The 141,663-nt window shown below is 43.9% G+C and overlaps 9 protein-coding genes and 1 long non-coding RNA gene across 18 annotated transcripts in view; 5 read left to right on the top strand and 5 right to left on the bottom strand.

Moving 5' to 3' along the window:
- The window catches only part of dazap2 (DAZ associated protein 2), a 9,584-nt gene extending 6,050 nt beyond the window's left edge, over nucleotides 1-3,534 (top strand). Inside the window, exons 3-4 of the mRNA XM_066708261.1 lie at nucleotides 193-441; nucleotides 1,554-3,534. Of these exons, the coding sequence (XP_066564358.1) occupies nucleotides 193-441; nucleotides 1,554-1,682 (378 nt within the window). The 3' untranslated portion in view covers nucleotides 1,683-3,534. The remainder of the gene's footprint in view (nucleotides 1-192; nucleotides 442-1,553) is intronic.
- A 3,563-nt stretch (nucleotides 3,535-7,097) lies between these two features.
- Nucleotides 7,098-13,295, bottom strand: LOC136752724 (glycophorin-C). Of its 7 annotated transcripts, none has more exons than XM_066708258.1 (4): nucleotides 13,007-13,295; nucleotides 10,644-10,704; nucleotides 9,160-9,207; nucleotides 7,098-8,105 (listed from the first exon to the last, which is right to left on the bottom strand). In XM_066708258.1, exons 2-4 carry the CDS (start codon nucleotides 10,672-10,674, stop codon nucleotides 7,933-7,935), a joined length of 252 nt encoding a protein of 83 aa, XP_066564355.1. In that variant the 5' UTR covers nucleotides 10,675-10,704; nucleotides 13,007-13,295; the 3' UTR covers nucleotides 7,098-7,932. The 7 variants fall into 7 exon arrangements, with proteins under 7 accessions (XP_066564355.1, XP_066564350.1, XP_066564356.1 ...); XM_066708253.1 differs by having other exon boundaries at nucleotides 9,160-9,210; nucleotides 13,007-13,290; XM_066708259.1 differs by lacking the exon at nucleotides 13,007-13,295 and adding an exon at nucleotides 12,684-12,991.
- A 420-nt stretch (nucleotides 13,296-13,715) lies between these two features.
- bin2a (bridging integrator 2a) lies at nucleotides 13,716-35,018 on the bottom strand. Of its 3 annotated transcripts, none has more exons than XM_066708249.1 (13): nucleotides 34,523-35,018; nucleotides 32,487-32,657; nucleotides 26,919-26,999; nucleotides 24,605-24,659; nucleotides 21,807-21,901; nucleotides 21,590-21,685; nucleotides 21,023-21,130; nucleotides 20,033-20,118; nucleotides 19,866-19,941; nucleotides 19,694-19,776; nucleotides 18,384-19,131; nucleotides 17,759-17,854; nucleotides 13,716-16,606 (listed from the first exon to the last, which is right to left on the bottom strand). In XM_066708249.1, the coding sequence occupies exons 2-13, from the start codon at nucleotides 32,565-32,567 to the stop codon at nucleotides 16,493-16,495; spliced, it is 1,719 nt and encodes a 572-aa protein (XP_066564346.1). In that variant the 5' UTR covers nucleotides 32,568-32,657; nucleotides 34,523-35,018; the 3' UTR covers nucleotides 13,716-16,492. The 3 variants fall into 3 exon arrangements, with proteins under 3 accessions (XP_066564346.1, XP_066564348.1, XP_066564347.1); XM_066708251.1 differs by having other exon boundaries at nucleotides 18,384-19,128; XM_066708250.1 differs by having other exon boundaries at nucleotides 34,581-35,018.
- A 149-nt stretch (nucleotides 35,019-35,167) lies between these two features.
- On the top strand, nucleotides 35,168-39,852 carry LOC136752723 (uncharacterized). The gene is made up of 5 exons (XM_066708252.1): nucleotides 35,168-35,729; nucleotides 37,010-37,115; nucleotides 37,833-37,939; nucleotides 38,028-38,200; nucleotides 38,321-39,852. The coding sequence occupies exons 1-5, from the start codon at nucleotides 35,609-35,611 to the stop codon at nucleotides 38,597-38,599; spliced, it is 786 nt and encodes a 261-aa protein (XP_066564349.1). The 5' UTR covers nucleotides 35,168-35,608; the 3' UTR covers nucleotides 38,600-39,852.
- A 962-nt stretch (nucleotides 39,853-40,814) lies between these two features.
- Nucleotides 40,815-52,976, bottom strand: racgap1 (Rac GTPase activating protein 1). The gene is made up of 17 exons (XM_066708248.1): nucleotides 52,837-52,976; nucleotides 50,723-50,810; nucleotides 49,767-49,969; nucleotides 49,118-49,254; nucleotides 48,347-48,416; nucleotides 48,008-48,061; nucleotides 47,430-47,504; nucleotides 46,864-46,981; nucleotides 46,265-46,410; nucleotides 45,771-45,935; nucleotides 45,471-45,566; nucleotides 45,136-45,334; nucleotides 44,696-44,801; nucleotides 44,225-44,357; nucleotides 43,375-43,504; nucleotides 42,963-43,071; nucleotides 40,815-42,739 (listed from the first exon to the last, which is right to left on the bottom strand). Exons 2-17 carry the CDS (start codon nucleotides 50,805-50,807, stop codon nucleotides 42,664-42,666), a joined length of 1,902 nt encoding a protein of 633 aa, XP_066564345.1. The 5' UTR covers nucleotides 50,808-50,810; nucleotides 52,837-52,976; the 3' UTR covers nucleotides 40,815-42,663.
- A 15,974-nt stretch (nucleotides 52,977-68,950) lies between these two features.
- On the top strand, nucleotides 68,951-93,279 carry LOC136752719 (inactive dipeptidyl peptidase 10). The gene is made up of 25 exons (XM_066708245.1): nucleotides 68,951-69,056; nucleotides 69,162-69,257; nucleotides 69,621-69,715; nucleotides 70,932-71,006; nucleotides 77,406-77,458; nucleotides 79,054-79,135; nucleotides 79,351-79,471; nucleotides 79,622-79,776; nucleotides 80,874-80,971; nucleotides 81,183-81,306; nucleotides 81,556-81,597; nucleotides 82,242-82,349; nucleotides 83,508-83,599; nucleotides 83,766-83,813; nucleotides 85,499-85,617; nucleotides 85,817-85,864; nucleotides 86,459-86,557; nucleotides 86,895-86,961; nucleotides 87,373-87,567; nucleotides 87,793-87,847; nucleotides 88,407-88,506; nucleotides 88,977-89,035; nucleotides 89,155-89,227; nucleotides 89,382-89,455; nucleotides 89,652-93,279. Exons 1-25 carry the CDS (start codon nucleotides 68,996-68,998, stop codon nucleotides 89,787-89,789), a joined length of 2,277 nt encoding a protein of 758 aa, XP_066564342.1. The 5' UTR covers nucleotides 68,951-68,995; the 3' UTR covers nucleotides 89,790-93,279.
- Nucleotides 93,280-93,887: 608 nt separating this feature from the next.
- cnpy2 (canopy FGF signaling regulator 2) lies at nucleotides 93,888-99,779 on the top strand. The gene is made up of 6 exons (XM_066708247.1): nucleotides 93,888-93,991; nucleotides 95,475-95,615; nucleotides 95,991-96,106; nucleotides 96,438-96,635; nucleotides 97,531-97,627; nucleotides 98,129-99,779. Exons 2-6 carry the CDS (start codon nucleotides 95,504-95,506, stop codon nucleotides 98,170-98,172), a joined length of 567 nt encoding a protein of 188 aa, XP_066564344.1. The 5' UTR covers nucleotides 93,888-93,991; nucleotides 95,475-95,503; the 3' UTR covers nucleotides 98,173-99,779.
- Nucleotides 99,780-102,480: 2,701 nt separating this feature from the next.
- LOC136754036 (uncharacterized) lies at nucleotides 102,481-103,893 on the bottom strand. The gene is made up of 2 exons (XR_010817502.1): nucleotides 103,526-103,893; nucleotides 102,481-102,899 (listed from the first exon to the last, which is right to left on the bottom strand). It is a non-coding gene; the product is annotated as an uncharacterized LOC136754036 (long non-coding RNA).
- A 352-nt stretch (nucleotides 103,894-104,245) lies between these two features.
- cs (citrate synthase) lies at nucleotides 104,246-128,680 on the top strand. The gene is made up of 11 exons (XM_066708243.1): nucleotides 104,246-104,449; nucleotides 117,087-117,134; nucleotides 118,125-118,232; nucleotides 119,773-119,838; nucleotides 120,508-120,639; nucleotides 121,860-122,048; nucleotides 122,973-123,172; nucleotides 124,378-124,507; nucleotides 124,733-124,834; nucleotides 125,185-125,394; nucleotides 125,803-128,680. The coding sequence occupies exons 1-11, from the start codon at nucleotides 104,399-104,401 to the stop codon at nucleotides 125,971-125,973; spliced, it is 1,407 nt and encodes a 468-aa protein (XP_066564340.1). The 5' UTR covers nucleotides 104,246-104,398; the 3' UTR covers nucleotides 125,974-128,680.
- A 5,786-nt stretch (nucleotides 128,681-134,466) lies between these two features.
- The window catches only part of coq10a (coenzyme Q10A), a 13,371-nt gene continuing 6,174 nt past the window's right edge, over nucleotides 134,467-141,663 (bottom strand). Inside the window, exons 3-5 of the mRNA XM_066708244.1 lie at nucleotides 140,699-140,891; nucleotides 140,432-140,533; nucleotides 134,467-139,725 (exon numbers count right to left, since the gene is read on the bottom strand). Of these exons, the coding sequence (XP_066564341.1) occupies nucleotides 139,558-139,725; nucleotides 140,432-140,533; nucleotides 140,699-140,891 (463 nt within the window). The 3' untranslated portion in view covers nucleotides 134,467-139,557. The remainder of the gene's footprint in view (nucleotides 139,726-140,431; nucleotides 140,534-140,698; nucleotides 140,892-141,663) is intronic.

Here is a 141,663-nt window from a genome sequence, read left to right as displayed (position 1 = left end):
AGCTCGTGGTCGACTTTAAACTGTTCTAGCAACATGCAGAGATGTTCAATGCTTTTTCAGGAGCCCTAACTTAGTCCCTTAAGACTCTCAACAGTCAACTCAGTGGTTTGTTCAAATGCAATTCTAGTGTGTCTCCCTAACCCCCTACTAACTTGGCATCTCTCTCTGTCTCTGTCTCTGTCTGTCTGACAGATCTACCAGCCCAGGTACATGCACCCCCCCCAGGCCCCCGGCCACCTGCCCCAGATGTCCTCTGCCTACCCCGGGACACAAATGTACGTGCCCCTTGCCCAGTCGATGCCAGTGGGAGCCGTCGGTCCCAATGTGCCCATGGCGTATTACCCAATGGGACCTCTTTACCCCCCTGGCTCCACGGTGCTGGTGGAAGGGGGCTATGATGCTGGTGCCCGCTTTGGAGCTGGCAGCTCAGCGACCATCCCAGTGAGTACTGTCTACATCTCCTGACCTGCCCAGAGTGGTTGCCCCCATCTTTGTAATGCAGTAAAACAGCCTCAGTGACTTGAATGGCTTTAATCAATTGAAAATGTTGTTAGTTAGGGTTTTTTCAATTGGACTGGAATTAAGTTAAGTAAAAAGTCAGTTCTAGCTTTTGGTACAATCTGGATAGATGCATTAATATTTAACTAGTTAGCTAGTGGTCAATCTGTGACACCTGCTAGCAAGTATAAAAATGGAAACCAAAAGAGTTGTCATTTTACACTGTGGTCCACACAGTGTGCCAGCTGTGTGCATTAACTGGAGAGCTCTGCTTCACACAGTAACCTCATGAGTGGTTACTATGGATGGAAAGAGGCCCTGTACTGCTGATATGACAGGAAGAAAAAGGTGATTTAGAACTGGTCATTCAGCCCATCAGAGCCCTTTGATCTCAGGATCGAAGTCAGTTTGGAAAGATCCCGTATATTGATCAACCTGTACAGAGAGGCCTGGCACATAATCCTCATTGAGAGAGAAAGACAGAGACCGCATGGGGCAGTGGTTAGCACTGCTGCCTCACAGCTCCTGGACTATTTAGGATTAATTTCCTCTTAGAGATCTAAAACCCTACATTTAGGCCTCATCCTCTTATATTCAGGTCTTATTGCTTTGTACTTTCTATACACTGCCAAGATCTAAAGTTATGTGATTTATATACACAGTGTGATTATCTACACACACATGCTGACTCTTGAAGATGAAAAGCGTCTGTAAAAGATGGCAGATTTTAGCAAGAGACAAGGGTGCAGATTAGATAATCGGCAATAATAATAACACTTCACTTGATCACTGCTTGTCTTCGGCAGAGATCACCTTGCTTCAGCCCCAGCAGGGAGTCGGCATTCACTATTCGGGTTTGATTTAATCTGGGCCTGTGTAGGTACAAGAGGTACAAAATAAAAATGTTTTAGTTCCTTACACAGTGTAGAACAATTAGCTGGATTCAGGAGCAAGAAGAAAAGTATTGTCTTGTCCCACCTTGTCCTTTCCATCCTATTAATGACAGCCTGGGTGTTTGAAAGGGAGTTTGACGGGGGTGTTCCTTGTCTCCACAGCCCCCTCCCCCCGGACACCTCCCGAACGCAGCCCAGCTCGCTGCCATGCAGGGTGCCAACGTGATGATGACACAGCGGAAGGGCAACTTCTTCATGGGCGGCTCCAACGGGGGTTACACCATCTGGTAACGGGGCTGGGCGGCTGTGCAGCTTGCCACGCCTCAATACTGACATCACCTAACGGAATGTAATATTTTAGCGCCGACAAAGGTGCAGTACACCACCACCAGCCTAAAAATACAAAAAATCCAAGGAAAATTCCCACCCCAACGCCGTGGCGAGGTGAACCCAGGGGCCCCCCTCAAAAGGGAAAGTACATTTTAATTTGGGAAGCACTTTAATTTAAATGAATATAGTGCCATGTGATGCTCAACTGGCCTCTCTTTTTCATAACTGTTTAGGCACAGCGGAAGCACCTAGCTGGTTTCTGCTCATGTTTGGAGCCGACTAGCATCACCGTTGCGTTGGACCTTAACTGATCTAGATTGCCCATTGATTCTCCCTGATTTTGATACTTAATCTGCCAAGGTCATCGTTTCACACAGCCCGTAATAGAGCGCTGCAGTCCAGCCCCATTAAAGATTTTTCCAGAATTCTCCCCAGTTGCAAATCGCCATATTTCCATAAAGATGCCAATTTTGCCACTTTCAGGAAGAGGCCCCGCAGCACTCTGATTGAGCCCGGCCTCAATGCCATTTAACCTCAGACTCTAGCAGTCTAAAAATCTCTCCTCCGTCAGGGTTAAAGAGAGTCGTGCTCTTGTGCGTTTGTCAGGTCACAGAGCCAAGACTTGAGCGTTTTCGTGGTTTGTAAAATCACGCGTCGGGTTGAGACGGGAGTTGGGCAAGCAACTCCGTGTTGAACATGCTGGCCGGGCCTTTTGTCTCTGGATTCTCCCTCCGCACGGGTCTGCCTCGGACGGCTCGGTCGCGCCATCGAAATCCACATGCAGGTTTACTTTGCCTTTGTTCCAATGTTCTTTGCTTACATTTTTCAGAAGCCTTTTGCATTAATCACACCTAAACTTTGCCAAGTTGTTTTATTATATATATCTTTTCTTTATCATTATGCTTCAAAAGCCAAAGCATGCAGTTGGGCACCATGAGAGAGGAAAGAATCCCAATCCAAGGCAAAAGGCTGATCTGTGTTATTATTATTTTACATTTTTATTATGATTGTTTGTGGGAGAAACATTTCTGGAAATGCATTTAACGGGCATTGATTATTAAAATATATATAATAGTAATGGTGGTTTACTGTACCTTTAAGGGCAACTTTTAGAGGAATATTATCAGGTGCCAAAGCTTTTGAGCACCTTTAATTAAAAACAAAAACAAACAAACAAAAAATCAAATAAAGAAACTTTAATTATCCTGAAATGTAATTCAGTACAGGTGGGAGTTGTGATGTTGAAAGATGGGTTGGATGGCGTCTGAGTTTTTTATGTTTTATTTTTATTAAGCGTAATATTTTTTTCTTGGATGTTGTAGTTTTTTTGTTTTTGTTTTTTTTTCCCCCATTTGCGTTGGATACCCAGAGATTTTACAGATACAAGGGGGAGTCTTTTGAAGTTTAAAGCTGATCATTTAAGAACAGAAATGCACACGGCGGTCTTGTGATGGCTATGGCCAAGCATCTTTTTCTGTTAACCGTGAATGACAGACTGGATCCAAGCTGGAGACATCTTAAATCCTTTCAGTTTGAAAGAGTTTAATCGATTCCATTTAGGAATACAGGAAGGAAATGTATGTACAAGACTTTCCAGTGCCAGAGGTGCGTGGATTCGGGGGGGGGGGTCCCTGTCTGTGTTGGGGGAGACACGTGAGCCAATCTGGATGCCGTTTGACATCCAAGAGACATCCGCAGCGTTTTGAGAGTGTATTAAACACGCATGTTAAGTAAAAGCACATCTTGTTTCTGTTGCATGCTTTTTTTTTCTTTTTTTTGCAAACTTTTATTCAATAAAATTTTGATCATTTTATTGAGGTGGAACTTATTATTATCATTATCATTATTATAATAATTCAACTAGAGTGAACTTTAAGGATCAGTCTTTATAAGTACTTCGTCCTGCACTGTGGACCAGCTTCTAATTTAATCCCCACGCCCCCAAGGAAAGAAAGCCTTAAATCTTTAGGCCTGTCAGATTAGTTTTAACCCCTCTTTAACTGCAACTTAGACTATGCAGCTGCACACTTAAGTGGTTGCACTGCCTGAAACGTTGCTGTCCGAACTTTCTAAGTGGTGGTGGGGTGGTTTGGAGCATCTTGACACGCATCAGTATGTAAACTCTCTCCATGGAGCACGTGCTACCGCCTGCTAGAGCTGTGATTTGGCCTGCTCTTCATTTCCTTAGATCTGCGAAAGAGGGAGTTTCTGTGCTGGGATACTGTGGGGAGCTTCCAAGTTGCTGTACGGTGTCTGGGGTTGAGCGGGCGGGGAAAGAGAGCCAGGGTGCAGCTGTGGCTCTTCAGAGGTCGAGGCCTTGCTGGTGTAAAACGCAATCGTGTACTGGCTAACTCTAATCTTACAGCCCCAGCCACCATTGAGTTAAATCCCTTGTCTAGGAATCCCTATCCTTTCATTTCACACCCCAAGGAAGTAAAATAATAATAATATAAAAAGCAGGCTGTTGCAATACATCAGTCATTTGTTTTCTCCTTTTTTTTTTCTTTTAGCTGTGGTAGTACCTACACAATCACTGGGCTGAAATTGGCAATGATCTCTTGACATTTGGTACCACAGAAACCCAGTGTATTTACTTACATGAAATGGCTGCCAGCTTTACATTGTTTTATTTTCATACATACACAGGTCTGTCCTCTGAAAATAAATATTTTGGTGGTTTTGTGACATCTACAGCATTCAAGTGTTTAGGCATCTGTTTGTCTTGTTTGTAATGGTGTTGTAGGATTTGGTTTTAGGACCCTAACCAACGAACTCTCTCCAGAGTGTGGAGTTCAAGACTGTTTTGCTCCAGGCACTGCAGGGCCACTCAAACCTTTAACACACTATAGCATTTGGCAGTACTAGACTACTGAGACTTGCTTTTGATGAGCTTTCTGTGGCCCAAAGCTGGATAGTCTTGGCACCGGGTATCCGACACACTGTGTTTTGAAAGTTTTGCCACTGACCCCCAAAAAATAAGAAATGGGCACTGCTTTCTGTTAAGGCACCTCCGAGACACACTAAAAGAAAATGGCCCCCGGGTCCTTACTTTCTGCTGTTGGCAAACTGCCTTTTCCACTCCATATAAATGAGATGGGCAATGTGCCTGTGTTAGAGAAACTGTCTGGTGGGGGTTGTGAGGGGGGGATTTCTCCACAATATGGAAGTTCTGTCCCCCTCCGCCCTGAATTTAAAAGCTACTTCACAAGCAATATGTACACAGCCTTCGGTACCCAGCATGCAAGCTGTTTGGCAATGATGATGTGTAATATTATTTGTATTTTTTTATTTATTTATTTTTACTTTTTTTTTTTTTTTTTTTTTTTTTACACACACCTTAACCTGGGTGGGCTTTGACAGTGCGCATTTGTGTTGATCTGTAAAAGCCAGGCTGACCCACTGCTCGGTTTCCCACCGAGATCCATTGCGGGGGAATCCAAAATGGAAATTGCCAGATAGTTCAGCAAAAAAAGAAAATCCTAAATAAAACTGGGCACAGCTTCCGAAACACACTGCTGGGATTAAACTGGACCTATGGGTGTCCCATCCTCCTGAACTGGGTTTTAAATCCATTACCACAGATTAAAACATAAATGCAACATTTTTTTAAATTAGATTAAAAAAAAATGTCTCTTATTGGTTATTGCCAAAATTTCAAAACAAATCCTGAAGTAAGTGATACTTTTCCCTAAGGGAAATTTAATCCCAGCATTTGTCGCTGACCAATCAGCAGACGCCACTCCAACCTTCAAAAACATGCTAGTGGAAATGAAGTCTTGTATAGGATTTATGGACAATAATAGTTCAGGGATTCTCTTAAATATTTTTTTTTTTTACATATATATATATATATATATATATATATATTAAAAAATGATTATTTGATGGATCTGGTGAATATATTTTATCTTCTAAGGTTATGAAGAAGGAGCCGAGTGTCACTGTATTGTTTGCTGTGTGTAAAGACTGTTAGAGTGGGCGAGACCTCTCTTTGTATCTGAACGGAGGTGCACTTAACTTTTTTATACTAAACTAAAATAAGGTTAAATTTAGAATAAAAAGACTATTTTGGAAATTTGAATCCCCCCGTTTTTGTTGCGTTTTCATTTCAATCACTCAAACACCAATAAAGGGAAAAAACAAACCACAAATGACCTAAATGCATTCACACACTCTCCAATGGCTATGAAACATAGCAATTTAATCCATTCTGTGTACCTGCATGAAGTTTAAAATCAGATTGTATTTGTTCATCTAATCTTTTCTTTTTTTTTTTTTAAACAGAAAGGCAAATAACTTTTGATTATATTGTCTAGATTTCAACTCTTTTAGCTGATTTAAGATTGTTGGATTTTGTATCCTTAATGGCAGTGCCTCAACCAGAGTCCTTCAAAGGCAGAGAATCCCGGTACCTTGGCTCCCACAGGGGGTGTGTGCATTGCTGATCCAGCACCCCCCGCCTTCAAGTACAAATATGCACAGAGAGACAGACCTGCTGTACTCTTCCATCTAAGAGGGCTGGTACATTGGGGGATCATATTTATAAGCTGCTTGAAAGAAAAGGGAACACATTTAACTAGCACAGTACAGCACACACTTCATTAAAAGCCTTTGTGGTCAAGGATAAGCAAATGCTGATAAGACTGAATACTCCTTATCAAGTCTTCATGGCTGATTTGTCTTGTTCTGGTCCATTAACACCAATAAAGCGAGTCTTCTAAACAACCAAAAGCTTCCTTATTCAGCTTCACCCCATGCTGCATCTAGTCTCATTATCCACTCAAAATCCCTTTTCCGTATGCATACTGCATACTTATTGCCCCCCGAGATTCATTCTCCTTTCAGTTCAGCAGGTCTTTCGCTTTCCCCACAATGCAACCACTTTCAATTACGACACAATCTGATATTTCTTAATGAAGCTGAAAGATGTCTTGCTGAGCTGCACTAGAAGCTGGATCTTGATCTTAAAAGTACCGAAATATGTGATTAAAAGGAGTTTATAGACCAGGTTACAAAAAGTGTTCTTGCATCAGGGCCACATAGTGACTGGACCCAGTGAGACATCTATTGCAGAAGCCCTGCTTTAAACTGCACTATTTATATGTTTTAATAAGGGCTGACCATTTTGATTATTTGCAAAGTGTCACTATTAGTTAGAGGAGCCCCCTATAGGCTGATACAGCTACCTCTGCTGGTCATCTTGCATACCTACAGGTAATCCTGCAGAACAGGAGGTTGCAGTGCCAACCACGCTCATTTTGGCACCAAAGGACTGGCATGTGCACCATGCTACTACTGAAAATAATTTAAACTGTGCGAATCATGCAAGAAACTAATTTTGTTAAACTCCAGTAGGATCGTACAAAAAATAACAGAGGTTTTTCAAGTGGTTTATTTCTCATGTTCTAGTGAAAACAGATTTCCATTGTGGCTTCCATTGAGTTCTACACATAATAATGCACTAAGTTTAAGAAAAAAAAAAAAAACTGACCTTCTAGAAATCAGATGACTTCATAAATTAAAAATATAAGATAGGGTTTTTGTTTGTCAATTCAACAATCCCAAAGACAGTACAGGTATGATCTAACTAAACCCTTAATGACATCTGACTTTCTTGCTTTAAAGCTTTAAATAGTAATACAAGTACAATTACAACCCACATCTTTTGAATTAAAAAAGTAAAACATTTTAACAAACTGAATCAAACCATGAACTGAGACCAGTTACATAATAACAGATCCACGTCAGCTGACCACTTCTAGGAAGGAATGGATCCATATACTGCACGTCTGTGGATGGACTGAATTTGGGGGGGGGGGGGGTATAGGCAAATCGAACTGATTAAGGCACTTGAAGGCAGCAATGCACAGCTTTGTACACTGCCCAGATCAGGTGAGATCCAAATATGATGTGGATCAGGAATGCTAACTGAGGGGGGGTTGTGCTTTTTACATCCTCCTCTTCAGTACAGTATTCCTGGGTTTATCCTGCTTGTAATTATGGAAGACGACCAAGGCCGCTTATACGGTTGCACGCTTTAGACAAGGGTGTTCTGGGAAACTGGGAAAGCAGGTGGCAGCGATGGGTACCCTGGTTTTAGTCACTGATGGGGCCCAGATCCAGGTTCCCCCCTTTTCCACTGGCTGTGTCACAGTTCTGTAGGGTGGGTGGGAGTTGCATCCCTCCACACCCCACTTCCAGCTCCTTCCAATCAGATAAAATATTCCTTCTTCTCCTCCGCGCTGCTGTCGATCGGCCCCTGTTCCAGCTCCTCTCCCGGGGCTGGCTCTCCCGTGGTCCGGTAGGCCCCCTTGTTGTGGCACAGGTAACGGATCAGCAGGAAGCCCAGGCCTGCCAGCGTTAGTACGACCAGCACGATCACCACTGCAAACACAGGCACACCAGCTTTACCTCATCCCATGACACTGCATGCCAAGCCCATCTGCCTGTCTCTTGTCTAGTCCTGGGGTCTCCACTCGCACTATTCTAATGGACCAAGCACTGTACTTTCTGGGTGATTAGGAGTGCCAAGTGCCACAAATAATAAAAGTCATACAAACCAATGCTATTTCCAGGCCCTCCCTTCCCTACCACACACTGCTTCCCAGTCACTCCATCACACACAAGCAGAGGAACGTCCGGACTCAAAAACTTGGGTTATCCAATTGTGTTGTACTGTGCCGTGGCTATCTGCACCGTACCCGGTGTGAACGGACCTTAAAATTAAGTGCGATGGTTTGCCCACTGGCACTGGTCCAAACTCCGATCAATACGAACGGACTTCTGAAGTCTTTGGGACATTGAGCTGATCGGCAATGCAAGCGCTACCCTGAGGTGGCCATTCAAGAGCTTGCTGCAAGTAAGTGCTCTGTCTTTGTGGACAGCCCCATTCAATCCACAAAGCACCACATTCCCCACAGGGCTCCAGCCTCCACCATCTGGCATGGTTTTTGTGGTTTGCCTTATGGGGCATTCTGTGTTAAATTGGTTTACACTCAACCTATCTCTGCATTACAAATTAAACAACCGGAAGGTGAGATATGTAGGTTAAGAGATTAAGTATTTTTGAACTCCTGACCATTTCTCCTATAATAGAACATGTTTTTGTTAATATCCTGCTTATGCATCAGATTAGGTTCCCAGCTCTGCTCTTGGACTCCCCGTCTCTGCTCGTTAACTCAATTGATCTCCTAACTCATGATGGTCTTATTCCAACCTAGTCATGGTTTTCAGCTCTTAAACCGGTGGAGACAGGTTAGGTTAAGTAGCTGCCCATGGAGCTGGAGTGACAAACCAGCTGACACAGAGAGTTCTGCAGGACCAGGGCTGGGAGCCACTGGACTAGATATATCTGGCTATGTGATATGACTCTGGAGGAAAGAAATAAAAAATACAAGACTCCCCACCCTCTCGCCCTCCCCTTTTTCAGCAACATTACCTCCGATCACAGCCGAGTTCAGCTGGGGGGGCGGCTCAGGGGTGGTCACTGCTAGACAAGAAACGGGAAATAATAAAAATCGAAGGTTAATATAATTGTGCAGCTCTTCACAAGATCCAAGTAATGCCCAGGGATTATGGATTAACAGTTCTTATACATGGTGAGGGTGCAGCCCTCACAGCTTTTATTGATCCACTAACCAGATCCAACCGATGCTGCAATTTGTTTCAGATTATAATTCCAATCTTCCACCTATGCAAACTCAAAAGAAACTAATGAACATACAATATGCAGCTCCTACTGTTGGCTGGCATTCAGGTAAACTGCCTGCTTCAATGCCTGGCCCACGGGACATTGTCAGTTGGAGCCTTGGCTACATAGTGGAGAGAGCTGCCGAACCAGTCCGTTTCTACCAGGTAGGGAAACAACAGTAGTTTGTTTTTATTCCCCCAGGCCAACAGCAGTGGTTTCTTGGCAGAGCCAGGAGAATGCAAACAGATTTTACCAAGGTTCTTGGAGAGAAAATGTCTCTACTTTTTTTCCCCTCTTTCCCCCAGCAGCAAATCTGAAAAAGCTGAATTGTGCAAATCTGGCACGAGACAACGGCAGCACAGAAAATAGAGAAGATAAATATTGATATATTTTAATCTGGTTTTGGGGGAGGGGGAGAGAGAAGGGCTTTGCTGGACTTGTTTTGAACATGGAAAGAAAAACACTGTATTGCATTTCAAAGAAATGAGTCTGGTCAATGAATTGAGGGTGTCTAAAAAAAAACCTGAAATGTACCCTCAAAGCCTAGATAAGGAACTATCTTCCTCAGTAGGCAGCTTTCCTCTTGTGATTCAGCCATTTTGGATGTTCTTTTTTTTTTTTTTTTTTAATCATTTTTATGTTAGTCCAACTGAAACGTACAATACGATGAACGTATTTGCGCGTGTAGAAAAAGCAGGCTTCAATAATAGAGAGTGCACCTCAATGCAGGGACTGTCTTTGCATGCCCACAGAGAGGTTCAGTTAATTAAGTTAATTAGAACACAGGATTCACTGGAAGACACCCTTTTCCTTCTTGACATGTGTGTAGTTGATTGAAAATATGATCCTTCATAATCCTGAGTTCCCTGGCTCTGGTCCTGAAATCCTAGAGCAATGCTTCTCAACTTTGGTCCTAGGGAGCCACCGTCCAGATGGATTCAATGAGTCACTGAGAGCGTAGCTGGAACACAAACCAGCAGGGCAGTGGGGGCCCCAGGACCAGGGGCGAGAAGCACTGTGCTAGAAGGTCTTGTGGTTCTCATCCCAGCCAATCTTTTAATACCATAACTGGGCATAACTAGCTTAATTAGTCTCAGGTTACACTGATCTGTAGCCAATTCAAGATGTCTATGAAACTCGAGGGATTGGGGCTCTCCGGGATAAGGGTTTAGAGCCCTGCTATTAACACACAAAACACACACTCAATAAGAGCCATTGATCACATCCCTTACCCATGTTTGTGCTGGGTGTGATGGTCGTCATGGTTAGAGCCCTTTGCCTTCACCTGGGGTTCTTGTGCATTGGAGAAGGGGAATTAAAAACAGAAAAGTTAAGTTATTAGGGTTGATTCAGAAACCCCCACCCTCTCAAACTGTTGGGGCTGCACTGCTCTGCCATGGTTTCTTCTTCAATACCCCCCCCCCCCACTTAACTGGTCTTATTGATTCAATGAGACGACAAATATTAAGACTAAGAACAATACATTAAAGTTAGTCTCCTATGGAAAGCAAGCTAAAAGAAGGCTCAGCCCTTTTCTGGAATTGGGTTTGGCACATACATCGTGTGGTGCAATTCTGCTCGGACTGATGATACATCCAACAAATCAGGTTCATTTAAGAACCAATCATGGGTTTCAATAACATACAGGCTTATACTACCACAAGTGTTTGCTACAGATCTTTAAATAACATTTTTATTGGTTTGCTTCTGCTGAAAAGGTTGGGATCCTATCAGCTGATGTTGAAGTTTAAGCGTCAGTGAAGTGAAAGTCACCCTGTCCTAACACACCCCAGGCTGAACACAATCACAATGTAGTATCCTGTCGCGGTTTCTCCACATCCCTTTAACTCCTTGCAAAGGCTTGGTTGGTATTTGAACAGTGAACATTATCTGTGTAACTCTATATTGTACACATGCTGATACATAGGCGAACACTGCATAATATTAACCTAAAGGAAAGGGAAAATGAGCTAAGCCCCTGTGATGATAACGTAATCCGGACAGTTGAAGAGCTCGATGGGGAGCCTGAGCCCTGGAAAAACGAGTCCGGCTACTGTTCACTGTTTGCAACCCGTCCCACAAAATGTGAAGAAATGTTTTGCAACGTGACAGTGAAACAAAAAAACAAACGTGGCTTACATCAACATTTTTAAAAATCCCAAGTAATTGAGGGAGATTAAGTTGTACAGTTTCGAGATAACTTGACAAACACCCAGTAATTCACAACCTTGCCGGAAGTGCGAGGAAGCTGCATCTACAATTAAACATCGACTAAACTTTTCTAATCGTTTACGTCTGTAACTTATGTAGGCCGGGAGAAAAAAAAAATCCCCCCCAGCTCCATAATAGCTTTAAAAGCATATAAAACAAATGTCCCCCAGGAGGAAGGCGCCCGTGCACCGTGTTGAAACAGGACACCGCCTGCTTTGTCAACTCGCAGCGCCCGACTCCCACGCACACCTGGGCGACAAGGTACCGACACTGAATCCGCGCCGCGCAGATGGTCGCACTTGTTCGCGGCTCCGCCAATGGGAGCGCTGGGATTGTGCAGAGCTGCGCAGAGTTGTGCAGAGCTGCGCAGACGCGACCGTCCTTGTTGTCGGGTTACAGTACTGACGTTCAGTTGAACGGTCTCCGGGAGTTGTCCAGTTTTGAACCGGAATTGCCAAAAGTTGTAGTTATTTTCCTTTAACTTTGTTGAATTACTTACTAATACACCCAACCACCCCGACTACATGGAGAGATTTATTGCAGCCATAAACCAATTACCACTGCCTTATCGGACATAATGATATTCAGTGAGATACGCTGCCATTTAAAGTTGTCGATCGGATAGGAATCAACACGTTTAAGATACATATTGAATATACACGGTCAAAAGCATTTCGTTATCAATCCTTTACGGCATTAATGTGTATCGTCAGTATCTTTTTTATACCCAGAAAACTAAAAATAAACTTGTCCACGAAGCATACAGCCCATATTAGCAACAAGTTTGACAAACCAGTATTTATATATAAAATACTTTGCACTTATGTTGTAAGTCGCCCTGGATAAGGTCGTCTGCCAAGAAATTATGATTATTATAAAAATACAAAATACAGACCGTACCTGGCCTAAACCCGTCCGTACAGCGATGCACGCTGCTCAGGCGTACTGTTGCTCAGGACCTCGATTACTACATTGTGTCTCTTTGTTACTCTTTGTTACTTTGTTGCGTTTTTTAAAAAGACTCACGACATGGTTTTACGACTGAACTTTGTAGAGCACACCTGGTTTGGCAGTTGAATTCTTGGATTCATAGATCCACCGCACAGACACGGAGTCCGGGCGACGCTCGCAGTTGATCTCCAGTCCGTCTCGCTTCCCACCGCACTTTCAGGCACCAAACGTCTCCGTGCCGCCCCGTCCGCAGCGCTCCGCTCCGGGGGGACGGAGGGAATGGGCTGCCGCCAACGTGAAAGTCGGACCCATAACGCATTCACAGACACTTTCTACTCGTGGAAAAGCCATTAAAACGGGACACGACACAAATGAAGTGTAAGTGTATATGCACGGTTACTTCAGACCGTATCCGGGCTGTGTGCACGCTTACCTCTGCGCGGCGGAGTGCGGATGGAGGAAGCGGCAGCTGCGCGCAACACTGGAGCTCCCCGCGGCGTCAGCCTCCCCTGGGAAACTTTTTTTTTTTCTGGTCGAAAGAAAAAGTTGACCTGACACTTCCCGAAAACCAGAGCTAACGGGGTCCGAAATGGAAATGAAAGCACACCCGAGCCAAAGCGTGGAGCCCGGAGCGCGTCTGCGTCTCCCCGTCCCCGGCGTGCTCGTGCGCATGCGCGTGGACCCGGGCTCAGCTTGCAGAGCCGCCGCGCCGCTAAACACAGGCTGCGCAATCAGCCGCTGCAGCATCTCATTCAACCACTCAACCTCCAGTCACTGACAAGTGCGATAGGCATGGGCTCGCCCAGTGCTGGCTTGCAATGCAACCCCAACAGCTCCCGGATCATTTCTCCAGTCTTAATTACATAATTGAATGGTATATTGCTTTGTTAGTTCAATTAAGCAATTAAGAGCTGGGTTGGCACAAAAAACAGTAGGGCAGGGGGTACTCCAGGGCGGCTTTGAAAACCACTGCTCCAGAGTATGGGAGTGCAAGAATGAACACACACATGTATATTTCAATTTTATTTCCCATTACTTTCCTAAACTGCTTCATTTGCACTTTTAAGCATATTTATGAATTACAAACGGGGTTACCCTCAAAATATCTATAGACACTTTAAAGAAAAGGACACCGACTGGAATGAATGTCATAAAAATCTTTATTTAATTTAATATGGTTTAGCTTCTTTTCCAGCATTAAAAATGGCAAATCGTACAACATGTCATTTTGTAAATGGTTTATAAAGAAAAAAAAATTGTTAGAGTAAGACACAGCATACCATTAGCTATACTGTTAGGTTGGGAGTATGTTTTGTGTTAAAATGTTAACAATTAAAGAATACTCTGTTTGAAAATACCCTTCTGCTGTTTTTCTGTAATGTGAATCGTAGCACAGGGGGATATATGATACAGTTCCATTTTTACCTTGATTGGACACAGACTGTCAAAGGCACTTGAATTTACAGGACATCAAGTATCAACCCAAATCAATAGATGCACAGCAAGATACAGGCACTGATACATTGTTCATCAGAAATAACAGCTCCATCACAAAATTGTATTACATTCCAAGGTTTTAACCTCAAAAAAAAAAAAAACAGGATTGTGGACAAATCCATGTTTAACTTGAACAGCCGTGACAACAGATCATACATCACACACAAAATGGAGCTGGAACACACACAGCAGTTTCTTGGCCTTGAGGTGCGAGTGGGTGGGGGGGACTGGACTATGTTAATATAGCAGCTCTACCGCTCTATGCATGCATATTATATAACCATATAATATAATTATAATTATTGGAGCAGTAGAGGTATAGGGCTCTATGATGTGTATGCATTGGAGTGAGTGGAAGTGCAGCGGTCAGTTCAGGGAGCTTTGTCCAGACAGGAAGGTGGCATGTGTTCCCTGTGATGCCAAACTAGGCTGTGATCAACACACACAGCTGTCTGAGGAGGGGCTGAGGAAGCAAACGCCATCCAACGCATTTTCGGTTTTAATTTATTGTTGCTCTTACCTGAGATTAGACTGTGAGCCAATGCAATCTTTTGTTCTATTAAAACCTCAGAGAAAGCCATTAATCATCTTTGGACATAACTTTCCTAATCTGATCCTGCCCCCACCACAACCAATCACCACTCTACCAGTCTGACAATTGTTTTAAAATGTTTATCCAACCTTGGATTTTGAGTTCTACACTGCATAGAAAAGAGATGACAAATAGATGTTAGTGCATTCCATACAATTGAAAGTAGATATAACAATATGATCGGGTTCTGCTGAATTGATCAGCTGACCTGGCGCCTGGGGGACTGGGAGAGTGCAGCTTTGGAGAATGTAGATGTACAAAAAATACAGAAGTTTGTATCTCAGGAGATTTAATGCTGTACAAAAATGAGAATTACATAGTTGGTGATAGCCCTGTGCCCTACGTATTACAGCTTGAACACTGTACCCAAACTGGCAAAGTATTCCTCTGTCAATAAACAAGTTCATAGTCTTAAAAGGGTGATGGCAGAAAAGTAATCCAATGTGTGATAGTGCCCTTATGGAACAGACATTTTCAACCTATGGCAGATTTATTATCCTTCCATTTTTTCATATACCAAAATAGGTATTGTTTGTACACTTAAAATACATGGGGTCTATTTTAAAAGCATTTAGTCTTATTTCAATGTCCACCATGCATTTCCAACTTATAAAATAAATAAGATTGACAGACTAAAACATTTTAAATATACATCATGTAATTTAAACCAAAACGGCAGCCAATTCTGGTGTAGGAAAAACTATAAGGATTATAAAATCGACCATATATTTAAAATGTTTTTTTTTTTCCCCTTAGGGGAGGAGAAAAATGAACCAGAGATTTTACTAACAAGCTAAAAATGGGTACTTCAGTTTCCGATTTTCTCTATCCCCGATGGCCTATCAGCAAAAAAACAAAGCATAAATAAACAAAAGCAATTTAAGAAATACTGTGACCCATCTGTATGCGACTACACAGTACATTGCTGCAATGATCTACTGTGGTATGCATTTCTACAGGGTGATTATTTTTTTTTAAATGTTTTAATTCATTGAACCTATTCAGTTACTTCTATATTTCTAAGACCAACAGTATTGAAACCAAAATTGTACAAAACCTTAGGTACACACCAGGACACCAATCCACCCACAACTGATGATATGAAAGAGGCAATAAAACAAGGGGTGTACTCGTTGTTTCACAGAGAAGACTATGTATTAAATAAGCTTGGCATTGAAGACTGTGTCCCATATGTACCGCTACTTCTAGTAAATAATGATGTTTGTACTGATTGGTTACATTTATAGGAGTAACTGAAATGTTCCGACACATACAAAAAAATATATAAATATCACCCTGTATATCAGGCCCACAGATCTCCAAACTGCTACTGTACGGACACAAATAGACAAACTAAATATCTGCTTCTGTTTTAGATGGGGAATTTTCCATCGGTCCGAGACATCTTACATGCATTCCACTCTTCTCTGTGGTTCTTGTGAAGCAAAATTCCAGCAGGGAACACATGTGGCAGGAAGTGTGCAGGGGTAAGCATTACACTGCTGCACCATGCCTCTGGTAATAAGGTGCACCCCAGATATGTTCATCGCCATCATGGAACCGGAGCAGAAAAAACACACAACAGAGCAAACAGAGCCCTGCCACCCTAAAAGGACACTGATAAGCATTTGTGGCACAACACCAAGCATAAAACAGAGCAGGCACAAACACAGCATGGTTTGGTCAGGCTTGGCCTTTGTGGAAAGAGTGAAGTTTGTCAACAGCTCCGCTACGTTCGGCGGGGGGTCACCTGTTTTAAGGTGGCAGGGTTCAAAAAAGGGGGAGAAGAGTTGCCGTGATGACACCGAGTTTGAGCAGCCCAGAGGAGAGCTATTCAGAGTCCAGTGGTTTGGTAAGGGACTCCTGGAAGGTCCCAGTGTGATCACCCAGACTCTTGTGTTGAAGCCAGTCTCTCTCTTTCACCCCAGTCACCGTGCCTTCAGGCTGAGGGAGTAAAGAAACATCAATAGCATCCCAGCACTGAGAAGAGTCCCAGCAGCAGCAACAATAATTACTAGGATAATCCTTGGTCATTTATTTAGCACAAAAGGCTGGAACTCCATTTCTTGAAGTCTGCAGTGTCTTCTGGTTCTCGTACTTGTTATTACCGATTTCTTAATGAATGCCCTTATCCAGTAAAGCTCAAAAGCATTACATCATACAGAAAAGTGCAAAACACCGATATGCAGCCCTAGGTCATGTGAATAAAGAGTACAAAACACTGCACAAAGTTTCATCCATAATATTAATCTTTCAGGAAGCAGTTACAGGAAGTGTGGCCCGATCGTGAGCATGGTCCTACAAATTAGAAATAGCTGAGGTACTACAGATACAGCTGCTGGAATATACACACAACATTACAATGGTAAGAAGACCAGGAGAAAATAAATAAAAAAAAAATCAAAATTTATTTATTAAACAATGTGGTTGTACATATTGGCCTTTAGGTGGCAATGTATACCCTCCGAGTAGCACTCACTGCAAGGAAAGCATCCCCTGGCAATCCAAATTATTATTATTTTTTCACATATACTTGATCATAATGTGGATGTTTGCCGAATATAGATCTACATGTCGATTAACTCAATGGTGTATATCGACATATGTAGTCTTACATTAAACCAGACCATGTCCTATCCCTTCTCTGAGCTGTGCTTCTGTGCGGTTGCATCACAGAATCCACAACTTCAAACCTCAATCCGCACAGTCTGACAATAACTAAAATACAAGCAAATGGTCTCGGGTTACCAGTGGAGGCTCTTTTTTTATTGGCTCGGTACGGGAGAGGATACGGAGCCGTGCGTGTGTGGCTGCGTAGCGTACATGGTCAGACCCTGTTCAGATCCTCACAGGCACCCCCCACAGAGCGCCCGATCCGCGCCGTCCACCACAACCCCCGCCCACCCTCCCCCCCCGACACTCTACCTAGTCTAGGGGCAGTGACATCACCACATATTCAAGAGCCCTGTTACAATTGCACTTCCCTATTGTGAAAAATGCAGTCAGGTAGGTCATGCATTGATGATCACAGATTCATTCAGCCGACCAAAAACAATGATGTATTGTTCCCCAAACCGCCCCCCCCCGCCAACTCACCCCTTGCTCTGAGTCAGCGAGGACGAGAATGACGTCCCCCTCCTGAAACCGCAGCTGCCCGGCCTCCTCCGACGCCTGCTCCTTCAAGGCCACAGCCTAGAAAAAAAATGGAAACACAAACAAGCCCCATTCATTGGAGTCTGCAGTCTTGCAAGTCGACCGATTCAGGTGACTAGCTAGTGCCATTCCCAGGAAGTAAAATCTGAAACATCCCTGTCATTAAGTTTCGATTCACACTAAATGCACACTACCTGAAAATACAGAATGATTTGACAAGAATGTGCCTTACTATGTAAACTAGGTACTTTATTTTGAATCGTGCAGATTAACACTGTAGTTTAATAAAGAAATAAATAAAAGTTTGTGTTTGAAAAAGGATGAAGAGAGGAAACTTTCTACTGAGCCCAGCAAACGAAGTCAAAACACTGATGTAATATCACATTGTAAATACAGTATTGATAATTGACTATATTGTCCATCTAGTTACCTTGGATTAAGCATCTGCCAAATAAATCATTTTGCATTATACCGTTTAGGATTACGATGATTAATTATGATGATGATGATTCATATGACCCAAACAGAAGCCGACAGTGTAATTTCTCTCCTCTCGAGACTCTCCTACCTTGTACAGGAATCCAGCAGGAAGCTCCTGACCTCCAACACTCTGTTCCTGGGGGACGTCTTTTTGGGGATCGGGGCTGGCTAGGGCTTCCGATTCCTCAGCCTGGCTAGGACCAGGATCCTCCCGAGCATCTGGGATGGAGGCCTGCTCCGGAGTGCGATCCTGGGGGGCAACAGGCACAAGGTCCTGGAGATCTGAAGGGTCTTCCTCTGGTTTGGGCTCCAGGGCTTCGGAAGAGGAGGGAGTGGAGGCGTGTAGAGGAGCATCTGGGCTTTCAGTTGCAGGAGGGCTGTTTTCGGTGGGAGCCATGCTCTCGCTCCCCTGGACTGAGAGAGAGGTGTCACTGATCTCTTCCTGAACAGCGTTTTCGTCCGAGTTTTGAGTGGATATCACAATCTCCTCTGGGGCATCACCAGGTTCCTGGCCCCCATCTTCATCCGACTCCTGAGTTTCTGCTGCCTGGTCCAGAGCTGGCACGTCTTTGCCGCTGGAGTGGGCTCCCTCTCCCTTAACCTCAGAGGTTTCATCAGTGCTGGGCGGAAGCTTGGGTGACTCCGTGCTCCCATTGGCATGTGCCTCGGCCGGAGTGCCCTGGTCCTCCCCGCTCGCCGAGTCGGGCACCTTTCCGTTCTGATGTGGTTCGGAAGCGGAGGAGTCGGAGGGGCTCAGATCCGCACTGATCTCCGATGGGGGGAAGGCGGTGTTGCAGGGGATGGGTGCAGAAATCATGAGAGAGCGCCTCTTACTGCTGGAAGTAAGGAAGGAGATAGAGTAAGTTATGCCTGGACACTCTCATTGCTCTCTGCCAGCAGAGCTGTACCAAACAGGGGGGAGTGTCACACCCCGACAATAATGTTACCAAAAATAGGAATTTAGATTTTTGATTCATAAAGCCTAGAACATTTGCTACTAAGAAAGACTTGACTATTACCAATGAGACCTCCAAATCAGACATGCAGGGATCATTGGGAATTTGTTTTGGTCCATCATCACTGAAACTGAAGCAGTATTTCTGATCCTCTTAGACCTTATTCTCAAAATCAACAGAGCCAGGGAAGAGGGGCCCAAAACCTTGTGTCCCCATGGCAGACAGTGGCATTTCCTTTTTTGGTGACATATATAATTCTCCTCTCCAGTGACAATTACACATTCAGCTCTCGCCACAGGCAAAATGAGAAAGGTTGAATACCAGGCATTTAATTAAGGAACAGATGTGGACGGATGATTAAGAAGCAGGTAGAGAGCACAGAAAATCAACAGCCAACCCATGGTGCGGGCGGCCTTGCCTCTGTGGAGGTCAGTGCTCTTACCCAGTAACACCCTTAATGATGAAGACCTTGTCCGAGTGCTGGGAGTCCAGTTTGGTCATCACATTGTACAGCTCATGATTCAGCTGGAACAGAGCAGAGAGGAAGTGAGTGACGGAGGAAGGGTGGGAGAGAGTCAGGGAGGGAGAGCAATAAAGTAAAATCCGCAGCTTACTTTACTCATCTCCTTGTAGAAAACATCCCTCAAGTTGGAAATGTTCTGGAACACGGTCACGTAGCATCCAATTCGGCTGCGTTGGGGGGCAAGCAAAAGCACAAGTTGGATCCATGCAGAATATAGACCAACCTTACTGATCTATCAAAATCAAATTCTCGGCCCACCTGTGATACAGAGCTGGCAGTTCCTCTCGCAGCTCCGTGTTGATCTCTTCAAAGACTGTCTGCGCCATGTTGAACTCCTCCTCTGCCTGGATGCAGGAGAGAAACAACGAGTCAGTTACACAGAGCAGTGGGGTGTATCCTGGCAATGTGTCACATCAGGCGGACAAAATACTCCAGACTTACTCCATCGCACTGGATCTTTAATGGACCCGTATACTATCACAAGGGCGATTTAGCGTTCAGATAATGTACATCCATTTTGAGATCATCTCTTCTGATGACCAAAGGCTTTGCTTTAGAGGAAACAAAGGATTTTTTAAGGACTTCCATTTATTGACATTTATGTCTTCTCTCCTTTAAAGCTTTAATGTTCCGCTTCTCAATTAAATCACAACGATCCAACGACCAATCGTGTGTCTGTTAAGAATCTCTTTGCATTGAAACGATGCCCTTTAAACTGCAATGGAGTGAAGCACCTGTTAGTCAACAGCTAGTCAAGTGTGCCCTTGGTTTCAGTCTTCCGTTGAAAGGAAAGATTTGTTAAGAGCAAGCCTCCTCGGTTGGGTGGTTTTTTGACAAAACAAAAATGACGTGGCTGACTGAGCTGTGGGTCAATACATCTTTCTGCCCTCTAAGAATTACACGCACACTGGCCAACTGACTAGGTCCCCACTCTGCGTCCCCTCATGGAGTCTTAAAGGTGAGCAATTCTATAAAAAACACCCCATGACTGGCCCTCAGATCTTTGTAAATGCATTCAGAAATGGACATATCCACAAGGCTAATTTCAGCTTTAAATAAACTGGATAAAAAAATAAAAAAAAATCCAACTTCACAATGATTTAGGGCAAATGTGACGCATTACAACAAAACTGGATATGTAACTGAAGACTAATAACCAGCTTTATTATGGGGATCTTGAGAAACAGAGGCTCTGTACGGTTCTGCAACCACTGCACCCGACACCTGCCCCCACCCCTCACTTCTCACCTTGGCCACTTTGGCTTCATCTTTCTTCTTAGTGCTCTGTAGTGCCTCCAGGTGGTGACGGGCCCTGTCATAGTCCACCAGCTTCCTGCCGCGCTTGGCCACCCGGTCCTGGAGAGAGGGAGAGAGAAGGGGATTGGTATAAATACATCTCACAGGCTCCTTACATTGTACTAGGTTATTGTAATTGCATTTTTAATTTAATATTTTAAGGTTTTATATCATTCACAAACTCTCTCACTCCCGGTGGAACTTCACCTGACCTCCAAACTTCTCCTGTAAGAAACTGAAAACCGTTCTAATCTACACTAATCACACGTAGCACGGGTATTCAATATTGCCTGCTCAGTTTCCCAATCTCTCCCTCGTTCTATTTATTTTCTCTTATTGTTTTATACTTTTATGATAAATTTTGGTCTCGTCTGTGTGCATTTCACAACTTGTACCTCTCTGAAGCCACTGCATGGTCTGATGCACTTTATTCAAAAATCAAAACACATTTCACATGTATTTTGGAGTTTTGAGACAGAGGAGGTATTCACAAGGTTAGGGAGTGTTGTCTGAACCCACCTTGACTTCAGAGAACTGGCCCATGTAGGTCTCCATTGTTCGGACCGCCTGGTCTGCCATCTTTTCCTCGCAGTCATTCCAGAGCAGGTCTTCACTCTGTGTTGGAGACAAAGACAGACAGATCCAGCTTACCCCCTACTCAGAAGACGGCAACCTGTACGAAAACCAGGGGCTCCCAGACTACACGCATGCTGAAATGTATCGAGCACATACTCACATCGATGATGACAGATAGGTCCTCCCCTCCTTGCCAGTCTGGTTCGTACACGTCCCTCAGGGATTGCGACAGCCTCTTGGAGGTCTCGTGCATTACTGTGGGGGGCATCAACGGAGAGGTCTAAGATACAGAGCTGGTGTGCCCAACTTCCAGGGCAGCCCGAACAAGAGAGACAATCTGGCTATACAGCATGAAAGGCCTACTAATTTCACAGAAGTTTGTTTATTAACGGAAAACGCTCCATTTCCTTATTGGTATTAGGATTGTGTGTGGTTTGCCCGTTTTTAAGGAGAAGTTCAAAACCGCAAGCTCTCATTCTGTTGCTACTAGCAGTCTTTGCGAAAGGAGACAGAAGACGCCACGCAGGATCCCGATATGAAAACTGAAATGGAGCAGTTAATGTGAATATACATTATGAAATATTGCTTAGTGTGTTTCTTGCTAGGATGTAAGCTACTTATTATTATTATTTCTTAGCAGATGTCCTTATCCAGGGCGACTTACAAAACATAACAGCATTATAAAAGTGCAATACAGTCTAGAATTATAGATTACTTACAATCTTTAATTCTAGACTGTATTACTGCACTTTTGTAATGCTTCTTGTGTAAACTAAGTCACCCTGGATAAGGACTATGAAATAAATGATTCATAATATGTGGTTCTTTCATATAGGGCTAAAACTAATAGTACATTTGTAATGTGTACCCGGGCACTGAGTAGTGTAGATGTTCCCGAGACACAAACAGCCACCCTCAGCTCTGTGAACTCAGTTCAGTTCAAACAAATTTCCTTTGTGGTTTCCTGTTTTGTCAACGTGTTGCATAGCACAGTGGTACCGAGAGCGAGTCTCTCTCAGCAGGGCCATAGAGAGCAAGGGTAAACCACTTCTGCATTGCCTCTGCCTGCTTGGCAAGTGCACAGGGTGGGAAAATCAGCATCATTTTCATCTAGGGAGCCATTCCACCCATGGTTGACAGAAATAAGACATCCCAATATAAGAGAATACAATGACCGCAACAAAAAAATATCTATAATCTAACAGGACATCACCACAGGCCATCACTTGCCTGTAGAAAAAGGCATGTTTTCAGTGCTCTAAAGCTTAGGAGATAAGTGGCTTTACAGAACTCCAGGGGGGGACGACCCAGGGGCATTTCTAGACTTCAAGTCTTAGGTGGGCTTTGAAACGGTGTCCAGGATTTTTTTTTCCATTGTCAGAGCCGGGGGGTGGGTTGCTGACGGTGTTTTGCGGAGTTACTTCTTCATTCTTGGATTCTTTTGTTGTATTATTTTTAGGGGGGTCGAGAGAAAATACAAGGGGCGGCTGACGGTGTTTTGTCAAACTGTTTGACCGTGCCGTTACTTCATGATCATATTATTTTAGGGGGGCTGAGAGAAAATACAGGGGGTTGGCCCAATCAGAATAGGATTTATAAAAATATAATACATGGAGCTTGCACTGCACAGATGCCTGTGGAGGAGGTACTCCATTTGAAAGTGATTTCCTCAGCACATTTCCTCTGGCATAGGGCCTATAAGAAGTCTTTTGTTTTGATGAGTCATGCAGAATAACCAAACATAGATCTACAATACCCTGCCCTCTTCCAAAAATATATATAAAATAAAGCAATGAATAGTGGAAGTGGCAAATTTAACCAGAGAACATCCACACCCAATGCTATAAATATCTCCTGTGTGCGTTCGTGCATGCTCCTTTTTGTGCTTGGTGTTTAATCATCAGGAACCTCCTCTGGGTAGGTTGACGAGAGAATCAGGAATATTCCGGACAGACTTGTCATGTCGTATCAAGCAGCCTTGACTGGGAGATCTGCAGGTGTATGCGGCACACCACCAAACCCAAACGGGAGCAGACACCAACCCAACCTCAGCTGGGTGTCTCGTGCCAGGCTGGGAGGCACACACTAATGGGCAAAGCTGATAAGTACTCTAAGGTGCACAGAATTGTTGTTGAAAACTGGATGACTCCGATAGATCACCCCGATCCCATACATGTATAAGCTAGCTTTACTGTGTACTGTAAGCCAACAATCAGTGGAAATTAGTTCTCAGGCAGCCCAAAATGAGTGCGAGTTTGAACACTAATGCAGGGGTGTCAGACTCCAGTCCTGTATCTGCAGGATTTTGTCACAACGAAAGCTCTCAGTTATTCAGTTAATGTCATTATTGTCCCAGGTAGGCTTAGCTAGACTTTCATGTTTTAGTTTTACAGCGATAGCTTCAAATAGGTCGATTACTCCAGATATATTGTCCCCAGAGATAATTTCAGAGTCGGCAGGGAAGTGTTTAATTCATCCAGTTAATTGTTTAAAGGAGACCAATTAAGGAGCAGAGAGCTGGTCTGGAAACAAAAACCAGGAGACAAACCGGCCCTCCAGGACTGGAGTTAGACACTCCTGTGCTGAAGGCCGATTCAGGGTCACCTCGAACTCGACCGAAACGTATTGAAATGAACAAAGAGCATCATATTCTGCCAAGTTCAGCATGTGGACAATCCGCCACTCAATTAAGAAAGAGGATCTAAGCAGAGGCAGGGTGAGAGTTCAGTCATGCAGCGTGCAAACTGCAGGCCGTGTTGTCAGACTCGTAGCACGCAATGTTGGGAGATAATCAAGACCAGAAGAGTTAAAATGCCACAAATGACACCACAGACTGCCTTTCCTCAAACCCACCACAGGCCCTATTCACTTTTAAATCAGGTGAAAGAGACAATTAGATTAAATGTACAGCGGTAAGCCTGCTTAAAAAGAGAGACAGCACATTTAAAATTAAAGTACCTTTTACAGCATTGAAGTAGGCCTTCAGGTCTTTAAACAACTTGTTGCCGTCGTTCTAAACAAAGGGAAGGGGAAAAAAATGAAACCGGCGTTAATTCCTGGAGACAGCTGTGTTCCTGACACTCAAACAGCTAACGGGACCTAATGCAACAGTATTGGGTCGAGTCCCCGTGCCTTTTTCTGCAGGCGGCCCACTTGTGTGAAGACTAGTGACTGAAGGTTTGATGGTTCTTATGGGTGTAAGAATTAAAAAATATTTTTTAAACTCAAGATCCTTTTCAATGCCATAGGCTCTAGGTCAGTGTCAGGGATCTTATCACACTCATACTCCCAAACAAGTTGACGTGCACAGAAAAAAACTCTTTGAAACAGATCTGTAGATGGTGCACAGGAAAGATCTGTTAGTGATCATTTTGAAAGTTTCCTTAAGTGACCTGAAAGGGTGCAGATCTATCAAAGGATCAAAGTCTAAAATTAAACCAGAAATATGCTTACTGGGACAACCTTCTCCTTTTGTTTTATTCAAAGTGAAAAAAATGTTATTCAAGATTGAACAGAACATTTCAACTCAAACAGACCCAAACACAAAGAGCAGGACCAAGAATTTAACATTAATTGATTTAAAGCGTATTCAAATTTAAAATGCATTTATCGTGTCGTCAGAAATGTAGAACTACGAAAACTTTAGACCGTTAGAGAGCACCACAGAGTAATCGAGACATTGCTGAAGCGTCACCCTACATTCAGTCTCTGTCTTCTGGAGAGGAAAGTGAGGCACTTGTCCAGCCAATTTTAACTTTGAGATCGTGTCTGAATAATGTATTGACTGTGACAGGTATAAAATATGGCGTCTGAGTAACGTATATAGTCACATTTTTAACTGTGATAATGCTCCTTGAGTTGCGCAATTGTCACCTACGCAACGTTTTCCAGGATCACAACCCTCACATATATCGAGTGATTACGGTGTATACATTTGTAATACTACTATGCTCAGTAGAGCTCTTGAATCAGTACAATGAGCCTTATACTCAATATCAGGGCTGCTAGTGGTATATTGATCAAAGAGCCCTTTTAAACCTATGGTGCACATATTCTAGGTTTTTACTTTGTGTAATACTTTGCTTCCGCCGGGCCCCCCAGTCCAAGCCCCACTAAGCCTTGTAACAATGTTTGGGATTTAGCAGTACATTCTCTCTCGTGTTCTTTTGCAGACGGATTTAAAAGGATTGAAATCTCAGGCAGGAAAAAAAGAATGCAGATTTGTTTAGCGTGCAAGGGATTTAGGACCCAATCCTCCACTTCAGGTCTGCCCACGACAGAAAGTCATGGCTGGGGCTTCAGTCAGGAGCGAGGGAAGACCTCCACCACAGCTCTAGCACTAGAGGAACCTTACAACCCGTGTGCTTTCATTTCCTTTGGTTAAATGTTCGAATGTTAAATGCAACTTCATTTTCTCGCCATTGCCAATGGTCTGCCAGCAACAGACCACACCACCGAGAAGGATGGGCGCACAATCTACAAGAAAGCCTTGGCCGATATGCATTAACTTTCCCTAATACTTGGATTATTGGTTACTTAAGATGGTTTCTCGTCACGTGACAGTGTAGATTGTGTTTATTTTGATAGATCAGCATTTTTCAGTTGCACTGGATTAAAAAAAAGTAACAATGGAAGAGATGTATGCGTGCACTTGCACATGCATGTGCGAGTGTGATGGTGTAAGTGTGTTTGTGCACATGTGTATGTATGCGTGTATGTGTACGCGTGTATGCTGTGGAATTCATGTGAAATTCACAGAGAAAGAGTGCAGCCCTTAGATAACACTGACCGATCCTCACCGCAAAGGAAGACCAAGGTGCGAGTGGGCGGAGCAAGTAAATGCGCTCGACTGTGGCGTAGGAACACAAGCCGATACAGCATCTGTGAAAAGGGTGTCAATACTTCAGCAGAAAGTGTCAAAACCAAAGCCCAGCCCAGAACTTGTCTTTTGCTGTGAATCCGAAGAATAAGCTGCCACAGAAATGTGCTGAACACGGTGAAAGAGCTCGAAGGGAGGTGTGGCTTCCTGTGAACAGTACAGAGAGAGAACGCAGTACAACTTAGCATTTCCCCACAGTAACAAAGGTCACGCGTTTCCTGCCCGAATACCCTGAAGTTAGAGAATAGATGGGAGAGCAGGGATGGAAACTGGGACAGATTCAAGATCCAAGAGTGGACACCTGATGCAATTATATGCACCACTAGGCAGAAGAGAAGACGACGCTTCTAGATTATTTTTTTCTGATCCGATTACAAGGCTTTTAGGGGTTACCTGCTGCTTGTTGAAGTTCAGGGCGCACTGTTCAAATTGTTCATCTTTGGTCTCCACGGTTTTGCCCAGCTTCTGTAGAACCTGCAAAGGCAAAGAGAGATAGTCAGCGGCGCATTAACCTGAGAGGCCATCGCACGGAGAGAGACTGACTTGTGAGATACAAGTCTGAACAATAGCCCCAATATTCTTCCCATCACTAAGGGGGAGGGTTGCACACCACTGCCAGTTAAAAGTTTTGCCACCCCCTTCACTTGAAACCATGTTATTCCACCCAACGCTTAAAACAAACTGTACATTTATGCAGAAAGGTACCCTGGGAGAGTTATGGTTCTCAATTGAACAACAAGCATCAGACTTGCAGTTTTGTCATTTGACATGTCTACGGTCGTGGTCTGGTCACGGTCGATGTTGGCATCAAGTCGGGCCTAGACAGGAAATAATCCTTTGTTGGGATGCAAGATGAGTGCTTGAGGGCTTGTGCCTCTAGAAAAACAAGAGCAGTGTGTGTGTGTGTAGGTTAATGTGTGAAATGGATCTCAATGCAGCCTCTTACTTCCTACCCCCTCGGCCTCACTGTTGCGATTTCTATACTAAGGAGTATAAATCAATCCCCTTTTTTTGTACATTTAAAATATAGCTTTTAGTCAATGATACATCTCTACCTTCAAATCTGTAATAGACATTTTGCTGAAAATATATTGTAGAAATTAAACCTCACCACATATTTGGAAGCTATACAATATACGGATTCCAGACAGTTATAAAGTGAAGCCCTTGCATTTTAAATGTAAGAAAGGGGGCCAGTTTTGGTGGATGAAACATAGGTTTGTTCTGTATGGGAGTGCCAAGAGAGAGAGAGTTTGCACCAGGAAGCTTCTAGTTACAAAATCTATACCTTAAACACTCGACCGGTTAACTTAGCTTCCTATTCTCCCAAAGGGTTGTACAACGAAAAGGGTGGTGTGTTCCAGGGGTTGCAAGGTCACGTTCTAATTATGCTTTTGGTTATTATGCTTAATTAATTAATGTTGTGGCAACATAGTAATTAAAGTGATCACAGAACATAAAAAAGTTTTGGCAACACAGATTTGTAGACTCCAGGTAATGTTGTCAAAACATTGTACAATGACGGTATAAAGTCATTTATAGAACGGTATTGTGCAGAAAAAAAAAAGTGCAAGTTTTTTTTTTTTTTTTTTTTTTTTTTTTTTTATAAATAAGATGCCTGGCAAACAGCAACAGTGTTTGATAGGTATTGGCATTCTGGAGTTGTACAAAAATGAAAAGGCAATTCTGCTCCACAACAGTCAGAGGACAGTAATAAGTTTCAGCATCAGTTTTTGTCAAGTCCTATGTGTCAAAGCAAAAGTACAACCAGACACACCGTTGCCAGAAAGACTAGGTTGGGTGGTTTTGTGCGTACTCCTCCTCAGCCTGCGTACAGAGGTAAGTCACTTTCCCGCTCGCATCATAGCAGACAGATGTCCACAGCACCAGGCCAGCACACAGAGGAAGTGTGGCGCTAGCAGGAAGCCAGGGAGAGCAGGCCAGCGCTCGTGTGTGCTTAGCATTGTGTGCCGGAGCAGCTGTGGAAACAGAACCAATTCTGGATGGAAAGGAAGGCGTTTCAATCCGGGCTAAATTTAGATTCGGGGATTACACTTTTTTTTCTTTTCTTTTTTTTCCGCTGAGCAGGGGAAACGCAACAACAGAGATTCCTTCAAGACCGACAGCCCAGTAACTTCCGCGAATGATTTTCACTTTCGACAGGGCAAAAAATCCCCAAGCCTCTTGGCTGCACATTTACAACCGTCTCGATACTTGATTCAGTAAGTTTGTCACAAGTTAGGTAAATCCATAGTTAGCATTTGATTCCCTGGTGTTTTCATATTTAATTCATATTCAGGAAGCAATTGGTGAATCAAGTCATGGTGAAACATTAATTTCACTCTCGCTCGGACCACATTTAAGCAATCGTGTACGGCCAGGTTAACAGTGGTGTCATTGTGTTTCAGAGTGTGCAACTGGATGCAATCTTCCTCCTAACTGGCTCAACCAGGACAATTATCCACTAATAGCACAGGTTGAGGCCTAGAAGGCTGTCCAGTCTGGGCTGGTGACCGAGCCCATTGTGACCAGGATTCCCCACGGGGGCAGGAGGCAGTTGGCCTATGACTTGGGTGGGTGCCCATCAACCAGGGCTTCCTCGGTGCACGTGCCTTCTGCAGGGTTCTCACTGAGAGCTGCACCAGTCCCCCCCACAATGTTATAGCTCTCAAATTAAACTGAACTGGTCTACAAATAATCAGTTTCCGAATCATTGTAAGAAAAAACATTTCAAATCATTCCAATCAACACTGACTGTTAACAGAGGTGTGGAGTGGAACTCAAGATCAGTGACTTTTCCATTTGGCTTCATTGCGAGCTGCAAGTTATGTGGCCTTATAGATAGCAATGGTGGATCGGTTTCCATTCTCCATTCACGGTCGTAAAATGGCTCCTCCCTTCCGGTCTGTCCCACTCTTTTCACCGTCCCCATGAAGATTTAGTTGGTCTTGTGTGGCAAAACTGGCCCTTAGTTTCTACACATTTTAAATTACTCTCGCTGCATCATCCCAACACTGATGGTGTAACTTAGCACATCTTAGAATATATCGACCCTGTAAAGGAAAACAGATAAAGTAATAAAAGATTGATGCTCTGGCTTTGGATCTCCTTATTTACAGCCCCGAGATGGGAGAGCAGTAACACGCGCAGCCGTCCATCTTTTGCGGTGCCGTCCCACTCATGATCAAGATCACTCCCTCGCTGCCGGCCACCTGTCACAGCTGTGCTGCAAGATGATTGAAAACACGAAGGGCAGACAGGAAGAGGACGGAAAGGTCTCTCAGGACTTTAGTCGAAGAAGTTTGCAGAAACAGAAAAATGGAGATGTATAAATAAGAAGTCAGCTGATCTGATGTTTTGGTTAGAAGAGGAGTCAGCAGTTCAAGAGGATAGCTCCCAGTGAAGGTTCCTGGCAAACGCCAGTAGAAGGAAGGAGCCAGCAGCCTGGGAAAATCCCCTCTTAGAGCAGCTAGCCAGATAGACAGACAGGCAGACTGGCAGCTGCAGAAGTTGTCTTTCAGCAAATGCAACTTCTCTGAATATCAGGGAAACTTAAGGAAGTCCAGCCAGCTGCTTCTGGCAAAAACACAGTGGCAATCAGAAGATAATTGCATAGACATCCATAAAGGCCACAATATAGGGATGCTTTCTTAATAATAAAACGCCGACGTCTTCAAATGTTTCTTTGGATTTGGTACCAGAAATGTACAGTGAGATGTAAGGCTTCTGACTGGCCCACAACCACCTTAAATAAGTCATGGCACTACCTCTGCCGTCATATCTTCCTGACTAGCACGTATACACAGCCATAGACAATCCATATGTTTTTTGCATCTATGACCAGCCAAGTTATTCTGCAAGTCTCCAGCAGAGAGTTTTTCTAGCTAGGTCTGAACCGAGACATTACATTAGACTGAAGGTCAGATTTCCCTTAAAGAAAGCTGAACACATCCCTTCAACGGCTTGCATTTCCTCTAATGAACCGTCCAAGGGCTACAGATTAAACTTGTCCTGCTAAACTGCATTCAAAGGCTGTAAGATCAGGATTTACATCACACATTGCAATTATGATATTATTGAAAATCTAGCACAGTAGAGAAAAGGCCAAATGCAGTAGGAAGATTAATTTATAGAAACCTGAAAAATCACTAACTTAACTTAATATGGTACACAGGCTTCTCTTCCACCTTTTGACAATTAAGATTATCTTGTATGCAGTGGCTCCAGCAAGTATTAGTATAACGGGTATCTGAAATAAGTTTTAAGCTTAAAGAATAAGATGGTAAACTGCACAATTCCATATAGCCCACTTCTTTCTCTGCTGCTACCTTGTCTGGTAAATGTATAGGTGAACTCAGGGTTGCTGCATGAATCCCACTTACTGTGAGTAACAGGGCATTTCAGTGTACACTTACTTGGTTTTATTTAGTAACCTGTAAAGCAAATCATACTAGTTTTGAATGTTTTTACTACACTGCTTCTGTGTCTCTGGGTTATCTTTGTATTATTGCATTTCTTAGCAGATACTCTTATCCAAGGTGACTTACAATTGTTATAGTACATCACATTATTTTTACATACAACTACCCGTTTACACAGCAGGGTTTTTAGCAATCTAGTTACAGTACCTTGCTCAAGGGTACAACAGCAGATGTCACATAAGTCAGAGCAAGAGCACGGTTTCGCATACAGCAGTCAAGGTCAGAGATACTGGCTGAACCACAGCCTCTAAATCTAACACGCAATCACACTTATTCGAGCTGGACTGTGGCTCTGCGTTTGTCCTCGTCATTGTTAAAGCGAACTCTGCAGGGAAGCGCGGCCTACTTAAAGAAAGGCCAGCGAGACATTCTTGGGTCTGTACAAGAAAGTCTTCGCATTCGTCGGCTTAGGTGTCAAAAATGTCCCCAGAGAGATCAGCGTTCCCCCGCCTACTAACAACCAGTCGAGAGCAGGCGTGGTTATTCAGAGACTGGGTAAACAAACCATAGAGTGAGCAACAGCTAGAGCTCCAGACGCACTCATTAAAGGTCTGCGGTGTGAAGTGAATAACTGGCACAAAGTGTCTTAGATAGACGGCCACCTCAGCTTTCAAAACGGGACTCACGGTGAAACAGGCATGACTCCCATGTGTGATGGTGTCATAAGTAACGCACACATTTCTGCTCTCCTTCCCTGGGACAGGTGGCTTGTGGGTGGACGGATGATTGAATCAGGGTTTTGCACACGACAGAAATGACTAAACTCCTGTACATCCGACTGCCACATAAGACTCAGAAAGTGAAGTCAGGCTCTGGTTATTCATGACCGCGCTTTCACTAGAAAACGGCGCTCTCCTCCGGATGTTCAAGTTACAGTGTCAAGAGTTTAAGAAAAAAAAAAAAACTATCATATAAGGCTCCACTAGTCACTTCATAGACGGGGCGTGTTTTTGAACAGAGACTTTCATCTGTGTTTAAAAAGGCAAAGCCCAGAGTTTGCTACTTAACTGCCTGAAAGTCGCGTCACCTCTGGCTGCAGCACGGCTGTGCCAGGTAGCTACTCCTACACCCGTGTGTATCGGGCTGGGGTGCATGGCTGCACAGTCACCGACTCCCCCATCACAAGATCAGTCTTGCACATTTTTGTTGTTCGTTTTCTCTTTCCACCAGGACCCCATCATCACCACACTACTCAACACATGCCTGCCAGTGCAGTTTGCTCTCGCTTTAGATCATCGATGCAAAGTACCAGAACACAACGACGGATTCGAGGTCATGGTGTGGAGGAGGGCAGTTAATTAGAGACGGCAATCTTTCAGCCGTTAAGAAATAACAGCCACCTAAAAAAAAGTTTAGGTTACAGACACGTTTGCGTCACTGCAGTCCGAAGATCAAAACCGCCCCACAGACGCATTCTCTAGTTAAATAACTCTGTGTGGCAGTGCCCACTACCCCCTCTCTGCCCTCTCCCCGTACCTACCTTCTCCTGCGCTCGACTCAGCTGTTTCTGGAATCTCTTGGCTAACAACCCCGCTCCTCCGGCTGTCTTGTTTTCCGCCATGTCTGTCCGTCTCTCCTTCTCTCTCTCAGTCTCGCTCACACTCTCCTTCCTCTGCTGGTGGCGATGTGGTTTTTATACAGCTGTTGTTTACTGCACAGGGAAGACAGCAGAGGGGAGGGGTAAGGGGTTGGAAGTTAAGATTTTTCAAGCTCAAGCTCAACCCCCCCAGCTCTGTCACCAAAACCACATCCTGATAGGTATCCAAGAGCGCAGAGCCGAGACAACCCTGCCTGCCGATTCCTCCACACCAGTGCTGAACGTGGCCCTCCATCGATGGCCACTGAGGTAAGGGGGTCCAGGGCAGGTGTGAGGGGGATCCCAATAGTAAATACTTTAAATAAATTATTCTGTTAAATACAACTTTCAGGTTTTTTTTTTTTTTTTTTTTTTTTTTGTATTCTTGCTTCTGCTTGAACAAGTAAAATAAATCCATTATAAAATGTGGATTTCTTGGGCATATAAAATCCCTCTCATCTTAATTAGGTCTTGATTGGTTGATTGATTGATTTTGTTTTCAGGGGGGGGGGGGGGGGTGGACATTAAGATCACTCTCAAAGGAGCAAGGGCAAAACACGTGGTTCTGTACACATGAATGGGTCGACTGCTTCTTTGACCAGAAGAGAGCATTTCCTAGTCTTTGCAAGATGATGATTTAAGGGCGGTCTATAGAACTGGACTAATGACCGGAGATGAAGAGCTTGGATATATATAGGTATGAGTGTTTGGAGACATGCTCTCTCACTCCCTCACAGTCAAGATTTACTATAGCAATGGACTCAAAGTAGGGGCCGCGATCCACTGAGTGGGACCTGGACAGCGAAGAAAGCTCTTCACAGTCACAGCCGGGGCAGAGGACACACCTCATGGCACACAGGGTCAAGATCTCTGCAGGGTTGTGTGCAACTTTAACAAAGTGCGATTCGAGAAAACAGGATCTGGGTGCAGGGCTGCGATTACTGCCAAGTTACTATCAGTGGCAGCTTGTTGATTTCAGGGGACAGACGATCTGCACAAACTGGTTTTGGCACAGACTCAACCACTGTTTGTGTTGCCTGACTTGTTCTGCCGAGAAGTGAGGTCTTTCTGGTGTCTCCACTGCACCCAGTACTGTTATCATTTTTGTGCTGCACTTTAAAAGGCGTTTAGATCACTTTTGGGACATTTCTGCTATGTATTGTACTTTACACACGGTGCAGCTGGTAGTGTTTCCTGTGACTATTGGAAGTCGCCCTGGGTGAGGGTGTTTGCAAAGACATTACTAATACTAATACACTCCCTGCTGATTAACTGGCTGCCAAAAAAGTCCTCTCTCTCTCTCACCTGATCTGCTATATTTGATCAGCTGGTGCACAATGTGGACTGGACTGTGTAACCCGTCAATTCACCCCCTAACCCCCATTGAACCATTGTTTGAATCTTACAGGAAGAAGATATTAGCACTAACAACCATCCCAGCTGACTCACAAGGCTCATACAATAGCCTACAGGTCTATAGCTACAAGAAGAACCCTTACAAAACAAAATTAGACGCATACATACGTGGTGTGCTTTCATTCAGTATAGGAAGCTTCTGAAATAGTTGAAGTACACCCAAATGTATTAAACATGACATTTTTTCCCCATTACTATACAGAGACTTTGCAAATCTGTAGTCACTCACTACACTTTCATGGTACATCAAAGCAAACGCACAAATACATCAATAAGATACAATTCAATACAATAAATACATAAGCCCTGACCATTTAGATGCAAATTTCCCAGCTGTGGTTTGCAGGTCTGAATCACAGCCGCAATACAGCAGTGCAATGGACAGATATAACCCGAGACAGGACTGTACGCCAGCCGGCAAGAAAACGGTTACTTGAAGAGATGAGACCCGTAAACATGCGTGGTTTCCAGCGACACTTCCTTCCCCTCACACGCAAACCCATTTCACTGACATCCCAACTCACCCTCGAAGGCGCGTCCAGCTCGGGCTGCAGGTTCAACTTTCAACAAAGACAAACTCACCCCCCCAAAAAAAGAAAGACGCAGCCAGATGCCCGCCCCGACAGCAGCAGGCACAAGAAGAAGTGTAAAGGGGAACTAGGCAAAGTCATCCACGACCAGCTCATGTATTGAGGAAGTGCTGCGGATCCAGAGGCGCAGACTCAAACCCAGCCTGCACTCACTGCGGGGCTGCGAGCGGCTCCCCCGGCGTGCCGGGACTAGTGGAGTCGCACTGGCTTTATCGCAGCCGGCAACAGGTTTTTCCCGATTTTATTTCCAAACCCCCCACCCAAGTGTTGCCAAATCAACCCCCCGACGGCTACAGTGTATCCGGATATAGTTGCTGCTGCCGCTGCTGTGTCAAACGGGAGTCGCCGGCTGGGTTTGTGTGAGCCGGGTGTCGGCTGGGGGCGGGTCCGTTCAATCACCGCCACTTGGTCGCTGGCCGCAATTAAGAGGGTAATTGTCTAGTCTTCTAATTACCTGCTCATCGCTATAGTGTAAGTGACGTGGTGGGATATAAAGTGTTACAATGTTACTGAGACTGCAACGTGTCAGGCTTGTATTTACCAATCCTGACTTAAAGTACTTTTTTTTTTAAGTTTTTTAAGTTCTGCCATTATAATCACCCCAACAAGTAGTCCATGTGTGTATTTTATTTATTGATTCGAAATTAAATCCCAAGCTGTCGACATCTAAGACTGTTATTATAAAGTGCGTCTATTTGAGCACCTCTTCTATTCCGCCACCTCCTGGCAGCCCTGCGTAATTGCACCCTGCACTGGGGAAGGTGAATTACCGGAGCAGCATCTTTTTAACTTGAATTGTTTGCTTCCTTATTATTAAATGAGTATATATTAGTACTTCTCGGACAAAGGCAGACATATACGACGGATTGTAGTTGGCACTATATTGATGCTGTACCGCAGTCAATGCTACAGATCATCAAAACAAACTACACTTCCCATGAGCCCCCGCGCTTCGGAGTGGGCGTCTTCTCTCTGCCGCTGCTCAGTGCGCTTAAGTCGTGCAGGTACTGACCCGGCGGCATGTGGGCAGCAGTGATGGGCAGTGCGTTGGCGAAGTGTGCCCTCGCCGACCTGGCAATTCAATGGCTCGGGTGGGCTGTGGCTTCCGCATTGAAAACGGAGAAGTTCTACGATTTGGCGGGTGAGTCCCGGCTGTGCTCCACAGGGCGCCTGCACGGTGAATAGGTGTGTGTTTCTTGATTGGTGTATTTATTCTTCTGATTCAGCATGGGGTGAGGCTGCTGTGGAGCATACTATACTATACTGTAATATTTGCATTAATTCTTACGTGCATTGTAGTTGTGTGTGTACAGGGGTGCCAGTTATGCAACTCTTTTGTAAGCCCCGCGTCATAGCAGCAGTGTTGTGAAATAAGACTGACGGGAGCTCCGCCCTCTCTAGGCATGCGTGAACTGTAGTACCGTAAACCACGGACACAATGCGCACTGCACGCAATTGTGAGGAAATATGAGTTTGAGGCAGCACTATAGACTAGTAAACACTTTTTTTTGGTGCTGTGATATTGCTCAAGTGTAGGTTTAATTTTGAATTAAAAATAGTCTGCTACAATGTGATCCTGTGCATTAGTTTTCCTGTTTCTGTTGCTCAACCAGCCTATACTTGGAGGATCAGTCGCAATGCACGGCTGTTTAAAGGTGCGAACTTGTGAAAGTGTGTCTGGGACTACGTGACTGTGCACACATGCCAATTATGCAATAAATATGCATTTAACCGAAGCATGTTTCCATTAAAACAATGCGTTTTTAAAATGGGGCCAGCTGCTTGTTATGCAATAAAACGGGAGTAGGCAATTATAAGGAGTCGACTGTTTAGACACTGCAATGTAAGTGCCTAAGAGTGAATACATTTATACAAGAATGCTGGGTATTCATTTCCCCAAATAGCACCAGGTAAATCGACTCACCCATCACATGGTTGTACCCGAGCCAACCATCCTCTTAGAAACACGCTCAAAATGCTGTTAATAGAAACTTTACGAAGTCTTAGGATTTTTAGGATGTTGTGCTCTTCAGTTATGCGGTTGCTGAACACTGGCACAATTCAGCATTGAACTTTGATTAAACACATTTTCCACTTGGCATTGTATACAGCGTTATCTGATTTCACACTTCATGCCACTACAATACAGTCTATTTTGAATCCGCTCAGAGTTGGCCTAGAATCCAATTATTGTCATTCTGGAAGAGCACATGGTTTAGGCCTGGGCGTCTTTCCCCCCACATTATTTTCCAATGGTTTTCTTACTTCTATACACAGCCCTGTATCGCTTAATTTGTGGCGTTCAGTGGAATTATCCTTTCTACTGCTCAGAAATAGCTTAAACCAAGTCATCCATTGGGAAAATAGTTTGGGAGACGTGTTACTTCATCATGTAACCTCGTGTTTGTCTCTGTCCCGCAGGTTCGGGAACCTTCGTCCTGCTCGCTCACCTCAGCCGGCGGTGGGGAGGGTCCGGCTACCGGCGGCAGAGCATTCAGACCGGCCTGGTGACAGTGTGGGGGCTGCGGTCAGTCCAGTTACTATCTGAACACGGAGCACGGCCGTTAACTTATGAACTTCCACACTTCACGCGTGTGCCAATGTGAACGTGACTGTGCAGCACTCCTGAAACGGTGCCGAGCAACTGAGGGGACGGGAGTGTAAACCTCACTCTCGTTCCCCACAGAGCATTACAAAGCACACAAATTAATAAAGCTACAAATCTACACCAATTACCCAGAGGCCAACAATGACAGCCATAGCTTAATTTGTAGCCAGTCTGTGCCAGCTCTAATGAAAAACACTATCTCCTAAGCAGCTGGATATTTCAGTTTGCCCACCACATGCTAAAGTAAATTGGTATCTGTAAGGAATCCACAGGACATAATGAGGAATCAATAAGATGTTTATTTGGTAATAAAATAATGTAGAGAGTGTTGACGAAGCGAAAATATAAATTTATAGGCCGAGGCAAGAGAGGAAAAGTCCATATTATAATTTCTTAGATGCTAAGCTCAATAGATTTACATATAAATCAGCATTTCTTAAAAAAAATTTACAAATTATATTGGCTAACAGACACAACAAAATATAAAACCAATATACAAGATAACCTGTATCGCAATCAGCCAGCATGTGGTGTGATAAATGACAAGTTGAACTGTGTATTTAAGAATAATTTGGAAGGACAACAACAGCCCCAGTTTAATTCCCGTCAAACGCAACGTCTTCTCGCCCTGAGCAGGTTGGGCTTGTTCCTGTTTCTGCGGATACTGCGTGAGGGGAAGGACCGGCGCTTCAACAATGTCAGGGACGATCCGGGCACTTTCTTCACCTACTGGACCGTGCAAGGTACGCAGCACCCTCATGCGCTCTCCGACACCTCGGGAAGGAGTTGTGTTCACAGCGATTCCCTCTCTCTCGGTGTGGTCCATTGCAGCTGTGTGGGTGTTCGTGACGCTGCTCCCCACCCTGATTCTCAACACGGAGCGCCGAGACCTGCCGCTGGGGGGCCGGGACTACCTGGGCTGGGCCATGTGGGGGCTGGGCTTCGCCACGGAGGCCATCGCAGACCAGCAGAAGTGGGACTTCAAACGGGACCCTGATAACAATGTAGGTACCATGGGCTGTGTTTAGAGTCAACAGTGAGGAGGCATTGTCATCTAACTGGCCTCATGTTTTTCCCCACAATTCCCTCCTCTTGGTCCTTAACCCCGACTCTGCTTTTTCCAGGGGAAGTTCATCCAGAGTGGACTGTGGGCCTACAGCCGCCACCCCAACTACCTGGGGGAGATCCTGCAGTGGGGCGGCCTCTTCCTCTCGGCCTCCTCGGTGATGCGGGGCGCCCAGCAGCACCTCAGCGTGGTGTCGCCGCTCTTCGTCTGGTTCCTACTGCGCTACGTCAGTGGCATCCCCATCCTGGAGAAGCAGGCGCTGAAGAAATGGGGCTCGGACCCGGCCTTCCAGCAGTACATCCAGAACACCCCCCTGCTCTGGCCCTTCCTCGGATGACCGCCCCCCCAACAATCCTACCCAGCTACACATACAGAGCACAGCAAGGGCTAAACCTGACAGAGAAAGAGAGTACAGTACAGGAAGGTTATTTTCAAACTTGAGTAATGATGTGGCTTTCCCTTAACTTACAAAACAAAGGTTGTGTGCTTTAATACTTTTAAAGTGCTGCAGTAGAACAAAAACTCTCCCGTCCTAAATAACCTCATGTAGCACTTGAGACAGGAAAACAAAATACTGAAGGGATGTCCTTGAGGGCCAGATATCACAGGTCTTATAGGTCTCGCTGGGCCTCCATCTTGTAAAGACCTGGGAAGAAATGTAATCATAACCAATAAAGTGAACACCATTCGTTATTGACCACTGGATTAGGAGAAAGACCCCTCATTGATTCAGAGCTTGGGGGTTTAGGGGGGGGACGACACATTCTACACTACATTCAGATCTGCAATGCTCAATACAAATTCCATACAGGAAATCAATGCTCCCAGTACAGCGTGTGCCCAGTTCCTCATTTAGACAACTCTCAGTTCACTGTGGTCATCTATTATAAACCAAATTATCTCAGATCAACTGTAACAGTGGAGTTCCTCTTGGCAGCTTCATTGAACATTTGAAAGTCCACCAGTTCTAAATACATACAGGAGACAAAAAGTGTGTTTTAAAATACATTACTGTACTTTTTTGTTTCTTGAACCATCTTTATTTTTTATTTTTTAATTCCCCCCCTCGGGAGGACAACTTTATTGTTTATTTAATCACTTTCAGTTAGTTTAAAAAAAAAATACAAAAAAATGGAATAACAGTTTCTTTACACTTCCCTACCCCCAATAACCCCTCTAACCCCACCCAACCCTCTTCCACCCACGCTCCCCTACTACCCTTCCCTACCCATCCAAGACTATCTGTGGCCAAGAGACAGACAGACAGACAAACAATCAGCAGAGTAAACAATTAAATCAACAGGTGGACAATTAGACAGACGGACTGATGACACGTCAGCAAACTAAGATATAAACGTACAATTGTGCGCATATATAGGATACCAGTTGGGATGTATCACTCACGTCCAAGCATAATAAAGAAAAGAGGGGGGGGGAAGGAGGGGACACAAACCCACATAAATAAATTAATACATTATTAACAGACTGTTTGGGTGTGTGTGTGTGCGTGGATGAAGCATTAGTTACAATGGTAAATGGAAAAAATTGAGAAATTGTGCCCAAGTTTCATTAAATCTGTTTTCCTGGTTATTGTTGGTGGTTATGTTTTTTTTCCTGTGTAATATAATCGGTTATCAGGTTAAGCCCTTGTGTGATGCGAAGTTTGCATCTGCTTTTCCAGTTCAGGAGTATAGTCTTCTTGGCAATAGTTAACGCTGTGAGAACTTGAGTTGGGTTTTGTTCGGGGAGGATGAGCGAGGTTAGGTCTCCAAGTAGACGTGTGGATTGAGAGAGTGGGATGCTGCAGCCCAAAAGTGTGTTGAGTCAGTGGACAGAGCCAAAAGGCATGAAAGTAATTGTCTGGGGTGTTCAGCATACAGTGTGAACAAGTATCAGACTCTATGAAACCCATTGTAAACATTTTGTGCTGGGTAATGTGTGTTCTGTGAATGACTTTGTATTGTATCAGTTGTGTGATAGTGTTATTACTCACTGTAAATATATTCTTGCACCATCTTCAGCAAGAATCAGCACTGGCCCACCATCTGGTGTGGTCTTCGTACCAAACAATAACAGACAGAATATCTTCTGAGCGAGGTGACCATTGAAATATTGTATGTGAAGGTTTTAATCTTGAAATGCTGGATAGCGTAATCAAATTCAAACCTCTAGCTATAGTTTTGCAATAATTCTTCATGTGATATTGTGCTCTGAGGTGGGAAAAAATACTGTGTAAATGGTATATTACCAATCTTCCTTTTATAATGTATTCCCTAGAGTAAAAGGTTCTCTAAGCATCAAGAACTAGATTTTCAAAGAGCCATACAAGACTCATAGCCCATTCCTCTCATATGATCAGTTTCACCAAGTTGGAGTGTCAATGTCACAAAAGTGTAAATGGGACAGCAATATCTAACTGACAAGGATAATCCCTTTGTGTCCCTTTAAAAAAATGCAACACTAAGAGGCTACATTCTATAACCACGTCTCTCTTCACTAGGATAGAGGCATAGTCACGTAGAAAGGTGTACAAAGTAACCAAACGAGACAGATTTCTTTACCAATATTTATGAAGAAATAGCACAGCATGCAAATACAACACTCGATACCGGGTGAATGTAGACATTGGATTACAGCTCGAAACACAGTGCAATATTGCTGCCCTAACACAGATCAAAGGCTTTCAAATGCAGAACATTTATTTGATTAATACAAATCCTGCAACTGTTCAAGCAAATATCACACTGGTTCAATGAGCATGGCTGCAGTTGCTATTTCAAAGTGTATATAGATTATTATTGTTTTGTACAGCAGTTGTTCGCTGCAAACAGGTCCTGGTTTCCATCACCATTTTTACCTGGATAGAAACAAGACAGACACCTTTCTTTGTTCTGAATGATTAAAACAAAATTCCAGTGTTGTAGTTTGGTTTCCTTGAGCTCGTTTGTGAGGAGCTCTTCCAGGAACAGAATCAAAGGTTTGTTATTTAAGCTAGTATGGAGCACGGCAGGGAATCCAATAAGTCTCCCAGGGTGTACGCATCTGATCCTGTCCCATTCTTACAAGCAGCAGGTGCAGATTGTACAAAATATTTTAAATGCAAAATGCTTTTTTTCCACCCCTCCCCCCTTTCTAAATAAGTAACAAGCTTGTTACATCGACTAAGCTGTCCCAGCTTACATTCGAGCTGCCCGAATTCCTGAAACAGGCCAAACTACCGTGCAACACTAGTCTCATCAGTTTCACCACCAGATTTGAAGGAGCGGTTAGAGAGAGACAGGGGCCTTTACCCCTTTCTGTGCCTCTTTTGGATTTATGATCATTTCCCAAAGAAAGATAGCCATGTCATGTCAAGTCTGAAGGGTACAGAAGATGTGTGACAGGATAATTTACCCAAGTGTGGGGAAGGGAGGGAACAGAAGAGATCACTTCATACACACAAAGAGGCAGAACCTTCCAACTTGGGTTGGATTAGGTGAGCAATTGCTTAATGAACATTGTAGAAAACAGAACTGATGAAAGATGCACCCTCTCTCATTTAAAAAGTATGTTACAGATAAAACATCACAACCATTCATAAATATTTACAGTGGACAGAGATGATTTTCCAGTACTGTGAACCACTCTGGTGTGTTAATGCAGGTGAAAGACACGTACTGGAATCACATTTTTTGGTACCCATCACAATTTTGGTACTAAGAGCACTGGACATGCAAAATGGCTTTTTCTAGCCTCTTACAGCGGGGAACCCCAGTATGGATTCCCAGGCCCTTGGATTGAAAGGAAACATTTAAAAATGTATCTTTAAATATAATACCCATTAGTGCTAACAGTCACATATGAGGAAAATGCCTAAATGTTGGTCTATTCGATCAGATTTAAAGTCTTTTAGTATAAATATGAACTAGGATTCATTGAAACGGCCAATTCAATGAATGCTCCTTACATTGCAAATCACGTGTACCAAATTCTGATAAGGTACCAAAACCGCACTTACACACACACCACATATTTTAGTACCATAGACAACATGTAGTGGATACACTTCAGCACATCAATTTGAGCTGTTACAGGTTACTGGCAGACTAAACAGGTTTACAATACTGATAACAAAATCATGGTTATAAGGAATCCACCAAGAACAGTGGATTTCAATTGTCACAAAAAATAAAAATCACTTTTCCATTGTGCACCTCCTTTGGTCATGATTACTGCACATATGCAAAGGAACATTAAAAAATATGAGTCAGCTTAAAATAGAGATTAAATAATCATAAAACTGTTTATAACAACTCACACTAGTTACAGATATTTGGAAGCATGATACAAATACAGGGCGTTACATGGACCGCATCAGAATCTGTGTGAGTTTTACCAATCCGATGTCACTCTGGAGTCACTTCACTTCAGGAGTGGTGAGGCGAAGAAGTTGCCCTGTCGACTGAACTGGCTTGCAGATTTACTCTTGCTGCCAAACCTGCAATAGGAAACGCATTGCTTAATGGGTGCATTAGAGAAATCATTTGTTTAACAAAAAGCTAATGGTTACGAGTTTACACATTAAGTCTGATGTTGAAGATTATCTTTAATATGCAGTAATGGTTGGTCTAATGAAACAGAAAACATTTCTGATCTAGTAGTCTGATGTAGTATGCTCTTTGTGTAGTTAAACTACTGGCTACAGCCCTCGGGTCACTCACTTGGGAGTGGTTCTGCTGAGTGTGGTCTTCATGCGCTGAGACAGAGAGCTGGAGGAGGGCGTCTTGCTCATCTGGTGCTCTGGAGTGGTCAGGGGCCCCAGCATGCTCACTGAGACAGAAAGAGAACATTAACACCGCTGGGACTGACGGGAAGCACGGTATCTAGGTGTAATATATTGTAATAGATGCCTAGATTGCTTTAGCTTTCAAACCACTGGAGAACCCAAGCACCTGTTACCCATTTTATATGAAGCTTGAGATCTCAGACTGTTTCAAATGAAGGAGCTCTTCTAATTGGGCAAATTCAATTAATAGTTCAATTAATTAAGCATGGCAGGGTGCAGGCCGAGAAGCACTGCTCTCTTGTAGTGCAGTCCACTCCCCACCAGCAACCAGACCGTGGCCTCCTCACCTTTGCCATCAGGGGTGGCGTAGGTGTTGCCGTTCTCAAAGACCATGTGGTCTGGGTTCATGTTCTCCTGCTCCACCATGACGAACTGGCTCCAGTACTCCACGGGCAGGTTCAGCAGCCTCTCCATGACCTGCAAACACACCCATAGAGATCAGACCGGTGCCCACTGCCAAGAGCTCCACTGTCGAGCTATACTGACTGCCAGAGCATGAAGCTGCGATCTTTACACAATCTGCTTTCATTTAACAGCGACCTCCATCGGGTGATCGTCAAGCACAATCCACAGCCACACTTGTTTAAAACCAGTACAATTATCTTGTCACTACTAGTACTCCACCACTGAGATAAACGTCCCTTCAAGATTGAGGAAAAACGTCAAACTCAACTGATTTATGTGCTTCTTGGGTGTTAATGAAAAAAACACTGCTTAAAAACCTATACACCTGACCCGAGAAAACCTTCCGGAGGCAGCCAAGTGCGTCTCAGTTCTGAAAAGAACCGCTGAAACTAAATCTGTACATGATGTTCACTACGGAGCCCAGCGCAACGAGGGACAGGCCTTCAGAAAGGATCCCAATTATTTTTCATTTGTTGATGAATGGTTAAAAACAAGTCACCAATACGTGAAGAGAATACTTCTTTTCTGAGATGAGCAGTTAGAGCTCACAAGCAAACTCAATTTTTTGCCCCCCGAAAGTTGAGACTGTTGTCCAAGTCAAGAAGTACCAAGACCTCACCATTCCTCTCAACACACACTTAGAACCGGAGAGAACATCAAGGTCTTACTGCTTCACTGAACAAGGAAAAACATTTGGGCATTAGAGAAGAGCACAGTGAAGGCCGAGGATACCTTGGGCTGGCGTTTAGTGTCCTGTAGGATGGTCATGGGGTCTGGATCGGGCACCGCGTGGCCAACTATCGTGGGGCCAAAGACCCGGGCCAGATTGGAGATGTCCATTTTGGTATCCCGGCTCTGGGCGACCCTGAAAAAAAAACACAATGACATCAGAGGGGCCACAGGGGGGCAGGCACTGACATTCATCCGGGGATAGTAAATCGTAATCCTACACAATTGTAGTCTATCACAATTCAAATGATCAAGTACTTTCAAAGAGCAAGGGATTAGAGAACGAGCTAAAAATAGTGTATCTGTACCTGTATATTCCTCAGTACATTTAAAGAAGGCATCTTGCCTGTGACTTGTCTGGACAGCTGTGCATTCTCTAGCTATTAAGGAGGCTGTTGCTCAAAGCTCATGTAAAAAGAAACGCCTGTAACAACACAGAGACCAAGATAGTGCTTCTATCTGATGGGCTGTTACCTCTGCAGGTGGATGGCCAGGAAGGCCAGCGTGTCCCTGTTGGGCTGAGGCAGCTCACTGATGGTCTGGTACATGGAGGCGATGCTGTTGTCGTCGTCTGAGATTTCTGAGACACGGGAGGAAGAGGAACAATCAGAAGGGGAACCCGGGCATTAAGTCTAGTGTAGCTACAGTGCCAGGTTGTTACTGGCCCCGTGTTAGCGTTAGGTAAATATTCACTTAAGAAAATATTTTTATACATAGCTTTAGATTGCAAACCTGTGCAGATATACTGGCACAATCTATTTTTTCTTTCATTTGATTTTACTTTTTAACTTTCCCACCCGAAAATCATGATTAATGTGCATGCGTTTTTTAATTCCCCGATATCAACCCTCTCTAGGGCGTGTTGAGAGGTAACCATCTGCCCCAGGACTGCCCAGACCACGCTCAGCCCTGACCTGCAGCCTCCATGAACGGCCTGTTGAGCCGGAAGGTCAGCAGCGGCTCCTTGAGGTTCCTCAGGAAGTCCTTGAGCAGGCCGGTCACGGCGTGGATGTCGTCCACCTTGCTGAGCAGAGGGATGGTCTTCCCCCGCAGGAACTTCTCCTTCAGCTCCTTCACGGTGCGCTCCGCCCCAGACAGCCGGTACAGCCCCGTCTACGACCACACACACAAGTCCGTCACATTAGCATCTTCCACCCAGGTTACGGTGTCCAGCATTTAGTGGTGGACTCGGTACAGGATGTACCCAGTTAAGAGTTTTTAAGATTGGCAACTCAAGTCTTGTTTTTACCTCATGCAGGCCCCTCTGCTCAATCTCGTTGACACAGTGGACCACCAGTGAGGGGATCATGGGAGAGCTGGAGGACACGTAGTCAGCCAAGGTGCCCTAACAACAGACAAGGTCAATCAATGCACTACATCCCAGACCAAAAGTAATTGAAAAGACTTAAAAATGCCAAAACACTCTCATCCACCACCCACACACTTTACAGATCTATAAGTCGAACTGCAACAGTTTTTATGCATAATTCTAGTGATACCATCAGTTAACACAAACAAGATAGGAAAACAGTTGTTCCTCCTGCAGTACCTCTCCGATCCTGACAGGGGTGCTGCCCATGTTGGGGATGCAGGGCAGGGGGCAGCGCTCACGGCACTCAGGGTGAGCCACCACCCGGCAGTCGCGGCATTTGAGAGAGATTTTGCCAAACTTGATCCTCTTCCCACAGGGTACGCAGGACTCGGGCTTGATCACCTGCACGGGGAGAGACAGCAGGCCTGCTCACTGGAGAACTCACGGCAGGGCTCGGAGAGGCAACCAACGACAAGCATGTACTGGTACTGGTTCAGGTACTGAAACAGTCAGACATTAAAATCAGCCGATCAGAGACTAAAATACATCTTGTAAGTAAGAAAATTGTGGCAGTGGCTTTCCATGACCCGACCACGTCAGTCTAAAACTGGCTAATTCAGTTTCTGACATTTGAAAAGAGAGGTTAGGGTGGAGGAGGCCAGTGTGAGGGGGTAAAATAGGAAAGTGAACTGGTGGTGGATCAGGCCAGAGGTAGCAAAACTGCTCTGTACCGTTTTGGAGACGAACTCATGCAGCCTAATGCCTCCGTTGCCCTGAGGGGTGCTAGGCTCGGCGTGGTGTATCAGCTCCGGATGATTCTGCTTTTCTCCCGCGTGCTCAGACAGGCCCGACTCAGAGTCCCAGCCCTGCAGGGTAGCTGACAGGAGAGAAATACAAAGGAAAACGTCCAATCACGTGCAAAAACAAAGTGCCAAAACAGATCCACCAGTAAACTGGATTAGTGATTTTGCCTAGTGGTTGTTCTTGTGCATGCAGCATTTACTGTATGAAGATCAAGGTGTACCAAAAACAAGGTCATATAACGTGGGGCAATGTTGCTGGCACAATTCTTTAAAAATGAATGCATTGAGATTAAGTGAATGACAGGGAATGGCAACAATCACCCCCCTTCCAAATAAAAAATTGGATTCCAAGATGGTTCTCACAAAAGAATACAAGCGTAGTTCACAACAGACTGGTAGGGCGGTGCTTGGAGAGTTGGAAACAAACCAAATAAAAGCCCATAGAAACCAAAAAAAAGTATAGAAAAACCCAGAGGTTCAAACCAACATTCCCTGTACAAACAAAATACCCCCCCAGAATTAGTTACCAGTCTTCCTCCTGCTGCGAGTCCAGTAGGGTACGGTCTCAATGGTGGAAACAGCCTCAATCGGACCCCCATCGCTAGGGACTGTAACTTTGGTCTTCGTGATGATGGACTCATTGCCCTGGAGGAACCAGATCACACCAGTGAAGACTTGCAATCTGTGCATCATAATCTCACACATTTCCACACATGTATTCAGCTCAAGTTTAAATTGATAATTTCACCATTTAAAATGAAGGACAGACTCATATGGTTGTCAGATATGTAGGATATCACACAACACTGATTTTACATGTTCAACTGCTTAGAACTTTTCATAGTGTTCTTTATCATAGTACTATAGTCAGGGGTCAGGTGTTAAAGCAGGGTAAGGACAAGATTACATAAAATTACCAGGAATAACTTGGGATCAAATCTAATCAAAAGCCACCTACGTTCAAGTTATTCAGTGATTGGTTTAGAGAGGTTTGTAGAACGTGTGGGATTGTGGCTCTCTGGGAGCAGGGCTTCCATTTGTACCAAAAGTGTATGTACAGGTGAACCTGGGAAGAGAGGAGGGCCGGCCATACCTTTTCTGCCTTGCCAGAGGAACGTGATCTCTTGGCAGCAGCCGGGGGACCGTCAACATGGTGTCTGGAGGAGCGCTACAAAGACAAAGCAGAAGGATATTAACGCCCGCTCTCACCGCGGAGGACAGCAAACACACATTTCTCTAGCCATTTTTTAATCCATGGTGGTCATTTTGTGCCAATATAGAACACTACATTCTCCCAGAAAAACACAATACTTGGGATCACCTAACTAAAACTGATCCCATGAGAAGCAGAAGAGGGGGAGAGAAGCCTCACTGAAAGGAAATGTGGCTTTTGGGCTGCGATATGGATTAAGGATTGGCATTCAGCTCATTTGTTCACTATGTGGATTCTTTCCCCGTTTGTGCTGCCAGCAGTTTAGCGCCAGTTTAGAAAGACCTGGAGGAAGTATCTGAGCTCAACAAAGAGCAAGGGGTTTCCTGTGTTTACCTTTTGATTTCAAATCAACTTCACCACTGCATACTGAACAAATCACCTTTGTCTGGGCTGCCCCACCTTATTCAAGAGCCTTGTGCTCTTAATATGCAAGCCATGGCTTCCCCTCAGTCACTTACTCGCTTCTCTCTCTTCTTCAGACGGACTGTTCTCACTATAGAGGAATCCCAGTCCTGCGGGGGGAAAAAAAAGATACAGACTGTGAGGCACTTTAACGAGAAGTGTCCAATAATATGAATTCAGAAATATTTGAAGAGTACAGGGCAGTCATATCAAAAAGCCAGCAGCCCATGGTTATTTCCCAAGTCATTCAGTAAAAACAAAACTAACTTTTCAGCAATCGCTGGTGGGAATCATTACAGACAGCAACCTGAATGTATAATCTAGCAGATATATTTGGATACCCTAATATTGTCCAGTCTTAAAAGATAAAGAGCAGATGAGGGGTGAGATATTACCAAGGAGTCATCAGTCTTGTCGTAGCTGATGTCAGACAGGAGGGACCCAGTCTCATCAATTGTGGATAGTCTGCAAGAGAAGGACATGGGTGAATGACAGCCCAGGTAAGCAGTGTCCATTAAGACAAGAAGCACAGTAGACTTGTCTCCTGCTGGCATCCTTTACATCAGCTAGGGCCAACTTGTAGTTTTGAGAAGGCGAGTGGTCGGACAGATCCTTCCGACACTCGACTGGCTTCATTAAGTACTCACAACTGCAAATGGGTATTTATTTTCTGAGTTTCAACATCAAAATATAAAAAACTGCAGACATCTGGGCAACCAATCATGCGCTTCTGAATTCCAAAAAGAACAATGTTTATGAACTACAATTTAGGCGATGCAGTACAACGCACCTGTCATAGCAAATGAATCTGTCATTGTGTATGAGTGAAGATAGCATCTTGAATACCCCTTCCCTTATCAAATACATGTTAAACAGACAAGATCCGCTCTCTGCGCGTTAATTAACACTGAAGAAAAGAACTAAGCAATTAGTCCAAAAGATGCACTGTTCTCCCAGACAATGAATGTGTGATTCGTCAGAAGGAACGGACGTGCATTCACTAACGATAATTGGAGCTTCACAGGCAGGTAGGGACAGCAAGAGGTTAGTGCGGACACCTACCGAGCCTTCCTGTAGCCCTTCAGCCTTAGGTCACTCTGGGAATCGCACTTCTACCAGGAATGAGTGCGAAGTCATCTGAAGGGCACGGGAAGGAAAGCACTCACCGGCGACTGGTGTTTTGCTGCGTGGGCTGGGTGCGGGCGTTCAGGAAGGCCAGGGCAGACCTCTGCTCATCGTTGAGCTGGATGCTGGTGGACCCCTCTGTGATCAGCAGCTCTCTGATCAGCTGGATCTGACGGTCCTGCAAAGCAATCGCAATTGGAGGATGAAAACAGGGCAGGGGCACCAGACTCTCTCCAGTTCCACTATACAGTTTTAGTTTTAGATTGTTGTGGTCAACTGGGCGACATTCCATCGACTAAAAAATGCCAAAGGAATGTATGAGTTAGTGGCAGCTTTCCAACAGCCTTTGTCTCTACAACTCTGATAAAGTCCTTGTTTCCCAGCACATTCACTTAGACCAAACGACAGGCAAGTGGAGATTGAAAATGTCAGTAAATTCTCCTACAAAAACATGAGGACCAATAAACCAGTCAAATTGTGTACTAGAGTATGTATTTGTTACAAATCATTCCTACTAGGATTCCTGCTTACATTGAATTTTACACCCTAATGCATTTAGTGCATTTTGGAATGCTTTCAAATGTTTCTTGTGATATCGAACTCACTCTGGATTAGGTTGTCAACCAAGAAACAACCTATTTGGAATATGTGATAGCAGTCTATTCATGGGGTTCATTATGGCTCACCCACCAGTTTCTCGCAGTCAGCCTCTGCTTTCTGGCGCCGGCGGATCTCCACGTCCACCTGGTTGCGGGCGTGTTTGAGTTTGACTTCCAGGGCACTGCGCTCTGTCTCCGCCTTGGCTAGCACCTCCTTAGAGCTGCCAAGCTCCTGCTCACAGCGCTGCCACCGCCGGCGGCAGTTCTCGAAATTCACTGCCAGCTGGATGAACTCTGAGGTGGACAGGGGGAGGCAGACAGACAGTCAACACCAGGGCAGTGATGGACTAAGGGTCCATTAATCTTCAGCACCATGAGAAGATGTTCATACACTTTGCTGTGTACCACATAATTAAGTGAACAGCTCACAAAAAAAGTTTACCTAACACACCCTGTAAACAGTAACATGGAGGTAGTTCACTTAAATTGCTTAAAGCCTCAATTTTCAATCCTGAAAGTACCCCATTTAGTGTGGTATCAAGATCCTTAAAAACAAAATAAGTTCTCTCTTTAGACGCATTTCTTGCTTTTCAGATCGTTAACTGTAACTTTAAACAGAGTCAAGGTGGTCTGAACTGCAAGCTCTTTAAACCAGAATATTTACCAATCCCGATCTTGAAGGTGCTGGCAGGGATCGTGGTGGGCCAAGCCTGTTTCCAACAAAGGCACTAACTTAGTTATTATTATTATTATTATTATTATTATTTTTTTTTTTTTTTTAATAGACCTCCCTAATCGAACTCCGTCAAATACCTTAATTACATGCTAAAATCGGGACAAAACCAGCTCCAGTTTTTGAAGTGATGAATGGTGCTGGTTAAATAAAAACTAGAAGAGACCACAGCTCTCTGGGACCAGGGTTGTCTAACCCCGAAATGGGCAGTCTGTGGAGTTGCTCCATGCACTGACCACTACGGGTGTAAAGGAGCATCATGTCAGGCAGTGAACCATGAGGTAGCTCTCCGCAGGGAGGGAGGGGGCTCTTACGTGGCTCGATGCCTTCACTCAAGACTTCCACATGCTCCTGCAGCTGCTCAAAGAGGCTGTGCAGACTGACCATGGCCGAATCCATCTCCTGTGGAGACAGACACAAACACACACCTCATGACTACAGCACAATCACTGTGAAGGAAGTTGTTTTAGTACATTACATCCAAGTAGTTCAGATTTTTGTTTAAACATATTTAGGCCACCATCCATCGAGGTGACAAGCAGGGTTGGGGCCAGTTCCAGTTTCTCCATTTTAAATTCCTTTTCAAATTCAATTCCAGTTCCAGAGCCTATGAATTTTGAATATTTCAATATCAAGTTATAATTAAGTGACTATAAGTTCAGCTTCAAGACACTCTTGTTACTTCCAACCAACAGAACAAGCAGGACTCAGAAGTGGATATAACATGATGCATCATATTCAAGTCCTCTGAGAAGTATTGGAAAGATGCAGACAGTATGAGCTTCCTCTGTGCCTGGGCTTTATTAACTAGAAGAAAACATTTGATTCATTACAAATTCAGTCATCAGGGCTCTAAGAAATCATGACACTGAGGGAATGAAAAAACATTAAATAGATCTACAACAATGCAACACTGACAATCCAACTCCCCAAAACACTGACAAGATCAAGATCTGCAAAGGAGAAATGTCATGGAGATGCAATCGCTTCAAGTCTTCTTGACGAAACTTGAGGTTTTGGACTGGGAATAAAAAGGAATCAATTTAAACAGAGGTCATAACCTACGATTTGTCAACCACCTGTAGCTTCCAATTCTCTTCTCGGATGCAAGTAAGAAAACTGGATTCAAAATTCTAAAAACTTGAGGAAGTCATGATCCACAACTTGGTTTAAACTTAAGTGAAGATCAAAAAGTCAAAAGTGGTCTAGCAACACAGATGCAGATCTTATGGAAGAACTCTAAAGTGTGAAAATAGGATAAGGTGCATTATGGAAGAAACAGAATGCCTGTGAAAGGAAATCTACACATTTGCTTGGAGACAAATTGCATCAATGTATACTAGCATTGCTCATTTATGGTTCTGAAACCTGGTTACCAAACGCAAACAGTTTCCAGTTTACACAGAAACTGGAAAAGACAAAAAGAAGCCTGGGAAGATGCCTGCCTGGAATAACAAGAGACAGAAAAACAAATTGATCCATGAACAAACAAAAGTACGTGACAATTCAAAGAGTGACAATGTTAGAGAGAGAATGGGCCGGACACGTTGCAAGATAAATAAACCAAAGACGGACAGCAGAAGCTATAGAATGCGTCAAGAGATTAAAGAAAAAAGTAGAACTGAAAGATGACCAAATAAAAGATGGGAAGATTAAATAAGATGTGCTGGTGTGACCTCAAAAAGTGGCAATATATTGGGTAGGCCTTCATACAGCATTGGATCAATAAATGCCAATTTAATGACAGACCTTGAGTGTTGAGTGCATGTTGCCAGTATATGGTGTAAATTAGCATCTCAGCAGACGAGTGATGTTGACCTTTAACCCAGGGAGCAAATCACGTGACTTCACAGCATTGTTTGAATGGCCTCCTGCTCTCTGGCCGTTTGTGTACAGCAGCGCTACTGTAATGTCAGCCAACTACGTGCTTGTTTTGCTAATGCTGTGTATTGCTTCTGTTTTCTACCGAGATATACATGTATATGCACATACTTATAGCACTTAAACTGTCCCTCTCCACACACACACCTCGTTTATACAGATTAAGACACAAAGTGCACCAACCACGGAACAAACACGTTTTCTAAACCAACCACTACACTGTAAAGAAACAGCGCATTTCCGATCTGTTTAAATAACCATCAAAACGATACACAACCTGGTATATTTTAACTACTGCGCTATAGTCTCATACGTCCTCACCCATGCAAAATAATGACGCTAATAAGCCAATGGTTCCCTGTTTGTTAACATTGTAAATATTAAAAACCAATTACGTTGATATCCTATGTATCCTATATACGCTGGGATAGGCTACATCGGATTTTATTTTTTCTAAAATAAACAATACCAGGCAGCAGCACAACGAAGGATATAACATTTCGCTTTTCATTAAGCAGAATATTAATAGCATTTAATGTCCACTTACTGCTTTCGCGGCTTCCTCTATGTAAAATGATATATCTATATCAATTCACCCGTAATTTCGTAAGAGTATCCCCTCCACACCTTGCTAAATCGTCCCAAGCTGCTTTCGTTACAATTCAAATTTACCCGCCAGCCAATTACAATGGACTGTAAATGGACGTCAGCGCGTCAACGTGTACGGGACGACGTCGGAGCGGCGCGGGTCAGTGGCAGCGCCATCTTTGTTGTGGCGAGTTATTAAAAGCATAACACAATACACGTGTTTCTGGCATTTTTACAGTTTTGTCTGTATATTATGAGCGGGGATAATTATCCGAATTCTTTTGGGAGACGTTAATGGATGTTAAAGAACAACTGTGGGTTTAAAGAACAAAACGAAATCAAACTAGAAAATATAAATAATCATCCTTTAAATTTGGAATATACCTAAGAATTCGAGAGCTTTCATTAGATTAAAAGAACATGTGATGAATATATATATAACACATTTCTTCTGCCCCTGTAAATAGAGAACTAGTAATTGTCCTCAAGCGCAGGTTGTTATACACACGGTGGTCCAGCAGGTGGGAATGTTGAGTCTCTTTTTCCACACCGCAATTAACAGCAGCCGACGTGTTGCGTCTAATTTGGCCTAATGTAGCGTGTTGGATTCCAGCTTATACTGATACTTCATTACAGTGAAACGGCCACACGTTTGGCAAATGCACAGGCCACCGCTTGCTTTGGGTTGTGGTAAATAGAGTTGGTCCCTTAGCATTTAAAAAAATATATTTTTTATATATAAATAAATCATATACATAAACAATATGTACACAGCTTAATAGATGGCTTTTGAATTGCAAAGACAGCTACATTAGTAATAATTACAGAGCACATATCCCGGTCCATTTCCCCCGCTTTTTTCCAGCCTCTTTCTTTCCGCCGACAGCCACAGTTCAATAATAGCGAGTTGCTGCTATTATGGCAAGCCAAATTCACTGTCATTTGTCCTGTTTGAAAAACTCCCCAAATACTAAAAAGCTGGTTTTGGAGGCTGGTATGGTTTAATTTGTGTGTCTCTTATTGGTGGTGCCATTATTTTTGGTAGTAGTAGTAGCAGCAGCAGTAGTAGTAGTAGTAGTAGTAGTAGTAGTAGTAGTAGTATGTTTTGACAACTGAGCGGTCAATGCATCAGGTTCACTTGGATTTCACTCGCTAATTGTCCCCGACTTTCATCCAATTCGCAGTGCCTTTTAAGGACACCGCAGTATGTGCCCGACCTTAACAACTCTTTGTGTAAAGAAGCCCTTGCTTTTCCGCCTGGGACACAAATTGAATGTGGCTCAACTCAATCTATATTGGGATTCCGAATACCTAAATCAAATCACTTTGCAATCGCTCCTGTTCAAGACTGAAGAGACTGTCCCCCCACCCTGACATTCATTTGAGACCACAGATTATTGATCTTTGGCCTCTTTCCAGTGCAGCAATCTCATCTTTTCATAGGGTGACGATAACTATACAAACTATTCTAAATTAGAAACTAAGTGCACGGTCTAATTGCAAATCTGTCTCTTCAGTGGTAAACACGTCACAATACATCCAGGCACTGCATTCTCCTTCTTGTATTCGCTTCCCTACACTGCCTAGCTGGAGACAATGCCAAATGAACGCACATTCCTAAATCATTTCTCATAGTTTGCTCCTCCACGTTATATTTCACCCCCGTGGTATTTATAATGTTGTACTTCAATGTATCCATATTACAGTTCATTTGCCAGATCTGTCCATTCCAGGGTAGTTTTCAAATCGTTCTAGACTGTTGGAGCCGCTGCTACACTCGGAGACTCCTGTCTTCGGTGGACTAGTATTGTCTGCTGGCAATGGTGATATTAAAACTTACACTTGGGTATGGGTGGAATTACTATTCCTTTGATTTGAGTTCAAATGTGAAACTTTTAAGAAATGTGATGATGCAAAGGCAATATATAATTCACCACCCGTATTGTTATTATGTTGTTGCTGTCATTAAAGCAGCACTAGAATGAGCAACAGGGTTTTTTTTCTGTGTTTCAGGCTCAGTGGGATCCTCCTGTTTGCTGCTTTCTTTCAGACTGGGAAGAAACGGTGGCGGCGGGGTGATTTCGCTGAGGAAGGCAGACTGCCGTGGCATCTTCATTTCCAGCACGTCGATACATTATTGACGGGGGGGGGGCAAAGTGAGCGAATGATACTGGTGGGGGGGTGTTGGAGAGCACAGGAGGGGAGGGCTGTGTGTGTGTTGGGTGGGGGATGTGGGTCTCGTTGTGTGCGCTCCTGTGTGTGCCAGACGCACAGCAGAGCCTGCGGCGCTATTAGCGAGCGGAGGAGCGCCGGCGCTATCCGGGAACAGCGAGAGCCGACAAACCCCGCACGCCGGCCAGGATGATCGCCACCACGCAGCAGAGCATCGCCACGGACCTGGTGAAGTCCCCCCCGATTGCATGCCCCGTTTTGCGCTATGGGTAGCGGTGTCTGTTGTTGCCTGAACTTCAGTGAGCCTGTCCCTGCCGACCCCTCACCCCCGACCTGCCCGCCTCGCAGGGAGACGCGGAGTCCCCGGCGGTGTGTGCGGGACTCGCCTCGGTGCGGTGTGACGGTTGCGGGGCAGCAGCAGGAGGCTTCAGCCGCAAGAGTGCGGGGGCGGGAGGAGGAGGACGGGGGTGGGGGGTGGATTGGCTGTGAATATCCAGGGAGGTGTGAGAGGAGAGAGGGGGGTCTCGCAGCAGGAGGGGACTGCGGCTTCTTTGTTTGTTTGTTTGTTTGTTTGTTTGTTTGTTTGTTCTCCTCTGCCGTCCCTTTTCCATTATTTCCCGGGAGCACCCCCCCTCCCCTCACCCTCCTCTTCTCCGTCTTCCTTTCATTTACGGGATCAATTCTCCATTACGCCTGCCATCCATTCATCCTGTTTTACGCGCTTTGCTGTCCTTCCCCATTCATCCTTTCCCACGCTGTTTTTTCCCGCTGCTGTCACTTGCCATCGCCACCCACTCGTGTCTTTCTTTATCTATCTTTTTTCCTTTCATTTCTGCCTCGGCCAGTTGCACTAAGACCACTGCAAGTCAGTTCCATTGACAACACTGTGTTGGATAGAGGTTTCCCATAGGAAGACTGGTAGCGCAGATTTCCGCAGTTGTGCGCAGATTGGAAGAAGTCCCCCGATCCCATTGGTGGAGCAGCGCAGATGCGTGCAGAACTGCGGAAATGTGCGCTGCGCGGACGGGATCAATTTGTTGGAAGCTGCAGCAACTCGCATTATTATTGCATTGTATCACTCGCTGTTATTTTGACTGGCCTTATGCGCTGTGTTTCTGACATGTTATCAATTGCACAGTTCTGCGTTTGTCTCAACACCAACAACTGTCCACAAATATGTCAGCAATATAACTGTTTGACACTTAAATATTGTTGTGATTGTTTGTCTACTGTCAAAAAGAGACACGACCGACGGCCCTTTGAAAGAATCATGGCATGTTGTATTTTCAGTGATAATAACAGAAAGCGTGTTTTGTCATCTGTGTTCAAAATCTTGTTTCATTCATCCACTTGCATCTTTCACACCAATAAACACCCAGACAAATACCTAAATGTGTCCATCCCACACGTTTGTCCAGTTATCTGTGACGTGCATGATTAAGCGTCAATTACATGCTTGTAATTAAGGTCACATTAAACAGCAGTTTGATTTAGTGGAGTCTAAATAATTGGGACTGAGCTGTGCTTACACTTCATCAGGTGTGAGCTCAGATTTACATTGGAAAACCTCAAATACAGGGATTACATTCACAGTTTAAATGAAATAGTCAATCAGGAAACAATTTGATGTTATTTTGTATTCCTTTTAAAAAGCAGTTGTTGATTAACAGCAATATTCCATCTACCTTTGTAACCCACTCTCTGAATATACAGATCATAGGTTTATTTATGATAATAATAATAATAATAATAATAATAATAATAATAATAATAATAATAATAATAATAATTTGTGGTATACCTGTGAGGTTAAACCGACAAAACATACTCATAGCCTAAACAGGTTGTTACTGACACCTCTTGTAGACAATGTGCATTATGTATAGGTGGTTAATCTTAATTGTTTTAAAAAACTCAGTGTGTCATGTATGGCCAGTCCTCATACTTCAGTAACACGTGTTTTATTTGCTGAGTTTATTTTTGTTCTTCCACTGCAAAAGAAAGAACATTTATTTGATCCAACTTTACCCAGCTGTGTAACGACCGGTGATGAAGAGTGATCATGCGAAAGTCATGCCAGAGCTCGTAGTAAACACAGCTCTAAGCATTTCATAACAATTTACTTTAAAAGAGCTGCATTAGGGGCAATTGATGCCCCACGATTTTCCATTGTGCTCTTTGGCAGTGAATGGCGCAGTCATTACCTCGCCGGTGCGTCGGCTGAGCGGGGCTGTGGCGGAAAGCGGTCGTTAGCTGGGCGGACAGTTTTCGTCCTGCGGGCTTTGGCTGGGCAGTGGGGGCCGGTGGGAAACGTCTCCGTCTCCCTCATTCCTCAGGTTTTCCTCGCCCACTCACCACTGTGCACGCATCAGGAGAGGAGTGGGCACCATTGCACTGGCCAACTTCTCCGGGGAGTGTGTCACTGGAGCTGTCTGGAGCCCTTGGAGGGACATAGTGTTTTTTAAAAAGCGCCTATTTGCGGAGAGGCAATGTTTGCGGCACAGCAGGGTCTCACTACTGTACTGGTAAGGAAATAATGTCAGGGAGATGTACATTGTGGGATTTGCATTATTATATCTGTTGTGTGTATGTATTCTGGGTCGATTTGTTTCAACTGAAGTCCCAAGTAGCCTAATTCATGACGGGACGAGCAAACAATTAGGATAAATCATTGTTATAGCCCGCTATAGTGAGGAAGAGTCTCCGTAGACTTTAGTCAGCATTTTGAAGCCTCTGTGCGCTTCTGACATGCAACTCAAGTCTAGGGTGTGGAGTGTAAATCCGAGGTGAACAATTTAAGGGTGCATTTCTCGCCTGCAGTGCGTTGCCATCTATATACGGTATTAAATCACCCAGGGGAACAAATCTAATCTACTATTCCAGTTAAGCCGGGGCAGTTGGTGTAGACACACCCCACCCTCCCAAACAACAAAACGAGATATAGGCTATGATGATGATGAGTATTATTATTAGCACACATGTTTAGTCCATTGTCTTTTCAATGTGCACAGGTGACTGAGATCTCTTTTGGCTGTACTTTATTACTGTTTATTACTGTTACTGCAGGGGGCTGATGTGTTGGGTCAAAATTGCGTATCGAGTTATTTAATGAACGGGTTAAATAAACGAGGCAGTGGAAGTATAAATATTTTTGTGATGGGAGATACATTACTGATGCATTGCCTATTATGACTTCTACGTGCTCTGCTCTGGTAGCAGACACTATAGATACAGGTGCGTGGAAACTAGTTGAAGTTGTCAGTGTTAATTCCTCCAGTGCATTAGATATTAGATATACATTAGATATTCCTGCTGTATTTCTATATTTGTATTGATTCATGCTTTTAACTTTTTTTTTTTCCTTTCTTATTTTTGAGGGGATTTGGCTTTGGAATATTTTACATGGCAGTGTACATATTTGTTTCTTTAAAAAAAAAAAAAAAAGGTGTATTTTGGAAAAGACAAACAAAATAGGCTATTACATGACGAAACTATTATAAAATGTTATGTTGTGTTTTAGAAGTTGTATTTTCTTTTAAACAAGGATACTACAAATGAAAACTTTTTAAACCCATTGTTGTCAATCAACTATTTTCTATTATATGTTTAACTAAAATACACGGTCAAAGTTGGAAATGAAGAAACACACAAATTAATAAGACATGAACACCTACACTATAATTCACAGCATCAGACTGTCTTTACTACTGGACCTGTATCATTTCCCACTGCCCTGGCTGTTTGGGAACGGGGAGATGTAATTGCTGTCCCTTATTTTGCACTGCATTGGTGCTCCACTGTATAAATTACCATGCTGCATTATGCTATATCCTGCATTTTCGCCAAACCCATCTACTCAGAATTGCAGAATCTGGATTATTTATAGTTCCCTGTAAGTTTGTGTCACGCTTGTGCTGATGAATGCCAGTTGCCGTGGATAAAGGCGTGCTACATGTAAATAATACAAATTATCATAATTATCCTGGGGAATATATGGCTGTTCTTGGGTTACAATCCAGGGGGGACGCGCTCCGCTGCGCTGCTGTGACTGGGGCTGCTGGAGATCTGTCTGAGGCCGACAGGGAATCGCTATGGCATCCCCGACAGCTATTGTCCAATGCCACATATGATCACTCTCTCTCTTTGACACCCTATAGGCAAAATCGTCCCCCCCCCCCCCACACACACACACACTGCGGCACACAAGCACAGGTACACACAAACACAAGCCACACATGCGCAAGAACACAATTCATCACAGAAAGAAACCACAACCTGTATGATCAAATGATTTGTTTACAAAATTCACAATATATGGTTTCATTGGAATATTGGTTGTAAGTTATATTCAGCTTCTCTGGAGGGGGGTACCATATCCACTAAATCGAGTAGGTCCTGTATATGAAGAATAGGGGGTGCTTTTAAAAGGAACGGTCCCCCAATTCCCCTTTTCAAACGTGCCACCTTCCATAGGATCCCTTTGTTTCAAGTATATGAGCAGAGAAGGGTTTTAAAGTCAGAAGTCTTTAGGGTGTTGGGGTTCGGGGTGTGGTGAAGGGATTACTTTTTTCATACCATTGAATAAGACGTATACATGTTATTATAAATCCTGACTTCAGAAGTACTTCATTTATTTTTCCCCAACAATGCCAAATAAAAAAACAAACCCTACACTATTAACAAGCAGCAGGACACATCAGCAGATTCCCAACAAAGGGCACCGTCAATAATGAGACCAAGGGTGGATTATCGAGTAGGTGCTGAGCAGCTTATTGATTTATGGAGGTGAAACGATTGCAGGTTTGTCACTCCCACGACTTCTCCCAGATGCCCTGGGAATCTCGGGGATTAAGGCAATACATAGATGATAGAGGAGTTGGTTCAGTGTGGCCCACCTAGATTATTCTGCAGTGGGCATCTGTTCCAGAGTGACAGACTCGTTGGGCACCATTTTGGCAACGTTTGCAAATTAGAGTGTGGAAGAAAAGGTCACAATTGGAAAAACTAAATATGGTAGTTGCAAGGAATACAAATCTGATACAGAAAGAGTCCATTTTCAGTTATGTGAAGAAATGGCCCATGAATGATATAAGTCGAAGGAAAATGTTGATTTTAGAGTCTTCTTTATCTGGTTACTTGAAATGTTGTCTCTTTTTTTTGTTTTGTTGTTAGTCTCAAAATGCGAGCCCCTAAACTGTAGCTTGTGCCTCAGTCTGACACTGTCCGTCTCATATAACTGTACAATACTGATTTATCTTGCTTAACAAGAATTGAAGGGGATTAACCTTATTCATCACCCACAGTTTGACATATCAATGACTTATGGCCAATTTAGCAATCTATAGGAAAGTACATTGTGATTCTGTAGAGCTACAATCAGTTCTGAGTCTCAGGTTGAGACCCTTGTAATCTCCCCGTAGCGCACCCGCCCGGCTGAAGTCATTAGCTATTGCTGTGAATGTGAACCGTGTCAATTGAAGGCAAGGATTCTGGACTCCGGGGCAGCTCATAGCCCTGGGGGCCGGGAAAGCAATCCTTAGAAGAAGAAACCAATCTTTTACCGTATTGAACTAGAGTGGAAGCAAAGGCAAGGAAGTCGCTTAATTTTTGCCCGAAGCAGTGGCATTGGCTAAGGATTCGTTAGGAGGAAAATATATCCCTTGAGGACTACATGGTGTGGGTTATACTGGGGGTGACTGGTGAACGTATGGCGATGAAGAATACAAAATGTGCTTATAGTGCTAGTTTTCCCAGCCAAAGACAGTGTTAGGGTTTTGCCCAGGGCATCACCCAGTGAGGAACCCCATGAGACTACTTAACATACTGTATAGAGTATTCAATGCAAATGATAACCCAGACAGAGGCATGTAATGACAGAATATATGCAATTACTGTGTCAAAGATATAGTAGGAGGGAACAGGAGGTGTTCGTTAAAAGTTCATTATGAGCAGAATAGTGCAGCCTAACCCCCAAGAGTCCAGGCAAGATTTTGCAGTCCTTGCAGAAGAGGGTAGTTTAGGAAAGAATCCTCATTTTCATAATGTATGTATGTGTATGAGAGAGAGAGGGCACAAGAGAGCGAGCAGAAGAAGCATCTCGGCTCTAATCCTTTCTCCCTTGCCAGCTTTTCTGTGAAACAAGCTGTGGAAATCGAGTCCTGAAACTCATAGAAACTTGCAGGCTGGGAGTAGGAGGACAGACAGCGCAGAGACTCCACTGCAGAGACCTGATAGATCACAGCAGCAGCATGAATAATTGCCCCCCCAGAAGAAGACAGCTCACAGTGTGGGGGGGGACGGGGATTGAAAATTGATTCAGAATGCGGCAGGACCATTGTACCCTTGGATGATTTGTTTTTATGGTTGGTTTGTAACGTGTTGTTTTTCTTTTGCCAGGAGAAAGTGGAGAGAGAGAGAGAGAGAGAGAGAGAGAGAGAGAGATGGACTCCACAGGGAGATATGACTGCATGGGGATAGCTATCTTAAACCCCCCTCTCTTCGTTCTCTCTCCTCAGTATATTTTTTCAATTAATTATAGCCCTCTGGTGCGGGCCGATCGTTGTGCCGTATTGATCTTCTCGTTCCGATGAATTAAACCCCCCCCCTCCCCCCCGAGACGCTCCCAGCCCCCCTTGCGTCATGAAACCGAACGTGAATAAGAAAACATGGAGACACAGCAGGCTCTCCAGCAGGCAAGGAGCAGTGACTTTGGATTAGTGGTGTGTTGTGCACGGCAGGGCATGGTATTGCGTTGCGTTACGTTGTGTTGCATTGCGTTGTGTTGACTCATCTGTTGATTGCCATTGCCATTCCATTTTGCGTCCCCAGTTGGCTGCACAGTTAGTTCGTTAGGCAGTCCTAGTCCCTAGTGGAATGTAAGACTACACACAATGCCCCTTCACTTAGCCCTGTCTGGAGCAACATGTTGTGCCCTGTTGACAGTGAGTGTAGTTTTGTCAACGCAGGCAAAGTGAAACCACTCCTTCACTCACTCACTCACTCACTCACTCTGTGCCTCTGGTTTCGGTCCGATGGTGATCCGTGCTTAAAAGCTGCTTTCTCATTCCCATCATCCGTGAATGAACCATTGGCGGCCGACGTGTAGAGAAAAGACAGTCAGGAACGGCAGAGCGATAGATGGGCAGAAAGGAAGCAGAAGAAAGAGTGAGGCACCCTGTAAATCATTAGTGGGTTTATTTGGCTGATGCTCCTCAGGCTTCATCTTTTAACCATTACTAGCTGAGGCTGCTGGGATCCAATTATCTGTGTTGTTTCTCCTGTAATAGAGTTTTTAGTCTTGCGCGCTGTTTGGATTCGTGTGAGGCGTCAGAATTATTCACTTTGCTCAGCCGCTTACTGGGCCGGAAACAGCAGTGTGTGAGGGTTCACTGAGTGACAGGGATTGTGTAGAGCAGGCTCTCTGTCAGCAGCCACACAACACAACACAATGCCACACAATGCCACAACGCAGTGCCACACAACACCACCCAACACTACAGAACAAAACCCCACAAAACACAAATCTACACAACATAACACCACACTTACACCACACAACAAAAAACGACATGACGAAACACCACACAATGCCACACAACACAACACCTCAAAGCACAACACCTCACAACATGCCACTCCACACAACACAATGCAATGCCACACAATACCACACAACGCCACAACACAAAACACCACACAACACAATTCCTCTCACTTTCTAACCTGCACATTACACCCTAATGCACATATACCTGGTATATTTACCACAGGATAATGACCCTTTAAACATAGTTTTACCGTGGTTTGTACCCTAGTGTTACACTGCCTTCCAATGGATTCAACCCTTCATTGTGCTTAGGAATGGACCATGGGGATACAGTGATAAGAACATGAGAACATAAGAAAGTTTACAAAAATGAGAGGAGGCCATTTGACCCATCGTGCTCGTTTGGTGTCCATTATATATACACTGATCAGCCATAACATTATGACCACTGACAGGTGAAGTGAATAACACTGATAATCTCGTTATCGTGGCACCTGTCAGTGGGTGGGACATATTAGGCAGCAAGTGAACGTTTTGTCCTCAAAGTTGATGTGTTAGAAGCAGGAAAAATGGGCAAGCGTAAGGATCTGAGCGACTTTGACAAGGGCCAAATTGTGATGGCTAGACGACTGGGTCAGAGCATCTCCAAAACTGCAGCTCTTGTGGGGTGTTCCCGGTCTGCAGTGGTCAGTATCTATCAAAAGTGGTCCAAGGAAGGAAAAGCGGTGAACCGGCGACAGGGTCATGGGCGGTCAAGGCTCATTGATGCACGTGGGGAGCGAAGGCTGGCCTGTGTGGTCTGATCCAACAGACGAGCTACTGTAGCTCAAATTGCCAAAAAAGTGAATACTGGCTCCGATAGAAAGGTGTCAGAACACACCGTGTGTTGCAGTTTGTTGCGTATGGGGCTGCGTAGCCGCAGACCAGTCAGGGTGCCCATGCTGACCCCTGTCCACTGCTGAAAGCGCCTACAATGGGCACGTGAGCATCAGAACTGGACTACGGAGCAATGGAAAAAGGTGGCCTGGTCTGATGAATCGCGAGTTCAAGGTGTTGACTTGGCCTCCAAATTCCCCAGATCTCAATCCAATCGAGCATCTGTGGGATGTGCTGGACAAACAAGTCCGATCCATGGAGGCCCCACCTCACAACTTACAGGACTTAAAGGATCTGCTGCTAACGTCTTGGTGCCAGATACCACAGCACACCTTCAGAGGTCTAGTGGAGTCCATGCCTCGACGGGTCAGGGCTGTTTTGGCGGCAAAAGGGGGACCTACACAATATTAGACAGGTGGTCATAATGTTATGGCTGATTGGTGTGTATATACCATGAATGGGGCCCTAGCACAATTTGGTCATGTAGTCTGCTTAATTAAACTACTTATTGATTAATAATCTCCCAATTCCTTTAATCATCTCAATTAGTCATTCAATTAACGTGCATTGGCGCATAGATTAAGTGGCAGCAGCTAGGGGACATTTGTTCAGCTATGCATCCCTTTATTCCTAATACGTCTTCTTCAGTGTTATTTCTTAGAATATGGAAATGCACTGTTTAATTGTTTCAGTTTACTAATTTGTCAACAACAGCAACAAAAAAACAGCACTCATTCCAAAAGCAATTTATACATCAATGCCGTGACTATTCTTTTGGTAATATATATATCATAATACAAGGTGGTTCGCTAACTTTAAGTGTTAAACACACACACAAATACACAGACACACACGCACACACACACACACACACACACACATAGATGAGCGTGGAGTGACATGGGGGCTGCTGGAAATGAGAATTATAAATTGATTTCATTTAAAAAAAAAAAACGATTTAAAGGGGATTGCATTTGCTGCGGAGCGAACGTGTGTTACAAAAATAAAATCAGATCAGTGATAGAAGGACACAGAGAGGAGACGAAGATGAAAACGAAAGATTATTTGATTTTTGTTTCCTTTTCTTTTATTGGGCTTGTGTTTTAGTCTGATGGGGGTAATCTCTGCACATTTACTCTGTGCCCATGCAGCCGGGCGAGGGTCTCTGCAGCATCTCTGTGCTGCCCGCTTGCTATGCTGTTTCAAGTGAATGGTAGAGGGGTAAGTAAAATAGAAAAAAGAAAAAAAAAAAAAAAGCATAAGTAAGAAGAAGACACAGAGACACGGAGAGCTCAGACTGAACCGCTGCCACCTGGAGCCCCGCCAGACTCATCCATAACTCTCTCTTCAAATTAAAATCGCTGAGTCGGTGCCAAGAAGCACATTTGCAAAGCCTCGCTGTGCTGAGATTCCAGAGGGAGCGATCGCCCCGAGCAGAGGGCCACGCTATGAGCCACAGGTTGCTAAAACCCGGGTTCAAACCCAGGTTGGGGTGCTAGTGTGAGAATTCAAACCTGAGCTGGTAAAAGCTCTCTTTTCTGCTGAAATCTAAGATCCCTCAGTGCAGAAACGGCACATATACATACAGGAATCGTCTCGTATGCTGTTCAGTTTCTTCCCCCAGTGAGATCCTCTTTGCTGCTCTTAAGAAAGGTAATGCTGAACTTTGATATGGAAACAATACAGGTGAAACCACACTAGAGGTGCTATAATCTTAAGTTCAGGAGTTTGAACAGCCCTGCTTCTCAGGGACATCTCTGAGGTCTTGTATTTCTTAGTAATTGCTCTCCACTAATAAGAGGCTCTTAAAAAACGACAATCAGGTGGTACTGAGCAACACACCCTGGGATTGTGAAGTATTGATGGGAGTCATATAATGTTATGTTCAAAGGATTGTACACCATCATGACAGACATATACATCCATTTTCATTAGCCGCTTCATCCAGTACAGGATCCCGGTGAGCAAGGCATAAAATCTGCAGGTTTGATATATTTTTTCAGCCTAAAGCACCAGTGACATCTGCAAGTTCTGTCTGAAGACATTATTCATAATCAAATTAATTTCAGCCAGCTCGGATGTCCGAATTCAATTAGAGTAATGCATATGCTCTGCTGAATTCCTCAGACTCTGCTGTTTTGGTTATTTGTTGTGATTTTTTGCTTATTTTAAGTCGTCCCTCCAATTATGTTATGTAAAGCAAAATGTGGAAAATTTGCTTATGTGTTCTTCTGCAATTTATGTTCCATCTGCCCTTAAACAAAGACTGAGCTACACTTCTGAATAAAGGCTGTGGTACTATAGTCTTGTACTGGGGTTACATCTCGGGGGAAATGAACTGTGATGGTGGCACGGTTTCTCTGTTTTATTAAAGCACATTTACATATATGTTATATGAACATGAGGACGCATCTGATAGTCTAGAGATCACGGGTATGAATTCACGGTGGCCTATACAAATAAATGGGACTGGAAGACACTAAGACAATATTGGGACACCTGAGATGAGTCCACGATTCTTGACTGCAAATCTGCATTCTGTGGTTTTGTGTGTTTTTTTTGGTTCTGTGGTGTGGAGTGGTGTGTTGTGTGGCATTGTGTGGTGTGGTGTGGAGTGGCATGCTGTGAGGTGTTGTGTTTTGTGGTGTTATGTTGTGTGGCTCTACACAATCCCTGAATCCCCTTTTCCTCACTGAGTGGACCCTCAGACTCTGCTGTTTCTGCCCCAGTGAGCGACTGGAGCCGAGTGAATTATTTAGTTTATTTTTGAGTTTCACTATTTACAAATTATTCATGTCCCACATGGATCCACACATTCCATAAACAGCACATGAGACTAACAACCCTATTACAAGGAGAAATAACGCAAGCAATATTTTTCCACTATCACCCAGTGCAGTCGGCAACGACCAAAATCCCACTCCCGTGACCTCCAGTAGCGGCCCAACCAGCTCTCAGCCCCTCACTGTTCCTCCGTGTGAGGGAGAGTGGGGTTTTAATTACGCACTGGGACCGGTCAGATTTCCCACAGGGTGTGTTAAATTGAGCTAATACACACAGATCCCCGGTGATGTATGGTTAATGGTCATTGGTGTTTACTGGGCTGTTTGAGTCTTCACTGGAGGGAGATTGTGTGGCTGTGGATAGGCCCTTTGAGATGGGTTTTTCCCACACTTATCTGGCTCACACTGTCCTTTCGTATCATGATTTTATCTCTGTCAATCATCGATATTATCATTATTATTAAGCGGATGTGTCAGATTCCAGTCCTGGCAGTGCTGCCGTGTCTGCAGGTTTTTGTCCCAACAGGAGCTCTCAGTTATTCAGTTAATGTCATTATTTTCCCAGGTAGGCTTAGCTAAGACTTTCATGACTTAGTTTTACAGCTAATAGCTTCAGTTAGGTCGATTACTCAAGATATATTGTCCCCACAGATCATTTTGCAGTCTGAAGAGAAGTGTTCAATTCATCCAGTTAATTGCTTAATGAGACCAATTAAAGAGCCAATTGCTGGGCTGGAACAAACAGCAGGAGACACACCAACTGGAGTTCGACACCCGTTAGGTATTTCTTATTAGTCTGCTGTTGTACCGAGCAGAGGAAAACACTACCAAATAACAGCTAATGATTATAAAAGGTAGAGGACAGGTGCTGGCAAAAGGGCAGGTTGTGTTTGGGTCTCAGAACATGCCAAGCCTGCTGGGTATACATGGGGAAAAATGACAAAGGAAGTGCATCAAAACAACGGGCCCGGGTGTCCAAGAAACAAAATAAAAAAGTCTATTGCTGATCAACCGCTCGAAGTTCACAACAGAAATACCAAAAAGATAGAGGATCCCGAGAAGAAATAAGGACTGTTCAGGGATATTTTCTTCTCTTTTCTTCCAAAGTTGCACTGCTGTCATGGATCTGAGACGAAGGGCATTAAACAAGGAGCCAGGGGAGAAGCAATCAGCCTGAAAGAGCCGCTAGATAGATTGATTGTGACAAGGTGGCAAGACGGGGACGGGGACTTGCGGTAATGGCAAAGACTTTGTGGTGGGGCTGTGTTTAAACGATGCACTGGCAGCAGATTTTCATGAAAGCACTGCTTTCTTTCATTGTAATACCGGACTGGTGAGCTGAGTGACATGGCACCATAAAGATCACAACCCCACTCTCACCCCCACTGGCATCCCGTTTGCGTGGGCGATGTCGCTTGACTCGGGCCAATCTGGCACAGACCGCTTTCTCAGGGTTCTCGTTCTGGCACATTTGAGCCGATCTCACAGCTCTGCGGTAAATGTGGGCCTGTTCTCTTTGTTATTGTTTTCTCCTTTGTTTAGTTCATGTGTTTTAACAGCTTTACAGTCAATTACCCTAATGGAGTCACATGCGGGAGCTATTTAGGGGGAACATTCAGCAAAGCTTCTGCAGCAAAAGTGATTTTCAAGTGCCTTTATTTATTTATTTTCCCCACGACGCCTCACACCCCATTAAGATTACAAAGTGCCAATGAAAGAACCAAAGGGTGTAATGTAGAGAGGTATGGCGTTCCTTCTGCTGGGTCTATTCGAACGTTACCACACTTTTTGAAAACATCATGAATCAGAGTGTTTGACAAGGACCTCGAGGTTTCATGGTTTCCTGAACAAAGCATTCCTCATATTTTATCTTCGTTGTGGGTTGCTATCGATTGCTGAAACAAGCTGTGTAAAATGTTCTGCAAGAATTTCAATCTCCATTTTTTTTCTTTCCAATTATAATTCCAATCTCTTTCCCTTATCGCTTCTTCCACTGTCCTGCATTTTTCCCTGCTATGGCACCCTTTTGAAAGACATCGTTTTTTAACTCGGTGGCCATGAAATCAATCCCAATACTTTCATAACAGACCTGTAGATTCAGATCTTATACCTTTTTATGTTTACTGTTTTTCATAATCAGTGCTTCACATTGCATTTTAGACCGATTGTGGGGTATTAATCATTGTACAGCTGCAGTCAACACACACAAATTCACATACACACACATACCAAGAGATGAGTCATTTGTTGTTTCCCAAAAAGTAGAGAAGAAAATCTCATGAAAGCCACGGGATGCAGACATGTGGCGGCATGCTGGATTGAGACATGATCCATCTGAAAATGAAGTAGGGTTTTGAAGGAGCATTGTGTACATGAAGAGTGCAATCGCAGTTAAAACCCATCATTCTGGCAGGCTGTAATTTGATTGTAATTTGGCTCCAACCAATTATTGTTTCATAAAGTTATTTTACAACATTTTGACAACATTCCCTAGTTTACAAACTGGCGTCAGTTGTATTGTTCTGCATTCAGTTGATCACAATGTTGCTGCAATGTTATGTAACTGGCAGGGGGGTCCTTCCAGGGGTAGCAATGAGAGGTGAAAACTGTTTCTGAAGTGGCCTTATGATCTCTCTTTCCCTGCGTCTCGCCTCTCCATCCACTGGGTACCACCCCTGTCTGCGCAGGACCTTGGGGGTTCAGGTGGCCCCCCTAGAAACTGGAAGGGGATCGGCATCGCAATGGCGGTGATTGTGGTGGTCCTGTCCCTGGTCATCATGTCCATCATCCTGCTCACCCCAGGTAAGAGGGCACACATGGGCACACACACTGGATACACACACTGGGTATGTATGGGAACATACACTGTGCACACAAGGGCACACTATTTCTTCTCTCTCTGGGCAGATGAGTCTCGCCTCCTGCAGCAATCCAGGCTCACCTTGGAAGACCTGGAGAGCGAGGAGTTCAAAGTTCATGACCCCGTGGTGACCTGGCTTAATGGTGAGGAGCAACAAGTCATACAGATGGTCTGTTGTGTCCCCTAAGCTGAGGGGGACCCTAGTGCTGGTCCTGGAGAGCCACTGTCTAGTAGTTTTTTTCAACTCTCTGATCACTGACCCTCTCAGAGCTGGACAGAGTGAGTTTAAGTGGTTCTTTTGAGACAATAAATAGTAATTAGGGAGTTAGAAAGTCAGGTGTAACTAAAAACCTGAAGATATTGTTGCCCTCCAGGACCTGGACAGGAGGCACACTGTATCAACAAAGTAAATAAGAGTAATACTCCTGTTTGTCCCGCCTCTCAGTCCTTATCAGGGGCCCTTCCCTCTCCGTGCCCCCTGACCTCTGACCTTTCACTCTCCTCAGAGTACGAGCTTGCGCTGCGCACCAGGCAGGGTCATGTCATCAAACACGACGTCGGCAGCAACTACAGCACCACCCTGGTGGAGAACAGCACCTTTGTAAGTATGGGACAGACGTGCATTTAACACCTGTTCATAGAGAGAGAGAGAGAGAGAGATGGAGAGCTCAACCCAGCGGGGGCAGAGCGAGAGATTGAGAGTACAGGGAGCAGTAAGCCCAGAGGCAGCCTCTATAAAAGTTTGTTTGCATGGTAATGGGAGGGCTTTCCCATAGTTTTGACCCCTCCTGACTTTGCTTTGCCACGGTTTTCTGTGGTATATATAGTGGTTTACTGTACAACCAGTTCAGCGCATGACAGAGAGATGTTCACCCTCTGAGGGTTTAGAGAGCAGAGATGTTCCACTGGATTAGAGACGAGGAGACTGAAGAGAGAGAGAGGCAATTGAGGGTGAGAGTGAGGTTCTACAGAGAAGCAGAGATGCATCATTAGATGTGACAAATGCTGAGAATTAAAGAGCTAAAATGAGCGTAATAGAAGAATACAAGGGGATTGAGAATATGTGTGTGTGTGTGTGAGAGAGAGAGAGAGAGGTCTTTGTTTCACTTCTGCAAGCACCAGCTCTTTAATTCCAGCTGTAACATATGCTTTCAAAAGGGAGTTTAAAGAGCGTCTTAAAAAACAATGACCGCTTATGGAAGCCTGTGAATAATATTTATAGACTTATCTGGGGCATTTGCTTCACAATTGGGCAGCTCTCAGACCAATAATGTTTTTTTTGCCAGATCGCAGTAATTCCCCACTTGTGTTAAATCAAGGAACAGCAGACAGCTTTTAAGCCTGTGTATTGTTTCATTCTGATGTTGCTGGTGTCTAGATTTAGCTGTCGTTACAATATTCTTTACAATATTTAAGGTACGTTTGCTATACTACACCATGGTTTATTCCAGTAGAATGCAGTAAAGTACAGTGGAGGTATTTTGAAGAGCATAGGAAACCAATGTAAAACTATTGTATAATCTGGTGCGGAAATAGATTTCTTCTGTTGTTGTTCAGCGCCAGAACAGTGTTAAAGCGGGAGGGATTAGAAAACCAGGGTGCGATGGAGTAAGGCTCGTTTTCCAGAGTCCAGCGTAGTAAATCCCAGAGAAGGAATTTAGAAAAAACTATGGTACAGCCAGAGTAAAACCATGTGAAATGGGCACAAATCCTATGGTAAATTTATCAAGGCGAACTTGCTAGTAAGGGTCGGTAAATTAAAATGTTCAAGTGGTGTGAGAGTTTGCTAATTGTTCCCTCCTGTGTTCTGCTTAAAGTTGACTCTAAAAGCGACGAAGTTCCAGGTGTCTCCAGACCAGAGGTTTGTGTTGTTGGCGTACAACGTGCAGCCGGTGAGTAGAGACTTGAGTCCTTCCGATCCTGCCCTTCACTACACACTGTGAGAACTCCAGTTCCTCTGGTTTCTAATGGGTTTCTTCCATCAATGGCTAAATATCGTGTCAATGTGGAATTAGACTTTTGTGTAAGATGTTTCTACCTGTTCTTATATGCAGGCATGTGTTTCAATTTATTTATTTCAGCACACACGCAAAGTATATGCTCACACACACGCACACTCACAAAGCATACACGGAGTTTACTTACAGAATAGAACAGTGTTTTCCAGACCCCCCCCTCTGTCTTCTGCTTCTTTGGTGCCACTGAGACTTCAAAGCTACTTAAGAAGCTTTGATTGAACTGCCAACTTGCTTAATTAACAGCTCCGGTCAAGCAAACAGACAAAGATTGCCAGTTAATTTCGCTACAAAGATGTTCCAAAAGATCCAAAATAAAATGATTTAAACGGTCTAATGAAGTCAGCCGTGAGTTCAATTGCGGTTTCGATTAGGTTGCTTATAGCCTGGCTGCCGTCGCAAACACAATTTGGAAACTGGAATCCTGTCTCTATTGTGTGACGTTGACACAGCTTAGCAAATTTCTTTCATCACGCATTTGGAATGGAGATAAAAGGGGCAATTATACAACGGAAGGGCCCACAAGTAGAAAAATAACACCACACTTTAATGCTCAGGCCATTCCCTTCAACTGGTTTTGAAGCTGAAAACGCAAGTTGTTTCTCTGCGGACCAGACAGAGTGTCATTTGGGGAGCGAAGATTGCCCCCCACTCTCCCAAGGAGCACGGATGTTAAGCATTCAGTTCAGTGCTTTCCCAGACTCGAGCAGGGAAAGTGAATGGGCTCCATTTCAGCAAAATCTGATAATAATGCAGTCCCTCATGGTCTAGCTGTTGCATGTTTTACCTCTACATTTTAAAATGCCTTTCTCTTAATCTCACTGAATCGTTAAGATTTACACCCCTGCCTTCCCTGTTTTTGGCGACACTAGACAGGGAGTAAAGCAGTGAATTTCCATCCTAAAACCCACAAGGACCAACACGCTGAAAAGCATCATCTTTAATCGTGGTGTAGTAGTGTAGTGGAAAGTATTCTTAAGCCGCAGAAAAGAGAATTACAAAAGCACGGTAGATGAGTGTAAAATGCGTTGGTGTGGCATAGCACTTGAGATTTGCCAGAGCAAAGTTTCTTAAGGGATTCTACCAGCCCGCGCCTCAGGGCATGTCTTACTGCAGCTGGTTCACAAAACGAGCGATAATAAATTGAAAGTGGATTTCGGCGCTACTCTGTCGGGAGATGAACAAGCAAACACATTTATTTTCCTTTATCTGCTCTGCTCCTGTGAACCGCTAGCAGTAAATAACCCTATGCTTAATAAATAGCCCTTTCTCTCTGCCCCCCTTCCTTCTTCTCCTTTTTTTTTTCTCCCCCCCACTCCAAGGGAGAGGTAATGTGAGTTTAATCGAGTAAAAAGAAAAAAAGAGAAATCACAGTCCTCAGCAGATTTTCCGGCTTATTAAAAAGAAGGCGACACAGATATTGCACTCTCTCTCTCTCTCTCTCTCTCGGTGTGTGTGTGTGTGGGTGGCAGAGTGCGGGGACCCGTGTTAGTGCCGATCCTAGTTGTCTAGTGCGCAGTCATCTAAAAGAGTTACACATTTGACTGTGTTCTTAATTGGATTTACATTACAAGTGTTTTCTCAAGTAAAGCGCTTTAGGGATCCGTATTGTATTATGTGGGGATTTGTATGCATGCAGGATCTTTTTTTTTTCTCTCCTCCTGCTCCATGTGGGCCTATGCAATGTGTTTATTTATTTATATATATATATTCTGCTGACGCCTGCATTTCTGGCTGATCCCCGGCAAAGCAGGCAGGGGGCTGGTTATTGCTGAAGACAGCAGAGCAGTAATGTGTGGGGATGTGAACGATATGAAATGTATCGTGGGCGATCGTAATATATGTCCGGTTTAATCAGGTGCGCCGGGCATAAGGAGGCTGCAGTTTACAGACCTCCTGGGCACACAGACAAGACAGATAGATAGATGGGGGAAAGGAGATGAGAAAATAGAGCGAGAGAGAGAGGGGATGGAGGGGGGGCATATATATTGCTAGAATCTCTTATTCTGCACAGAAAAGGACGAGAGAAGGGGGAGAGAAAGAAGGGGAGAGGATGGTGGAGACAAGGGGTTAGATGGGGTGAAGAGAGGAGGTGGAGAGGAAGGGCAGGAGAGAAGGGCTGGGAAAGGGGGGGAGGAAGAAGAGGCAGAGTGTGAGCAAACTGCTTCATAGAAAGGGGAGAGATATGGAGATCGAGAGAGCGAGAGAGAGGGTGCAGATGGATATGGATGATTAGGATAAGGAGAAAGAAAGAGGGGGACAGGGAGGGAAGAAAGGAAAGAGAAAAATGGGGTGGAGAGATATCAAAGGACAGAGAAAGAGGAGAGGGGATGTTTGAAATACATCTGCAACCCAGGCTCTTGACCCAGCGAGTGTCTCTCTCAGGCATTGAGGGACCGTTTGAGCTGAGAGGTTGAGAACCAGAGAAGACAAAGGCACAACACTTTCTGTCCACTGTTAGGAAGACCCAATCCAGTGTGGCTCAAATGCATTGCAACCCCTCAACACTTGTCCAATGTGAAAACCTATCCATCTACTCCTGCAGAGGCGAGTCCCTGCTTACTTCCAGCTGTTCTAAGTGGACAGCCAGTGTGTCCATGACCACAGCAGCCCGGGATGCCCCCAAGACCGAGGACCATGTGCAGTTATCATATTCCCGACACGGCATTCCCGAGAGGTTCACACACACACACACACACTCATAATGGAGAGTTATGGGCTGGCCTTGGCGCTTTTGACAAGCCCTAAAGAGCCAATTAGACGAAGTGCTGATGAGGTGTGCTGGCCGCTCGCTCTGGCTGACCTCAGGGGGTAACGCTCATTACTTCTGTCTCTCTCCCTCTCTCTCCGTCTCTCCTGTGGCCGCTAAGCGGTTGACAGCTTGTCGTTTGGCCTTCCACATCGCACCTCCTGTCTAATGGGCCCTGTCATTTCTCTAATGGCAGGAATCGATGGCAATCCCATAACCTGTGCCATCATTCACCCTCAAGAGATTTTCTTCATTCCCCCCCCCCTCCCCTTCTCCCTTCCTTTTTTTACAGAGCCTGCATTTGCTGGCCTCAGCTTCCCTCTCACCAGAGCGTTGTCACGTTGTGGCAATATAAAGAAATTGTCTCCCTTAAACAAAGCACTCACCCTCCGAGACAGGTCATTCGTTCTTTGGATTGACCCCTTTTCTCACCCCCAGAATCACTGTTTCTCTCTCCATTTATCCCTCAGTGTGCTCTCGCCTTGGCTCCGGCAGGCCTTGCTACATTCCCCTCTTAGATTTCCCAGTGTGAAAGGTTAAAGGTGCCTCACGTGACACACTTGAACCCGTCCCCTGTAGTGAAGATCGTGAGCAAGAATTTCTGGTCAGGATTGCAAACAGTGTGACCAGAGATCCGCCAGTGTTTCTGTTATTATTGTGTTCAAGTATATGCCATTGCGATCTCTTTTCCTGATGGCAGGTCAATAATAAGAATAATACAGGAAAACCACAGAGAAACCATGATCAAAATGCTAAAATCCACTGATAAATGATAAAGTAAATGGGACATTTTTAAGAGATTACATCAGTCAATGGCTTCTAAGTTTAGACCTTGTCAAGATGTGAGCGTGGCAAATACAAAAATGCGAGGCAGTCTGCTTAAACAGTCGAAGAGAACGTAATGCAAAATTTTTGGGGATGCTCACTATTTGCACTCTGAACTGCAAGGCATAAAGAAAAGTTAATCTGACAGGCCTAGCAATCATCCACAAAACTGTTGCTAAGCTTTGCATGAAAGCCTTTTAGATACGTCCGTGCTTACCAGTGGAGTTCAATTTACGCATTGTTATTGATGAACACATATATGCAGCAAGAGGGAACTTGTTAGTCTTCAGTGCTAAAAGTTAAGCGTCTATCGATAATGATGCATTGAATGTCATTAAATCTGTAATTGTGTGCCAATTTAGTATTCATGCGTATTCAGACTTATTTCCCCAGCGTTTCGTCCTATTTACTAATAGTACACATCGAAAGGTGGAAATTGAGCAGAAGACAAAATAGCCTTCATACTTTTATAAATTATTCATTGCATTTTACATTCAAGATTTCAGGATTCCGAGCAGAATACATAAACACTTTAGCCAACTATGTTATTGTTATTTTGTATTTTTTTTTTTGTGTATTTATTTATTAGCAGATGCCCCTTATGCAGGGCGACTTGCATTTGTCACAAGAAACTCCTCTCAAACTCATTATATATACAGTGAATAGAATTAGACCCTGTAGACATGAACTAAAACAAACCCAAAATCCGATACAAAAAGGCATCCCTGAAGTTGGCCTAAGTATCAGTATATTACACAAGCAGTTACGGTAAGGTGATTATAAAGTGCAAGAAGTACAGAACTGCTCGGAAGCGGCAGAGCGCGTGTCTGTCCGCCATCGGGATTCAGCGCCGCGTTCTCGAGTTATTCCCGTGACAGGCCATTAAAGGGCTACGGTCATTAGTGGGGGATGATGAGTGCCGGCCGTAAAGAGGCACTCTGGCGGATCAATGGCAGTAAGCAGGTCTCTTCTCTGCCACTACCCTCTCTCTCGAGAGCCGTCCATTTCGTGATCGAGTTCTCTAGAGCGACCCCAATCTCCCTTCCCCAGTCAGCGCACACAGACATGGATTGGCGCCACCCCCCGTTGGCATTCTGTCCGTGTCTCCTGCACATGACCCAGTGCACAGGATGAGCCCCCATCTGGCTGTGATGGGCTGTGCCACGTGGTATGGCGTGGCTGGGCTTTAGGAATGGCACCATGATGGTAGGCCTACTATTGTGATGCCGTGGATAACACCGATACTGCCAGTGCTGATATGTATACACTTGGATGGGCTCATTTATTTATGTCATGAAACAAATCTGAACAAAGAATAGCATTCTTTCATGGGAATTTGGGTCCCCCTGGAACAGTTTCCCCCCAATCCCCTCAACCCTCTTCAGCCCACCAAACAAACGGCCTCCTAAACTTCCCACAGCGTTAATCATGAAAACTAAGATCCAGGCGTGTTAACAGCCACTCAGTTTAACGTTCCCCCTGGGAAATCTGATCAGTGAAAACTGCAGCAAGTGCCTGTGCTGTGCAAGTGCTGTGGCCGCGGCTCTGACTGAAAGCTGATTAGAGAAACGCATACACACACACGCACACACACACACACACACACACACACGTTCGGTCAGCTTTTCATTAGAAATCTGCACTGCACTTCCTAGCTTGCCTGTCAATCACTTTCAACACTTGCTTCGCCTTTTTTTTTTCTTTTGCAAAGTAAGGAATCAATGTAGAAAATACATACAGATATGCCAAACTAGGAACGATCAATGGTCGTTTGTGTGTGTGTGTGCGTGTCTTATATGTCTGCTTTCATTTGTCACCTGCTGTAAAGCTTGTAGGCTAAGTAGGCCAGTTACATGGGTTCAGGGATTCAGGTAGATATTGTTTCATCTGACAGACTTCCTGCAGCTTTTGTAAATTCAGTTGCTTCCCAGCAGGCTGTTAAACAGGGAATGAAGCCTTGCATCATTATAAGGACTTAAAACACAACAGCCCACGTCAGGATTTCAACGCAGAGTTCTCATTCATTACAGAACCTAGGAGTCCATACAGACATGCGCACAGCAGCCTGTCCTGCACTAACTGACTAGGACTTCTCCTTCCTTACTTATATACCTGTGGCTGTTGCAGTAGTAGCATCATGCTCTTATTACACCTACCTTGCCACAACGTCTACTAATATGAGAATCACCCAGTTGGTGTTCTTGGTCCAGCAACAATTCCACTTGTTCTAACAGAGCAGGGGTCTCGGGGGTCTCTTAAGAAATATTCTCCCCATGTTCTTAGGGCTCAATCAGCTGCAGGTGCCAGGGGAATTCACAGCATGGAAAGAATATTAAAAAAAGACATTTAACAAAATAGAACTAACCAAATAATAGAATTGTGTTTGATGTACGTCAGTGTTGAAAATAGACCCGTGAAACGTGCAAACACATCAAAACATTAACAACACCGTGTGGTCAGGATAATAAATGTTCTACAATATTTTTTCCAACAACCCAAATATCACAACCCAAATGCAACCCAACTACAACCTCTCGCAACATTGCCAGAGTGACATGTGTTAGCGGGAAATGCACTGTGAAAGCAAGGTGAGAGCGTTAGAGCATTACTGTGCTACCACCCTGCCTTCCTAAGGGCAGATGCCCGCCTGTCCTGTGTTGTGTAACTCTGGGCAATGTGCCCGCTGTGCTCTGCCCCCACAGGTATACACACAGTCCTTCACAGCCTCCTATGCCATCTACAATGTGGGCACCGGGTAGGTGGAGTCGGGGCTCAGCCTGGCACTTGGCATGCGGTGCAGTTAGAGGGATGCCCAGTTTTAAAGATGCACATGTTCAGTTCAGTGCGGTCGCATAAGAGCCTGTTCTAGCCGATACTCATGAGGACATCCTTTCATTGCGGCCTTTGCTATGCGTCCCAGCGTCTGTCCATTTGCATGCTTCTCTGTTGCAATTTCTGCTACGAGCGGTTATTGAGGGAACCAACACTACACTTTCTTCAGGAGCTAGATGAGGGTTTCAATGTTAATGGCAGTTAAGTGACCAGTGGGTTAATAACACGCTATGCAGAAACGACTACAGAGAATAAAGCAGAAAATACAGTATATTACCAAAAATAGCAGGACACGCCCACCACTTCCAGTATTGGAGTATGTCAGTCTACTTGATGTGTACTGGGTAGTCAGTGATCAGCAGTACATGTTGTGACAGTGTACTGACAGCCTGGCCGCATTTTATGGTGGGGATCCCATACATTTCCCAAATAATGCTGGGGGTGAAACACGTTGGTGTAAGACCCAGACCTGAGTTTTGAACTCAATTCCTTGAATCTGAAGAAAACAGGAAGCGAGATTCAGAAAGAGGCTGCAGGTGTCACTTTCTCTCTCTGGGAGGAATGGCATAGTATTGCTCTGGCCATCTGTGACAAAGCATGACAACCATGAGAAAGGCACAGGGTGGGAAGACCAGATTGAACGCAGTGCGAGCAGCTGCCCTTTGGTACTCGTATGGTGTCCTAATGCTTTTGATAATATAGTGTGTATTATATTAAGGAGATGCAAAAAGAAGAAGCAAGAAACAGCACAGGGGTGGTGAATTGCATTGCTCTGGATCACATGTGAGACAATACTGCTGATTCTGCGATTCCAAGCCACTGTACCATGCATGTTTTTTTTTCCCTGAATGTGCATCTTGCTCTAATAACGATGCCTCCTACCCCCTAGAGCCATTAACATGGAGGGGGGGGGGCTCTATCTCAGATCCTGGAGGGAGGGGATGGGCAGTGATGTATCTGATATTTTGGACTAAGTTCATCAGTCTTATATTTCAAATGACAGGGAAATAAAACATGTTTTTTGAGAAATAAGTGTCTCTTCAATCAAGTCCATCTTGTCCAATCGTCAGCTGTTGAAGGCCTTGGAGGACTTTTATACCTGTTCTATTGAATGCATGAACTAGTGGGTTAGGTTGATTTGGGGTTTCACTGGGAAAAATTTACCCTTGAGCAAGGTACTTTACCAAGATTGCTCCAGTAAAAACCCAGCTGTATAAATGGGTAATAATAGTAAATAAATAATGTGATATATATATATATATATAAGTCGCCCTGGATAAGGGCCCTGGATATTAAGAAATATAATATTATTATTATTATTATTATTATTATTATTATTATTAACAAATTGCCCTCCAGGACTGGGTCTTGTCTCCCCTGAGTTCAAATAAATTAATAAAAGAATCTGAAGCTTTCTGAAGGCAAAACTGTGAAGTATTCTGAAGTGCCTCAGAAAGGCTGAGTGTTTATCTGACTGCCGTGACTGATGCGACCCGGCGCTGTGTGTTTGTGTGTTAGGGAGATCTTGGAGCTCAACCCCCCCGAGGTGAAGCCCTCCGTTCTACAGTTTGCCGCCTGGGGGCCCCAGGGGAATCAACTGGTGAGACAAGCCCTGTGTGTCCATCTCTGTGTCCCTCTGTCTGTCTGTCCCCAGCAGGAGCCTGTTTCTTGTTCTGTCTGTCTCTAAACATGTACCAGTTCATCCACGACTTCTCATTTGGTCTACTCCCTTTTCCTCCTCCATCCTGTGTTGCTCAATCCGTCACCAACTGATTGATTCCCCTGTTTCTCTCCAACTCTTTCTCTGGTTCCCAGGTTTACATCTTTGAAAACAATATCTACTACCAGCTAGATGTGTCCAGTAGTGCACTAAGACTGACCTCCACTGGTAGAGAGGGGCTGGTCCTCAATGGCATCTCTGATTGGCTCTACGAGGGTAAGGGCATCTCGTGGGCAGTCCTCCAAAAATCCATATGCATCAGTCGACTGACTCTCTGTACATTTGTCCAATGTAAATGAAAACAGCTGTCGGTCCAGTTGTCTCACGCTCTTCCATTTCTGCTTATTTCTGATTGGCCACCCACAGAGGAAGTGCTTCTCACATACCCCGCCCACTGGTGGTCAGGTGACGGGGCACGCCTGGCCTACCTGGCCATCAACAACTCTGCCACGCCCATTATGGAGATCCCCTACTTCCTGGGTGGAGTCTACCCTGCCAATGTCTACTATGCTTACCCCAAGGTGAGACTGGATAGAGGAAGAAGAAGGGAGCATAGACAAAATCTCTTATATTCTGTTGTGTTTCTCCTACAAGAAATACACCCATCTTATCCAGTAAAAGCCTTCTCTAGTTCAGGATTATTCCTATACCCTGGAGAGCTATGGGAAACCCCTTTCCATCCCAATGTGCAATATCTTCACAAATCGCAGAAACAGATTTTCAGAGACTTTGATCAGTACATCGTCAGCTTTGTGGAATAAGGAATTACAAAGGAAGGCAGGTGAAATGCACAAAGTAAGGGAATGTGCCTAGTTTTCCTTAAAATAGTTTGAACTTGAAATGCACGTTCACGCTGTGTAATTAATCCCTCTCTTCTCCAGCCAAAATCACGAAGCACTGGCCGCTACACTACGTTTTCAATTAGGAAGCTGAATGATGGATGTGATACTGCCAGACTGCATTGTGTGTTTTCAGGAGGGCAGGAAACAAGTTATGACAAAAGGTCTTTTCGAGTGTAATGCCTGAGCAGCTCTACGTTAGTCCCGCTTTTCTTTTATAGATTTTTTAGTTTTTTGTTGAGTAGAAAAATGTTTTCGTAAAAAAATAATATTAATGTCAACTGCCTCACTTTAAAGCTACAGGATCAGCATTTATACCATGATCTCCTGGGTGCCCGGATTTAAGGAAGATACTCAAGCTTCAGCTAGTTCAGCCTAACTGCGTAAAAGTCTGGGGTCCTGGGACTCCCAGTACAAACACTCACACTTCTTAATTGTTGGCAGCAAGTGAGGCTGGCTAAACTTTTGCCTGCTGATTAAACTTTTTTTAGACTCTGTGCACCCCTGGCACACAGACAATAACTTCACTGTGCAGTGGGTCTCCCAGTAGCCATTGGAGTGCTCAAAACAAAATCTCCTGCTGAACTGACCTAAACACAGACACAAGTCCCTCGCTAAACACACAATTAATAATCAACACAAACACACTAGCAACTATACAACGTTTGTGCTCCAATTCGTAGTCAAATTCATACACAGGTTTGTTATTGTTGATCTATTTCCACTGTCTCTCTCCAACTCTGCCTGTGAGCTCTGCGCTGTGTGTGTGTCCATTGCAGGCCGGCTCCACACTACCCACAGTCAGCCTGTTTGTGGTGAATCTCTACGGCCCGGCACACACTCTGGAAATGATGCCCCCGGACTCCTTCAGAACCAGGTACTGATGCAATCACTAATCTAATCTATTGTCAGTGGTGTCCTTTCTGTGTTTCCTAAAATGAATCATATTAATCTAAGACATCATTACAATGTAAAGTAATTAACAAAGCAAATATATACACATTTATATATATACTGTAAGCTGTATGCATTACAACCACAGAGCTGTGAACCCAACTGCATCAGCTGTCTTTCTGCTGTCCTCGCAGGGAGTACTATATCTCGATGGTGACCTGGATTAGCAGCACCCGACTGGCTGTGCGATGGTTAAACCGGCCACAGAACCAATCGGTGCTCACCGTGTGTGAGGCCACGACTGGGGCGTGCTCAGAGGTGAGAGGTCAGAGTTGACTTCCAGGGCAATCTGTGGAATCATTTTCAGCGTTCTCAGGTTCTGTGCTGAGCAATGCTGTATTGACCTTGAACCATAGATTTTCCATTCATCCATACATTCTGTCTGTTCAGCAATAAGCCATTGTTTTCAATGTTATAGCTTCCTGTACACTTATTATATTAGGGAGCAAGATAGGGATATATTCTTCACAGTCTCCAAGTTTATGTTTCCTCTTTGCCTTGCTTCAGAAACACAAAATGGCCGTGGATGTGTGGCAGAGTCAGCGACAGGTAACTTTCCATCTTCTTCCCAACCGAGAAGCATCACAATCCTGTTAGCAATTATAGGCTTAATGGCAGATTAATTGGAAACCTTCATGAGCCAGCGAGATCACATGACTATCGACTGCAGTGACAGTGGTGTGTAATTGTGTTAGATTACCTCAGGATCTATTCCATGTAACTCAGCAGCAAAATCAATTTTTGTCTTAAAAAAATATTTTGAGTTTCAATTGGAAGTGTTTAATGCTCATAGGGCATTTTTATTTGAAAATAAAATTTGCATAACAAACCACATCACCAATAGGGGGTTGTATTACATTTGCAGACTTTTCTGTAGGTTTAAGGTGTCCCTCATCAGACTCAGAGAATTAAACAGATTTAGTTATACTGGCTGCACTTGAGCCTTAGAACCAGACTTGCCTGTATTAGACCAATGGTAACAATGGTGTAGCAGTTAATCATTTGCCCAGTTGATTAGAATCTGCACCGTTTTCCCTAGGCAAAGACTCACTAAAAGAACGAGCAATATTCCGTTAAATACACAGATAAATGAGTATTGGACTGCAACTGCATATATTATGAGTTAAATTATCAAACACTTAACAAACCATCAAAAAACGGATCAAATTTTCCGTGCTGATCTGTGTCTCCAGCAGGAGGCACCGCTGTTCTCTCCAGACGGCTCCTTCTTCTACCTCACCCTGCCGGCCAAACAGGGGGCACGGGGAGAGTTCCACCACATCGCCACGCTGAGCGACCAGGTCAGGGCCCCCAAGAGCCTGGCAGGGCCACATCGGGCACTCAGCACTGGGGGGAGAGGGGCTGTTCAAAGGCAATCCATAATACCATGACTAATAGTTGGCCAGAATCTGGCATCAATAGCACGATTGTGAGAAATTGTAGGATTTCATGGAAACTTTACATGTGAATTTACAGTACATTTCATAGGATCATTCCCTTGACTATCTATCTATCTATATACGTCTATCTATCAATCTTACTGTCTGTCTATTTAATTGACAGACACTCAAAAGACAACTTAAGAGGGTTACAGGAAGGAAGCAAAATGCATTATAAATTATAGGAATTTAAAAAAGAAATATACAGTACTGTGCAAAAGTTTTAGGCAGGTAAAGAAGAATGTGTCATGGTCCCCTAGCGCTCCCCCTCTATCCCCACTAGAGGCCGCCATTTCCCTGCCTTCTCCCTGCTCTCATCACTCTGTCCGTTAACATTCCGGTCACCCATGTGCACTCCTGTTCCATCCCTCTGTTTCCATTGGCCCTGCACCTGCCTTCCCAGTTTCTGTTCTCTTTATAATCCCCTCACTTCCCTCAGTCGGGCGAAGTTTTGTCAGTCCTAACTGCAATTCCGAGCCCTGTTCCTCCGACAATCGCCAGTGATCACGACCACGTCTTCGCCCAGCCCTTGTTTGTCCTGATCCGCCGGTACCCGACCCACGCCTGTCCGACCATCTTGCGATCTAGCACTGCACCTGGGTACCCTGTTCCCGAGCCCTCGAGGTTAAGCGTGACAGAATGCTTTCAAAAATATACATGTTAATAGGTTATATTTATCAATTAACTAAATGCAAAGTGAGTGAACAGAAGAAAAATCATATTTCAAAAGTTCATATTTGGTGTTACCACCCTTTGCCTTCAAAAACAGCGTCAATTCTTCTAGGTACTGTTGCACTGGATTTTCTCCCCTTTGCAATATGGTTTAAAAAAATATTAATTGTATTCATAATTTGTATATAAAATACTAGGATACAGTCTTTGAATATTAATTTTAGAAATCATAAAAACTTACTCTTCTTTTTCCCAGTTTACACTTAATTCTTTATCCCTCCCTCTTATTTCCCTTTCTTTCCCTTTCTTTCCCTCTCCACCCCCATCCCCCTCTCTCTCTCCCCACAGCCTGCCGTTCCCTCTACTCCATCCCGTTTCCTGACCTCTGGGAACTGGGATGTGATGTCACTGTGCGCCCTGGACGAGCAGCGGGGCAAAATGTAAGACATTTCTTCCAATCCAGACACAGCGCTTGGTGCGTTAGTTTTGCACAGCAAGAATGACAATCTGAAAGATGCTGTTGCTCTCCTGGACCAGGTGTACTCCTAGTTTAGAGAAACATCCTGGTCAATCAATGTACCAAAAGCGTGTGTTGCTCTCTTGCAGATACTTCCTGAGCACCGAGGAGTCGATGCACAGCAGACACTTATACAGGTGAGCCACAGGATCCCACCCACAATCCCACAATCCCCCCAACAGCTCCCTGCACCCATCCTGAGAAACTGAGCCTTAAACTAGCTTGCATGAATCACATTTTTGCCCATGTATAGAAAACCCCCATCTCAGTCTGCCATGTAGCTCCAGACACATAAAACAGTGGTATAAACAGAAGTGCTATTCTGGGAGCACTCTGAATTTGTGCATGCCACCAGAACAAGATATTTCTCTGGATTCTCATTGACATTTCAATGGTCCCAAAAAGAATAAACTTGGCACTGTGAATAATATGAAATGTTAGCATATAGTTGTGAGTTCAGCAAATGATATAGCCAAGTATAGTTTACATGGGCTGTGTTGACATGCTGGTCAGTTAGTCAGCAAAGGTAGTGTAAAGGTGGGGCGCTGGTCACAGTTTGAAAGCATTTTTGGTTTGTGTTTGAGTTACAATGGAAGCCAACAAAACATAAAGGTCCAAAGCAGGAATGGCTGCATGAGTACATTATACATCACACATGAGAAACCAGCCAATCACAGAGCAGCATTTCCACAAATACCTATACCTCTCATTTTGGGTAAAAATGTCATCCTGTGTATAGAATTATCAGTTATTAAAATTATTCTGTTATGTTAAGCCTTGGGTGGATTCAGCCATTGTGATTCAGAGACCTTGTTTTGTTCAAAATCTTAATTTGTTCGGGCAGAATTCAGAACCAATTGATTCTGTTGATAACATTCAGCTTCACTACAGATGCCTCGAACTTTAAATGCAAAGCAACACTTGTTCTAGATCTAGAAAAAAAAATGTGTGTGTGTGTTTTAGTTTTATACTTAATTGAGACTTTTCTACATGTGTGTGTGTTAGTTGTGTACCTAATTGAGACTTTTCTTTGATATCGCCCTACACAGATTTCAATTATATTAGCTCTTGATGAGTTTAAGGATAAACTGTTTATTTTGGCTTCAGGCTTCCTGAGAATGAATCAGCGAATGAAAAGCCAGCACTGTAATTCAAACCCTTAATATAGTTCAACTTTCTCCTTTCTTTGAAATCAGCCATGCAGAGATTTAAGTGACATAAGCATTTAGGCTCCAGCAAACTGTAGGTGTCTCTGACAATGAAAGATGATGCTGCTCTCCATCTCACTTGATCCATAAGTGATTACTTCTTTCACTGAGAATAATGCTTCTGCCCAGCTAACGAAATAACGTTGTGGCAACATTGCAATAAAGTAAACGCAGGACTCTATGATGTTGCGGCAAGGCACAGTAAAAAAAACAAGACTACACTGAGGAAAACAAAATATTCACCAATAACGAAGTACACAGGATGAAAAGTTGAATAAAGTGGAGAAACAAAATAAAAAATACATACTGTACCTATGCATGCAAAATAATACCATTGCTCTTGTACTGAAGTTCCAGAGATGGAGCCACGAAATGTGCTGACAATGTGCAACAATCAAAGAACATCTTTCTGCAACATTTTGTCTTAATCATATTTGACACATTCCAAATACAACCAACCACTAGCATTTAAGTACAACCTCACACAACGCTGCCAGAATGGCATGTGTTGGCTGGGTGCCATCCTTCTTACAGAGTGCCATCCTTCTGCCACTCTTCTCTTCTCTCTCTCTCTCTCTCTCTCTCTCCCTCCCTCCCTCCCTCTTCTCCATCAGTGCCGACATCACCGGCGTGTTCCAGCGCCACTGTATGACCTGTGACCTCCTGCACAATTGCAGCTTTTTCAGCGCAAAATTCAGCCCGAACCGGACCAGCTTTACCCTGCACTGCCACGGTGAGGGTGCCACCCACAGCACAACCAGCACCAGTTGGTTAGGATTAATTTGTCAGTGGGAGATCACATCTGTATTTCCAACAGAGTATTCAACAGCAGCAGTGATCGCATTGATGGTAGATACACACATGGTCAGGTTTACAAACAGAAGACTGTAACAGTGAAACTGTGTCGTTCTGTTTCTCCGCGTCTCTTGTAGGGCCAGGAATCCCCCAAGTCACCGTTCACAGCACCGCCGACCCCCACAGTGAGTACCACACCGGCACAGCCCTGACTGTGTGTGAGCAGTGAGGTCAGAGTGCTTGACCCTGTGTTCGAATCATTGCTCATCACGTGACAGAGTTACAGACGCATCTATGTGTTTTTAAAACACTGTGGCTGACACTCCTCAGTGGAATGAGCTGCAGCATTATTTGTAATGTTTAAATGGCAGTAAAATGAATTGAACTCCTGTTACTATTTGAATTGCCCTTGGCTATTATTAAACCCTTTGGATTTGGGAATATCCAGCTCCCTTCCATTAGGAAGCTTAGTAGTAAGTGCAATACACATTAAACCACTAGAGGGTGGCGTTGACTTACCAATCCACCGTTCGGCTTCATTCAAAAAAGATTTGACTGTGTTTACATAATCACGTCGAAAAGCCGTAAGATTTAAGAAAATAATAAATGGTATCTGTAAATATTAGTGGATTTAACTCAATACAACGCCAGTAATCCACACATTTATTAAATATTGACTATAGTTTCCTTTTCCAACTGTGGGGAAGTGTTGGGTCATGCTGTGAAAGCACGGGTTCTTACTAGGTGTCTATGTGTCTCTGTGCTGTGTGTGCCATCAGGTTACTTTGTCCTGGAGGATAACGAGGCCTTGGCTGCGGTTTTGAGTCGGAAGCGACTGCCGGTCACCGAATTCAAGACAGTCCCAGCTGAGGGCTATGGTGAGGACGAACGCCAGACTGCATCGGAGTCACCTTTAGTAACAATGCCATATCATGGGAATATGGAGAAGCTGGAGGTGTTGGCTATGTACTACACGTGACCATTCTTTTAATCCCGCAATCAAATCACAGAGGACCATGGGGCACATTTAAAGTATTGGTAGCAGCCTGTCGAAGAGTAGATGTTCAATGCAACTGCTGTTGTGATTAATTGTAAAGAAAGCATCTACAGACAAGGGATTGTATTATGTGAAACTGGAGAACTCCACCATGGATGTCAACGAGGCTTCCGAACTTGTAGTGGCAAACTCTCTCTGCTCTGCTCCTTGCCTTTCAGATCTGCCTCTGAAGTTGGCTCTGCCCCCCGGGTACAAGGGGAACCTGCACCCCCTCCTCATCCTGCTGTAAGACCCAGCTGAGGCTCCACTGTACTCAAAGCTTTTTTGGTTGTCTGGAAAGACGGGCAGCTTGACTTGTCTCCCCTCCCTTCCTTTAAGAATGTATCTATCTTTGTCTCTCATCAATGTCTCCCTCTCTCTCTGTTTGCTGTCTTTCTCTCTTCCTCTCTCTTTCCTTCTCACTCACTCCTAGCTGTCTTTCTCAATTTATCTGTCTCTCTCATTCTGTTTTCCTCCCTCACTTGTCCATCTCTCTTTTTCTCTCCCTCTCTGCCTGCTATCTCTCTGATAACTGTCTTTCCCGGTTTATCTTTGTCTCTGTCTCTGTCCCTGTCTCTTTCTGTCTCTCTGCATTATAGCTGCCTAGTTCTTTCACTTTTTCAGTCTCTCTCAAAAACATTTCAATCTCTCTCTCAGAGATGGGGTTCCAGGCAGTCAGTCAGTGACGGAGAAGTTTTCCCTGGACTGGACAGTGTCTCTGTCCAGCTCCCTGGGGCTGGCTCTGGCTTGGGTGGACGTCAAGAGAGGCAGCTCTCGGGGTCAAAGGTCGCTTGGGCCGGACTCGCGCAGCTTAAGCTCGGCACAAGTCAAGGACCACCTAAGCGCAGTGCAGTGAGTGGAGACTGTTGTTGTTTCCAATGCACATTTCAGCCAAACCATCAGTGCTTTCATAGCTATAATCTGTTTAAAATAACAAGGCAACAACAAATATCTACTGTGGTAACTGGGACACAGGTGACGCACTGAAAGTTAAGATGAAGGAATGAGGCTGTTCAATGGTGGGATTAAGAACAGTGGGAGCAAATGCCCTGAGATTCCCTCTTGTCTTTGTTGCAGGTGGTTGACGCAGCTGCCATACATTGACCAGAGGAGGGTTGCTCTGTATGGGAAGGTACTTTAAAGATGGGATTACACCCTACAAGCCAATCCTCTAAGGAAAAAAATAAAACAAACACTGTCCAGGATGAATTTTGAACGATACACTGCAAGAGTTAGACCTTCATCTTCAGATCTTTCCTGCAAGCTGAACTCCTCGTTGAAGTAACAGTTTGCTTCACTGGTTTGATCTGCCAAAATTTAAAAAGATCTGGGTTCTTGAAGAGGGCAGACTGTTTTTATAAATTGATTCCTAACGAATGTGATCTCTGTGCCATTTGCTGTTATAAAACTACAAACTGTACTCAGTAGCAGGTATGTTTATGATCAGTGATAAGTGTCTCCTTATAATTTGTCCCCGTGTCTTTTGTGCAGAATGTTACAGGACCTAGACAATTGGTGCATACTCCATTTTCGGTCCAGAATACACAGGGCCTCCACTTTGTAGATTGTTATGCGAAATAAGAGAGAGGTCTGTTGCGTCTTCTCTGATCAAAGAGAGGAGGCGCCCCTGTGCAGAGTGTGTCTCAGTCGTGCTGTGGATGCTATGCCCTAATCAGAGTGTGTTGTCACAGGCCTTTGGAGGGTATTTGACCCTGAAGATGCTGGCAGCCTCGGAGCACAGATTTAAGTGTGCTGCAGCTGCCGCCCCCATCACGGACTTCCGCCTCTACAGTAAGTCCCCAGCTAAACTGGAAAAACAGGGCCCAGCACTCTTGTTTATATCTGGGTCTGGCAAAGGGTGCTGGTAATGCTTATGTAAAATCACCCTGATACATTTACCGTAGGACTTTTGGACATTTAACCAGTTTTTATTGCTTCACCCTAGTTTTACAGAGGTCTACTACAGGTTTCGAGAAGCAGTGTCTGTCATGGGGACTTGAATAAACAAAACTCTTTTTTTTTTTTGTGTAGTTAATAAGTATGGAAAAATATGAACAAATTATTCTATAATAGGTTCTATAATAGACAAAACGTACTGCAATTGGGCACAAATGTGAAGGACTGTGCATTTACCTCCTAGAAGCTGGTTTCTGAGTGTCAGTGGAGGTCGGCACATAGGCATTGGTGGTGTGTTTGATCACGCTGAAGGATAACTGCATAACTGTGTCTTCCTGTGTGCGTGTGCGTCTCTCTGTGCGCAGGTGCAGCGTTTTCAGAGCGGTACTTGGGATTGCCAGCCAAAGAGGAGACCTCGTACACTGTGAGTGGAACCCTGATCCACAGAGCCAGCCAGCCTTTTTTCATGTTTGTTTTAATTGTTCATGTATTAAATAATAAGTCTCTCTCTCACTCCTTCCTTCCCTCTCTCTCTTTCCCCAGACGGCCTCTCTGCTGGGGGAGGTTCACAAGCTGAAGGACGAGGATTTCCTTCTGCTCCACGGCACGGCTGACGGTGAGTGATAATCCGGCTGCAGCAGCACTGGACAGCAACACTCCAGTGTGTGTCACGCAGGGTGATGGGTAGCAGACTGCAGCTCGGGCTGTGTGGCCAGTACAGGGGCTGTGCGCTGTGACCCTGTTTGTCTTTCTGTGTCTCTTCCCTGCAGCCCGGGTCCATTTCCAGCACACCGCCGAGCTCCTGAGCGGCCTGGTCCTGGTGGAGGCCAACTATACCCTGCAGGTATGCGCTGCAGGACTAGTCTGAAGAACAAATAACAGGAAAGAAGTGTTGCTGACCTCAATTTTAAAGTCTTGTGAGAAGTTATATGACCATTTTATTAACACCCTGCTTAATATAAACATATGTCAGTTGTAAGACCTTAAAAGGCCTTACAGAGCCCAACTGTGTGATTGTGTCCGCCCTGCTCTTCGCTCAGATCTACCCAGACGAGGGCCATACCCTGAGGGGGAAGCGCAGCATGCGCCACTGCAGCCAGACACTGAGCCGCTACTTCAGCAGCTGCCTGCAGAACCCCCGCTGGAGGTCCACCGAGGGGCAGGAGGATGAGAACTGACCCCCGCCCACCAGCCTCCCAGCCCTCTCCCTCTCCCCCACCCCCCCAGGACCGAAGCCAGCTCAGATAGTGGCAGCCCCTGTCTTCTCAATCCACACAACCTTCCACAATTCTCCTCAGGACTCTGTAAAACCGTGTACTGTCTTTGTTTCCATTTTTTACCAATCCTGACGGGATCACAGCAGAGGTAGGGAGCGCCATCGTATCACAAACCTCCAGGCCCTGCCATTTCAGCTAAAGGTCTCTACACTTCAGGACTGTGAGGGGGACACTTAGGAGGTGCAGCGAGAAAGCCAGGCCCAGGATAATGGTCCTCTGACAGACACTTCCGGATTTGGCAGTACTCTTCCAGTTTCCGGGGGAAGAATAAAGAAAAGAGGTTCCCTTTGTGAAAATGGTAGAGACAATTAAAGGGGAGACTGGTGGACAACCCTAATGCACTGGACAGCTCTGGGGAACTGAGGATTTTGAGAGTGTATTATGGTGACTCCTGTTTTTGTGTGACATCACTTCACTGCTTTGCTTTAAGAACAACAAAAAAAGTATCAGCAGCATTTTTTGATTGTTGTTTTATCTTGCTTGACGGACTGACTGCATTTTAAAACTGAGGTCTGACAGATGTCTCTCGTTAAAGCCTGACTCTTGAATTATACCCAAACCTAATTCCTTGTGTGTCACTTACCCTGTTTTGCGTTTTCCACCTACGTACTGAGAACTGCTTCTGCCGAGGTTGCTGTTTATGGGCTTCCCACCCTCCCGATGTGTGCTTATTTTGCAGTTTGGCAGCAGTTAGAATTATGTTTATGAATTGCCCAACACCCCTTGGAAATGTCTTGCCCAGTTGAAAGTATCGGCAGTATTGAGTGCTGCTGTCATGACCCCAGATCTCTCTACCTCGGGAAAGGCATGCGCTAGGTTTGTTCTCAAGGCCTCCAAAACTGTGCTTCCCAAAGAGCAAAATGGGATACATAGAGAAACTACCAAACCAACACCGAAAGGTAGATTTATTATGACTACCTTTTATTCATAAGACCTAACAGGTTCACTTACTATTGCTAGTAAGTAGCCAGGTTTCATACAATGTTAATTTTATGTTAATAATGTTCTGGTGGCTACCCTGGGGGGGAAATGAGAGAACATTTCTGAAATCTCAATTTTCAGAGTCTTTTTGAATACCTGTGTGGCTCTAAAATGGTGCTAAAGCAATTAACCGACTGATCTCAGCAGCTTAGGTGTAGCTCTACAGTGGGATGCGGTTGCATAATGATGATTTGTTCGAAACTCCACTACTCCATGCGTTACTTCTTGGTAGCATTGTCAAGACATTGCCATAATTCTAATGTTTTTACGTAATAAGTGGATGTCTATATACATATTGGATGGGATTGATTCCTGTAAAAAAACTGAATGGTCTTTATCATGGTTGCTAATAAGTGACATCTGCTGGATTCCAATCTTTCCCTTATGGATCCACTAAGACCTTTTGAAATTAGAGGGTTAGGGAGGGAGGAGAATAGTGGATAATTTTGCACAGTGACGAGAAACCTTTTGGAAGAATCTTGTGGACTGAAACTTGCTCAACACGGGTACCATTCCAGAACATCCTAAGCACTCTCATTCACCATTTAAAGGATATTTTCTATTTTGGGTCTTTGGAATGGTGAGTTAGCCCAGCCAATAGTAATCCAAACCTGAAACCGCAACAATGGAAATGACTGAGGACACACAGGGTAGGATGTGACACAAGGAACCAGTCTTCCTACTTAAATAATTATTTTGATCTGAGTGAAATCAGAATCCTTGACAATGTCTCATTTGCCCACCTGATACACAATAAATGCGCAGTCAGAATCAATTAAAATCAAGTCAAATCAGTTCAGCTCTGACCATATCAAGGTGTTGGGGAGGTGTGTCCCTTGGCATGCTCTGATGTTCTGATTGGATCTTGCTGACTGTGAAGGATTCCTGTATTGGATGATGTCATTTGGAATCAGTGAAACGCTGCACTGCGAACTCAAGCAGGGTTGGTGCCCAACTCTGGTCCTTGAGAAACACCAAGTTGCAGGTTTTACAGGCAACATTACACCTTCCAAGACCAAAGGAAGAGCATTTGAGCAAATCAAGCTTGGCCTACCATGGCCTGGAGAGAAAATCAGTCACAACTTCAAGGAAATGGAAGAGTTTTCTATGATCATAAAGAGAGCATACAAGCAGACCAAATGACCTGAACTGACCCCTGAGTTAAAGTCACTGAAACATTTAACCGCCATATTTGTTTGCTAAAAATCTGCATGAGTTCACCATGGGCTGCTCTGAGCAATGACCATCTGCATCCCTGAGATAGAGCATCACTTTACTGGAATGAAGGCCACAAGCACCCACCCTCAACCTCTGCCAGTGAGAGGCCCCAGCCACTGAGATGCCTATCTGAGACACATGGTGCATGACTTGGGGGAACCAATCTGATTCAGGGTCAAGAGGGAAGCTGGGAGATGTCTCCTTCCTTATTGTTTTCTGTTGCAATGCCACCACTTTGGGACCAGAGTGTCCAGTTTGCAAATAACACAAGCCACTTTCACACTAGCTAAGGGGTCAACCCTGCCCAGGTAACGACACGGTGTCCAGCGGGTCGGGTCGACACTTTCACACTAAAGTTTCTATAAGTGAGATAGATCTCTGGTCACTGCAGGAAGTCCACAATTGGCGACCCACTTTCTGCCTGTGTCCGTGCTTTCGCACTGATGACAATCGGAATTCTGGGTTGCTACAAAGTGAGTCAGACCCCAGACTGGTGTGCTAGTGTGAAAGATGCTGTATACAATTAAATATCCCTTTGAGATATCCTTGTTTAACACTGTTGCACAATGTTCCTCATGTTCCTGTATTTAATGTTTAGGTTAGACATAAGGGGTTTTATGCAAATGGTCACTGCCTCATAATGACAGTAAGAGAGACTGGTTGTAGCAATAGGGTACAATAGGTAAGGCATTTCAGCAAAGCTAGGGAAGTATGTACAAGGACGTCTCACTTCCTGATCACCGGAAAATGTGGAGGGATGCAGATTTAGCGTGTGACCCTCTAAAAAAGTAAAGAAAAGTTGAAACACTGAGACAATAGAAAGGTGCCACTTTCATGGGACTGATAACTAGCAGACTGAAACCAGCAGACTTTCTTCAGTCTAGGAGGGAAAAACAAATTTACAGTTTCAGAGCAAAGAAAACAAAATCTATATTTATAGGTTTATTTTATGGTATACTTCCCTTTCCAGAGATTTAAGAATCAGAATGCATGATGCTGAAAACTGTAAAATCTCCCAGCCTGCCCCTCGGCCCCCTGGAGCCCAATGGGACCCCTGTGCATGAGACAAACTGAATCAGAATGCCTTTGTTTTGATAACAGTATGATAATGCTTCCATATTTTCAATAAAGTGTGAATACTACTTTGTTTAATATGATAATGTAGCGTGTTTTTTTTTTTTTTTTTTTGGGGGGGGTACACTTTGCTTTTCACTACATTTATTTTTACAGTATTACTCATTACTACATGGTTTTAAGCAGTGCTGATGAGGGACCTGTGTGGAAATGAGCATTGCTATTTTATGCAGTTTAGGCACAGATAAAAACCTTCCATTTGAACTCTTCTTGTTATGACACTCCAACAATGGACCGTTTTCTTATAGTAAAGCAAGCCTTACCCTAAGATAACACATACAGAACCTATACCTTCACTGACAGTTAACAGCTTAAATGATTAATCTTACACATATATAGTGTATAAAATTAAATAAAAAAATGTCTCCGCACTGCTCTCCGCAATGCCCTATCTGTGGGGAACCGGGAGCTGAAAGCACCCGTGGAAGCGCCACGCAGTAGACGGTGGCGGGGGCCTTAGGGAGACGAAGTGAGACTCGAAAGGTGCCTCAGAGTAATGAATGAATAGGCCTTTTAACTATGACATACTTATTTTTGTCTCGATTTGCTGCGTTCGGTAATGAGTGTTGGTGACTTGAAACGTTTAAAAACGTGTTCATTTTTTTTAACGTTTATTTCTTTTTTATCGGGGTCCTGTGATTCAAGCTGGCATTTACCCGGACAGCCCCGGCAAAGCGTCTGGTTGCCTACGTCACCGACTTGTAGTTGGCAATGGAATTGCAGCGGACCAGTGTTTCATTGTAGCGGAGGATTAAAGTCAAATTCACCAGGTAAATATTCAAAGTCAACAATTATTTGAAGTGGTTGCTTTACTTCGATGAATGGCTTCGGTTTCGCAAAATGGCTCATTAATATTTAGCAGAATGAGCTTAGATATTTGTACCAACTTGTTGCAGGCGTCTGTAGCCTATAATTTATTCTGTTCTGGGAATAGTTAAACAAAGCTTTGATTTATGATAGGTGGATTTATTTAAGTTATTTAATGTGAGCGTTGCTGAAAGGCTTAGGCTATGTTATATTTTAAATAGCAGTTTATTTACGAGGGTTTTCTAGAATATTCCAGCGATACTTTTAAAAGGGAAACATTGATTTCAGTAAGTCAGTGGTTTCAGAGCTGTATAGACTTTAAATAACTTTTATCGTGACAGTTAATCCAGGGACGGGATGTGCCATGTGTAATAAAACAAGTATAAAAAAAGTAATATCATAAAAACATGTACAGGTCTGAATAATGAAAAGCTCAGTTGTAATGCCCTACCGTACGATATAATTGATTTAATTGATGTTTTTGTAGTTCACTTCAGACAGTAACGCTCAGCCTTGTTTTCTAAGCGCTGGGCATGTTAGCAATTATTCAGTCTGTCACCTGGCGCTGTTTTCTAGGCTGCCTTTCGCTGTGTGTCTGGGGGTTCAAGTAATAACACCGCACGCATCACGTTAAGCCCTATTATAATCAAGCAAGGGTGAAATGCGCATCACTGAACAAAACTCTTTATGTGGCTTAACACTTAAAACTTTCAATCTTTGGTACTGGTAGCTGACTGTCTTTAAATGTTTGAAATGTGGATCTAAACAGGTAGGTTTTAATCGCGTTAAACCACGGTTAAGCGCTTTCCACAGTAAGCGGATTATATGCAGGGTTTAACATCGTTATTATAATGTACATTTTGTAAAAAGTCTTGCTATTTCATTCATAGCATTAGAAAGTGCCTATCGGTAAACGTGCACAATGAAAAGTGATGGTTATGCATTTGAAGCTACGTATTAGACGCTCCCTCCTGTATTTTTGTGCGTTTTCAAGTTTGCCAGTGGTACACTTTTTATTAAATGTACAATCTGTAATCTCTATAAAAGCCTAAGCCTCCGTGTTTATTTCCTGCCCACGATTAACTCCTATAGGAGCTAATTAACACTGAACCCCAGCTTTGTTGCAAGAAACCTCCTAACCTTTCTGTAATTCTCCTGAAAACTGGCATTTCTGTGGCTACAGTTCCAGGTGAATATGCATTATGCCAATTTCACCACCGTAAAAATAGAATTAAACATGGTAACTATTAAAAAGTAACTCATCAGATAGTCCCCTGAGATTACATCAGTTTGAGAGGTAACATCAGCCCTGGCTCCTCAGGAGAATCTGATCTAGGCCTAGAGAAAAGCCCACTTGAGGGACGGATATTACAGATTCTGCCAAACCGGTGGAAACTGGTACCCGTTTCATATACTCCCAACTCATATATTTTTGTCCTCTTTCAGGAGAAGTATCAGCTGGCATCCTGAGGAAGATGAAGGGTGGTGTGAGGGCACTGTCTGTGTGCCTGTCTGTCTGTCTGCTCCTAGCTCTCCCACATGTCAGTCACGGTCGTGGTAGGCATGGACAGGACATGCGCTGTGGAGGTACACAGATTCCCAATAATGGGTCCAACTCTGCAGAAACATTATAGTCAGTTTGTCAATTCAGACAAGACAAGTCAAGACAATATTGGTTTAGGAAATGTCTTTATTTTTTATTAACCATAGCTGTGGTTTATTGGATATGTACACAGGAACAGATAACTTTGAAACTCAGCCTGTTAATATGTCAAAAATATATAGAAAATGTTTAATGTGCAGCAAATCCAGACGCTTAATAATAGATTTGCGATTTCATTGAGACTTGGAATTTGTCACACTAAACATTGAGGATTTCTTTCACAAACCGAATATGAAATGATTGAAAATGTAAAGTATGAATTATCCTCCGTTCTCTGTGTGTGCATCTGTGTGTCTCAGCCTGCAGGGCTTTGGTGGATGAGATGGAATGGGCGATCTCCCAAGTGGATCCCAAGAAAATGATCCAAACGGGATCGTTCAGGATCAACCCTGATGGCAGCCAGTCGGTTACAGAGGCAAGTACTTATTACTGACTTAGCCAGACAGTGAGAAACATGCTAGACTTTCCACAAAAGGTCTCTACTAACCTGGTTCTACAGAGCTGCTTACCTGCTGATGTAATTAACTGTCAACAGTCAATGGTACAGAGAGGAAAAATTACAACTTTTTTCTAATAACTCAAATTGGACCAGCTAAGTCACCTGGAATGTAGACTTGGAGATCCTCGAGCTCTCAAGGCCCAGGTTTACAGATCCCTGTTTCTTCTTAAGCTGGTGGCTGTTGCCCAGAGCTGTGCAGCCTTCAGTGCAGGGCATTTCTCCCAATGTTGGCACTCCACCTTCCCAGGTGCCCTTTGCCCGCTCCGAGGCCAACCTCATGGAGCTGATGGAGGTGGTCTGTGAGAGGATGACCGAGTATGGGGAGAGGGTGGACCCCGTCTCCGACCGCAAGACCTACGAGCGCATCTTGTCCCGGGACGGCAAGAAGATGGACCTGTCCCAGACCAAGTTGGACACCCAGGTCACCGCCAGCCTCAAGTTTGCTGTAAGTCCCCATGTGCAACTTCGAACGCACAGTGTCTTCTGTCATTACGCCGGGGTAGCCATGCAGTGTGTCTTGAACGATGAGTCTATTCTGGCACTTTAAATGGTTACCTGCAAGTGTAGTAATCCATCAGAGCCACTTCCCTGAACTGTGCATCAGAGGGGCTAGAACATATTCTTTTAAAATAATGACACTCGTGTCACTCTGCTGGAAACCTGGGATGAATCCAAGTATAGATCTAAATATTAAATAGATTAACCTAAAAATATCTGTAAAGAAATCATTTTATTTCTGTATTTAATTAGGAACCTGATTAAAATGAATCTGTTCACTAATCGCCTTAGTAAAGACCACATCAAACAAATGGCATCAAGGCACTTACCAATTCAATAGGAAAAGAAAACTTCGTGATTTTCTCAGAATACTTCTAAATTGTTTGTCAGAGTTCTCTGTGCACATTGATGCTTGAGGTTATTTGAGCTGGCTCAGCTGAGGCTTTCGCTGTATTGACAGTTTATCACCATCTGCGTAGCCAACACAATTACAACCTCCTTACGGTGTAACTAAGGCTGCCGACTGGCTCCATTTCTGACTACAGCTGAAATGGATAGTTACACTGCTTTGCAATGGAGCTGTTTGTGGAGCCACAGTTAAGTGGATTACAGGCGTTAAAGAGGGCCTGTGACAAACCAGTCACAAAATCTTCTGATTCACATGCAGGGCAAGAACCACTCCAGAAGCATTTGACCCCAAGTCTGGTCTCAAGGCCAGTGACTCGCCGTCTTCTTTCTAATCGTGTGATGAACTTGCTCCATTAAGACGGTTTTATTTTTCATCCTACACCTAGAATTCCAGTTCTCGTATTCAAACCGTATATCCTTGTATTATTTCACAGTGCGAGACCATCGTGGAGCAGAATGAAGACGAACTAATTGAGTTTTTTGCCCATGAAACGGAAAACGTCAAAGACAAGCTATGCAGCAAAAGGACAGGTAGACTCCCCCTTGCTTTGCTAATGAGTTCATATTATTCTATATATATGTATGTATGCATGTAGCTAGTGCTTGTATCCAAACTAACTCATGTGAGTATGGATTTGTTTTATTTTACTTGCACAATCTGGGTAAAGTGCTTCACTCAAGGTTACAACAGGTCTGAATAGTTTTAAGCACTGTTCCTCTGTGCTGCTCCTGCACAGAGAGGCCCACAGGTTTTATGGTCAAATTCTCTCTGACAAACTGTGAAATGAAGTGAATGATTGATTAATTGGATGTGTCATTTGAGGTGGAATGAAAACCAGCCACTGTGAAGGCTCTCCAGCAATCAGGAGAGAGTGAGAGTGGTCTTGGCATATATTTCAACGGCATTTGACTTTTCAGTTGTAGCATAACAAAGCCTGTAGTCTCATCTACGCTGAAATACGCACAAGACGCTTTGGAGTTCAGATTCTTCCTGATATTGAAGGTGATTGTGTTGCTCTCTCTCCCCCCCAGATCTGTGTGACCATGCTCTGTACATACCTCATGATGAACTCTGACCTCCAGTCCAGTCCAGTCACTGAGACTCCTCTACTGGGAGGGAAGGGGGTGTGACTTTGTGACATCCTTCCAGTGACCCCCTCCGCCCCTCCCAGCTCTCAGATCTGCCAGTCAGTGCAATCCTAGACACAGCTCAGTGTTACAGATCAGGTACCTAGAGCTCTGCTGTACCACACATGTCTACAAGTCACAGGCATCTGGTTCCCTCATCAATATTTTTTTATTCCCACACACCTCCTTACTTTTTTTTCCCCCTGATCTGTTGTTGTTATCTGATACCTTAGACCAGGGTGACTTGTATTCAACACAGATCTATTAAAAACGATATAGTGTAAAGGCTACACATCATAAATCTGCATCACAAAAAGTGCTTTATATAAGACAGCTTAATTTTGAAACATTATACAATGCAGAAACTGATTTTGTAACAGTACAAGAAGCCTGCTAACCACTTACTGGCTCAGTCAATGCTAACGTGGCCTTTCGTCCCTGACTGATGATACCCAAAAATTAACCAGGGCTGGACAACGGCAAAACCAACACACTTGGGGTTCTTCTCAAAATGCCTCAAAATTTTCTTTAAATGTGAAATAAACCACATTTCAAAATCCCTGGGGAAAAAACCTGTTTAAAACAGTTCTCTGTGTATATCGATGTTTGAGGTCATTTGAGCTGGCACAAGGCTTTCGCTGTATTGACTGTTTATCTTCTGATTTACATCTAGGGCAAAATCGTGACCAATTAACTACTCAAAATCAGGTTTGATCCATTCATGATGCAAGTGAAACCAGACTGAGTACATCCAGGACTAGAGTTGCTTACCACAGGTATTAGATCTTCATATCTTCCCCCCATCTTCCTTTGTATGTACGCTTTTCCTCCCCAAATATAAAGCATCTAGGCATTTGGCTTCCCTGCTCTGGCACATCTGGACAGCTGTGGACATGGGTGGGGGTGGGAAATGTTAAGGTGTCTCAGAGAGGAAAAAATTTGTCGGGGTTTTGTGGAATGGGGAAAGGGGTTGTGGGTACATTAATGCCTTGGACTCTTAAGTGGGTCACACTCATGTTAGGGCAGGGGATTTATTTGACTTGACATCTCTGAGTACTTTAACTAAACCAACACTCCTCCAGCTGTCTCTGTGTAGAAACCATTACAAATGGCATTTTTATTTTTTATTTTTTTTGTTTTTTTTAAATTTTGTTTTGAACTTTGAGTGAAGTTGAAATTTAAATCCTTCCACATCCTTCAGTCTGCTCCTCCAAACAGACATGTCTCCTTTCTGTATGACTTTCAGGAAAGGCAAAATAATGTCCCCATTAGGATTTTCATCCAGATAATCCGCATTGATCTGGTTACAGCTCTACAGAGCTGTAAATATCATTCACATACTAGCTATCGAAACATGTACAAAACTACCCTGTATTTAACTTGAATTTATGTTTGCCTGTGAATCTCCAGTCTTTTGACATTGACAATGTACATAGTAACAGGATTCTGTCTCTGGTGGTTCTACATTCCAGCTGAAATCTTTCTGCTCTTGTTTTGTATAAGAGGGGATTTTCTTTTATTAAACAGTTTCTTTTTTGAGAAAAATATTTCTACATCAATGACTAAAATGCCTTTTCTCTCTTTTGTTAAAATTAAGTATGTGGGATGTGACAGGTATTTTGCCTTGATATATAGCCAAATTATTTGTTTACAGGACCTACATCATTCATATAGAATTTTAGAAACACTGAAAGAGACTAATATAAAAGCATGTTCACTGTCGCATTGTCTATACCACATTTACGAGTTGGACATTAAACAAATACACTGCATTCTATAGGTATCCTGTGAAACACGTCACAATTAAACACATAATGTAGATGTTGATAAAATTCCTGAGATCTGCAGTGCCTTCAAAAATTATTTGGCCACCAGCACTTCTCCTCAGTGGGATTTTGATGCATTAGATAGGGATTTTTTATTTGTGAGTCACACACTTCACCCCCCCCGCCCCCAACCAATAAGAAAAAAAATGGTAACAATAAAATAATAAAAAATGAAAACTGAAATGTCATTTTTTAAGTATTAATCCCACTGGGTCCTTACTTGGCTAAACCACCTCTGGCAGCTATTACAGTCAGTCGTCTTTTCGGGTAAGTCTCTATGCACACTGTGATGGGGCAATATTTGCCCATTCCTCTTTGCAAAATTGCTCAAGCTGTGTAAAGTTAGTTGGGGACTCAAGGACGTGTATTTTCTTAATTTTAAGCCACTCCAGTGTTGCTCTGGCAGTGTGCTTTGGATCAATGTCCTGTTGATGATACAGAAGACAAACTTCCTTCGCAGTTTGAGTTTTTTGGCAGAGGGGTGCAGATTTTTATCCAGGATTTCTCTGCATTGTGTGCCATTCATTCATCCATCAATCCTGACAATATTGCCAGTCTCTGGTGCTGAAAAGCATCCCCATAACATGATGCTACCACCGCCATATTTACAGTGAGGATGGTGTTACCTGGCTGATGTGCAGTGTTAGATTTGCACCACACATAATGCTTTACATTCATGCTAAATGTTATGAGACCACAAGATGTTTTGCCACATAACTGCAGTATCTTCTATGTGGTGTTTTGTGGGGAAGGATATGTGTTTTTTTTTGTTTTGTTTTTTCAACCAGGGCTTCTTTCTTGCCACTCTCCCATAAAGGCCCCTGGAGATTCTTAAGACATCATTGTCCATCGCAGCTACTGACTTCTGTAATTCATTCAGAATCACAGTTGGCCTCACAGTAGCTTCCCTAAGAAGTGCCCTTCTTGTCTGGCAACTAAGTTTAGAGGGGTGGCTTGATCTAGGTTGTGTGGTGGTAGTTTCTATATGACTACACTGAGTTCTGGGGATGTTCAATGCCTCTGAAATAGTTTTGTACCCTTCCCCAGATTTGTGGTTCTCTATAATCACATCCCTAACTTCCTCAGAATGCTATTTCATCTTAATTTTGATTCTCTCTTTTGAAAGCTTCTACCATACATTTGGTACCATATAGAGAGAGCAGAATTCATCCTCACAGATTATTTTAAAGCAGGTGATCCTGTAATTTCTTACATAGGTGGAGTCCATCAACAAATTGTGACTTTTTGAGGTAATGTGCCCGAGCAAATTTAGGCTTACAAAGTATATGAATCTTTTTTTTTTTTTTTTTTAATCTGATCATTTCCGTTTACATTTTTTAGTAAATTGTTGAACACTTTGGGAAGTTTTCTTTTCATTTGACATGGTGCTCAAGGCTTTGTAGATCAGTGGGACAAAATCCTAATTTCATATTTCAAATTAAGAATCGGAGACAAAATGTGGAAAAAGTGTTGGGGGCTGAATACTTTTTCAAGGCACTGTATACTGAATAATGTATAGTATATGCATGGTATTGCCGAAAGCATTGAGACCGCAAATACAAATCAATAGATGTTTATAGTATATAGAACAAACTACAGTGCTTATATTAGTATGAGGAATACATAGTGTTTGTTCATACATATACATACACTAACTTATTTCTGACATTCTCATATTAAACTGTTAATTGTGATTATTTTTTAACGAGTATATAAAAATTCCTTATATATGTGTGTGTGTTAAGCTTTTCACCTTGAGTAGACTAGCTAGAAGGCCAACTACTGCCCTCCTGTTATGTGTTCTCTAGGTAAAAGGTCGGGCTCTGAAATGGTATATAAATAGCTTTTCCTCGTCCTGATTTGTGAGCCTGACAGTGTGAATTAGGGCCCAACTCTGAAGGGCTTTTCTATTCTCGGTGTTTGAATGCTTTCACCTGGATGTCGCATGGAGCAGCGCAATTGGTTTGACCAGTAAGTTCACGGTCACAAGGGGAAAGCAGTTATCCCTAAATGGGCACATTAAATTGCCTTGCAGGGGCAAAGTCTGTTCAATCATAACTTCACACTTTGACATACATGCACAAATAGAAGAAAATCAATTTTAAACTATTAGTAAAAGTTTTGCATGTAAGAAACTTGACTGGTACTATTTTAATTCAAATAACCACAGCAACACAGACATGGAGGTAAAGTAAGTTTTATATTCAAACATTCAGTCATTCAGCAGACATTCACCAATAGTCATTTAAAGCAGTAAAAAAAATCAATACATAATTCAGTGATTGCCACAGAAATTTCAAACTAGATTGACTAAAATTGACTGGAATACTTTTACAACCTTTGTTTTGAATCAAAATTGACTTTGATTTAATAGAAATAAAGTCAATAATATTGTATTTCTGGTGTGTAAATCAAGAACTAATTAATGGATTGTCACAAAAATTACTTTATTGTACATAGTTAATTCAGCATATCATGTCATCTCACCTGATCCTCACAGAGAATTACTAATACAGTATATTAAGAAAAAAAGACTTGTGGGAAAGAATCTAAACAAACTTTCTGAACGTTACACCGCTATTCTTCCTCTTTTCTCGGTTTTCCATAAAACATAAAAAATGATTATGTACCACAAAACATCAAATCAAATTCCTCTTGTTGGTCAGAAGGTAAATTATTGTCATATGGCATACATTTCCCTCCCCTGCAAAATAACATTGTTTACTGACTGTGATTCTTATGGCAAAGAGGCCCCTTCCACTGATCATCTTATCTTGCTGTGCAGAAGCCTCTCTTGCTCATGCCCGGACACGAGGTGTGGACCATCACTGGCAGCTAGAACACTGTATCTGCAAAATGAATAACAGAAACACATATAACTGACAGAACATACAGGACATTCTGTTTGAGATTATATCATATGCGACAATTATAACATGACCATTGAATAACAGGTGTGACAATTGTGGATGTATCATTCAGTATGTAATCTCTGTAGAAATTACAATGTATGCCATATCACAATAATTCACCTTCTGACCAACAAGAGGAATTTTATTTGATCTTTTGTAGTATGTAATCATTTTTGCAATTACCAGTATAGTCATGCTTTATGGAAAACCAAGAAAGGAAGAAGAATAGCGGTGCAACGTTCTGAAATTTTGCTTAGATTCTTTCCCACAAGATTTTATTTTTGTATATATATTGTATTATTAATTCTCTGTGAGGATCAGGTGAGATGTGTGACAGTTACTGATTTTGTATGGCCTTAAATGTAGTATTATTGACTTTATTTATTTCTATTAAATACAAGTAGATTTTTGATTCAGAAATTCAGAGACAATTTTAGAATAAATCACATCTATTTTGAAGTTTCTGTTGTAATCACTGAATTAGTTATTCATTTTTTGACTGCTTTAAATTGCTTTAAATGTTTGTTGAATGTCTGAATGTTTGAATATAAAACTAACTTTACCTCCATAACACGAACTTGTAAATGAAGTTGAAACCTTTGCGTTGTAATATATGTCAATGTATAATTGCAGACGGTCAGCTGCACTGATCTTTGCTATATTTTAAGGCATCGCACATTCCCCCAATTCGTGGCGAATTCAGAAAAAAAAGGTCTGTGTAGTATATAGACCTGACGTTGTGCATAATGTGTACGCGGATTAATGAGTGTCAACAGCAGGTTACGTAGAAATCCCTTAAATATCTAATCGATAACAGCAGGCGGTCACTTAGCATATCGATATACTTTTTCTTAATAGCGTCTGCAAAACAGACATAGCACACATTATTTAAATAATATGTTTATGAATACTACATTAACTCGAGTATAAACATGTATAGGAAATGGTAATAACCGGGGTGCCTGTACTATATTTACATGAAAATAAAACACTTTATGGCATTCATGTCGTTTGAGATATAATATTTATGTAGTAAATCTAACGCAATGAATTGAAGAGAAAACAAATCATAACAGTTTTAATACAATTGTGCAAACACACAATTCACGTATATGGGACTTTTAATTCAGGCAGATAGGCGGACAGCTCCGAAAGCTAGCCACTGAGTAGCGTCACCATTCCCGCCGGCCAATCAGCTGGCAGGTTGCCGGCGGCTGCAGCCAATCGCTGTCCTCGGTAGCATGGACAGGCAAATGGGACCCCTTCTCTCCATTAGCGCGTCAGGGCCCGTCCAATCCGAGCTGCGTCTTCCTTCGGCCGCAAGTCCTTTTTCAACCTTCACTAGTGCGATCGAAACAGGAGGGGCACCTTCAACGAGCTCCGTGGTGCACCGGCAGCTTAATAATTAAAGAAAATCACCATCCCATACAGACACCATGTCCTTCCTGACTGTCAGCAGGCTAGCGCCAAGGCTCCTGAACTCGAAGGTAAGAGACGGGGGAGAAGACCGCACATGGAAACCCTTTTATTCTTTCCCCCTCAGAGTTGTGGGTATTTTTTTTAAAAACACGAATCCGCTCTGGGCATGTCTCAACAATACTTCGTACCACTAGGCCTTGCGTGTAGATACCGGCTTATTCTCTATCCGTAATTCCTCCGTGGGATCCCAGTGACAGATGCTGGGCGAGTTTATTGTCCTGCATGATTGTTCCAGTGAAGCGGCGTCAGGCGTGTTTTAAGGGAGTGGGAATGACGGATGCTGGCGGCGAAGGGCCCGGCGGGATGACAGGAGCGTTACTGCTAGTCTATCCTGACTCCAATTACAGCTTGTTGTGGCCGAAATTACCAGTTTAACCAGAATATATCTTTATCATGCTTAAAAGAATTATAACGTATTTATAAATCGGCGGGAGATTTTTTTTTCAGATTAGCCACAGGAGATATTTTACAGTATTTTTTGGTAATGCTTTTCAATGAAATGTATTTAATCTGTCAAATTCGTTTTCTGTGGTTTTCGTATTTGGGGAAATTCGGTCACTTGACCTCCAACTTCCAAATCATTAGTTTATTCCATCTCCTTCGTCTTTTTGAACTCGATGTGTTTAATCCCTCTTACCCCCATTCCGTCTATAACCTTCACACACAAGCCTACACTTCACAAGGCGTTCATTTTTGCTGGATTCGTGATTTTAATTGACCCCGTATTTCATATGTATCCTCTAAACAAAATTGCCAGTATGTCGTATTTCACTTTTCACTAAGACCACATGCTTGAATAATTTAAAAGTCGTGGTTTCACGTGACAGGGTATTGTAAAACACTCAATCCAGACCATCGGTTAATCGACAAAAGTGCTTTCAGTTTCAGGAGTTAATTCGTACGGGTTTTTTAGCTTGCGTCAGTCGGGCCCGAACCGGCCTCGTCTGTGACAGTTGACCCCGCTTTGTTGTAGTGGAGGTCGGATCAATGGCTCCTTATCTGAAGGGCGGCTTTCCATGTGTTATTTCTGGCAGCTCGTCTCCATGGTGGCGAATCACAGGTCCGCCTGTTTGAATGACTGCCCTTACACATAATGACTCAAATTTCGTCTTTGTAAAAATAATAATCTGAAGCACGACGTATTGAACGATCATTTAACCTTAGAATGGTTAGGATCTCTTTTTAAAGTTAACCTTGATGTGCATGCAAATCTTAGATATACTGTGGTGGTTATTTAAATCATGGGCTGTTGTGACTCTTTTCTAATAAATCAAAGCCTTGTGGTGATTTATACTGACACTCCCAATGTGCCAGAAAACCATTGCATTTTAGAAACGGCAAATTGCCAAAGAGAAGATTTTTATATATGACATGCCTGTTTATGCATGCATTTAAACCTATGCTGAAGCTCTCTCGGTACACGTTTAATATTTGAATGATATTTAGTTATGTCAAGCATAGAAGTCCTGCTGCTATTTGAGTTTATTTGACAGTATGTTACATTTGAGAGACTTGATAGATCACTTGACTGATAACCAGGTTGCCTTGGCTGTTTTATGAATTGATTGCTTTATGTAATGTTTGGCATCATAAGGGATGTAAAATACATTGCCAGTGACCTCTAGTCTGTAAAAATGCAATGATTTGGAGGATAAGCTCACTCTAACATCTAACCCATTGCAATAGTATAGTTCTGCCTAAAAGAACCGTGACTATGAACCTTCAGCAGCTTGTCACAAGGTCAGGTTTCTTTTCCCTGAAGACATGGCCCTCTAACACTGATATGCTCTGTCTGGTTTCATTACAGAAAATTAAGAATTCAGCCAGTAACTTAGACTAATGATCTATGACATTCAATATTGTTTCCACAGGATGCTTTTTTTTAACATAAGTTTCGGGTAGATGGCACTGGATGGATTTGGAAGAAACCCTGTTCTCTCACACTGGCTCTTACTCGTGTATGTAAATGCTTTGGATCAGGTTGGAATGAGTATCCTGGCATAGTTTCTATGCATACTATAACTATGACTAAGAATCCAGGCACGTCTTACACATTCACCCATTGGTTAAGGCAAACAAAAATGCACCTTTAGTAAATGTGACTGGACTGTGGTAATGGCTGTGTTAATGATCTTCCTCTGTGCAGGAGAAATGTAAGCGTTTTAGTGCCAGTCTGACTTCAAGGTGGCTCTTCAATTCTAATCCATTTCAAAATCATATCTCCTCCTTATCGAACTGACCTTCAGCATCAAGATTCATAAAGTAATTAATCTAACACAAAAACATGCTACTTGACTGAATTAGCCTCCCACAGTGCAAAGGAAGGCGAGGTTCAGAGTTATTCACTTCTGTTATAGTGGATTCATTACTCTTTGCGAGCATTCTCATTGTCTACTGCTTAGGTTCGTTATAGCCCCGATTTATAGAGCTGCTGCCTCTGAAATTGTTACATTTCTACAAATCATAACTTGGTCTAACCTGGTTATACACTCACCTAAAGGATTATTAGGAACACCTGTCAAATTTCTCATTAATGCAATTATCTAACCAACCAACCAATCACATGGCAGTTGCTTCAATGCATTTAGGGGTGTGGTCCTGGTCAAGACAATCTCCTGAACTCCAAACTGAATGTCTGAATGGGAAAGAAAGGTGATTTAAGCAATTTTGAGCGTGGCATGGTTGTTGGTGCCAGACGGGCCGGTCTGAGTATTTCACAATCTGCTCAGTTACTGGGATTTTCACGCACAACCATTTCTAGGGTTTACAAAGAATGGTGTGAAAAGGGAAAAACATCCGGTATGCGGCAGTCCTGTGGGCGAAAATGCCTTGTTGATGCTAGAGGTCAGAGGAGAATGGGCCGACTGATTCAAGCTGATAGAAGAGCAACTTTGACTGAAATAACCACTCGTTACAACCGAGGTATGCAGCAAAGCATTTGTGAAGCCACAACACGTACAACCTTGAGGCGGATGGGCTACAACAGCAGAAGACCCCACCGGGTACCACTCATCTCCACTACAAATAGGAAAAAGAGGCTACAATTTGCACAAGCTCACCAAAATTGGACAGTTGAAGACTGGAAAAATGTTGCCTGGTCTGATGAGTCTCGATTTCTGTTGAGACATTCAGATGGTAGAGTCAGAATTTGGCGTAAACAGAATGAGAACATGGATCCATCATGCCTTGTTACCACTGTGCAGGCTGGTGGTGGTGGTGTAATGGTGTGGGGGATGTTTTCTTGGCACACTTTAGGCCCCTTAGTGCCAATTGGGCATCGTTTAAATGCCACGGCCTACCTGAGCATTGTTTCTGACCATGTCCATCCCTTTATGACCACCATGTACCCATCCTCTGATGGCTACTTCCAGCAGGATAATGCACCATGTCACAAAGGTCCAATCATTTCAAATTGGTTTCTTGAACATGACAATGAGTTCGCTGTACTAAACTGGCCCCCACAGTCACCAGATCTCAACCCAATAGAGCATCTTTGGGATGTGGTGGAACGGGAGCTTCGTGCCCTGGATGTGCATCCCACAAATCTCCATCAACTGCAAGATGCTATCCTATCAATATGGGCCAACATTTCTAAAGAATGCTTTCAGCACCTTGTTGAATCAATGCCACGTAGAATTAAGGCAGTTCTGAAGGCGAAAGGGGGTCAAACACAGTATTAGTATGGTGTTCCTAATAATCCTTTAGGTGAGTGTATTGTATCACTTTAGTCTAGTATATTACTGGATCTTCACCCCACCTGCTGCCTTTGATCACAATTTCGTGAAGGATTGAAATACAGGGGTGGGGACGAGGCTCGTCTTGTTAATAGAATATTGGGAAGTCTCTCGTGAGTCACTGTGGTTGCTGAAGCAGGGAAGGAATTTTCCTTTGGATCAACATATTTATTGTGATTATTTTAAAATTAAGGTCACTCCATTTAATTGTGTATGCATCTTAACTTCAGGGGTTCAGTCTCCTTCTTGGGAGGGGCACAACTGTCCTGTTCTCTCTCATTCTCTCAAGCTATAACTAATTGTGTGTGTATATATGTATATTTTTATTTTTTTTGTTTCCTGTAAACACCCTTGTTGAATCCCAGAAGCGAAACTAGGTATTACATTTTTAATTATCTGCAATGCTTTAACTAGTACTGATAATGGCTGCTGATCACAGCTTTAAAGCCAGGTAGACAGGAGAGAAATGCATGTCCCTAGTATAGAGTGGCACGGGTCTCTAGGGATCGGAGAAGTGATGGTGGAGGTGGATTTATTGAGCTCTGTCCTGGGAGATGAGACCTCTCCACCGGTTTCTCCTACTTGTAGGCAGTCGGTTCTTGTCCACCAGCATTTTATTCCCCTTTGAATTCCCTCTGCAATGAGTTGCATGATGGGCTGATGTTTTCTTGTGATCTGTGTGGAGAAGCCCAGACAGGAATGGTTATTGCTGAGAGAAGGCTATGAATTAATGTCTGTAGGAACATTATGTATCTGTGCTGCCAGTCATTGTTCAGGAGCTCTTGTGCAAATTAGACTTGGTTACCTGAGAATCCCTTCAAATGAACTCATTGTACTTTTTTTTTTTTTTTTTGACCTTGTAGAATGGAAAAGTACAGTTCTGTCATGGTGCAGTGTACACAATGCCCATATGGGGCAGCTCTGTGCTTACACCACATCTACTGCTACGTGGGCTGCATATTTGGAGCATACTGCACACACTTTGCCCCTTTACTCCTGTATGCGGGCTTGGCTTTAAAATAACATAATGCAAAGCACATTATAGTTTTTGTTTATGTAATTTGCAGTTTATATTAGTGGTCATTTGTACATTTGTGCTTTAAAGTAAGCTTCAGAAAAATGTATGCAGAACAAACTGGTAATACAGTAACATTGGAGTAAGGTGTGTGATTAAGACTGATTGGTTGCATATGGGAAATCTGAATAGAGCAGTACAGAATAGCAATCTGTTCCAAATTATACTTAACTGGCATGCACAGATACCCTACAGTTTCCCAAAACTTAATTCAGTGTATACAGTTGAAAATCTATACACATTCAGATCAATTAATGTTTATAAAGAAAACAGACGTGTTAAGAATTAGTTTTCTGAAAGCGCTTTGTGTAAACGTACTGATTGGGAGGGTGCTTTTCCTTATTCGTCCTTGAGATTAGTCTTTCTTACCTTTTCAGTATTCCAGGGACAGAAACATTTATTTTCTTCAGTATGTTATCTAACTTTCCATTTGGTCAAAAGATTTTCATGATCTTCCGTTTTGACTTATGGTGTGACCATGCTCGTCTGGTTTACTCACACTAGACTAGTGGTCCTCTTTACCAATTGCCAATATTATTATTATTATTACCAATTCTGCAGAAGAGCCTGCGAGTCCTATTCCATATTCTTCGGTTTTGTTGCTTGAAAAGCCCTTGAGCAGGTGGAGATTGGAGATGGCAGTTCTGTCTGTTCCATCTGTAGAGACTCAAACCCTAACTGGTTTAGCCACTCCACACTTACCAGTGTGCTAATATGGCACCTGCTGTCCACACTTCAACAGCCTCTCCAAAAGCAGCTGTTACAAAGGTAGCACTGGTTGCAGAGGGGGGGGGTTCTCTGTCTTGTGCAAGTTCATGATTGGACAGGCAAACTTCCCCTCTCGCTCTCTCCCTCTCACTTTGAAAAGCTAATTTCAATGCAAACTGAGTGTCTGCCGAAGCCTGCTCTGTGATGACCTTGTTCGACTGCATAGATCGCTCCAGAGAAAGCTTGTCAAGGTGTTACGAGTTGCCCAATGATCCTGCATAGTATGAAAGTGTCTTATAGTGTGTGGGTTTGGAGTGTTGAAAGCCTCCTGCACAGCCTGATGGGAATCCTGAGCTGATTGTGTGTAAGCGTGCATGTGTGGGTTGGGACAATACTTACGGAAACCCCATTCTCTTCCTAATACCTTGCTACTGCTTCGTTCCAATGGTAATTGATTTTTAAATGTCGTATTTGCCTTTCCAAAGTCATCGATTAAACCAGATCATCAGTAACTTGCCTGTGTTGAATGTGCCCCCAGGAGTTTTCAGTGAGTGTTCTGCATTCGTATCCATTACAGATCGGAAATACACGAGCAGCGGGAGTGTTAGAAAGCCACTCTGTCTGGAGTCTGACTGTGGGGTTTCTGCAGACTGTCCTCTAGGTCTAGCCCCCTATGTGCATCCTAGGTGTTTAGTGACCGCCTTGGCCAGCTGGAGAGTTACTCCCTGGACAGCATCCAGACTCTTTTGTGGATATAAACGCATCTGCTGGTTTTGCAGAACACTAGTCCGCCTGCTGCTCTTCCATAATCAGTCACAAATTAATCTTCCTGTTGAAGGGGAGGGGATGCGGAAGGTTATTCATTATCTGTACACAGGATCTAGGATTTGTCTCTGGATTACATCTGCATGGAAAAAACGAGGTTGATGGCAGGAGTGCACTGCCCTATTAGGGGATGGGCATCGCAGATTTCAAATGGGCAACCTGGCCTGCTCGGACAAGATGCATACTGATCGCCTTTTTGAGCAGGCTGCCCCACTCGCCTTTGTTTGAGTTCTCTGCAGAGAGCACACCGTGCTAGCTGTGGCTTTGGACTGGAGTTCCTGTAGGGAATTGATGAATAGTGATTTCTTCTGCATGTTTAATTGGAGTCTGTACCGATTTGTATCATAAGCACTACATAGCAATCCTTTAGTATATTGCAGGGGTAGTCAATTATTTTTTGTCTGGGTCCAAATTTCTTGGTCAAGGTCCAGACTCCAGAGGGGAGGAGGGAAATCACACCTCCAAATGCCCCTTTCCAACACACAATTCTGTGAATTAGTAATATACCATGTTGCTCATATTTAGTACACTCCTTTCATATAGTACAAAAATAAAACATTTAAATAAATGATAAAAGAATAATAGATTCTTGTGGGCATATAGATTTAATAACTTTCAAGTATTTCGCATGTTACTAGATTCAAGTTTTTACCACTTCCCTTTTTCACTGTCCACTGTTCAAAATTAATGTTGCAAAATGAGGGCAAAGAAGATTTTGAAAATTGAAGACCTGAAATGAGCAATTTGGAGTCATTTCGAAGTTGAAAAACTTGGCTCAAAATCTCCCTGAAATCCATGAAGTCGGGCAGATTTGGACTCAAACATATCTTTGCTTCACAAACTCATATCACCAGCATAAAATCGCATATCAACCAAGATTATACATGCAAACTAAACGCGGTTTCTGGTGCTTGTCAATTATGGAGATCTATTTCGGTGGAGCTCTGTAATTGTAACGGGTGAGGATGCAGTTTTCTATTTGTGCACCTGCTAGAAATATGCGTCTTCATTGGATATAAGTGGTTTCCACCACTGATGTAGAAGTTTCTAGGTGTCCACACATCAAACTATCTGCAGTTCAGCTGTTTTATTAATATAAATCAGGAAAACAAACCTCCTATATAGGACATCCCATATTTGTATGTAACATCCTATTGTCTAATAACCAGGAAGGGCTGCTACTAGGTTCCACACAATAACAAGCACCGAGTACAACAAACCTCCATAACAATTAAAAAATTAAATAAATATATAAACAATCATGATAATAAGTTAATTTAAATTATTCTCGCAGTCCATTCAAAAGTGTCTGGCAGTCCAGATTTGGCCCGCGTTCTGCCTATTGACTACCCCTGGTATATTGATAGCAGTGTCTGTTATTTATATTATGTTTTTGGCCCTTTTACCCAGCAGGCCATCGCTACTGGTCATGTCAATTTAGTCATGCAGATTAGGGCAGAACTGTGATCCTCCTTGGAAAACTAGGATTGCACTATAGCAGTAAAGCCTGTTTAAAATGCTGTACTGCATCACCTCTCCAGTAGGTAAACTGCTGATTTAAAGGCTTTCCTTTCTTAGAATACTAAGAGAGCTCTGGTTGCTTTGAACTGTCGGTTCTGACCCCAGCTGCTTCTGTATCATCTGTCTAACACAGTGCTGGGCATTGTATGGCATCACCTTCTCTGTTACTCAAAACTAGCAACTGAACTCACCTGCAGGAACTAAATGCTTTGTCTGAGAAAGGTGCACTTTAGTGAAATGAATGCTGTCCTTGCTCAGGGCTGTAGTCACCCTGGTTAGTCATTGTTCTAGTTTTTTTGTTTGTTGATGTATCGCAACCCCACTCTCTTCACATGAGCAGCGGAGATATCACATTACTCAAATGCATGCACTACAAGAAAGAAATCTACTTCATCAAGATTGCACTGGTTTTATTTCTAAGAAACGGACATGGTTAAACCAGATTGATCCCAGCTCTGTGGACAGGTGGAGAGGATGGAAGGAATATACAATAATGAAGAGTAGACCCAACTTTTCAATCCTCAATCATAAACTCTAATATCGGTGCCCTTACTTGTTCTGATCAATAGTATTCATGGTGGTATGATGGTGCTTTATCCACAGCATATTTCTATATTCTTCCAATTGAAAACAACGCATTTCTAAACTACAGTGTGGGGTTTGGATTGTTATTCAGGAAGGTCCGAGTTCTGTCGTGTTACGGTTTGATCAATTCCAGCATCAGGGCCTGGATATTTGAATGTTCCCTTATGAGAAGCTTTCAAAACCTAAACTAAACCGGTGGATAGCTTTCACACTTTATTGCTACAGGTTACATAGGAATGCATGCTGTGATAATCTCCTTTGTACCTAGGCTTTACAATAAGGTATGCTTGTTCGGCTCATAGGCAGCCACACCAGTTCAAACTTTGTGGTGTTAAGAGGAATTTCTGTCTTTCTTCTTCTCCCCTCCTCAGGTGCAAATCTGATATTGCACAATGTGTAGAAGTCGTGGGCAGTTTTTGAAATCTAACTACTGGTTTTCTTTAGATCGCTCGGGTATAGCTACAGGTTATTGATTTGTTTCTGTGAGGGCTGTCTGGGTGGTGTGCTCTTACTCCAACCATCCATTCACAGCCAGCGTAACACTTTCCCTCAGAGTTATGCAAGCCTTTTCCAATAAAGTCTCCAATTAAGGGCATATTTTGATTTGTAATATAGTAATCGCATAGAATTAAATCAACATGGAAGGAAACCACTTGATGTAGGTGGAACTGTAGTTTGAGGATGCAGACAAAAAGTGCTTCTGCTTTTTTTTTTTTTTTTTTTTTTTTTTTTTTTTTCAGAAAACTGAAGTTAAACATTTCCTGTTATTAGCAAGTTTAGTGAACATGTTTTATAGCAGCAAACTTCAGAAGACCAGACCGAGCCTGCTGTTTTACAGTCTCCACCTGGGCCATCCTACGTGATCCAGATTGTCCTTAGTTTAAAAAAAACAATCACCCCCCTTATTATGAATTCTAAAATGTATCTAAAAAGAGCAATGCAGTTGACTTAGGGATAACTTTTCCATTGCCACTAGTGTGAGGCCCCCTCCCACTGTTTCTGCTTGAGTAATTGGCTTCTGACTCATCCTGCTCGGTATGCAGAGGCGTGTGCGACTTGTCAATCCTGCAGGCAAATGCTACACAGCACTTCTGTAGGCCAACAGGCATCATCTTCAGTATGACAGTGAGTCACCCAGCCCCAGCCCCGTTGGACGCTGTGACGCGCAGCAGCACTGCAGATGCGGCTAGGGATGCGACACATTGATGGATCTCCTCTTTATCAAGCGGTGTAGGTGTACTTGACATTCACAGTGCAGGAAATGCTCCATTCCTGTCACTTCCTTAGCCATAAAACACAAACTGGGAGTTCTTTTTTTAATTATTATTAATCCTGTACTTGATCTATGCAACTCCCCAATAGTGCAGTTCCCAAGCCTTCAAGCCCTTAACAGCATCATGCACCACCCACCCAGCCTGACTGATCCTCTATCCCATTCAGATCTAGCTACAGTCTTATCTTGCGACTGATGCATCCATCCCTGTGGCAAACCCTGCAGTGGTTATTCTGGTTTTGGTGCTTTTCATCCACTTCTTGTCATCAACTTCCTTCTTCCCCGTTATAAAACACTTCTCTCTTACCAGAGAGACCCGAGTTACCACATGTATCGTCTAGCCGTTAGATCCCTTTACCTTACGGGCATGTGGTTATGATGTAAGTGCACACCAGGGACAGGGTGTTTGGACTGTATTGCTTGTGCTGTTCCATCCATAATATGGGTCCATACAGCTCTTAAACCCTAAAATGGATGAACCTGCTATGCATGGGTAGATTTCTATTCCCTGTCAGTTGCACTGCACATACATTCCTTGCCTGGTATGTCCTCTGGAATCAAGATTTCCCCCACCCCCTCACTTGGTGTAGTGTTTATAGTTATGTGAGGGGGGCAATATTAAACTAGCTCTGCCAAGCCAGGTTTAAAAATAACCATAGTTTGTTGGTCTCAAGTGGTTCTTGCACTGATGCCGAATGTCTCTGCTTGATGTGCTTGCCAGTGCTTGCCCTAGAGTCTGTTGTAGCTTTTATCTGTGACTCTTGTCTCTCTTCCACCTCCCCCCCCCCCCATCTATGATGACCAAAGAAAGAGGTCCCCTAGCATCCTTTCTGATGTAGCCTGCTCCCCTGAAACCTGTAAGCAACCCCAGTTGGAGTTTTTGACGTTCAAGCACCCAACTGTGGGAAATGGAGAAACATTTAATATATGAGCAGATGGACCTCATTTCCCCACAGAGCAGGATTTTAAATGCCCAATTAAAGCCCAAACAGCTTTTCACATGATGTAGAAGTCGCGATGTGGTTTACCAAGAAACAAATTAAAAACTAGTTCTGTACCCACAGTCTGTACAGAATGAGCAGACAAAAATTCTAACAAGAAGCCTGGAAAGAAGAGGGACAGGTGCACTGGCTGTATTCAAAACTGCATGCTAACACTACTACATACCAACATTTCTAAATTACTGACATGTTGGTATGCAGTACGTGTAGTATGCAGTTTCGAATACAGCCAGTGTCTTCGGTGCGCCGCTGCCCTCCTCGCCACCTGCCGAGATGCAGCCACGCAAAAAAAAGTTTGTTTCTAACTAATTTATTTAATTTTGCTTAAATTATTAATGAATTATGTTCGTCACCTTGGATACATAGTAGTAATAATAATAGTATTATTAAATGCATACATACCAATTGTTTTCAATGTCCCATCACAATTTTTCAACAGACATTCAACTTGTGAGTGTATATATACACCGATCAGCCATAACATTATGACCACTGACCGGTGAAGTGAATAACACTGATAATCTTGTTATCATGGCACCTGTCAGTGGGTGGGATATATTAGGCAGCAAGTGAACATTTTGTCCTCAAAGTTGATATGTTAGAAGCAGGAAAAATGGGCAGCGTAAGGATCTGAGCGACTTTGACAAGGGCCAGATTGTGATGGCTAGAAGACTGGGTCAGAGCATCTCCAAAACTGCAGCTCTTGTGGGCTGTTCCCGGTCTGCAGTGGTCAGTATCTATCAAAAGTGGTCCAAGGAAGGAAAAGCGGTGAACCGGCGACAGGGTCATGGGTGGCCAAGGCTCATTGATGGGGAGCGAAGACTGGCCCGTGTGGTCCGGTCCAACAGACGAGCTACTGTAGCTCAAATTGCTGAAAAAGTGAATACTGGTTCTGATAGAAAGGTGTCAGAACACACAGTGCGTCGCAGTTTGTTGCGTATGGGGCTGCGTAGCTGCAGACCAGTCAGGGTGCCCATGTTTACCCCTGTCCACTGCTGAAAGCGCCTACAATGGGCACGTGAGTATCAGAACTGGACCACGGAGCAATGGAAGAAGGTGGCCTGGTCTGATGAATCATGAGTTCAAGGTGTTGACTTGGCCTCCAAATTCCCCAGATCTCAATCCAATCGAGCATCTGTGGGATGTGCTGGGCAAACAAGTCCGATCCATCCTCGCAACTTACAGGTCTTAAAGGATCTGCTGCTAATGTCTTGGTGCCAGATACCACAGCACACGACCTACACGATATTAGGCAGGTGGTCATAATCTTATGGCTGGTGTGTGTGTGTGTGTGTGTATGTATGTATGTGTATATATATATATATATATATATATATATATATATATATATATATATATATATATATATATATTATATATATATACATACACACACACACACACACAGGCATATGTTCTTTAAACTGACCTTCCTTAAACTAATGTTTGAGTGCCTGATTTCCATTTTTTTTTTTTGCCCTGCATTCTGTAATTCTGTCCTTGTTTTCTGCAATGCTAATTTCATATAGCTCTAGTCATGCCAACTGGTACAGAGCAGTAGCCACAGCTGTCATACACTGGAGGTATCGGTAAGATTTTACCTGGGCTGCCTATACCTGCTCCTTGGGCAACCCAAGTGTCTCCTGCTTTACCATCCAACTGAAGTTTTAAAGGACCTGATTGAACCTAAAACCTTTCCTTCACTAGACCTTGTATAAATCACTTGCATTACGTTTGACTTGACCTGTACAGTTTCACAATGTAAGTGACTCACAGCTACTTTTTATGCAAGAGCTAAAAGCAGTTAAAAAGCCACCATAGTTGAAATAAAATCTCTTATTTAAGCCCTTGAACTTTCAACTTCCTTCTTTGTGGCCAATACGTGCTCAGCACTTCATCACCCTTTTCCTTCTTGTCTTTTAGAATGCAGCTTGCATCCTGGTTGCGGCTAGAAACGCGAGTTCATCGACGGTAAGTGAAACCAATACCCACCTCCCTCCCTTTTGCTGTCCATCTTGGACTGAAGCAGAATTTCAATGAGGTCCCTCCCTCTGACTGCAATCATCGGTTCTTGCATACTCAACCCATCTAAAGAGCTAGGGACAACATTTGATCATTAAATTTGGGATCTCCGACTAATCCAAGAGAACACTCTTTACAGATGCATACGGCACAAGAGTCGCTGATCTTTAGGTGATTTTCCACTTGGCAGTAATTGCATGCAATCAATAATGAGCTTATTTTTGTTGCCGCTCCTAATCTTCTATTTATTGCTGACTCTTGATCAGTATGTCATTTTTTTAGGATTATTTTTTTACCAAGATAAAAAGTAGTCGCATCAGAAGTTAACTGAAAACAATGGATTTTTTCAGACTTTTCGGATGTTTCGGTGACTCTGGTCTTGTTTGCAAGGCCCTTTGATGCACAGTTTGACACTATCATATCATTCCAGACTTGTACTCCATGTAGGCTGCCCAGCACTTATTGGTGAATCCATTTCAGGTTTGACAGGTTGCTGGCTTTTGTGTAAAGTGTTCTGAAGCAGCATAGACTGAACTGCTATTGAATGGTTCTTGAAATGTTGCCATCTCCTTTTGGTACCAAAAGTTACTGAGAGTTCAGAAAACAAGAACAGAATGGAATTTTTAATTTTTGGCTGGGGGAGCTCTTAAGTTTAAAAGCTGGATGAATGGATTTATATGTATTTCACATTGAAGGGTGATCTCCGAAGCTGGTCCTGGTGAGCCACCAGTCAGGCAATGGCAAAGTGTCAATTTGATTAAACAAACTTTTGCTTCATTTGTCATTAAGATCTTGCTTGCCTTGGAACAAACAAACTTCAGGTCTGCATGACCAGAGATGGAGACCCCTACCATGGAAAAATCTTCACCAGGGTCCATTGGCTTTACCTGGTCTTTTGTGGTTACTGTAGGTGACAGTGACATGCTTTTTGTCCCACAGAACCTGAAGGATGTCCTATCGGATCTCATCCCCCAAGAACAGAGTCGCATCAAGTCCTTCAAGCAGCAGTATGGCAAAACCACTATCGGCCAGGTCACAGTGGACATGGTGAGTGACAACCAAACTACTCCGCAGCAGAGTGCCGCTGTTGGCACAGGAGTGCTGTGCTGTTGAGGCAAGGGGATCAGTCATCCTCACAGTGTTGGTTGGCTGCTGCTGCCTCACAGTGCGATATTAGAGGGTGTTTGAGGAGGCTCGTGCAGACAGAGATGTAAGCCTAGTTCACACACTGGGTGTGGTTAATATTAGACTGATTTCCTGCTTGTTCAGGGGCCCTTCTTAGCCCTTCCAACACTGCAAGGTGACTGTACTTTAGAGTTTGTACACTGAGGGGCGATCACTGTTATAGCTGAGTCACTGAAACCTGTTGCACACACATGCCAGGCACCCTGACACACACGCACGCACGCACACACACATACGCACGCACGCATGCACGCACGTAAAGCATACATCGTCTAATCTCCTCACAGCAGGACACAGTTGATCATTAACCCATCCTGGCTGTTTGCATCCCAATGAGATCATGAGGACGATAGAGAGATGCAGACAGCAAGGATGCAGAGTGTAACAGAGTCGGATGGAGAGGGACAACTGTAGAGTGTTGTCCCTCCTATCTGACTCTTCAGTTTCTCAAGCAGAGAGGTCTTATAGGTCCCTTTAGATGCCTCCTGCCTACAGGACTGTGTGTTGTGAGTTTCTGAGAGCAGCTTGCAGTCTAAACACTGATGCAGCGCAGAGAAACCAGCTGCTCATCCACACCAGAGCCACAGAGCGCTCTCATTCGAGTGTCATGGAGAATGGACGCTTTAACACTGCAGTGCTGACGATCTCTGCTCAGGTGCCCGATGGCTTGCAGGACAGCCTCGTTAAGACTTTAGTACAGCTCTTGTTAGGAGATTCTGTGAAATGCTATTATGCATACTAAGTAAGAATACCAAAAGAAAGGTATAAAACCACTCTGCCTGGTGCTGTTGAAGTACCATATGTGTGAGAATGGACACAAGACCAGGCATACAACTGAGCAGGCACAAACCGCTCTGCACATGGTAGCTTGGTACAGAGTTTAGTGTTGGCAGCAGATGTGGGGTCTGTTTTTTTGCTCATGTTCAGTGTGTTGTCTGTGCGTAGTTGTTGAATATTTTACTTGGCATGTGGCAGCATGTTCTCATCACAAACATTTTAGAGACCAGTTGTCTTGCAGAATAAAACCTGGTCTATTTTTAGCCCCTATTTTGTGCAACGAAGCGCACACCTTGAGAGGCAGTAGCAGAGAGTAGAATATTAAATCAAGCTATTGCTTTGCCAATTAAACATGAAGGAGCAGGGGTTTAATTCACAGAGGATCTGATGAGTGCCTGCTTTACTCATGGTTTGCTCAAGCAGAATAGTTCTATACAACTCCAGTTCCGTCATTAGATTGAGTGATGGATACAACAAACACAATGTCTTGGACAGGAATATAGATACTGTTTAGAGTAAATAAAGTAAGTAAAATAAAATAGAGCAGAGAGAGGGCCGAAGATGGAGTTTATGATCGGCTCAGTAAGGAGAATGTATTGATATCCTGTTCTGTGTTCTCCTGTAGGTATACGGAGGTATGCGAGGAATGAAGGGGCTGGTGTATGAGACCTCTGTACTGGACCCCGATGAGGTGAGTGCCCCCCCACAGCCACGGCAGAAGTCATTCACTCTGGTTAAGTCCACAATCAACTTTTGATCTTGTTAAGAGCTCAGCTGGAATGGACACCAGAAGATGCTGGCCTTTCGAGAAGTCTGTTTCTGCTTCTGCTCCAGACTCTTACCCTTGTTAATTTACCAATTGATCTGAAGGTTTAGTACTAGGTACCCTCCAAGGCTTAATGCTTTTGAAAAGTGTCTCCACTTAAACAGCGGCTACTTGTTTTTATTTTTGTTTTGCTTCATTCCCCTTAAAATTATTATAGTCTTTATAGTGTATAATTTAACTGGAATGGGGAAGACAAGTGTACTGTAGCTTGTGAACTAAAATCCACACTTAATTTCTATGCCTAATCTTTCCCCGAATGTCTGCAGTGAATATAGAGGTTTAATGCTCAAGCTCACACAGGGTTTACCCAACAACAGTACGTGTGTGAAAAATCTAACGTGAGTGTACATTAAATAGGGCTGCACACAAGGCAGTGTGGGTCCTTATCTCCCAGCCGTCCTGCTGACAGTCACGGGACTGTCTGAGGTCATTGGCACAGTGTGCGGTTCCCATATGGCCTGCAGACTACAATTTCACTGCACCCACTGACCTACTACAATAGAGCCATAGATGTCTGTACTATTCTCTCCCTAGGGAATCCGTTTCCGTGGCTACAGCATCCCAGAATGCCAGCAATTGCTTCCCAAAGCTCCAGGTGGTGAGGAGCCATTGCCAGAGGGGCTGTTCTGGCTGCTTGTCACTGGACAGGTGCCCACACAGGAGCAGGTAAGAGACTTCACCTTTAACATCACCTCCATGGTGGTTGACCATACCCAGGTTACGGCACAGTGTCCAGTGGGTCGGGTACGCACTCTCGCTACCGTGCAGACCACAGTACAGACTACTGGACAGCAGCCCTTTACAACTCTTTCACAACTGGACATTGAGGGTGTGGTAGGGGTCATGTGAGAGACACTCAAGATGGTTTTACACATGGGCTCTTGTGCAATCTTGACTGTGTGACATCTGTTTCAAGAAGAAAAATGCGATCTTGCATCTTAAATTCCCCCCTGCCTCTATCTCAATAGCGACACTAGCATGTGTGAAAAGGACTTGATGGGGAAAGTTTTTAAAGCCACTATCCAGGTTTAAACTTTTACTTGCACTGGACTTATTTAGCTTTGTCTCAGGACTGAAACGCAAGGCTGTCTGGAGATAAGGTCTAATCTGAGCACCCAGGAAGGCACCATAAATCTCGTTAGCCAGATTAAGCATGAACCCGGCTCACCTGGGGAAGGTAACAGTGTTTTGCGTGCTCAATTACCCACTGTGCTCCGAAACCTGTAGGTAATTGGGCACAATACTGACCTGTCCTGCTGCTCAAAACCTAGGCCTATATAATTATGCGAAGAGACCAGTCTTAACAGTGAGAGACCAGTGGTGGGGACAGTTCTGTTTTGTCTCTTTGATAGTGGTAAACAATGCACATTATGCTACACTTACAAAGAAAAAAAGAATTCATTGTGAGTACTTAAATTCAGCACATTATGCAGAGAAGGTGTGGGATGCTTTTAAAGCAATTAAAAGGGGAAATGCAAATTATGCTCATGAGTGCTTTTTAAATTGTCAGGGGCTACTTTGTTTAGCCTTTCTTTCCATGGGTATATTTTAAAAAGGAACATTGTGCTAAATTTGAATAATGCCAACATTCGGCAAATCTGTACAGATTGTTACAAATCTGTTCAGACTTTGTTTTGAAGCATGATTAATGAAACTGCAAAGCACTTGGAATGTTACCCCTTAATTTTCTCCATTGTTTAAAATGTAGGTACATAGCCAAATTAAATCTATACATGTTGAAAGAAAACGATTCATCTTTCAAAAAGATCATGCCAAAATGCCAGTGCCAATTACCTTTTTTTTTTTTTTTTTTTAAACATTAACACTCACTTCTAATTGAGTTTCATGTGTCAATGCTGTTCCCATTCCCTGTTTCTCCTGCGCAGGTCAGCTGGGTGTCTAAAGAATGGGCCAAGAGAGCCGCACTGCCCTCCCACGTGGTCACCATGCTGGACAACTTCCCCACCAACCTGCACCCCATGTCCCAGTTCAGCGCCGCCATCACCGCCCTCAACAGCGAGAGCTCCTTCGCCCGGGCCTACTCCGAGGGTGTTAACAAGGCCAAGTACTGGGAGGTGAGGCCAGAGTGTGGCATCTCTCCCTGCTAGCTGCAGTGCCAGCCAATCTGAAGGGCCAGAGCAGGGGTGTCAGACTCCACCCTTGGAGGGCTGTAGTGTTCTTCCTGTTTCCTTTCGAACAGCAGCCGTGTCACTCAATACATTTATTCTCACTATTTTGGATTCTAGTTAACTAGAATCCAGTTAACTTTCACAGCTGGCAAATACGTTTATTTGTATTGTATCTCACAAAAAATCCTAACTTGTGCTGCCCGGACACAACAGAAAGGTGCTGTGAGAGTTTAAACGCTTTGCGCTGGGCTTGCATCATACTGGCCTAGAATCAAAGTTAAAGGTGAAGCTGGCTGTCAGGAATCCTCTGCAATACAGTTCCCATTTAGTCCCACATACAATCAGCCTGTAGCCTTGACTCAGCTGGGATAAGGGGGCCATTACTGCTTATCTCTGCCATACAGACAACACAAAGCCACATGGAGACTTGGCTGACCCGATAAGGCACAGTCATGGCTGTGACAGGAATCTGACTTCTGACCTGATGAGATGGAATCCTTTTCGCTCTGATTTTACTAGGAAGCAGTGGGTGTCCAAAAGAAATGCAGATTGCAGATTTCCTGGCATGATGATTCAGTCCGGGGAGGAGGGGAGGAGATTGTGGCAGTGACCTTGGTTGAGTTTGCTGCCAGCAGTTGCCAAATCAATGGGAATCTTGACACAACACACACTCCTGCCACCCTGCAGTGATCTGGAACAGAAACAGGGTAGCTCTGCTTTGGATGGGTTTAAATTGCTTCGCACTTGTCATTGCAGGCAGATGCATTCGAATATGTGAATGTGGTCTCGTGGCCCTGCACTCTGCATGTCTGGGGTAATCTGACGTGTTTTAGCCCCAACTCACTCCCACCCTCTCTCCCCGTCTCCCAGTTCGTCTATGAGGATTCGATGGATCTGATCGCCAAGCTGCCCTGTGTGGCGGCCAAGATCTACCGCAACCTGTACCGTGAGGGCAGCAGCATCGGCGCCATAGACTCCGGCCTCGACTGGTCCCACAACTTCACCAACATGCTGGGCTACAGCGAGGCGCAGTTCACCGAGCTCATGCGGCTCTACCTCACCATCCACAGGTCAGCACAGCATCGTGCATTACTCAGCAGGGTGGGATTTGCCAGGGAACTAAGAGGGTTAATCATTGGGGTTGAGGCTCCCTCATTTCACCAGTGTGGTGCAGGATCAGTTCCTGTCTGCTTGTCTTCTAATGCTCTCCAAAGATGTGGCGACTGCAAAGGTACATCAGTGTCTCTCACGGAAACGTCTCATTTCTTCTCACTGGGACACAAGAGCACAGCCAGACTCCTGACTGACAGTAATGGCCCTTTATTTTAAGCAGCTACCCTCAGTTACTTAGATAATCATGTAATTAAGCATTGCAAATTGTTAGAAGATGGAACCAATCTGTGTAATGAGATAATGGGGCTATATACTGGACAGAATTGACTTGATGGTAATGTTCCCTAAACTCTCTTCGTAAGGGGTAGTTTGGAAGGGGAGATTCCAAAATATGTATAGTACTGATTTATGGATTCAGGGATGCCAGCTGCTAGAAATGCCATCTAATGAAAGACTGCAGTGGAACAGAGGGGCCAGTTTCTCGTAGACCCTTTTGAACACGTGCTAAATCTAACATGCTTTCTAGTGCTGTGCACAAGGTTGCTTATTAAATCATTCCCTGCCCAACTGCTGTAGAACACTGAGCCCCAGCAAGATGGCCGCCAACATCCTCATAGTCTGACCCGCAATAGGGATCTGCTGTCTTCCTGTGCTGTCTGTCATATGGATCAGCCTTGCTCCCTACTCTTTATGGCCCTGATCGGGACACCCTGAAATCAGAGGGGCTGCGTCTCTCCCTGCCTGTCAGTGTCATTTCACGCCACTCTTCCTGACCTGATGTGAATATTCGTGAGATTACTGCCCCCTAGTGGAGAGAGAAGGTGCCAGGTGAAAAGGCACAAAGTATGGAAGATTAATACATTTGTTATGTACATGGATCAGTCCAAATTAATGCAGGCAGGAAACTGATCATTAACTGAACTCCCTTGCCATTTGATTTTAATGTGGGCCATTCATAAATTCCATGAAGCTTATGCATAAGAGCTATAGTCTTACAGAGCAGAAGTCTTTGTGAGGTAACAAGTGTGAAATGCCCTGAATCAGGTCATAGCTGATGGGCAGCAGCTGGCAGATTTGTCAAAATAAATCCTTTTCAAATTTGTTAATCCTCATTTTCTCCACTGTCTAACCGCGCTGTCCTGTGCGTCTTCTCTCTGACCAGTGACCACGAAGGGGGCAACGTGAGTGCCCACACTAGCCACCTGGTGGGCAGCGCCCTGTCGGACCCCTACCTCTCCTTCAGCGCCGCCATGAACGGGCTGGCAGGGCCTCTCCATGGACTTGCCAACCAGGTCAGTGTTGGGGAGCCAGCTACACCGGCTACATTTGCATACACATTGGCTCCTCATTTTAATATGGCAGGCCCCTGTATTACCTGAAGTGTTTATATATATATATATATATATATATATATAAAATCCTTACATGTCTAATGAGCAAAAACACTGAGCAGACACTAATGTGTCTGTAGGGTGTGTAGTTGTGCTGACACTGCACTTCCCCTCTGTGTCCTGCAGGAGGTGCTGGTGTGGCTGACCCAGCTGCAGAAGGAGCTGGGCGGTGAGGTGTCGGATGAGAAGATGAGAGACTACATCTGGAACACCCTCAAATCTGGCCGGGTGAGAGTGCTGGGGGGGTTGACGCACTTGGGATGGGGGGCCTGTACTGCGCCTGCCGCCTAGAGTCACCATCCTGAGACTGACACAGGGACGGGCTCAGACACCTTAGGGACACTAACCAAATCGCCAAGTGCTTCAGAGCTCTGTTTGAACGATACAAAGGAGTCTCTCGGGGTTCAGGGCTGGAGATCCCAGATTCAGAGGGAACCATTGGATGATTATTGGTAGACTTAAATAGAATTTACTTTCTGGATATGCAGTACACACTTTCCCCCCAGATACATGCAGTCCAGATCTAGTCTAGTGCTTGAATACTTGCATCTACTTGATTGCTGTGCTCCCTCTCCCAGGTGGTCCCAGGATACGGCCACGCGGTGCTGAGGAAGACGGACCCGCGGTACACCTGCCAGCGCGAGTTTGCTCTGAAGCACCTGCCCAGCGACCCCATGTTCAAGCTGGTGGCCCAGCTGTACAAGATCGTGCCCAACGTGCTGCTGGAGCAGGGCAAGGCCAAGAACCCCTGGCCCAACGTTGACGCCCACAGTGGGGTGCTGCTGCAGGTCAGTGCGGGAGACTTGTACTTTTGAGGAGGTGGGATAGGAGAAGGACCGCCTACCTTTCCACTGAGATGAGGTGGATCATATTTGATCTTTGAATACATCAGTTGGAGTCCCATGAAAATTCAGGCTTACGATTTATAAAAACAAAAAACCTTTCACTCTGCTTAACCACTACCACAATTTATACTATACAATTTTTTTTTTGTCTTTGCAGCTTACCTTTAATCTCAATGTTATTCTACAGGACAGATGTAAAAATAGCTCACTGTAATAGGGCTTCACAAAACCCCCCCCATGTTTATCTGAATTATTTTTAATTTCTCCAGAGGGATGTGTCGAAGATAGTGTCCATTCTACCTTTCTACTGCTTCCTCTCACTCTCTCTCTCTCTCTCTCTCCCCGCTGCAGTACTACGGGATGACGGAGATGAACTACTACACGGTGCTGTTCGGAGTGTCCCGCGCGCTGGGCGTCCTGTCCCAGCTGATCTGGAGCCGCGCCCTGGGCTTCCCCCTGGAGAGGCCCAAGAGCATGAGCACTGACGGGCTGATGGCACTGGTGGGTGCCAAGTCCGGGTAAAGCAGGCCGGCCAGAGGAAGAGGCACCCCCCTGTTGAAAACCTAAAGAGACAGTACACTTTTAAAACCAATCCAAGTTTAACAAGAAGGGCCTTCCGTTTAAACCGCTATAGGCGTAACCAAACTATCCCCGTCTCTTTTTTTCTTTGTTTTTTTTTCTTTCCCATTTGTTTTCAGAAGGAATTGGGGGAGGGGGGGTTCCTGTTCACGCACGTTACGTGCACACGCCCCCCACACAAGTTTGTCTCTCACACCGTATTCTAGATTCCCCCACAATACTGACTTCATAGTGTAGTGTTATTATTATTAGTTGATCTAGTACATTTGACCCCAGCGCTGTCCCCAGTAAGCTTTGCACTCTTAGTCTGGATCCAGTGAACTTGAACATTGGAGACAGAACTAGGCAGCTCACTCTGACATCTCTTGCGCTCGATGTCCGCGGTCTCGGCAACGCACTCCGCTCCGCTGCACTCAAAATATTTATTTCCACCCACCCGGCAGCAGCCCCACCAGGCCCGCGCTGGAGTGGGATGCGTTGGAAGATATCGAGATCACTAGCATTGTTTTTTTTTTTTTTTTTTTTTATTTTATGCTCCGTTCCATCAACAATATGGCTGATGCTTCATCTCTCGCCCCTACCCAAGTCCTGGGCAGCTTTCTGAGGAAACGGATTGGGGCAAAATTACTAACATCTAGGCCTACTTTTTTTAACACTAGGAAAAGTGTAGGTTCCTTCTAGTTTCTAGGCCTGTTTAGAGGAGAGAGAGAAAAAATATATATATAAAAACCCCCTCCTTTCACCTTTTAGAACCACGATGCTTTGGTAAATACTACTGAGTAAGCAAGAACCTTCTGAGAGGCACGCAGAAGAGGTGATTTTATCCATCCTTCCCTCTCTCTGGGCTTCTCGGACCGTTCTTTGCCGAAGACATGATTGTCTGTGATCCTTGCCAAAGCTCAGGGGGTCGAGGCAAGACTGTGCCCCTTGTCTTGTCTGCTGTTACTCCTCTTCCTCCGAAATCTTCAAAGCGGGGTGGTGGGGGTAGGGAGCCCAAAGACCCCAGGATGCACACATTCCCCTGGTAACCTTGTTTGCAGCTGCCCTGGGTTACAACCCTCATGGACTAGCTGCAGCCAAGTGTTGTAGTGGAGTGGCAGGGTGAATCCCAACAGCCTCCAACACCACCATAAAACACTCCAGATAAATCGTGGTACTGAAAGGTCCTCCTAGCATTACAATGACCCTGGCCCACCACGTAGGTCTGATAAGAGGGTACTGCCCCTTTAAGTTGTTCGCCTTCGAAAACACTGCTGACTAGCTTCTCTCTCCATCCCTCCCCCTCCCCTGCCACCCTACCCCCACACATGCCAGCGTTGCCCTACACTCACCTCATCGGAATAACCTGACAGACATTTTTAAGAAGTGTCCATCCGTGTTCTCGCACAACCTCGCTTGAGACAAGGGAGTGGAGAAAATGACAAAAAAGAAAAAAAAAAAACGTATGTTAAGCTTAGTATCTTCACTGTCCTGGCGAGAGGGGGTGGACATGTTGGACTCATGAGGGAGGGGGTAAGGGGTCATGCATGTTTTTCTCGTTTAGTTTTGTTCTCCTTTTTGTTTGCATTGTGAGCAATCTTAAAACTTTTCCAGTTACTTGCAGGGAGTTTTATTTTATTTTTAATGCTGTATAGTTCTGAATTTTGTTTTCCTTATTTAAAAAACTTGAGTACTTGTGAACATATCAGAGCTCTTCAAAGAAGCACTTGGCTGACATTAGTTCCCTTAATTCGTAGCTGTAGGTGAACCTGTTTGAGTTAGGAGTATTTTTCACTTGTAAGATCTGATGACCAGTTAGTGGTCCGGAATTCATGTCTGTACCATTTGTTCTCTTTAGTCCTATTGGCTAGTTAGTGGAATTGTTTTATAAATATTTCTGTTGTCAGAGTTAACCATTGTGGAAAGATCTAACTGACTTTAAAGATAGGCATGTAACTTTGATGGAAATCCCATTGTTTTGCTAGCACCTGGGTCTTTTCCCTCTCAGCTCATATCTTATTGATTTTTTTTCTTGTAAAAATACAGGTTAATCGGTAAACTAGTGGCTCGTGACACCGAACCTGTGTTCTTCAGACATTGGAAAGGAATTGACACCAAACTGACATTTTAGATTCAAAGATCTATATCATACCTTCTTGTACATATGCTGTAACTTATTCAAAATCCCCTTTTAAGGGGATGTTTTGCTTTAATTAGTGCTTTCTGTGGTTCAGCTAGCCCGATATGACCCGACCTGGCCTCTGTTACGGCCGTTGCTCTGCGTTAAGGTTGCTCACAATCCAAGGAGAGAAGTCCAGTGCGGTTTTGACTTTCTGTGACAGATACACTCCTTTCTTTCTGCACTAAAGGGCTTGTCTCCCTCCTCTTGTTTTTAGATTGTCCCCTCTTACACCTCCCTTTCTTTGAGTGGTTTAGCAAAGGCTGCCTGGAGTGCTGCTCTCTCTGTCTGTGTGTGTGAGTGATTCTGTATGCGTGTGTTGATCCTGTAACTGGCACACCTCAGGTTATTCTGAAGAAGACTATTAATAGGAGACGGGGAGAAGAGAAAATAAGTTGGACACTGTGGGGGAGGGAGGCAAAAAGAAAAAGAAAAAAAAAAAAGGAAAATTTAAAAATTTAAAATAAAACTATCAATGTTTTTATTAAATGATTGGTTTCTCTACTTTGTGTTCATTTGAGACCTCATCAATGGAGGTGGGGATCTGTGCTCATCTTGATGTTTGGCGGATTCTGATTTGGTCTTCCTCTTGCCTTCCAAGTGACCGGGAGAAGTTCAGTCACCTGCCTTCTAACACCTCCGTCCATCTGTGTAAATTGTGCCATTACTGTAAATGTTGGTGGCATTTATTGATCTGTGTGGCCGATGTCTCTCTCCACTGGAGCTGCATGCTGTGAAAAGGTGGCCACCTTTTGACCACGTGTATCGGACGACACGTGCCTTGTTCGGTCCCTCCTGCCATGTTGTGGAAGTTGTAGTGTTGAACAAAGTTTAATTATGACTGATTCCCAATGAAGCTGCAAAATGAGCCAGTTAAATAAAGATGGAAACGCTGCTTGTGGAGGCAGTGTTCAGTGTTGCAGCGCCTTATGACATTTATGGGTCTCGGTTTGAAGATTAATCCACATGGTTAAATAATGGAACAAGTGTTGGTCAAACACCCTGAAGCAGACCTGCCCCCCACACCAGCACAGGGACATCTCGGCAAACTAAAAATAGACAAAGTACAACCCCTCAAACCATAAGCGTCTCCTCTTCTATTTATACCTGGGGAGGAATGTTCCCTCCTGGGCCCGTGTCCTGTGTGAGCTTGTGTCATGTGACCCTCTGGTGGCAGGTTCTCCCTTCATCGTGTTGCCAGCCCCGATGTCATGTTGGGCTGTGGCAGTCTATCTTGCTATAGACCTGGCTTTAAAAATACTGCCGATTCCCCAAGCCACTTCAGAGATTTGTTATCCTGGGTCGCTGAGAGTTGGAGAGCCCACCCTCGGGAGGGGTATGAGAGATTAAAAGTGGCAGCCACAAATTGAAAATCACTTTTCAAATTAAATAGTGTAGTGCCTATGGGGTTTATTTTCTTTAATTAGATTCTTACATTTCAGCAAAAATAAATAAATATATACTTTATAGTAAGGGAGTGATTTGAAAGCAAAAGGGAACTGACTTGAGTTTATTTGCACTCCTTTGAAAGGTACTGTCGGAGCTACCGGCTGACTGAAAGCCATCGTCCACCATCTTGATCTCACACCCGGCTGTGACCGGACAGGATGGTGAGCAGGGGTTTAACGGGTTGGTCAATCCCAGGAAGGCTGGTCCAATTAAACAGTGCACTGGACTCAGCTGGCACATTTCCTGGGTGATAGACTTCTGGGTGCCTGCAGTGTAGAGGAGGAAGCTTTGGAGAGGGAAAGTAGGAGAGACAGGGCTTCAGTTTTGTGTTCATCAGTCCTGCAGAGAGGGTTGCTGTAGAAGACTGGAGCTAAACCGAGAGGAGTGCAGGTAAGATGCATCTTCAGCACCGTATCCTTGTTTCAGCCCAGTACTGTAGCGAGAGCTTATACATTGTGTCTAGAGGGAGCTGTTGCTCTGTACTAAAACGGCCACACTGTGCACATTGATAGGGATGTGATTCAGAAATGGCCCTTTCCCACACTAACACAATTTATCCCACCCCCCAATGCTTCTAAATCAAACCCTTCATTTATGCCGTAGTATGCATTTTTCCCTCTGGACTGTTTTCTATCCCATCATGCCATTCCATATTCTGCCAAAAAGAAAGCATAGTGTTCCAAGGTCTTCTGCGAGTTAAAACTAGAGATTTGAGATTAGTAAAGTCAAGTAAAGAGTGAATCAGGAGGATTTAAATAATCCCAGTTAACTGGATTGATAGTCATTGGGAGCTTGGGGGGAAGAATAGCTAGGAGACGCCGCAGGACTTTAAAGTACACATAAATGTGTAGTGCTGTGGCCCCCACCACGTGCCAGAGCTACTGACCTCTTAACTTTAAGTCCTGCTGAGAGTCAAAGGGTGCATTTTACATCTGTACACTGATGATGATGGGGTATTATGGGCCCAGGTGAGCACTGGACAGAGGTGGGACGGGAAAAACATACAAATGTCTGTATCGGTGCACTGAGAGAACTGCGAGTGTGACAGGAGCTGAGATGGGGTCTGTTCTATTTCAGGACCTCTCTCTCTCCCCCCCTCTTTCAGAATTCACTGTCCCAGATGCCTGTGTAGTGCTCCAGTTTCACCTGTCCCTGTCCCCATGCTTTTTTTTTCTCCACGTCCACGTCCTGGCAGTGTGTCACAGCACCACCCCCCTCCCCCCCCACACCACCAGCTGCTCTGCGTTCTTTCCATCTTCCCCTCAGCAGCCCAATCCTGGCCCTCTCTGTACACCAGCACTGCAGTGAAAAGAAGGGGTGTTCAGTTTCATCTGGGGCACAAAGTTCCTACTCTTTGTTCCTGGGGAAAGCATTACCTTGATGGGGCCGGGAAATTAATAACCATAATAACGGGATTGGGTTCAGTGACCTGTAGTCCCAGGCTATCTGAGAAACCAGCTCCAAACAGATTAACATGGAAGACTGTTGTGGGTTACTGTGCCCGTTATATTGTCATCCTACCTACTGCTTCTAAATTCGGATGCTGGCCATTAAAATCCTGCTGTTTATTTGAAATGTCAAGCAGTGTTCCAAGTTATGCATGTGGGGCAGATATCAAATTGTTTTACCCAGGGTAATGCTACAGTCTGGCAAGAGTGAGGAACAGAAAAAAATCAGCCCTCTGGTTACCGAAAATGTATCTTTTAGTTTATATTTAAAAATAAAAAGTCCATTCTAAACTTACACCCATGGAATAAGTAGTTTCACTATTTAAAATATAACTTTATTCAGCCTGACCGACCTTTCCTCAAAAATAAATCTTCACTGACTGCCAGCCGACTCTGAGTACTGGATGATGGCCATAGAAATAACTGTTGTATGAATGGAACTGCAAATAACAATGCAAATCAAATGGAAAAATTACAAGATGTATTTATTTACATATACACTCACCTAAAGGATTATTAGGAACACCTGTTCAATTTCTCATTAATGCAATTATATAACCAACCAATCACATGGCAGTTGCTTCAATGCATTTAGGGGTGTGGTCCTGGTCAAGACAATCTCCTGGACTCCAAACTGAATGTCTGAATGGGAAAGAAAGGTGATTTAAGCAATTCTGAGCGTGGCATGGTTGTTGGTGCCAGACGGGCCGGTCTGAGTATTTCACAATCTGCTCGGTTACTGGGATTTTCACGCACAACCATTTCTAGGGTTTACAAAGAATGGTGTGAAAAGGGAAAAACATCCAGTATGCGGCAGTCCTGTGGGCGAAAATGACTTGTTGATGCTAGAGGTCAGAGGAGAATGGGCCGACTGATTCAAGCTGATAGAAGAGCAACTTTGACTGAAATAACCACTTGTTACAACCGAGGTATGCAGCAAAGCATTTGTGAAGCCACAACACGTACAACCTTGAGGCGGATGGGCTACAACAGCAGAAGACCCCACCGGGTACCACTCATCTCCACTACAAATAGGAAAAAGAGGCTACAATTTGCACAAGCTCACCAAAATTGGACAGTTGAAGACTGGAAAAATGTTGCCTGGTCTGATGAGTCTCGATTTCTGTTGAGACATTCAGATGGTAGAGTCAGAATTTGGCCTAAACAGAATGAGAACATGGATCCATCATGCCTTGTTACCACTGTGCAGGCTGGTGGTGGTGGTGTAATGGTGTGGGGGATGTTTTCTTGGCACACTTTAGGCCCCTTAGTGCCAATTGGGCATCGTTTAAATGCCACGGCCTACCTGAGCATTGTTTCTGACCATGTCTATCCCTTTATGACCACCATGTACCCATCCTCTGATGGCTACTTCCAGCAGGATAATGCACCATGTCACAAAGGTCGAATCATTTCAAATTGGTTTCTTGAACATGACAATGAGTTCACTGTACTAAACTGGCCCCCACAGTCACCAGATCTCAACCCAATAGAGCATCTTTGGGATGTGGTGGAACGGGAGCTTCGTGCCCTGGATGTGCATCCCACAAATCTCCATCAACTGCAAGATGCTATCCTATCAATATGGGCCAACATTTCTAAAGAATGCTTTCAGCACCTTGTTGAATCAATGCCACATAGAATTAAGGCAGTTCTGAAGGCGAAAGGGGGTCAAACACAGTATTAGTATGGTGTTCCTAATAATCCTTTAGGTGAGTGTACATATGTAGTGGGTGAGACCACACCCTGCTAATTATTGCTTGATTAATTTAATCTTTTTAAGCAACGAGAGGGGTGTTGAGTATATAATCAACCCTTTTTGTCCGTGCGTCCTTTTGTTACGGGTATTTGTAAAATGAATGGGTTGGAGCAATGGCCTATTTATTTTGTTGTGGTTCACCCAAGGTAATGTATGTTTTTTATTTTCTTTTATGGTTTTGGTATTGTTTGAATTGTTGGTGGTCATGCTTGTTTTTCTTTTTTATAGGAAACGTGTTGGTCACTGTTTTGTTTCCACTAGTTTTTTTATTTTATTATTATGTGCTGTTTTTTTTAATTGACTATCGCTTTGTGAACTGGAGTAATATCTACACTTGTGTGTAACATATTGCATTTTTGCCATACGAATGTAATGTAACCTATAGCCCAAGTGGTAGAATATAGTCTCTGGTGTCACTGACCCATTTTTGGTGTGGTATTTTTAATCATAATTATCAAGTTGAAGATTGTTCCTACACCTTACCTATTTTCTGTGAAACACTTTAAATGTATTTCTATTTTGGTTTCTTTTGAGCATGTTTTATTTAGGAGCAGTGACACCTTTCACTGTGTACCTCTCTGGGTGCTATCGGGGAGGAGTTTATTTCCATAGTGATTGGCAGACATTAATTTTGTTCTTTTAGTAACCAGTACATGTATATTTGTGTATTTTATAATAAAGACCCTTGCCTATGATAGGGCAGAACATCCTCTATACATGCTCATGTTTAAGTTCTCCTCCCATTTAGTTTGGAAGGGATCTGAGCAGGGATTATCAAGCGATTTGGATTCGGAGTTCCCTTTGCTCCTGGTATAATCAAAGGGTGACGTAGATCATTTAATTATATAATAACCTTGGGGGGGCGCCACACATGAGTCCTTTTCTTGGAAGTATAGCTCAGCTCTGATGAGTCAGTCCATGAAAGTACACTTACTTGCTCATAATTTAGCATTTGAAACACTCCAGTTACACTTACTGTACTTACAAATCGACATGGGGCTTCCAGTTAACCAAGCAAGTGGTGTGGGAAGGAAATTATTTGATTATCAAATAGCATTAAAGCATTGTTTGATGCAGCAGGAGAAAGGTGTGTTCATTTATTTTTTTTTAATTCTGAACATCTGAGGGCAGGGCTTGGGTCACCTGGACAGAATTTCTAAAGATGTGTAACGATTGAATGTGGACCACTTAAGCTGGTGATTTGAGAATCTTTACAAATTAAGGGGATGTTATTTGAAGATTATTTACACTTCAATTACAGAGGAAAAAAGGTATGCTTAAAATGTCTGTTTACCTGAAATTAGGGTTTACAAAAATCCTAATCCTAATGTCCCCTATTTGAGCCTAGTAAATCTTTGGTCTGAAAAAGGATCTTGAGTTGTCTTTTAAGGATTAACATGATTTACTTGCATACTCTGAATATTAAACCATCTATTTTAAAGAAAGGGTCTTTAAAAAGAAACACTGAGAAGACAAGTGCATCCTGTTTTATCAGTTTTGTTTTCATGGGAACATTTCCTTAAATTACATTGTGAAGGATGTTAAATTATATATATATATAAGCAGTCACAAGTGAGAGGCTAATGCATGTTGGACTAAACAGATTAAACCAAAACTCTGAAAAGGTTTTTTTTTTTAATTTTTTTTTATAAATCAAAGTTGACATCCAGGTAGGTCATGATATTTGGAAGAATTTATAATTACACATGTGTTTCTTCCTTTAAAATGAAAATAAGTCTTAGGAAGCAGTTCTTTATAGGAAATGTTTCCAAGACGTTCCTCTACAAAGCTCGAGAGGCTTTTGCTTGACTGGAAGAAGAGACTGGCTGAAACACAGCAGGAGAGTGGATCTCCAGCTCTCTCCCAGGTCCCCTGCCTGCCAGAGGGACTAATCTGTACAGATTCTGCCTCAGAGGATCATTCCAGAGCATTTTAAAGAAGAACCATATTGTTTCCAACACCAGAGAGAAAGTTATTCCTTTAGTTCCCCTCCTGGGATTAGTCCTACCAGAAAAACCACAGCTATTCCAAATGTGACTCATTCCCTACTCAGTGTTTTGAAGACTTTCTGCTCACCTCTCTCTCTCTCGCAGTGGTTTTGTTTTTCGGTCTTTAAATCCAATTGTAATGGCTTCTCGGAGTGAAAACCCCATGCAGGTTGGGGATAATACAGTTTGTAACAGGAAAAATCTTTTAAGCATGTAAATTATTCATGTCTCATGGATTGATTTGACTGGCAAGCAAGTTTGCGTTTAGTTGTGAAGGACTAACGCAATTTGTTCTGAATCCGTGATGGGCTGACCCCAGGCAGTTGTGGTTTCTAGGTAGTAGTGTCCAAGAGTGGACTTGATTGTCCACGTTCCTTAAGGTGTTTCGGAGAAGACGCCCATGTCTTATTTGACTGCTTAAAATGAGTAGACAGCCCTAGAGTGACATCTAAGGGCTGAAGACATCCCACTCCTACAGCAATCCGTCTTCCTCTGTCGGTGTCGGGGTGGATACTTTTGGGGACTGAAGGTGAAGGGATTTTAATTCTGGCCAGTGAGCACGATTTGTTTTTTGTTGTTTTCCCACAGAACTGCTGGAATAGCACCAGAAGGAAGACAGGCTCAGTAGAGTGGGTGAAGATGGGATTGGTTACCCAGTTTAGAAAGTCAGGGTCACACTCACTAAGCCCTTTGGTGGGGAAAAGTAGAGGGCAGCTTGGAAAAATCTCCCGCCGTTTCAAGTTCAGTATTTCGATTGGATCCAATTTGATTTAGAAGTCAGTCGAGCCTTTGAAAAGGTTGATCTTTTAAATATCATTTTTCTTAATACTAGCCGTGTCCTTTTTTCTGCGTACACACATCAAAGGATGCAGGGCAGATGTTTCCCAACAGTCAAGTGTCACCCACCTCTAATTCCCACTGGGGCAGCCTCATCTCGGCTCACTAATCCTCACTAACTGCCTAAGGGCCCTTGCTAGATACACTGGCTAGTTTCAGTCTTGTGCAAGATGTCCAAGCATGTCCCCAAACAGACCCATAAGTCCACTAGATGACTCCAGGGGGGGAACTTGGCAAGATTTGAGATGGTCCTCAGCCAGGCAGGAGGAGGAAGGCAGCCCTTTCGCAACTAATGGCTCGGAAATGATTTCAGACCCAATACAGATACGGTTGACCTTTTAATACCCTGAGTGTGAAGACGTGAACCCAGTAAGAAGCAGCGCCCCAAAAAACTCCTAACTGCTTCCCGAGTTCCCAGGCTGCAGCGCTAATCCAGCCCCCTGGAACAAAACAGGCTTGGCTCGGTTTCCTAATCTCAATTAATACATCAAACACAACTCAATCCTAATCATACAGGTGCCCATCTGTTATCTTGAAATATCATGCTATTATCTTTTAAAACACATTAAAATTGGGCCTACATTTTTAGAATATATATATATATATTTGTATAGATTTAATATCTCTTTAAAACTAAAATCTAGGCATCTTGTGTACGTAAGCACACTTTGTTTGTAGAGCACTTCCCATCATTACAGCATATACAGTACATAGTACTCCATATATATATATATATATATATATATATATATATATATGGGTTAACAATTGATACATTATTTTGGTTCAGGGCTGTCTACCTCCAGTTGGAGCACTGTAAGGTCTTGGTGCCATCATTCCACCCAAGGTTTATTGCAGAACAGAAAACTTAACAGTAACAAGTGAAACTGATGTACTTGAGCGATATGGTGGTTTAAATCTAGTACAGCTCTAATTAGGCTGAATAGACACAAAGAAAAAAAGAGGGAACTGCATAAATGATCTGAGACTTCAGCAGATCTCAGGTGCAAAGAAAGCCTAAGGTCCTTTACTGTAGCACCCCGGCCCTGCAGATTGACAGCCCCCGTTCTCATCTTGATGATGTATGAAAAGAGCCGCCAGCTTTGCACGTTCACTCTGCCCTCTCCACCTGCCCACAGCTGCGCCCAACACTGTCAATACACCTCCCAGAGTCTAGCCATACAATCGAGAGAAAAAGGATTGCCTGAAGCACGAGGATGTGCAGGAGTCACTGTGCAACTTGTGTCAGACACTCTGTCCAGAGGCACTTCCTTACTGAATAAATAAATAAATAAATAACTGCAGAAATGACACCGGACCCAATGGGAGGATTACGCAGGCATTTTGCACAGAGAAAGAGCTCTGTTGCATTACATTCGGCTGACACAGAGGATGTCATACAGGGGAACTGAACAAGCTACTGTTTTCAGTTTGTTCTTTTTTTTCTGGAGTGGAATGAAAATGGCTAAATCCATGATGCACGACAGCTTAAGGCAGGTGACTTTTTTTTGGGACGCACGAACGACACCAGATGGCAGGCCCCTGTGATAAATAAACTAAAATGGAGAGGAGGGCTGAAGCCACCCACAACACCAGTCTGTGCAAATTCAGCAGTGCTGGGCAGCCCAGGCCTCGATGGGTTGTTGGCAGTGCCAGCAACTACATGATTAACTGCTGTGTGGTCCTCTGGAACCAGGGCTGCCCAGTACTGGCCTACTGGAGACTAGAGCACGACAGGTTCAGGTTCACAAAGCCTTTTAACCACAGTCCTGTGGCCGAATCCCAGATTCCCTTTGAGAAGAGAAAAGGGAGTTTGTGGTGCTCAGCTCTGGTGATCAAGGGTTTTCTTATTAGCTGCTTCAGATGTGGAAGAATGTGACCTTGGTCCAATTAAAGCCTAAATAAAATAAAACTAGTCCAATTCAGGAGGGTGGAAAGTCTGATGGAATGAAGACCAGCAGCACCATTGGACCCTCGATCCCTGGAACTGGCCACCAATGTGCCTGTCAAAAGTGACCATGGAGAGACCTTCTAGAGCAGTGCTGGCCAACCCTGTTCCTGCAAGTTTTTTTTTTTTTTTTTTTTTTTTTTTTTTTTAAAGATCACTCTCATCTAAACAGTCTGCTGCCGTAGAATTATGCTCAGCTAAAAAACAGGAGACATTGATCTCCAGGACCAGGGTGGGCCAGCTCTGTTCTGCAACTGCACTGGGGATTGAAGCTGTTCTGCACTAGTTTCTTAAGGCTACCTTCACTTTTATATTATTTTTTGCGATGACACCTAAAAACAGTCACTTCAAGGGTGTGATTAAGGCCTTGTGAGCAGAACTGCCTGTGTGTGCGGCCATTCCAGTATTCACCAGGATTCACCAGGCCTCACACCTGAACCCTTCTGTTGTGTGAAATGATGTATGGGACCAACGCTGGCAGAGAGCACTGTACTGCAGCTTTCACACCAACACCAGCCTTGTTCTGCAAGAAAACACTTTAAAGAAAGTGCTCTAGTAAACTGTGAAGTGCATGTGTGTGTGCATCTTTGTGCGTGTGTTCGGTGCAGAAGTTTGGGCTTAATAAGATTTCACAAGTTTCCTACTGGCAGCGAGGCTGTTAACAGCTTCACTACCGCATCAATGGGCTGCTTGAATTTAGTAAAAGGTGGTTTACTGATCGGAGGGGAAAAAATCAGGGTATCAAAGAGAATCACCCAGCAGCAGACAGATCCAGGAGTGAAGCATACTGTGGACAGCATCTGACCCCGTGCAGCAGAATGAGATCAGACCATGCTCTACATGTTTCTCTGTGATGGCCCATTCGTCTTTCTAACCCACTAACCACGGGGCCCATGTGTTCCTAGGGGAGATTTGGTGGAACGGCTCTTTTCCCAATGATATCCGTAACACACCGAGCTCCACATCTGCAAGTGCAATGTAACACTAGTGTCTGAACTTTTCAAATGACAAAATTCCTTAAGATCCACAACTATATACAGCTACTATTATATGTCTCATGTTTCTGTACAAACCGCATCAGAATTTTAACTTTGAAATAAAAATGCATTTTCCACATAGAGTATTTTTTACTTTGGCATTGATTTGCATCAGTCGGTCTGTACATGTACACGTATAAACACGGACTCCCTTCTGAAGACCCATTACCTGTCGAGCGGATTGAGCCACTGCAATGCAAACACAAGCCCGGGCTGCTCCTCTTTGGCCTCAGCCCAGCTTTCAGGAAACGCAGATTCTGGCGAACGCAGTTCTGGACTGTGTCCGGCAGATCGCTCTGTGCTAGAATGGGCGAGAATACCAGCACACCACCACTGCACACCCCCGTCCCGCCCTCCCCCCACCTGCCCCAATTCTCCACTCATGACTGAGCAGCAGGAATGTGGCTACAGTGTGCTCCACTTTCAGATACAGGGTCTGCGGCCCAGATTCAGTCCAACAATCACCCCTGTGTGAGGTTGGGGTAGGGGGTTAGGAAAAAACTAAAATGATCGCTCTGAATTCACTGCGGCTGCAGGGAAGTCCCAGCTCAGACAGAAACACGAGGGGTTGTTCTGCTGGGATCTGGACCAAAGCAGGTCTGTATTGAACGCTAGCTTTTGAGATGCCCTGTATGTTGCGATGGGAATTGCTGGTCCTTACAGTGGGTGGGTGTGTGTGAGTGTGCGCGCAATGTGAGGGCAAACTGTACTGCTTCAGGAGAATGGTGGTAAAGGCTGGAATGGCTCCACCCGCTCTGAGCTCCTGTCTGGGGGCTACAAGGCTCCTTCCCCCAGGATGTGGAGGGACAGGAGGTGGGGACAGGGGGGGACAGAGGTTGGGGAGATTGCAGTGGCACAGAGAGCGGGCGGGGGAGGGGGGCAGTGGTGTCCGTTTCCCCTGCTTCACGTTTGATGGACCTCATGGAACATGAGCTCTCTGGGGATGCGCGTCTCCGGGCCGTACAGCTTGGACGCCCGCCGCTCAAAGGCGGCCACCATCTGCTTGACCACCTCGTCGAAGAACACCGTGGCCAGCTGGGAGTGCAGCAGGGAGCGGAACTCGAAGGAGATCTGTGAACAACGGGGAGGGGAGGAAGAGGAAGAGGAGGAGAGGGTCACGGAGGAACTTCAAGAGAAGGATGCCAAGACTTTTTCCATCTTATTTGGAAACAAAACATTATTTATGCTAGGAAGCAGAACGTGAGCACACGTGGTTAAGATGGCGACCCAGCATGCTCTTCTGGTAACACAATGACCTAGCCTGTTCATGAATGATCCCAAAGAGTTCCACCAACATGGCTGTCATGGAAGTGTGTTCCAATCCTGGCTATACCAGCTATTGCTGCACAGCTCCCTGTGGTGTCTCTAGGCACCTGTCGATTCAGATTTGGAGCATTTCTCCAGCAGCCTTCAGCCTTACAATCGCAGTGTGACATACATGTCCCGGACATTTAACAGAAATGTACAGATCTCATACAAAGGCTGGTAAACTGGAATCATATATCACATTGATGCATAGACAAGTCCTGACCGTTTCTCTCCACATGGGCTTGCTGTACTTCTCTGAAAGAGGGCAGATGGAAAACTGAAGTCTTATTGCTTTGAACACCACATACTCCCACAATAAGTATTTCAAAACTGGAAAGAAAAACATAACGCCTCTAATATACGATGAATGTTTTTCTATCATTTCCTTTTGTGTTTGTGTGCATGTGCAGGACTAAAACCCGCACGTAAATGAGTCCCGTTACCCTGGCCACAGGGGGGCGCCACTCACCGAGAAGTCCACAGTGCAGGTACGGGGGTAGCCAGGGATGCCAGGGCTGAAGCGCCATATTGTCTCCAGGTGGTTGAACAGCTTGCCGTCGGTACACACGGCCTGGGGATAGAGGACAGTTACAGCACAGCCCATTCCAACACTGCAGCGCTTCAAATCAGGAGGCAGATAGTGACTATAGACAGTCACATTCACAGGTGTCAATTTCATCATTGTCCATTTGCTGGCAGTGATCGCTATTCATTCAGAACGGGGGGCGGAGGTTACCTTCACAAGGTGTGGGCGCACGTTGGTGATCATTGAGGTGTATCTCTCCATGATGGGGGGGAAGCCAACCTCTAGCTGGGCCTTGGCGTGACCTGACCTCTTCATGATCACTGTGGACTTTTTACACCAGGGCACGAAGAGTTTATAGTCGTCCACATTGGACACCACGTCGTACATCTCCTGCATCGAGTACCTGGGCAGAGACAGAGGGAGGGAAGAGGTCACGACCGGATCACCCACACAAGTTCTAGAATGAGCCTTGCAGGGTTCTCTGTAGTCTTTAACACACAACAGCACTGGAACTGGCAACATTTCACACTGAATTGCAACCCCATGTCTATACCAGCCAGGATCATGCATTTGATTACGTGATCTAAAACCGGTTATTCTTAGATCTGGAAAAAAAAAAAGCAAGTGAGGTGTTCTGACAGGACTTAAAGCTACTGCCAGGAAAGTTAAACAGCCCCTTACTTGTTAGTACGTTCTGAGAAGTGCTCCCTTAAGGCTCCCGAAAAACACCTGATCCAGGCCCTTCAAGGACAGATTCGAACTCTGATTCCATGACGTGACCTCAAATGAGCATTAGTGGAATCTATTCAGTACAGTGTTCCACACGTTCTGTACACATGAACTGCTCTGAACAGCCCTGCTAGACTAAAAACTGTCCCCTACTGGGCAGCCACCCAGTGCTCTGGTCCTCAGTGACATTCAGGCAGTGCATTAACTTATTTCTGGCCACCTCTGCGCTGGCAGCCTGCATCACCGAGTAAAGGTCAAAGGTCATGAGCAAATAGGTGGGGAGCCAACAGCCTCAACACCACAGAGACACGGTGAGACAGACGTGAGCTGGTTCCTTTTTATATCCCACTTCTGTCTGCAAGGAAGATTGAGAACAACCTCAAATTGTACTGCCACCTCAGACTGGCATTAGTTATACATGTGTCCGTCTACACTGGATTCATTGA

Source organism: Amia ocellicauda, chromosome 7, assembly GCF_036373705.1.
Source record: "Amia ocellicauda isolate fAmiCal2 chromosome 7, fAmiCal2.hap1, whole genome shotgun sequence".
In the NCBI taxonomy this organism is placed as follows: domain Eukaryota; kingdom Metazoa; phylum Chordata; class Actinopteri; order Amiiformes; family Amiidae; genus Amia; species Amia ocellicauda.
This window is presented reverse-complemented; position numbering and strand designations above follow the sequence as displayed.

Coding starts and splice junctions, on each gene's coding strand:
- cnpy2 (XM_066708247.1), top strand. CDS start 95,504: ATGAAGGGTGGTGTGAGGGCACTGTCTGTGTGCCTGTCTGTCTGTCTG. Junction 95,616..95,990: donor ACAGGACATGCGCTGTGGAG/GTACACAGATTC, acceptor TGTGTGTCTCAG/CCTGCAGGGCTTTGGTGGAT. Junction 96,107..96,437: donor GCAGCCAGTCGGTTACAGAG/GCAAGTACTTAT, acceptor CCACCTTCCCAG/GTGCCCTTTGCCCGCTCCGA.
- bin2a (XM_066708249.1), bottom strand. CDS start 32,567: ATGGCGGAAAACAAGACAGCCGGAGGAGCGGGGTTGTTAGCCAAGAGA. Junction 27,000..32,486: donor TGAGTCGAGCGCAGGAGAAG/GTAGGTACGGGG, acceptor TTGCCTTTGCAG/GTTCTACAGAAGCTGGGCAA. Junction 21,902..24,604: donor CTACTTCAATGCTGTAAAAG/GTACTTTAATTT, acceptor TGCCCCCCACAG/TAATGCACGAGACCTCCAAG.
- LOC136752719 (XM_066708245.1), top strand. CDS start 68,996: ATGGCGGTGATTGTGGTGGTCCTGTCCCTGGTCATCATGTCCATCATC. Junction 77,459..79,053: donor ATCTACAATGTGGGCACCGG/GTAGGTGGAGTC, acceptor TTTGTGTGTTAG/GGAGATCTTGGAGCTCAACC. Junction 80,972..81,182: donor CCGGACTCCTTCAGAACCAG/GTACTGATGCAA, acceptor CTGTCCTCGCAG/GGAGTACTATATCTCGATGG.
- cs (XM_066708243.1), top strand. CDS start 104,399: ATGTCCTTCCTGACTGTCAGCAGGCTAGCGCCAAGGCTCCTGAACTCG. Junction 118,233..119,772: donor GCCAGGTCACAGTGGACATG/GTGAGTGACAAC, acceptor GTTCTCCTGTAG/GTATACGGAGGTATGCGAGG. Junction 125,395..125,802: donor ACAGTGGGGTGCTGCTGCAG/GTCAGTGCGGGA, acceptor TCCCCGCTGCAG/TACTACGGGATGACGGAGAT.
- LOC136752723 (XM_066708252.1), top strand. CDS start 35,609: ATGTGGGCAGCAGTGATGGGCAGTGCGTTGGCGAAGTGTGCCCTCGCC. Junction 37,116..37,832: donor GTGACAGTGTGGGGGCTGCG/GTCAGTCCAGTT, acceptor CGCCCTGAGCAG/GTTGGGCTTGTTCCTGTTTC. Junction 37,940..38,027: donor CACCTACTGGACCGTGCAAG/GTACGCAGCACC, acceptor GGTCCATTGCAG/CTGTGTGGGTGTTCGTGACG.
- racgap1 (XM_066708248.1), bottom strand. CDS start 50,807: ATGGATTCGGCCATGGTCAGTCTGCACAGCCTCTTTGAGCAGCTGCAG. Junction 48,062..48,346: donor ACAAGACTGATGACTCCTTG/GTAATATCTCAC, acceptor TTCCCCCCGCAG/GACTGGGATTCCTCTATAGT. Junction 46,982..47,429: donor CCTCTGGCAAGGCAGAAAAG/GTATGGCCGGCC, acceptor TGGTTCCTCCAG/GGCAATGAGTCCATCATCAC.
- LOC136752724 (XM_066708253.1), bottom strand. CDS start 10,674: ATGACGACCATCACACCCAGCACAAACATGG. Junction 9,211..10,643: donor CACACCCAGCACAAACATGG/GTAAGGGATGTG, acceptor TTTCTTGTCTAG/CAGTGACCACCCCTGAGCCG. Junction 8,106..9,159: donor GAACTCGGCTGTGATCGGAG/GTAATGTTGCTG, acceptor CTGTGTTTGCAG/TGGTGATCGTGCTGGTCGTA.